Source organism: Arvicanthis niloticus, chromosome 16 (assembly GCF_011762505.2).
Source record: "Arvicanthis niloticus isolate mArvNil1 chromosome 16, mArvNil1.pat.X, whole genome shotgun sequence".
In the NCBI taxonomy this organism is placed as follows: domain Eukaryota; kingdom Metazoa; phylum Chordata; class Mammalia; order Rodentia; family Muridae; genus Arvicanthis; species Arvicanthis niloticus.
In genome coordinates this window covers 26,771,565-26,915,743 of record NC_047673.1, presented here as the reverse complement: position 1 = coordinate 26,915,743, position 144,179 = coordinate 26,771,565, and the positions used below count along the sequence as shown (strand labels likewise).

The following is a 144,179-nucleotide window of genomic DNA, read 5'->3' as shown; positions in this document are numbered from 1 at the left end:
TAAACTATAGTTAAATATAAATGTTAGCAAGACTTTTTATAATTTAAGCCAACCTGCTGTCATTTCCTTTTCTATATTTTATTGCATTTATTTATTTTTGTTAGAATAATACAGATTAATTGTATGAAATTATTAGAGTGCTTGATAAAGTCTAAGGGATAATAAATAAATAACTTCACCATTTGGAAAAAGCTATAATTAGTAATTTACATTTATTGCCTTTATTTCTGTGCACATGGAGGTTTTCTTTTTAGTAAAACTGGAATGGTACACTATGAATCATGGCTTCTTTGTTTTTAATTTAACATAATTACAGCTATAAAAGCAGTTAGCTACATCTTTAAATATTCTTGGCAAGCACAATATATATTTTATTTATTAATTCTTTCAGGTATAAGCAAAGTATGTTGGTTCCTAGTTCATTTTCTATCATACAGTACTGTAGTGCAAGTACTATATACAAATTTTATGTTTATTTGGGATTGGCCTCTCAAGCACGTCCAAGAGTAGACGTTCTGGATCAATGAGAACACATGATCCTTTGGTGATGGTTTACTGAATTACTTTTGAGAACTATTCTTTGTTAGCTTCTTGGCCTTTTCACCAAGATCAAGTGGTCTCTGGGTCATTTTTAATTCTCTACCCTCCCAAACCATATCAATGAAACTCACCAATTATCTTTCATCAGATCTTGTTTCCCTTTTCCTTCCGACCTCATTTAAGGGAGGTCATGTCTCAAAAAGCTGTCCTTGGAGCCTGCTCACCCCACAGATCCTGTTCTGGGCTCTCAGAGCTACCATTCCCCTTTCTTCCCTATACTTCCTCCTCCTCCTTCCCCTCCTCCTCCCCTCCTCTTCCTCCTCCTCCTTGCCCCCTTGCCTCTCCTTATTAGGTTTTGGGGACTGACTCTTTCTTCTAACGGTTTTATCTCCTTATCTTGGGTCACATTTTCCTCCCCTTTTAATGAACCACAGGCATTGATCTCACGAAACACAGCCTTGAAGAACTGGCTTCCATAGTTGTATCTCGTATTTAAAATGCCCACGTCTTCATCACTGTCGTGTTAGAAGCCCAATGTTTTGACATCCATAACAGAAAGCTACCCAAGTTTGGCACAGATACCTCACAAAGCTGGATGGACAACTTCACATGGATCTGGCCCTCTGCCTCCTTTGCGTAAAGGGCTGTTCTTTTATTTCTCAATAAATGGAGTCATACTTCCTGTCTTGATGATGGTCCCTAAGATCAGCCCCCATGCTGGTTTCTGTTGTCATTTCTCTTTACAGCAGCTTCAGGACCCTCCAGCCACACAGACTCCAGATTCTGCAGCTCTGTGATCTTATTCCTCTCCTCCGCCTTCCTATCCTTTCCTTCTGACCAAATTTTACATACGCTTTGTCAAGGTCAACCAATACGCTTCATAAAGCCTTGCCAACTCTTCTACTTAGAACAAGTCACTCTCATCAGTACCACCTGCAAAATCCTGCTTCATCTGATGCTTCCAAATGTGTGCCCTTCTGAGCCAGGATAGCTCAGTCAATAAGACATTAGAAGAGCTCCTGACCCTCTGCGGGAACCACACCAAGCCTTTCAAGTGTTCACCTGGATTTCCGATTCTGTCTACACCACCCAGCCAAGATACCAGCCTGCCCCGGAGTCCAGCAGATGTCTGTGGTATGAGTGGATTCGCAGCAGACGACACAAAAATGAAGAAGATGGGAGAATAACCATTCTTTGGGAGCCACCCTCTAAGAAAGGATTATATTTAATGCATTAAAGATGAGATCTGTCATATGGGTTAGCATAGCAACAATGACCTAATCATTTCCATCCAACCGTACAGAAGTATGTTCTCATTGCCTTAAAAATAGGTCCATGATGACAGCACAGGATTGATTGATGGATGGATGGAAGTGCAGGATTGACGATTGAAACGGGGATTGTGGCTATATTCAGCCCCGGAAACCGGGGAATCTTGAGAAGGAATGTTTAAAATCCCGACTCCCAAGAGCCTGTAAAGCAATTAAACAATAGCAAGAAGAGCTTTGCTAGGACAAGGGAGACCCTGGCTAACATTCCCAAGCCAAGCCTGGAGATGGCTAGTTTTCCACCTTGAGAAGCTGAGGTGCTGCTCACCGTAGATGGGGGAAAAAACCAAAAAAAACAAACAAACAAACAAAAACTGCTCATGTGTCACTCAAGTGCCTTCTGGTCCCACGTGTGGGAATTTCTTTTAAATACCTTACTATATGGGACGATAGAATAAAAAAGAGTCCAATTATTTACTGCAAATCTAATCAGAACTGCAACTGCGAGTACGCCAGGAAGAGTCACGTGACACGTTCAAGCCGCGAGCACAGGCGAGCGGCTGCGAGCAGGAACAGTTTCCAACGACAGCCACCAGGTGGCAGAAGAGAATGCAAACGTCTCCACAGTAGAGGGCTCACTTCCCTCTAGGTGAGCCGTTTAGTAATTCTAGAAGTTTGCTTATGGGAAGACTCAGGGTTGACACCGTCGAGACTGTAATTCAAGGCCTCCGTTTCACCGGTGACTTAATTTACATTAAAACAAACAAACAAACAAAACTTCCGGAAGAATGAACTACCCTTGTAGGATGGAACCTTGAGATCCAATCGTTGAATTTCCAGAAATGTAACCTTTTAATTAGAATTAGATTAGAGCAATTACCTTTCCATAACACAGAGTTAATCAACTTATATTTAAGTTAAGACTTGTCATTCCCTATCTGTTACTTTGTTCCTTCCCGTGCTCTTGAGTCTGTGCCGTTTAGGGGGCTTGTGTGAGAAAAATACTGTGCCGTGAGCACGTGTCTCCTCTCAGGTTGGGAGCCTGAATTTGGCGGTGGAAAGAAATGTAACATTGTACTACAAATCCACTGCTTTTGAGGCTAGCTGTTAACCATTCACTGACCATTAATGCATGAGACATGAGGGAGACCACCAGATAAGTTTCTGTGCAGGACAGACAAAAGAGTTACACCTTTAAATTTGTTTCAGTAATAACTCAGACACAGCAAAACACATCACTGGAGAGCCAGACTGTGTCAGCATTCAGGATTTGAGTCTGTGTCCTGCTGTCCATGAGTCACACACTGCAGGCCACTGGCCCTTCCTGCCCACTCTTTTTTTCTGCCAAAAGGATGTAATAGAACCTAATTTATATGGTTACTTCAAAGACTAAGAGAATTAATGTACTGAAGTTGCCTTAACTAGATATATCTGCCGACTAATCTTTTTGTTTGGTTGGTTTTGTTTTGGTCTTATGAGACAGGGTTTCTCTGTGAAGCCCTGGCTATCCTAGAACTCACTCTAAAGACCAGGCTGGCCTCAAACTTAGAGATCTGCCTGCCTCTGCCTCCCAAGTGTGGGGATTAAAGGTATACACTACCATGTCCATCCAGCAAGCCAGCTATTCTTACTACTAAAGACAGTGGCTAATACTGAAGTCACAATGATACATACAACAGAGATGAATTTGAGTCGATCCAAAGACTATAAATCCATTTACAGTCTTATTAGGTTCTTACATTTAATTTTGCATCATGGTTCATTTTCTGGAGCTAAATAGAGATAAAACATAGTATCAGATTCATTATTTGATACTGACAGAATAATAAATTTTTACTATCATACATTGTTTTTTCAGCGTTTGGAGAGTAGCTTTAAAATTCCCAAGGTTCGAAGGCACATTTCCTAAAATGTTTTGTAAATATCAGAAATTCTGTCAGGCTCTGTCCAAGCGTATGCTATTAACATAGAGTCACAGAGGTTGCTCAAAAATTGGGTTCCTGTAACCTCACAGTCTAACTTGTCAAATGAGGGATCGGCATTATGTCTCAGCATAGAATAGGCCAGCCTTTGAAAATAAATTCAAGAAATGGTAACTCACAGTGGCAGGAATAAAGGAAAAGGGCAGAGAGTCACTCGTGGGACTCGTCAAACAAGGTGAAACACAAAATTCTTTGAGACACAAAAAGTCTGACAAATGAGGAGTGAGTTTTGATTGATGCAAAATTCAAGATGCCTGGCAGTGTATCAGAAAAGCATGTTCTAGAAAATTTGGAGAAAGTTAGGCTAAGCTTGTGGCTCAGTGGTCAGGGCATGGCAAGTATGAACGCTGAGGCTGAGCCCCAGAGCCACGGAAACCAGACGTGGTGGCACCACCTTCGGTCTCAGACCTCAAGAGGTAGAGTCAAGAGGATCAGGAGTTCAAGGACATCCTTGGCTGCTAGTGTGTTTGAGGCTAACCTGGGCTACACAAGAAACTGGTGAGAGACAGGATCCTGTTTTAAGTACTATTCTGTCTTGAGACCAAAAGAATTATCTGCCCCCCTCATTTCCCAGTGGCAGCCGGCATTGGAAAGCTGTGCACTAACTTGGTCAGAGACGGCCAACCCACCTCAGCACCCCACCCTGCAAGCTCAGAATACTTACTTACTCCAACTGCCACGCACAGCTGATTCCTTGGTCCCAGTTACCCTATGAGGCCAGTGCCACATTGGCTAGTTCTGTTATCTCTACCCAACACTGCAGAAATAAGTGCCCTTCTATTGTAGTCACACACACCTGCAGGCTCAGTGTTCCAGAAAGCTGAGGCAGGGTCACAAGTTCTAGGCCAGCTTGGACCTCATTTTCCAACTCTGTCTCTTTCTCACAAACAAACAAACAAACAAACAAACAAAAAGCAAATAAAGTTGATGCACAAACCACATGCACACACATATGTGCATTGCACAGGTACACACGTATGTATATACTCACATATGTATGTGCATGCGTGCACACATGTATGCATATGTGTATGTGTATACACATATGTTTGTATACACAGGTGTGCATGTGCGCACATACAAACACATATGTACACACACACACCTGCACACACACAAACCATACTTAAAGGAAAAGTGTGGCTTTCCAAAGCACCCTAACATAAAGAGACATGTTCTATCAATCTGTAATAAATATTATGTGTTTTAAATCTAATGTCATCTTATTGTACACACTCAAGTCCATACTCTGGCCCTGGAGTTCTCAGAGCTTCTATACCAGACTGCACACACATCCATTTTTAGATTTCTTCTGTCGAGTGGTACACTCAGCCCTTGGGGACAAGCATGTGACATTCCAAGTCACTTGAGGCTACAGCTGTCTCACGGTCACTATCTCACTGGGAACTATTTTGGCCCCCATGCAGCTGCTGGTGGAGCCCGGCAGGGTGTATCTGTGCATGGCAGTCTGATGACGGAAGAGTGGGGACAGTAAGCGACACAGGCAGAGCTAGAGCCACAGCCCCGGGGGAGCTTGGGAAATGTCAGCGAATGGACATTATAAAGCTAAATCCATGTTTATGTTCGAGGAGGTGTAAAACATAAGAACATAAGCAGGATTAATTTTTAGTGGAGGTTTTGAGTCGCATGCAGCCCGAAGTTCAGATGTAAACACGACGAACGTCTTTGCCAACGTGCAATCATGCTCCTTTGTGTGTCTATTTTTTTTGCCTCTCTTCTAACTACTGCTACCATTTATTTTGAAATGATTTCAAGGATACGGAAAAGTTGCAAAACTGTTTTGAAAATAAATTACAACGCTACTCACCCAGAGCCTCTAAATATCAACATTATGTTTCATTTATATTACCCTTACTCACACACACACACACACACATACACACACACACACTACACAGACACACACACACAGACACACACACAGACATGTACACATACACACACATCATTATCATCATCATCTGACTGGATTACGTATAAATTGCATACTTGATCCTTATTCCTTCCTGAAAACAAGACCCTACTTACCCACAGCTACATTCAATTTTTCAAAATTAGAAACTCAGTGTTAATACTATGGTAGCATTTGCCCCACAGGACATAGTTAATGTAACCAATTGTCTCCCTGTCACACATGTGACATACCTATCTATACATATGCTCACATATCCAGCCATACACACACATTCTGGTCCCACCAGAGAGTTGCCTAGGATGTCTCATTCTGGGCTTGATAGTTTAAAGACTTCAGATCAAACCCTTGGTGTCAGAGTTGCAAGTTTTCCGTTTCCTTCCTGACTGGATTCCTGTTATGCTCCTGCGTGAGGCATAACACAGGAGTAATATCATGCTTTTCCTTAAGGCCTCCTGTTGAAGGACATGTGCTGCATCTGGTGATGTAAATTTAATCCTTTAAGGTGGTATCTGGACATCTGTTCTCCTGCAAAAACTGCTACTTCACCCTTGGTAGTTAAACAGTACAGCAGGGACAAACTAGACACAAGGTCCTTTTCCTCTTCGAAAATTTCAGCTGCTGTTGCCATCCCCAGTCCTGCTTGCCTGCTTATAATGATGTCTCCCCAAAGGAAAATTTCTAATCCCACAGTTCCTAGCTGGTAACCCACTGTTCTTGACAACGATGTTTCGTTATGTGTTTCTATTGATATTGCCACTCATGGATTCTAAGGTCATGATTCCAGAGTTGGTCAGCGGCAGCTGGTTTACTCTGTCGTCTTTGTGTGCACGCACGTGTGTGTGCACATACATTTATATACGCACAGAAGCCAGAGGTCAACTTCCATCACTCTCTCCCTTATTTCTTGAGGAGCAGCATGTAAAGCTTGCCTATTGGGCTAGACAGTGGCTCTCAACCTGTGGGTCATGACCCCTTGGCACACTTCTATCTCCAAAAACATTTACATTATATTTTATAATAGTATCAAAACTATAGTTGTGAAGTAGAAACAAAAATGGCTTCATGATTGGGGGTGGGGGGCCATCACCACAACATGAAGGTGTAAAGGGTCACATAGGAAGGCTGAGAACCACTGAACTAGACTCTTTTTATCTGGTCAGAGTTCTAGGGGTCATCCTGTCTCCTGCTTCTCAGACCTGTGTATCCAACTTTTCTCTGTTTTCTCTGAGAACTGTTTTATTCTTACTCTTGTGCACAAGCGTTTTATGAAGTGAACCATCTCCCCAGCCCCAGGATGCGTATCTGCATCCCTCCTGGTAAAGTGCTCCAAACCCGAACCCAGCTCTCCCAGAGTCGCAGCAGCCTTCGATGGAAAGCGATGTGTATGAGATAAACAGGGTCTGGAGAGACGGCTCAACTGCTCTGCTAGAGAACTCATGGAAGATTCCCAGCACCCACATGGTGACACACAGCACTTCCAGGGGATCAGACACTCTCTTCTGGCCTATGTAGCTACCACTCATGTACATGGTGCACATACACACAGGAAGAACAGTATTCTTAACCACTGAGTCATCTTTCCAGCACCTATATAATATTTTTAAAAGTTAAGATTATAGGTTCGAAGATGGGGCTTGTTGACTGAGTGTCCCAATGCCCAACGTTCAATTCCCAGCTCCTCAAAACAAATGAACAATAAAATAAAATATTTAATTAAATTATAAATTATATAAGTAAGTAAAAATAGATAATTTAAAATAAATTAAAATTTAAGTCAATGAGATATATTAAAATTTTCTTGTGTGGTAATTTTTTGAAAATATTGTCTTTAAGTACTATATTTTGTTTATGTGAATATAAGTTCAGCTTCTACTTTTTAATAAATAAATAGCCCTTTAATAAAATATCCTTATAGATCTCTCAACAAAAATTGGTGTTTTCATATATAGGGACCCAAAAAAAGACAGTCAATAAGTTGAGGCCAATTAATGCGTGAATGGGAAAATAGATTCTGGTATATAAATGGAAGGGAATATTATTCAGCAATAAAAAGAAATAATTTAGCTATATACCTGGATAAGTCATTATTCTTGAAAATCGTGATATTTGAGTAAGAAAGTAAAATAAAATAAAATGAAAGAGAGAGAATTAAAAAGAGAAACAGTTTTAACTGTGTGAAATTAAACCAAGATTTATTCTTTATGCTAATTGTTTTCTTTTATCAGCTACATATGGTAATTTTATCATTGTGTTAATTTATCACCCACATTTGTTAAAGAAAATATTACATATAGACCCTCACCATCATGGACTTTTAAAAATATTGTACATAAAACCCCTAACAATAAGTAAAATAAATTTAGTGGCCATCATGTAGCCTCGTGGTAGAATATCCATCTGCCATGTGCTTGGTTTCAGGTTTGATCCCCAGCACCACCAAATCAAAATAAAACCGCACAGATGTAAAAATTAAGTTGCAGAGTGAATGCATGTACTGCCACACACCGATCTGTTCTGTGTGTTTTCAGGCAGTATCTGTCCTTCTATCCTTCAACGACGACAAAAGAGAAAGTCTACAGATGCAGACCCCGAAACTCAGGCAGTTAGTTTCTATCTGGCTACATCCAGCTGGACTAGCCTCAGGGAATTCTGCCATCAATTGTCGTTGAAGGATAAAAGGACAGATATTGCCTGAAAACACACAGAACAGCATATAAAAGCATCTCATCCCATAAATACATAAATAAACTAAAAATAATAAAAATTATAATCCTCTCATAAGTGCCTTACTATTTTAAGAAGCAGGCACTCTATAACTTACTCCTTGGACCTGGAATGAACCACTGATAACATCATGCACTTTAAACAGAGCCACTAATGGGCGCTACAGCTTGGCAAAGGTTAGATTTCGGTAGGCATGCGTCCTCTTCAGCTCTCTCTTCCCCATGCACGCAGCCCTTGAAGAGTCTCTGTAGGAACTAGCTATGCTGATATTTTTAGTGAAGCCTCCTTTCTTAAAAGCCTTGCATTCCAGAGGTCTGACTCAACCGTGCTTAGGTCATACTCTATGAGTCTAATGGTATTACAACGGCTGAATCCAGCTAACGTCTGGATTGGGAATGTCTCCAAAGGACCATGTGCTATTTCCCCAGAGTGATGCCGCTGGGGCAAGGGGCTGGAACTTTTAAGAGGTGGTACCTACTGGGAGATTTTCTGATGACTGCTGAAGGCTCTTGGAGGACCTGATGACAGGACGGAGACCCTTCTTGGTTTTCACTTCCGGCCACATGCTGAATGGCATTGTTCCACCATATGCTATTGCCTTGGGATGCACCTCACACCCAAAGCGGCAGAGCCTAACGGTCAGTCTGAAAGCTCCAAACTGTGATCCAAAACAAACACGAGTTCTCCTTGACATCTAGTAGATCCAGTTTTGTTACAGAGGCAGGAAGTTAACTAACCCAGGATCTCTTTTCTTTTGAGCCCCTTCCCTACTGATGAAGTGGGACCTGACCATTTTGGAAGGTGTAGCCCTCCCGATTGCTTTGAAGCTTGGAGAATTTGGGGAAGAGGAAGAAGAAAACAGAATGGGGAAAATTCTATTCCAGGAAACATCACTGTTGCTGAATTTAAAAAGAGGTGGTGTGTTGGCCCTGAGCTACTACTAACTAAAGCATCTAGGACTGATCGGACAGGTTTAATGTCCTGCCTGTAGACTCATCCACCTTCCCGACCTTCATCTCTACTTCTGCAGCATTCAGCACAGACACGCTATCTGATGTAGATGCATGACTGCGTGCTCAAGAGGCACTCTGCACACCTGTCTTTTGAACAATTATAGCAGAGCCCAGGAAGCTATGGCTTAGGAAGCCCTGCAGGCAATTTCCGATGTGCGCTAAATGTTAAGAAGTACTGTAACTGATGGGTCCTTGTTCTAAAATCTCAGCAAGAATGTTAGGTTTCGGGACAAAGACAAATGCATTTATCAATACACTCACAGCCTAGCACTCGATATCTGTTCATTGAATGGATAAGAGACTCGAATAAAGGCATGTACACTTCTAAGTATCAAACAAGTGATCTGTAAATAATTGTGACAACATCAAACTTGAAATGTGAGGGTCCCTGGGGAGTTAGCACCAAAGAAGCAATGACAAAACTTCCCTCCTCTCCTAGAAATGGATAGCCAGAAGAGGCCTGGACTTTATTGTAGAATCTTTGTAGGATTCAAGTGTGTGTATAGATAAATGTATGTTTTTTTTTTTTTTTCCTGGTGGGAATCAGAATTCATTTTATTGTGAAGCAATTAGAAAAGGCAACACAAAAACCATATATCTTATCTAACCATCACCCTCAGAGACTTATACATGCAGCTTTGAATATACCTCCTTCAATTATGATACACAAGATAAAATTGATATCTTTCTTATGAAAGCAATGCAAATTCTTTGGAAAATATTAGAAAATACAAAGATATTATGAGGAAATAACCATATCAATAATTTCATTGTTCAGAAATGTAAATACCCTCAAGGGGTCCCCTCTAGTCTCTGTTCCTTCTAGTTTCCTGATTTTCCCTGGACAGTCAAGCTTCTGTGTATATAATTGTTTTTCTACTGTGAAACTTAGAGGGTATACTCGGTGTCACCTTATAAACCAAGGTTTCAGAAAATTTCATACACTGGGCATGACTCTAAAAATTCAAGACTTAAAACCTGTCCTCCGAATTAAGATGAATACATTGGGGGCTGGGGGTGGGGGGCAGCATAATCTTCTGAGAGTTTGGAGTTCTCACAACATAAAACCTCTGTTCCAAGAATAAGTGTAACATTGCCTGGCCTTTCCCTACACACAGTCACAAGGCAGTCCATATGCCCCCCCCCCCCCAACTTAACCAATGATTAAGGCTGCACCAGACTCACACACGGCCATCCATCCATCCATCTTGCTGCGTCTCTTACTGTGTCCTCCAAATAGTCATTTGAAAATAGACACCATAGGCTCCTACACACCTGCCTTGGGGCTTCCCATTAAACCTGTCTACACAGGCTGTAACATTCACAGTCAGCCACAGCAGAGGAGAATCCTGTGGCTTTGGCTCCCTCCTCTCACTAGGTCTGTGAGGAGGAGGAAGATGAGGAGGAGGGGAGGGGAGGAGGAGGGGGAGTTGGCTGTGTGATGATGAGCAGGAGACAGGCCACTCAGATAAGGCTGGTGGTTGGAGGGTCATCCAAGAGACAAGCGTTGGTGATCTTTTTCTTTTTCTCTTTCTCTTTCTCTTTCTCTTTCTCTTTCTCTTTCTCTTTCTCTTTCTTTTTCTTTTTTTTAAGAGAAAGCTTTCAGTGAGTGACCCTGGAAACCGAGTGAAGCATAAAGAAGTAGAAGATAAAGTCCATGCTCCCTGATCTCGGGTTATCTCGGGTAACGCTCTGTCTTGCTTCATCTTGTCTGTACATGGTCTTCACATGGTTAAGAATGCCCCACAGGAAACTCGCAATCTCGTGTTTTACTTACGGTCACAGCAGAACCGTTTGTGGTCCTGGAAAGCATTCCTGAAGAGCATCAGTTTACTGACATTTCCCCTGAGTACTGCAGGTTATAAAATCATTCCTCCATCACACTTTGTTTGCTGGAACCATTCTTAGCCATGTTTGATTCCCTATGCTATTGGGATAGGTTTTATTTGCGGAAGGACTTGATGAGAGGGTGCAGGGACAACCTTTGATAGCTATTCCTTCTACCTGCATCCCAGAGTGCTACAGCTTGTACTGTCCTGGCCTCAGCCTGAGAGTGACAAAGAATGAACACTTCAAAGTGTATGAGCAGACATGATTGCGTAGGGTGTCGAGAACGCAGTGATTTACTAATTCTGCGTGGTATTCTCATTTTACAGTTCTGATAATGGAATACAAGTCTGGGAATCCGCTTAGGAAGTTTGGGTTCAGAATCTCCTCACATAACAGCCCTGGTCATTTTGGTTTTCAACACTTTGGGTTTAGGAGAACAGCACTGCAGCCATTTCCCGGAACGTGAGCATTTGGGGTGAGGTGGAATTTATGGTTTTTCTTTAGCTATGTAGAATGTCTTCATTTTCACAAGTCGTTGTGTCTTCACAGAAAATCCACCAGCCCTCCAACTTCTCCATTTAAAATCCTTGTAGACCATAGGGTTTGGTTCATTAGCTGCCTGGCCAAGGATGGGGTGCGGGAGGCTGCCATCTTAGAAGCCATTCCTTAATACTGCACGGATGAGAACAAACAGCGTCATGGGCTCAGCCCAGTCCCGTTACCCCAGGCTAACATTCGACAGATGCAAAGGGTGAGTCAGGCAAAGAATCAGGCCAGGATATGGGTGTGAATCAGCAGAATTAGAAAGCAACCCTAATGTTGATGGGTCAGTTCCAGTAATCTCACGGATTTGGGACAACAGCCTAACGAACTGGCATGGATTCAGCTCCAAATTATGAAAGGGCAATTGTGGCATATGTAGCAACCAAAAGCCCGAGGAAGTCCTTCCTTCATTATTCTTAATGCCGCCGCCGCCACCTGCACAGTTCGTGGAATTTTCCAGTGCATTCTAAACGCCAAGTCTGTTTCTTTTCATATTCCTCGCTCAGGAGGCTAGAAAATCTGCTAAAGTTTTATTCAGCTCATTTCCCTGGCTCTTTATGAATGAAGGGATGACTCCAAAGCAAGAACCGTTGCCAGCGAGATTTAAAACAACCCTCAGCAAACGATGTGGGTAGAGCACTGTCATTTCCTGACCCCCTGCATCCCCGCCCCTCACCAATGCCATCACAGTGGCTCATTTGCACGGAACTGTAACAACAGTTTCGCACCCGGAGGCTTTTATTATCCTTTCTTCCTCTCTGTTGAATACTGGCTGACCATGTGCCAAAACCCCAAAATGACTACCTTACCCACATGCTGGTGGTAATTTAGAGAGTAAAGGAGAAGCTCAGCAGGTCGAAATTACCAGCTACCTTCTCACTGTACTTTAGGCTATTTGGTGTGTTAGTGTTCCATCTCAATGATGACAAAATATCTGATGAAATCCACTTGAAAGAAGACTCTACGCTGCTTCTTTGCTCACTTGGTTTCATTGTTTCTGAGCCTCCGGTGAGGCCGAAGATGATGGAGAAAGCACGGCTGCTGTATGCATGGCAGAAAAAGGAGAGAAAAAGGAGGGAGAGGAAGTGGGGGTGACAAATAGGAGGGGAAGGTAAGTATACTTTAAAGACATGTACCGCCCCCACCCACCCACCCTGTTACCTACTTCTTCCAAGTAGGGCCCATCTCTTAGCATCCCATTCAGTCATGGCCCTACTAATTGCTTAGTCTCTTAATGAATTTACTGCTCTAGTGATCTAATCTCCTTTTAGGTACCCACCTCCAAGTGTTGTGGTATAGAAGAGTTTTAATACATGATGTGTGTATGAGTGCGTGTGTGCATGAGTGTATGCATGTGTGTGTACGTGAGTATATGCGTGTGTGTGTGTGTGTGTGTGTGTGTGTGTGTGTGACATTTCGTATCCAATAATAATACAAGGTTATGGCAAAGGACTCACAGTCACATTCTTGAGTAGGAATAGTAGATGAAGATCAGTGTTCTCACTTTTTCCCTCCCGTGATTCTCACAGGATGAATTTAGTGATGGGCAATGTCTGTTAGTGGGTCCTAGGTAGGAGCCCCCAGGATGGTCTCTAGAAAAGAACGATCAAATCTCTGCCCTATTTGCTCACTGAGGCAGGTAGCATCAGTCTCACGAAGGCCACGGGTATGCTGGATTGATCAGGAAATTTTTCCTAAGACACTCAAAGTCTATGAAGACGAGTCATTTGAGTGGGACCAGATAGAAGGGTAGTATTTCAACGAATGGAAAGAATATACTACCTATGGAAAGGATAAGTCAAAAGTTCGTAACCAGAGATTGCAATGGACAGGGTTGCAGGATCTAGTGTATATAATATCACTCTCTCTGGCCAGAAGAAAATCAGCTCTGCACAGTGGTCTTGCACATTGCTAAACCTCTATGTCCCCCTAAACTTGTCTATTTGGGCTGCCATAACAAAACACCACAGGGTAGACCAATGATAAACCATAGGAATGTCTTTCTTCTTATGGTTCTGAGGCTGAGGAGCCTAAGATGAAAGCAACAGCAAGTTTGATATGTGCTAAGGTAGAAGAGGTAAACAAACTCCCTTAGATCATAACAGTACCAATGCCAAGTAATTCCAGTGAAGAAACTGCGAGAAAGAGATACCATTTTATGTGGTATGTCTAGTAGAAACAGAGAAATCTATACAATCCCAATGTTTATCTTAGGGTTTTATTGCTATGAACAGACACCATGACCAGGGCAACTCTTATAAGGACAACATTTAATTGGGGCTGGCTTACAGGTTCAGAGGTTCAGTCCATTATCAAGGCGGGAACATGGCAGCATCCAGGCAGGCATGGTGCAGGAGGAGCTGAGAGTTCTATATCTTCATCTGAAGTCTGCTAGCAGAATACTGGCTTCCAGGCAGCTAGGATGAGGGTCTTAAAGCCCATACCCACAGTGACACACCTACTCCAACAAGGCCACAGCTACTCCAACAGGGCCACACTTCCTGATAGTGCCACTTCCTGGACCAAGCATATGCAAACCATCACAGTGTCCTCTAGCAAAGGACAGGACTCTGGCGAGATAGGGCTTTGGGAGTGTGGATTGTTTTAAGACTACTTGGACAGCGGCTTAGTTCGCTTTCTGTTCCTGCGATAAACACCATAATAATCACAAGCAGGTTGGGGTGGAAAGGATTTATAATTCTTACACATGCTGGTCACAGTCCATCATCAAGAGAAGCCAAGATAGGAGCTCAAGCAAGAACCTGGAGGCAGGAATTGAAGCAGAGAGCATGAAGGGATACTGCTTACTGCCTGGCTTCCCAAGCTCATGCTCAGCTACCTTTCTTATACCTCTTAGGCCCACATGCTGGGAGGGGTGCACCACCCACAGTGGTTACAGCCTTCCCACATAATCATTAATCAAGAAAATCCCTGGCAGACTTGCCTTCAGGCCAGTCTGATGGAGGCATTTACTCAGTTGAGGATCTCTTCCCAGATGATGCTCTTTTGTGTCATATTGACAAGACAACTAACAAGCATAGATAGGAATGGTGAAAACATCTCTAGGGACCCCTGATTGTCACTATCCCAGTCACAGTGTGTGCAGGTCTGCTTTCTACACTGATTCTTTCTGGCTTTCAGCCAGCACGTTCTGCTTCTTCCTAGCCTCTTCTTCTCTGTTGTAGTTTACTCAGGAAGTGGTCAGGGCAGTGACGCTGCCTCTTCTCTCTGTATTAAAGCAGTCCTTCTTCTGCTACGGTTAGTTTGCTCTTTCCCATTCTGCTCTCACATGCAGGATGTGCTTGCCTGGTCCTTTTTTATCCACCAGGCTTAGTCTAGCCAGCAACGCTGACAGCAGCTAGCAGGGGATATGGGTACAGGTGTCTTCTTCAGAAGCAGATATGGTTGATTCAGTCTCAAGTGCATTTATAAAGAAAATTAGGGATTATTTATGAAAACTGACCAAGGACCTCACTCTATCCAATAGGCACAGTGCTGTGAAAGCCTTTTATGAGTATGTGGTACTGGCTATTTACTAGGTTATATCATTGGCCAATGGGCTTATAATGGGCTGTCACAGATGTGAAAGATGCATTACTCCATTCTAATTTGGACCCACCACCTGTATTCTTTGTCAATTTCTCCTGGAAGTGGAGGCCTCGCCTTTTCAACCTGTGGAGAGGCAGAATGTATAGCTTTGAGTACAGGATGACAAATCCCCTGGGTGGCCTGCCTGGACTCAATTATCAACTCTGCCATTTATTAACAGTGTGACCCCACACATGTAAAGTAACTACTTTCTTCACTCTAGTGACAAATCCTGTGACAGAGGCAACTTTAAGGAAGGAAACCTCTTAAAGAGTTCAGTCCTTTGTTAAGGGGCAGGAGATCATGACTGACGAGTGTGTGGCAAAGACTAGGAAGCATAGAGCAAGACTAGAAGTAGAGTTGGAATGTAACCCTTAAGGTCTTCTCTCAGTGACCTATGTCTAGCAGCCAAGCATCATGTCCTCCAAAGTGACACCACCTAAGCACCATGTCCTCCAAAGCCCCACCACTTTCCAAAATAGAGAGTCAAGATGGACTTGTGCTCGAAACATGAGTCGGTGTGAAATACAACTATGTCACATCAGCTCTGTGCCTCATCACTTCCTGTGATCTGTGAGGAGAATCCCTGTACTACCTGTGCCCCCAACCCCTACAAAACCTATGTCGAAGTCTTCCTCCCCAGTTCTCTGGAATGTGACTTTATATGGAGACCTGGTCTTTTAAGGGGTAGTTACAGTTAAATAAAGTCATGGAGGTGGTCCCTGTTCCAATCATCATTATTACAAAAATAAGAAATTTAGATGTACACGTGTCCTGAGAGCTGATAATAGGAGAACCCAAGGAGGTCATTCCCTCCCACCTTTAGAACAGACCTATCTCACCTACACTTCAAGGGCAGGCTCAGAGTCTCCAGACTTGGAGGAAATGGATTTCTGTTGCTGAGGTCAAACAGACTGTGGTCCTTTGTTATGGTAGTCTGAGCGGAGTAATAGGCCATGCCTGTAGTTATTGGGAGGATGAAGCCAGCGAAGAATCATAATATACTGAGAACAGTACATAGGCATCAGCATGTAACAGCCCTCAGCCCTCAGCCCTCAGCCCTCAGCCCTCAGCCCTCAGCCCTCAGCCCTCAGCCCTCAGCCCTCAGCCCTCAGCCCTCAGCCAGCTCTTCCTCTTTGTGCTTCCTCAGCTCATGCATTGGCACCTGTAGTTAGCCATACTCTCATAACCCAAGGATTGGCACACGTGGTTCCCCATGCTTCCTTTCATAGCTCATGCACTGGCATTTGTGGTTATCTATATTCCCATAGCTCATGCGTCCACACGTGTGGTTACTTGCTTCAGCAGTTCCCTGGCACCAAGCTGTGTTTCAATCTCCTCATCGTTCATAACAAGGAAATGAAGCACTGTGTTTACCCATCTTCTTCCAGTAATGTGCACACACTGGAAGCAACTTCAGAACTAAGTTCAAAGAGGTCGCCCGACTGAGAGTAAATGCGTACTCTTAGAGTCAATTAATTATCCAAAGCAGAATTTACTATTTCTTCTCATGACCATGCAGAACAGGAACTCTTAAGACAGTGTTTATAACATAGTATGCTGCCGCTAATGGATTAAAAGCTAAACACTGTACGCAGTGTGCCTTTTTGGACGGTTATATAGCCATCTTCATACTCTCGCACCGTTGTTAGAAGAATCTTTATGGTATTTGCCATACAATCCATCAGCTTAAAAGAGAACAGAGTCACCCAACCGTTGTCACTGCAATCAGAGGTTGCAACTCTTTTGTTTTCTCTAAAGGACTCCATGAGCACCACTTTCTATCCCATCCCCCTTCACCCCCCCAGGCAACCAGTATTTAAATACCTCGAATTTGCCTGGGTATTTTACATAAGCAGTCCTACAACACTAGTCCTTCAGTGATGGCTTTCCACCTGGCACATCTTGGGTCATCCAGGTGACAGCATGCACCAGTGCTTCGTTTTCATTAATGCCAAGTGATATCCAATTACTAAGACCTGCCACGTTTTATTTACCCATTAATCTGTAGGTCTATATTTAGCTTGTTTTTGACTTTGAGCGCGGTATGAATGACACTGCTGTGAATGTTTATGGACACATTTTTAAATGGACATATGTTTTCATTGGAGTGGAAAAACAGAATTGTATAGTCACGTAGTCATCCGGTGATGAAAATTTTAAAATTGCTACTCTGTCCCCAGTATTTGTGACACTGTGTGGCACTAAGTGTTGCAATCTGTTGGTTCTGTTATCTTTTTATTCTTGGGGGCAAAGCTGTATCTCAGGGTGGTTTTTGATGGTGGCATTATCCTGATGGATAATGATTTTGATTATCTTTTCCTGTGATTATTGGTTATTTATATATCTTCTTGGATAAATGTTTATTCAAAGTCTTTATTTATTTCATTGTCTTCTTATCAAGTTATGAGTTGTTCATGCTTCTGAATACGACCCTCTTATCAGATAAGTGATTTGCAAACATCTCTGATTCTTTGTGCTGCTTTACACTTTTCTGACAGCATCGTTTATAGCACACGAGTTTTGATGCAGTCTCATCTATCCATTGAGTCTTCTTGTTCTCTGGATTTTGCAGCTTAAGAAGACATTCATTGGCTAACCATTAGGTAACAGAAGATGACCACTGTATTTTCTGTAATACTGTGTTTTTTATGTAATCCTATAAAGCAATTTGAGTTAAACTTTGAATGAGGTAGGCAGCCAATATACGTCTATGAAAGTGTGTTAGTTAGCTCTTTTCACTGTGACAAATTACTTCAGAAAACAATTTAAAGGGGAATAGATTATGTTATACTGTTTCCAGGGTTTCTGTTCATGGCTGACTGGCTCCATTCACTTCTCATAGTTTATTCAGTTCTTTCTAGAAGGCCACCTTGTGGGAAGAACGTTCTGCACTTTGCAGAATCCACAGTTCGTAGTTAGCTCACTGCTTTCTTACACAGGATCTCACAATGCTAAATAAACCACTATGGTATAGTGGACACCTTGATCTGCCAACAGTTTAACAGGGAGGTGAATCCATTTGGACCATGGCCACATTGGCCTCTGAATGTCTGAACAGAGAACATGGTGAAAAAGTTTGGGGAAAACACTTAGACAGTCTTGTACAAGCAGAATACCCCAGAAGGGCTTTTTTTTCTTGAGCAAACCTCTCATATTAGTTTATTCTTTCATAGCTTTAAGCCTACAATCAGTGGGGTGGAGTCTGACAAGCCCTTAAAGCAACTTTTCTATTATTAAAAAGAGAAACAAAACAAAAAAAAAAAGAACTTACAGTTTGTTCAAGAAAACCTCTATCAACTGGGTCTAAGAATGACATGATTTCTGGTGGTATTAGTACAATTAAGTCATGATGCAAATCCTAGGCTTCCTGGTTTTTTTCTTTGTTTGATTGATTGATTGATTGGTTTAGATGGTTTTTCACAGTTTTGCAGCGGTAGGGGGACAGGGAATTTCCCTCTTTTTTTTTGAGATAGAAGCTTACTATGTTGTTCTAGATGATTTAGAAATTTTTCTGGCTTCAAAATTTCTAAAGTTGCCCTGTCTCTGCCCCTCTGCCCCTCTGCCCCTCCTGCCCCTCCTGCCCCTCCTGCCCCTCCTGCCCCTCCTGCCCCTCCTGCCCCTCCTGCCCCTCCTGCCCCTCCTGCCCCTCCTGCCCCTCCTGCCCCTGCCCCTGCCCCTGCCCCTGCCCCTGCCCCTGCCCCTGCCCCTGCCCCTGCCTCTTGGGGTCAGGTATCATAGTCTATCTTGGCTTTGTTTTTATCGTACTAATACCACCAGAAATCATGTCATTCTTAGACCCGGTTGATAGAGGTTTTCTTGAACAAACTGTAATGGTTTTTTTTTTTTCTTTTGTTTCTCTTTTTAAAAATTTATTCACTTTACATCTCCCTTAATGCCTTCCTCCAGGTCACCCCTCCAACAATTCTTTCCCTCCTCCCCTCCTCCCCTCCTCCCCTCCTCCCCTTCTCCTCTGAGCAGGTGGGGGAGGGCCCTGGATATCCCTCACCCTGGCACTTCAAGTCTCTGCAGAGATATGTGCATGTGTATCCTCTCCCACTGAAGCCAAACAGCCAGTAGAACATATCCCACATACAGGCATCAGCTTTCGGAATAGCCCCTGCTCCAGTTGTTCAGGACCCACATGAAGACCAAGCTGCACATCTGCTACATATGTGCCTGGAGGCCGAGGTCCAGCCTGTGTATGTTCTTTGGTTGGTGGTTCAGTCTTTGAGCGCCCCAAGGGTTAGTTGACTCCGTTGATCTTTGTTGAATTCTTATCCCCTCCAGAGCCTGCGATCCTCCTCCCAACTCTTCCAAAAGAGTCCCCAAGCCCCATCCACTGTTTCGCTGTGAGTGTCTGTATCTGTCTGAGTCAGCTGCTGGGTGGAGCCTCTCAGAGAACAGCCATGCTAGATAGGCTCCTCTCTGTAAGCATAACAGAGAATCATTAATACTCTGCAGGGTTTGGAGCTTGCCCATGGGATGGGTCTCAAGTTGGCTGGTTATTAGCTGGCTATTCCCTCAGTCTCTGTTCCATGCAGTTTTTGTAGACAGGATACATTTTGTGTCTAGAGTTTTATGGGTGGGTTGATGTCCCTATTGCTCCAGTGGGGATCCTGCCTGGCTACAGGAGGTAGCCTCTTCAGGTTCCATATCCCCAGTGATGTAAGTCACAGCTAAGGTTACCCCCATTGATTCTTGGGCACCTCCCTTATCCCAGGCCTCTGTCACATCATGGGAATGTGCTCCCCTTGAGTTGCAGATTTCCATTCATTATCATGGCCATCTGGCCATCTTTCCTGTCCCTCCCCACATCTGATCCTGAATCCTTCCCCATTCCCCTCGCCATCCCCTCTCACATATAGTTCCTTCCCTCCATTTACCTCTTATGACTATTTTATTCTCCCTTCTAAATGAGATTCAAGCTTCCTCACGTGGGCCTTCCTTCTTGTTTGCTCAACTACGTCCATAGCCACTTTATTTGTAATAGTCAGAAACCGGAAACAGCCCAGATGTCCCTCAACTAAAGAATGAATTAAAAAAATGTGGTACATCTACACAATGAAATACTATTCACCTATTAAAAACCAAGACATTATGAATTTTGCAGGATAACAGATAGAACTTGAGAATATCATCCTGAGGTATGAACTCACTTATAAGCAGATATTAGCCATAAAATACAGGATGGCGCCTGCTTTGGGCTTTTATAGATGCTTTTTATCAACCTTTATCCCTTTCTTGTCTCCTGCATTTGCTTGTCAATGTTCTTATGTGTTTGAACCACAAATGGATATTAGCTGTTTTTGAAATTTACTGGGATAACCATGTTTTTTGTTTTAGTCCATTAACACAGTATATTGTATGCATTGGCTTTTAAAGTCTTCTGAGAGGCTACACCTGGAGGCTCTGGGTTACCAATTGAATGTGTGGAATGAACTGAGCAATGTCACCCTCTGCCCACCAAATCCGTTAACTGTACTGTGCTCCGATGGAGAATGCACTCAGTAGTAAACCGATAACAACAGATAGTACACACTTGATCTTAGCCAAGAGGCTGAGATGTGATAGTTACATATTTCAAATCTAAGCCACCTGTGCACTCTGTGATAAACTTAGTTTGGTCAAATATAGACTTTTATTGTGTGCTGTTGGTTTTGGTTTTCTTGTTACATCCAAATTCTTCAGGAATTCTGAGTTAGAGAGTTGTGAAAATGTGATGTTATGGTGTGGGGGGGGGGAGGAAAAGAGAGAGAGAGAGAGAGAGAGAGAGAGAGAGAGTAGAGCTTCTCTTCCCTAAAGCAAACAATGGAAACTCTGAACTCTGTCTACCTGCCTTTCTTGATGGTAGATCTAAACAAATTCTATGACCTACCCTTGTCTTATAACAGGATATAAAACCCTTCCCATTCAAATGGGATTCTGCCAGGCAGCCTAGACAGTGCAAGACTGAGGTAGGGTATATCCCTTCTATGATTTAGTTATTTAAGGAGGGTTAAGAATGCTGAAGTTGACAGGATTCTCCAGATTCCTTCACCCAAGCTATGGACTTTACAATGATTTTTATCTGATGACATCTTTAGAGAACTCCAAAAGGACAGAACAGAGCTCAGTGTGTTTCCAGAAAGTTCTTCTAGAGAGCCAAGACTCTCAGCACATAGAAATTCACTACTCGTTGTTCCATGTGTTTCTTCTGTATCCTTTGTAGTGTTCTTTTTTTTTTTTTTAATGAATATATTGGGGCTAGAGAGAAGGCTCAGTAGTTAAGAGCACATAGCGCTCTAGTGAACGACCTAAGTGTAATTCCCGGCACCTGCATTGTTTAGCTCTCAGTTGCTTATAACTCCAGCTCCAGGGCTGAACTGGATAGTTTTAATGTCAACTTGACACAAGCTAAAGTCATCAGAGAGAAGGGAACCTCAATTGAGGAAATGCCCATAAGACCCAGCCATAAGGCGTTTTCTTAACTAGTGATTGACGGGACAGAGTCCAGCCCATTGTGGGCGGGGCCGTCCCTGGGCTGGTGGTCCTGGGTTCTATAAGAGAGCAGGCTGAGCAAGCCATGGGGAGTAAGCTAGTAAGCCCCACCCCTCCATGGCCTCTGCATCAGCTCCTGTCTCCAGGTTCCTGCCCTGTGTGAGTTCCTGCCCTTTAGTGATGGATTATGATGTGGAAGCATAAGCTGAATAAACCCTTTCCTCCCCAAGGTGAGTTGGTCCTGGTGTTCATCACAGCAACCGTAAATCCTAATTAAGACAAGGAAGATCCTCTCACCATGGGCACTAACACATGTACAGGTATCCTGTAATAAGAGAGACAATGCATAACTAGACATCATATAGTACCAAATAGAACCACCAGGACCAGAGAGGGGTTACATCTTGTTGAGATACAGGCCAAAGGGATCCCATGGAAACCTCCAAACATCACAGGATATTGCTAATGCTACTGGTTACCTTTTACAAGCCGATGGCCAGACCCCATTGCTGATGACTTGCACCACCATGGAGAAACTGACCTGATGTTCAAGTCGAAGCTTCACCCCTACTGACTAGCATTCATAGTGCTTGAAAGTATATATATTGGGTAACCCTCAATTTTACCCAGCTATAGACCATTCAAACTACAGAAGCGGCCAACTATAATATATAATATATACCTGATGGTGAAATAATGGTATAAGTATTATGGGCAATCAATCACTTTTTTGATCAGATTTAAGGCTGGCCCCATGAGATGGAACCTGACACTGTTAGTGAGGCCGAGGATCTGAGACTAGATCATGAGCACTATGGAGAAACCCATTATTCTGTTAAGTGAACATAGCAATAAAATGCTTCCTTAATGACATATTGCTATGCCTGTAGATCAGTGAGCTGAACTTTCATCAGAGAACCTTCTTTTTGCAGTAGATTGTAATTAACACAGAGGCCGACAACCAACAATGTGCAGGGAGTGAGAAACTTGAAGCACTCAGCTCTAAATGAGATGTCTGTCTATCACAGCCCTCCTCTGAAAGCTCGGGGACTTATGCAGAAGATGGGTGGAAAGATTGTAGGGACCAGAGGTGATAGAAGACTCCAAGGAAACAGCATTTTCCAGATAAAACAGGACTGATGCACATGAACTCACAGACGTTCTGAGAGCATGCACAAAACCTATTCAAGTTCAAGTCAGACAAATATTCCAGCACAGAAAAGGGGAAGTAGGCTCAGAGTCCCACCCTTAACCAAAAAAAATATTTAAATGGTGGGTGCTGGGAGTGAAGAAATCAGTTTTCTTCAATGCAGTAATACTTGGTATATCAACTACACTCCAAGGAAGGCCCTATGCTTGGGAGGAGTTAGCCAACACAAAGCAGAGTCTCTAGGGTGTGGTGGTGGTGTGTGTTTGTATGTGTTTGTATGTGTTTGTGTGTGTGTGTGTGTGTGTACATGCTTGTGTGCTTTTTGTTAATCGTTTTTCTTTTTGATTTTTAGGTGAGTGAAAGAATGTAGAGTGGAGTGGATGGGGCAGAGGAATGATCTGGGAGATAGGAAAGAATATGATTAAAAATACATCATATAAAAATAATTGAAAGGTTAAAATAGTGGACAGGAGCCAATGGGTATGCTCCAGTCATGTCATAAAATTTTAGCTCAAGATAAAGGGTTAGACAATTCGACACTCTGTTGATAAGGAGTTTGCCCCTGAAGGCATTTGTCTTGCTCAGCTGCTGCTAGCCCTGGGAACCCTAACTTATAACCTGTGGTTAGAAGCATGAAGAAACCTACCTGTGGCTTGTGATGCACGTGAGGTGCTGCAGCCTTGGAGACTGAGTCAATCTGTGGGGTCTGGTGCTTCCCTGGGAGAAAGTGGTGGAAGTGAGGTGAATGGGGTGACACCTAGTAGACATGCTGTAAGAACAACTGTCTGCCTCTTGGTGGGAAGAATGATTCCTGACATGTTAAGGTTGTGGAAATCTGTTGATCTTTGGGGAATGAGAACAAAGGAGAAATATAGTCTTGTGGTGTTGTTGCTTGCTTGCTTGCTTGCTTGCTTGCTTGCTTGTTTGCTTGCTTGCTGCTTGCTTGCTTGATTGCTTGTATGTTTTTCTGACACAGCAATTTGAAAGAAATTGAGGCTTGTAATAGTTTATCTAACCTTGGGTTTCTATTGCTGTGACAAAGCACCATGACCAAAACAACTTGGAGAGGAAAGGGTTTAGTGGGTTACACTTCACAGCACTGTATCATAGAAGGAAGTCAGGACAGGCACTCAAACAGGTCAGAAACCTGGAGGAAGGATCTGATGCAGAGGCCATGGAGGGATGCTGTTTATTGGCTTGCTCCCCATGGCTTGCATGGCCTGCTTTCTTATAGAACCTAGGACCACCAGGCCAGGGATGGCACCACCCACAATGGGATCTAGTGGAGGCATTTTCTGAAGTTGATTTGTTGATTTTTCCTCCCTTCCAGATAAATCTAGTTTGTGTCAAATTGGCATAAACTGACCAGGATGTAGGTCTCTTAATATTTGGTAGTGAAGCCTCCTGTCCAGGTCTTTTCTTTGTAGAAAAATTAAAAATCATTAAATTAATCTATGTGTTTCCAGTTCTTTTCCCTAAATTTTTTTTTGTTTTTGTTTTTTGTTTTTTGCTTTTTGTTTTTTTTTGTTGTTTTTTTGTTTTGGTTTTTTTTGTTTGTTTGTTTTTTTGTACTTCCAGAGTGATGGAGTTAATGAGATCAGCACCAATGGAACATTTTAGAAGACTTTTATTCTTGGTCCATAATAGAAGAAATGAGAGACAAAGTTATAAGTCAGCTTCTCAAGCTTCCAAAATCCAGTTACAAATAGGGGTGGGGGGTGTGTGTTTAGGGAGCTTGAAGCTAGGGGACAAGGGAGGTGAAGGAGGTCACATCATTCTCAAATGCTATCAAATATTGATCATTCTTACCAATATTTACTACAATGACCCTTCAGTATACTAGGGAAGAGTTCCAGGGTTCTCCTTGCAGGTCAAATCCATAACTGCTTAAGCATGCTAACTTGTACAATCTTTGTGTAAAACAGCTTAATACTTGCAAGTAACCTGCCTGCATCCTCCCATGTCCTTGAAATTACCTCTAGATTACTCATACCTGATGCTATACACTTGCTATGTAAACAGCTGTTAAACCACATTGTTTAGAGGGTAATGATGAAAAGTAAGTCTGTGCATGTTCACTGTACTCAGTTTTCTTACAAGCTCCACTGTTACCTCCATGGATGCAAGCTATGGGTGTAGGAAGGGCCTTACCTACATTTTCCTCGCTGACAGCTTCTCCATATTCCCTATGTCATTAGGAAAATTTCTGAAGAACCTAAGTGACTGTTTTTGCTTTTTCTTTGAAAACACGTCTTTCTTGTCACTCTCGTGTGCTAGTGAGAATTTCCTCTGCCATCCAGGAAGTCCAGGATGGCTGTTGGTGGGAGAGGTACAAGCCAACGCACTGACATCCTCCTTAAAACTGTTAGTTGTCACAAATCAAATGAATGCCTCCCATTTTTAGAATTACACAAAGTATCTTTACTCTGACACAAGACTAAAAGATGCTTAGCACATCCTAAAATTTAAATTTAGGAGGTAATTTTACAATATGCTTCTAGAACATTCTTCTCATGAATGTTTCTGTTGGAATTTTTAAGCTGGTAGAACTATTTCTTAAAACCTTCAGAGTTCTTTAAACATAAAAAGACAAACTGCCTGGACTTTCTGTGAGCCCTGTTAATCCAGGACAAATATCCCGGACCAGTGGCCCTACTGTGCTCTCATGTCATCCGCATGAGCACATAGAAGTTCTGCAACTTTAGAAAAATGTTCCCATTTTCCCTGTACTTGGGTACTGACCTGTATTTATTCAGATATATTAAGAGGATCAAACAAAAAGGTGTGCCACTTACTGGCAAGCTTTGGCTTCTCCCTGGTGTGTTTATCCTTCACTGACACCAGAATCTCCATTCTTCTGCCTTTTGATGTGAACTGGAGACCAGCAATTCTCCAGGAATCCCACAGGCTTTCTGCACCAGTGTGGGACTGTGAACACCTCCAACTTCATGGGCTAGCCAGCTACTGGGTTTTCAGTCTCTCCAGAGTGCAGACAGACATTTGGACTACCTAGCCCCTATAGTGTAACTCAACCTAATAACCCCTCCCTAACTCATAATCAATTCTATTAGTTGCATTCTCCTAGACACCATTTGTTAGGAGCCATGCTGTGTTTGCTGAAGTAGCTATATGCTCACCATTATAAGATGGCACTGGCTTCCTGTTCCTGGTTCTTCTTGGCCTTGGTGTCTGCAGCTGTGCGCACGCGTAGGTGCAAATTTTCCCGCTGAAAGTACTATCAGTGGATATGTAAATGAGACCCCAGTCTGTAAGCCAATGAGGACAGATCATGTCTCTTTGATAGTATATAAGTCAGAACATTCTGGGGCTTGGGGTCCTTCCTTTGTTCTCCATCTTGCATCCTTCTAACTAAAAGAGCTGTAACAATAAAAGACGCTGTCAGAAGAATCTTGAGTGTAATGTGCTCCTTATTGGCGAGGTAGCGTGTCGCAACCATTGACGGATACAGGCCATGTCTGCCCACCGTTGTAGAAGACTTTTTTCCACATGCAAACACATGCACATAACTCGTTTATAAAGACTGAAACTTTATAACAGTGTCTTGAAGGTTCTCAGAGGCCTGCAATGAAGACTAGTTTGTTTCATTTAACACTTTATTTCTTAAAGTGTCTGAATCTTGGAGCCCATAGCAGGGTATGTATGGGAAAATGAGGAAGTCAGTCATTCTAAGGACCAGTTTGGGAAACACTCATTTAGGTTCAGTGTTTAGAATGACATTCATCTCATTAAAAAATATTGCTTGTCTATGAAAATAAAAGATAGTTCTTTCCTAAAGGGAGTTACAAATAGTTAAACGGGGTTCTAATACCACATGCACTTTCTCAGGTTGTCTAACCTAGGCAAGTTCATTTGTCTTCCAAACTATCCCTGATGCATGTGCACACACACATGTACACATGGACCTCTTTCCGACACAGCACAATACCAGGTTCTCTCATTGCTTACCACACTGGCTGATGTCACTGGGTAACATAAGCAGTCATGGGCAAAGGTATCCTCGGCACTAGGATTCAGCAGACATTGTCTCCTTGCATATGGTAGGTAGGATCCTTTCGAAGTTCTATAAACTTGGTCCCTACTTCAGAAAGCTCTCACTGAGGTGGGGGGGAGGAACAGCCCTGGGAGAGACCGAATCCTGTGAGAACTGACAGGTGTCTAATTGTCACCACTAACACCTACTTTGTTGTGTGATCTGCTGAGCAAGTTTAAAGAACTCTAAAATATCTTGATAAAATCTAGGTGTGAATTGTTGACATATGTTCAAACTCTGTTCTCCCGAGCAGAAGCAGGCAGCAGGAAGGATGGGTGTCAGAACTTGCCTGGGTTCTGTTGTGAGGGCAAGCCATTCCACCAGAAGTATGGCTCTTTTTTTTTTTTTTTCCACAGTAAGTAGTTTCAGATATCTTACCATAGATGTATATAGTAAATATACCATAGAGGTACATTTGAACCAGGGTACCCAATAGTAAAAGAAAAGGTTCCTTTTCAGAACTTTTTAGAAGAGAACATTCTGATCTGAGCTGGTCCTGTCCCTATGTCCCAGGTCCTCTGTGCAGGGCTTGGATTTGTCTGGCTTTCATGCATTTTTTTTTCTATGTCTTATCTTTCTTTAAAACAAGTAAGCAAGCAAGCAGACAGAGGAACAGAGCTTCTGAGCAGTCCCTCAGGGACCTGTAATTTCAGCCTTCCGGAGTGTTCCTAGACAGTATTTACAAGCTGTGGCAGGACTCCTGTGATGAGCCTTCAGAAGGAAGCCTGGAAAATGGGACCTTCCAAAGTCATCACACATCAATATGCTTCAACTTAGAAGCACAAAGGCTCACTGCATGGGGGGCGGGGGGCGTGGGCACTTGCCTGGCATGTGCAAGGTCCTGGGTCCAGCCCCCAGTCCCAAAAGACAGAACCAATGTTTCAGAAGCAGAGTTTTGGGAGAGATTTGGGATAGGGGGATGACACAGTAGATGAAGGCACCTGGCACCGTGCTCCCCCTCCTAAATTTCATCCCTAGGACCTAGATGGTAGATTGAGTGAACCAACTCTCCAAAGTTGACCTTTGACTTCCACATGTGTACTGTGGCACCCCCAACACACACACACACACACACACACACACACAAATAAAGTAAATAGAATGAAAAACAATTAAAATAGTGACTCTTAGGTTTTTTTTCCCCCCTTTGGGAATTCAAGCCCTAAACCGATGAAAGCAGCTGACTTTTCTTCCCCTAGCTCAAATTTGAGCTAAAAACACAAAACTGTTACTCCTTTTAACTGATAAAACTGAAGCAATAACCAAACCAACCCAGAAATAATGAAACTCTGGAGCTACCATGGCTTATCCATTTCATTGTGTTTTTATTGATTTTTTTTTTTTTTTTTATTTCTGCCCCGTTAGGACAATGAACTGGGAAACCACAATTACAATTCACAGACTGCAGCATGAAAAACACACACTCCACTGGAATCCCATCAAGCCCTTCCTCTTTATTCATTCAGAAGAGTCCAGTGCGCATGTCAAATATGAGCACTGTCGGGTTCTTTTGTTTTGTTTTTTTGTTTTTGTTTTTCCTTAGAAGGGGGAAAACATTTATTCTGGCAGCACTTGTACAATCCCAGGAAGTGGTTTTGATACCACTAGTTGTAAGAATAGAAACCATAACAAACTTGGAGCGCACTTGAGAGGCACGGGGCTCCTTGGGTAGAACAATTTCCTCTTGTGCTTAGTGGATGGCCCCTCAGCTGCTGGCTGCTGAGTCTTCCCAGGTGTGAAATAAGGAAACAGAATTTCCTATACAGCGGCTGAAATTCTTCTTGGGCAGAGTGGCTTCTGTATCTCAGCCCTCCCTCCCCTCCCAACACACACTGAGGCAAGTTCTCACGCTTTGCTGGAGCTTTGTCAGGCACATGACCCTCTGACCGTGCCGACCCTGGCCACAACACATGTGACCACCAAGGTTCCCTCATTTACGATGCTTCTCTAGGGTTCAGATGACAACACACAACGCCACTTGTCAGAAAGTAGCAGATATTCAGAACATGGGCATCTGTGTTTATGAAAATAGCAACCGTTTGCAGGGTATGCTCACCCAAGGAGCCTAATTTTCATTCGACATGGCCCTCTGGGGAGTAAGCCCAAAATCATATAGGACATTGAACTTTGCTGACTTGATGGTTTCAGAACGGTCTGGTGCCAATTTAAAGGAAAAAAAAAAACAAACAAAAAAGCAAACAAAACCATAAACTATTGCCCAATAATTCGGTTGTCTACAAAGCAAGGGGAACGTTATCCCTTCGGTTTACACTTGCACACATACACATGAGACCTATGACAGAAGAGATCAACCAGATTCTCACCCATCCTGCAACTGTGTTCTAGAAGGAAAAAGAAATTTTAAACTGGACTTGTCATGTTCAAGTATTCAAAAATGTAAAAAGATACAATCCCCCCACTAGATTCTGATTTCTGAGAAACTGCCTCTATGGAACAAGCTGGGAAAGGGGGGCAGTGAAGTCAATTGAACTGATTCAACACGAATCGATTTGTATTGTCTCAACAGTGCAGTTACCTACTTGCATTTCTCTTAAAGACGTGTGGTGACTGTGTGTGCTGTGACATTCTAAGAGTCAATACAGACGACAGAGGAAGACCAGCTGACACACTTTTTTTGTGGGGAGCAGTCAGTTTTACATGCTTCCTGTCAACACACGGAGGAGGCGGATGTAAACAGAGTCCTTTACATTCTTCAAAGAATGTGTCTCTACTGCAGCACATGCTGTTTGGCCCTAACTAGGAGGACACTGGAGAGCAATTTGTGGAGTTTGCTTTTAAGTTTACCTCCTAGAGATTTCAAAACAAGGGTTCTACTAGGACCTTGGCAGCAGACTTCCTCCAAGTGGCTCTGTATGAAAAAACAGCCAATGAGGGATGGAGCTCCGTGAAGGGATGCTCCTACAGGAAGGCCAACAGTCAGATGTAGAGGTTCACAGAGGGCTCTGTGAAATCATGCACACTGTTCCGGGGTCAGGGAGAGGGGGGTGCATAGCAGTAGAATGGCTGCAAGGTTTAGAACTGAACTCAGATTATCTCAAGTTGTTCCAAGATCCGGGTTTTCGGAGATTCTTCACCTCATTTGGCTTCTAGGAATACATCTCTCTGCCCCAGCAGTGCTGATGTGTGGGGACAGAATATTCATCATTCTACCACCACGCCCAGTGACTAACAAGCAGGGAGGTGCCATGAATAGATGGGAGGGGACTCTGTCTGAACACTGAACACTCCTGGAAAATTCTAGAGTTCTAGGAAATAACCTTGAATCTAGCCACGGACTAACAGGGAGAGGCTAGCTTTCCCTGTCCTTTTCAGTTGAGCAGGTGGGCTAAAGAATAACGAAAAGAACCCAAGGTCTGACTCTGAAAACCATCAGCCTCATCTTGGCACAGCGCTCGTGCAGAATATTGCACCCAGTGTTAACTAATGCTAGAAGCGCCAAACTGTATAAATTTAAATGTATTTGCATATTATAAAAATAAAGATTAACATATACATTATCTTACACTAGTTACGGAACGGCAACGAACGTCAGTTGATCCCTCCTTCACATTGAACAGAACTGAAATCTGAGTGCTCTAAATACTGCCGCCTGGCCTTGGAGCTATGGCTCATGTGTACACAGAAAACACAATCCCTGAGAAGCCTGTTAACTTTTTTTTTTTTTTCTTTTCTTCAAGTAGCTCTCTCCTTGGAGGATCACAGTTCTGAGGTTCAGGTTGTGAAACATTTGCTCCATGTTTGCTCCCATCTTCCCAGCCCCCCTCCAACCCCTCCGAGGGTCCTCTGCAAGCACCCTGGTGCGCGCGGTTTCACTCTGGGCCCCAGAAGGTGCTTGGAAGCATGGCAGTCTCGCCAGGGGTGGAAGATGTCCCAGTCGGTTCCCGTGCTCTGTTAACTCCACGAAAATTCCACAGCCACGGATGTCACTGGTTCCTGTGCTTCTCACCAACGTTCTTCCTAGGTAGAAGACAAAATGACAATAGTCTCGATTATAATGAAAAAGAACAATAATATAAACGAGACATCTGCACAGATTTCCGTGCCCACTTCTAAACTTCTCTACGAATGTGGATGCCAGGCTCCTGCTGACCCACGGAGTAAGCAGTCTTCTTAGCGGTTAGTCAAAGGTTTGTTTGTGATGCTCACTAAGCCCAGGTCAGTCGTAAGTGGGGACCAACACTAATTGCTATGGCCAGACTGGCACCAGACCGGAACTTTACAGATGAACTAGCTTCGTAATGAACAAGCACAGCCTCCAAACATAGACTCGCTTCCTCAGTCAACACACAGGGACACATGAATAACCATCCCCCACCCAGGCTCAGAAACACATGCCTCAACCTGAGCTGATCTGGCTACCACCACTAAGCATGCTTTTCTTTAGTGTTCCAAGCAAGGGTGTCAGGCCAAATCCAGGGTGTCTGAGCGTGGCTGGAATACACTGCGGCATTCTCGGCCAACTAAATAATGGCATTTGCTGGAAACAAAACAGAGAGGAGAAGGTCAGGCATCTCTGGCTTTTGTTTTGGCTTTCTATGACTCTAGGCAGTGGGATTTTTCTAAGTGTTTTAATGACATTCAATGGCATACAAAGGCAAGGCAAGAAAAGGAGCATAATTTGCTCCACCCCCACTCCATCTCTCTCAATGCTGTTTTATTGCAGAGGCTGGTAATTCACTATCTATCTAATATGCCTTTCAGCCCATACAAGAAGCAGCTTAGTCGGTGCCCTCAAACCAGGAGCCTTCTGGCTACTGCTCGCATACCAGGAATGGCACTTTTCCTTGTAGTATAGTATTGCTCGTTTTTTCAATTTTTTTTTACTAATCCCATCAGGTCCTGGGGGGAAGATGCCCAAGGGTTATGGCATAGCTGGGCTTTGTTATAGGACAGGCAAGACTCCAAAGTGTATTTGATAGGTAGAATAGAGGTCAGTTTTTTGGGGGGTTCTGAAGAGTTTCACATTTCTTTGTCACTGAGCCATATGAAAATGTATGAAAACCTAGCAGTATAATAAACTCCTGGCAACAAAGATTTTGAAACCGTCTCAAATTCCAGTAATAATACGATACATCTAGCTGTAAGCAGATGGACATATGAACACACACGTCTTATTCAGGCAGTTAACGGCGTGGCGTGGCCTGGCTGCCAACTCTCAGTTCACATGGATGGCAGAAACTGCTTTTCCTCAGCGAACATAATGAACTTTCAGAAACGCAGACAGTTATGTCTGCTGTCTGTTCCCCTGAGACACACAAGGCTCTGAGAAAAATCACCTGAGGCTGCTACAGGGGACATTCCGCTGTCACCACTTGCAGCATTACCCACATTGTCACAGCTCTTGTTAACTGTCCACTGTGCAGATTCTAGAATCACGGGGGGGGGGGGGGGGGGGGGGAAGGGAGTGGGAAAGAGCCTGGAAGAAATTATCTTGATTAAGTTAACTGAAGAAGGAACTCTCTGTGGGTGGGACCATTTCCTGGCTGAGATTCTGGCCAATGTAAACCGGGTACTGTTTTCAGTCTGACTGTGATTGGCCAGCAGCTTTCAGATCTTACTGCCATCACTACCTCTTGAACCAAGAGCCACAACACACCCTTTCTCCCTTAAGCTGCTTTTAATCACAAAATTGTATCGCAAGAACAGGAAAAGATACTAGGACACATCAATCCCTCTCTTCACCCACCAAATCTCCAACCTGCTCTACCTTACTGCTTTTCAATCTCAGCGAGCCAATCCAGCCCTTCGAGGTCCACCCCAAATGCCACTTCCTGAACCTTTACCTGCCATTTCCCACTACTGTTCTCAGTGCTATTCATAACCTGTCATCAAATTTCTCTTTCAACCTGACATGGCTGTCTTGTCTGGCTACTTCTTTGGTTCCCACTCTATGATTCTTGTGGACAGGTTACTTCTGCATCCTCAACACCTGCCCACCAATGACCACCAGAGTGCAAAAACTCAACACAGCTACGCAAATAAGTCACAGACAGAAAGTGGTTAGGGTACTGTGAGCTCCTTCCTATAACAGCATAGTATTAAACCGTATAAAAACAAGTGTACAGGACAAAGTAATTGATTAGAGTTAGCAATCTTGGCTTTCCTGAAAAGAAACTCACATCCTTGGCTACAGGAGCAAAGGACTTCCATTGGTAAGAAAGCCAGGTGTTAGTCAGCTGAGGACTGAGAGCTAGTCAGGGGCCACTGTGCTCAAATGCCCCTCACTTGAGGGGGGCTATCTCTTAGGTTAGCAGAGAAGGTGACTGTGAAGGGCCTTTTGAGTCACACTGAAGGTTTTGAACTTGAGCCTACAATCACCAGGAAGTTACTCAAAGCTTTTAAAAACAGATCTATGTGACAGGCACTGACATCACAACATAAATATTAGAGAGGGGGGTAGAAAGAGATGCCTCTGGTTAAGAGCACGGGCTGATTTTTCAGAAGACCCTGGTTTGATTCCTATCATCTACATACAGACAGCTGTGAGCTGTCTAGGGAATGGAATCTAATACCCTCTTCTGGCCTCCAAGGGCACTGGGCACACATGCTACATAGACATATATGCAGGCAAAGCACATAAAAGAAAAGAAATAAATCTTAAAAATTTGTATCAGTTTGAAGGATAAGATGACTAGATCAGTTAAGGAGTATCAATTATAGGAATCTTGGTGGATACAGAGTCAGAGGAAACCACAGAGCTAAAGAAAGGGCTTATTCATGTCAAGGCACACTGATAAGATGGGCAAATATTCTGATGACAGAGAATATAGGTATAGAAGCTATCGAACCTGACAGAATCCTAGCTCAGACAGACAGGCACAAAATTCTACCAATGCCCGAGACAGAGATGGAGCAGTGAAGACTTCTGGGAGGAGAAGAAGGGAGTGCATGCAGTTCTCCACCATAAAGCCCACAGGACACTCAAGGGGCCGGCAGATGGGATGCTGTTACATGAGGTAAGGAGTTGAGAAGGTTCTATCTGAGGCTTAGATCTAGAATCTTCCCAGGTTGGAGTACCTGCCCCAACTCTGGACAGGAAAAGAAATGCTGGCTCAAAATATTTGGCTATGTGGGATGAAAGGAAAACCATAATATGTCTTAATTGTGTTTTTCATTTTCTGGATTTTGAGATGTGTGTAGAGGGTGGCGATCCTGGAGGGACTGGTCGTCCTGGAGAAACTGTTTCTAGAGAGCATAACAAACAAGCCTGCCAGTGCCGTCTTTTACACCCCAATATGCCAGGTCACATGAAGATTCCACCCACTCCATCCCCCATCCCTCCAGGACCTAGCCTTTGCATCCACACCAGCCAATCCTAAACTTGCAGGCCTGCCTTGCCTTATAAACCAGAGCAAGGCTGTTACCACAGCTCCTCCTGCCTGGTCCCAGGAGCAAGCCTGTGCTACCTTTGTGTAGCTTGCCCTGCTCTCTGTAGATAATGTCAGTTGACTACTCGACTTTTAGCCTTACTATCTTTAAAAACGGGAACCCACTTTGTTTTAAAATAGACACAGGAATGAGAGCATCCGGCACTGCGAGAACAGCCCTGAAGCCTTGGGCAAACCTGTGCCATTAGTACCTGGAGTGTGGGAAGCACTGTTCCCTGCTTTATATGACTTACAGGATTATTACCTGGATCAATGTGTCAGGGGGCTTTACCCTGAGGGATTTTTGTCTAGGTGTTACAGGTATTAGTGACTACAACATGAAAGATAGCACAATAAACCAACATCTTTTTTATGCGAACAGCGGTAGGCATTGAGGGCACCCATTAAACAAATTTTTATTTATTCTCCCTTGGAGATGTGGGAAGGGAAACGACCATTCTCACTTCTCCAGCATACACATTTACCTTCTTCTGTAGGCAGACCCCTTAATTAATAAGTGTCTACATAAACCAGTGGGCAGGTTTTTACCATAGTACCCACAGTATCGAAATATTTTATTTATAGTTTTTACTCTCTAGGCCCTCCAGTGTACACCGCATATATTCCTAGTAGAAACAACAGTAGGTACATTCATTGAGCATCTATTTGCTCTGTGCAATTACATTAAATACTGTGTTTGAAATTGCCTCTCCCTGCCGTGTGTGTGTGTGTGTGTGTGTGTGTGTGTGTGTGTGCATTTTTAGATGGTTTTGTCTACCCTTGTTCTCATAAAAAGGAGATGTTGGTGTAGTGTGCTCTTTCATGTTGTAGTCAGTAATACCTGTAACACCTAAACAAACATCCCTTAGAGTAAAAACCCCTGACACATTGGTCAGTAATACAACCTCATGAAATAAGCACCTCCACAAATCTACATTTTTACCAACATCTAACGCTGCAGCACTAACAGTGAAATCTGCTCAGCAGCCAGGCAGGGGACAAGGTTAATCCAAGCACTAAGGAGACAGAGGGAGGAAGTCAGCAAAGTGCAGCCTAGTCTTGACTACATAGCAAAGCCATCTGAAAATAACGGGGGTCGGGGGGTCGGGGGAGAGACTGAGAGACTGAGATTCAAGCTAGTGCAATGAAAACCCCCCTCCCCCTGCAGCTCACACAACCTTGAGAAAATAAACCTAAAACACTGTTCTCATGAAGTTCCATGAGGGTAACCAACTTGTCTTCTTCCTGGTGCTACAGTTTGTACAATCATGTAAATTAGTAAGTGTGCATACACACACACACACACACTCACATTTTCCCCAACAGGGATCTAAGATTACTTGACTAGTCACACTACCCTAAGTTAAGTGAAGAACGGAGCATTTTACTGTTTCTCTCTATCCCAAGCATGAGTGACTCCAGACAAGCAAAACAGAGGCCTTGGGTTCTCTGCACTATGGACTCTCTTCACTCCCAATCCACCCCATATTGTCCCTCAGTTCTCCAGGGTCTTAGTGCCACACCTATTCAAGAGACTCTCTGATTCCCAGAGACTTACCCTTAAAACTTGGTGCTCCTAAAGTCACAGAGTGGGTACAGTAAAAATGGTGGCAGAGGGGAAGAAGCACTATCCTTTCCACTTAATTTTCCAAGAAAGTATGGAGAAACCTGAGCAGAGAGGGGAGAAGTCCAGAATCAATGTAGCTGACGGGAGACTCCAGGATTCAAGATACACAATTCCTCCCATCCGGGAGAGGCCGCCAAGCAGTGAGAGAGCCCCTCCTTGGCAAGGACAAAATAAATAAATCCAATACATGGGCGCTTCTAAACAGTCTACTTGACACTTAGCTGTAAATACGTCTCCTCCAGCACACACGTCGCTTCTGTTTTAAAATTCCATGGTCAATGAATATGGTCCACTGTGATAAAGGCAAATTTGGGTCACTCCATTTCTCCTTAAAATGTGTTTTCAAACCCAAACTAGTTCATCCGGGGGGCTTCGAAATTTTAGCCTAATTATTTGGTGAGCTAAAGGCCACAATCTTCACACTAGTTGTATATCTAAAAGGATATTTCAGTGGGTCTTAAGTATCCTTACGTCATGACAAGGCCACTGCAGAATTCCTTGTGTGAAGCTATCACCATACTTTTTAGAATACTTACAGTAGTAGCAAGAAACTGGCACCTAGTGGTATCTAGACTGTGAACTCTACCATACAGGCAATCATCAAGGCTTTTCAAAAAAAAAAAAAAAAAAAAAAAAAAAAAAAAAAAAAAAAAAAAATTGAATGCAAATCTTAGCTCTGCCCTCTATTGTTAAATGTCTTAGCTCAGCATTTCCAAGCCAGAAAATGCTGGCTTTCATTTAGAATACTTTTGTTGATTCTATTAGCATACCATCTGCCAAAGTTAGAGTTAACGTCTTTAATCCTTATGAACTCCGTCCTATTCCTACAGGATGGAGCACAAAGATGAAGGAACAACTAAGAGAAAAGTCACCTATCAGGAAATAAAAATTAGACATGCCTCTGCCCTGCATGTTTCAGGGTCAGCTCATAAAAACCATACAAATGAACAAGGGTTGTGTGTCCGTGTACTTGGGAGGTGAAGTGTTTTGTTTGTTTGTTTTTGTTGTTTGTTTTGTTTGTTTGTTTGTTTGTTTGTTTTGGGCTAGTTTGTTGAACTCTTTCTGGTCCTCACAGGAGACTCAGTAGCCAAGTTGGGGTTAGCAGTCAGTTTGTAAGAGAGTACACACAGTTTAGTGATGGAAAGGAGGACACTGGTCACAATTTCTTTGGAAAGAAAAAAGTAACAACTTTCAGGTTCAGGCCACCTAAACATGAAGTGCAGCTGGCCATCTGTCATTTGCCCAGAAGCTCACACACCCTGCGGACTAAAACACTAAGTGTCTCAACCTGAAGAGAGACTACACAGAGCCAGGGATTCACAAACAAACATGTAAAACATTAATTAATTCTGACTAGCTTGCTGTTGTGCAGGTAATCACACAAGTTGTGAGTTCATGAGTGCAGCGGCCCTCTCTCATCCAGAAGGTATTGTTTTGCTTTGGTTCTCTCCAGTCTGTGCCACTTAAAATCATTCTGACCCCTTTCCACAATGGCCCCCAAGCATTGTGGGCAGGAGTGTGATATAGAAGTCCCAACTGTGACAGAGCACTCAACAGGCATTAGTCTCTGCATTTTAACCAGATGTGAGAATCTGCATTAACAGCCATCTTCTGCATTGAGATACTTCTCTGATGAAGTCTGAGAACTATACTCATCGACATGTATAGAAATATGAATTCAGAGTGTAGCTTACTCTGATGTCGACTTACAAAATAATAGTAGTAGGCTTACCCCTAGGGTCAATGAGCTCCCGAACCATGAGTTCTTAGCTGTTTATATAGTACCAGAAATATGTTTCCTCCTGTGACGGGGGCCTTAAATCTAATCAGGAAGGAGTTGGTTACACCTATAATAGTTGTGCCACTGTTGCTTCCATGAACCTATTCTGCCATGCTGGTTGTTAATTGCAGCGCACCGAGTTCATCAGTGGGTGAGACCGTTGGTAACTTTCCTTCTCCGGAAGCCTACATAGCTTCTGGTACTACTGAAGGCTGGTCAGCAGTAAGAAACTTCCTGATTAGTACCAGCTTGACTTTTCCACATCCTATGATCAAAGTATATGGTGGTTTCAGCAGTAGGGTTATAACATCAGGTTCATGTAAATAACCAAGGACAAATGGCAATAGCATGCATTGTTTTGGGGTATCATCAAGACACTGAAGTCTCCCAACAACTCAAGGGGAGATATCCTTCATTTGGTACTGGGCTTTTTCTTGGGCATCTAATGGCTTCTGAGAAGACCATTATCCCTTGTGTAGAGAGATTTCCATTAAATTCACAGTCTCCTTCCCCTATCTAAGGAGCTACTGACAGCTGATAGCTTCTGGGGGAGAATCAGTTTTCCTTAAGGGGTTGGCCCTGGCAGATGGTCTCCACACCTATGGAGCAACACAAAGCGAACTTAGTGAATTATTTAAAACAAACAAAGAGAGGGCCTGAAGTTGGGAGTAGTTTGGAGGATGGATCTAAGAAAGAAATAACTAGGGAAAGGAGTAGGAGATGATCAAAATATGCCTATAAAATTATTAAATGTTACTAAATATTTCTTAAAGTGCAAACAAAAATTATCTTTTTATTTTCTCTCTACTGTTCCCAGGGAGAGTCTAGTCAGCCTCCTCCTGATCCTCCATCTTGAGATTCTGCATCCTCAGATTCAACCAACAGCACATTGAAAACACTGTTGCATAGAGCTAGTGTATCTGTACAGGCCATGTACTTTCTTTTTGTCATTATTCTCCAAATGATACAATGTAGCAACTAGAGTACTTCTACTAAGTGTCAAAGTAATCTAAAGGTGATTTAAAGTATACAGGAGCCTGGGCACGCCTGTCAGTTTGTCTAATTAACAAACTCATTTGCCTTTTTTTTCCCAAGGCAGGGTCTTACTATGTAGTTCAGGATGATTTAGAACTCACCATCCTCCTGAGTATCAGGATTACGGGGCGAGGCCCATCTCATTCATTTATAAAAGCACTTGAGTATTTTTTGCTTCTGGTATCCAAGAGAAGGTGGGGTTCTGTAATGATTCCCAAGTAGTTACCAATTCCTCACATCCAGGGATTAGCATGCTTGGCTACTGAGCTACCAAAAGGCTACAACTAGGAAGTTCTGAAGGAAGCTCCTCACCTCCCTCTGTGGTACCCTACTTCTCCTCCATCACCCAGGAAACAAGGCGCTATGAGTGATACATGGTACCAAGTTACTTCATCCTGTTTGGACTGAACTGTGCCAGTAACAAAGGGTTTATGAGAACTTATTTCAAACTCAAGAATCTGCTTAACGTCAACACACCAGCCACCAAAAAACATTCTGGAAAAAGACACTAAGCACACTGGTGACACAAACTAGGTGCCACATTAGATCAGAAACAAGTAATGGCAATTAGAATCCTATTCCTTCTTGGGGTGGTGAAGATGCTTAACATAAGACAGGGGCAGGGAGTGGAGAAGCCACACCATTCAAAATACACTGAGCATCATCGAGAATGGTGTAAACTAGACATCAACAGGCTTTAGGACCATGTGTGACATAATCCATGTCAAGGAAGTCTTTGTTTCTTTGTTATTTGAACACCTCTGCTGTCAAATGTACAGTCATCCCATGCCAAATCCTTCACAATCATACAAAGTGAAGAAAGAACCCTCATTTGAATAGATTAGCCAAGTGCACAAGATGCATCTGCTTCTCCCCTGGTGCAAGAAAGAAAATGGACATCTGAGAGAAATTTCTACCACCCACCACCAGGACAAGTCACAGCTCTAAGCCTTTAGGGAAGACCTACTATGAGTCTCAACCTGAAGACCTACTACTTACTCCTTACTTTGCACCTCTCTTCATAGGGGAGAAACATCTGGAAATTTTTGTACTTTAATTTTAACTTTTAATTGTGTGGGGGATGTGTGTGGGGGTGTGTGTGCAGGTGCAAAGGCCAGAGAATTCCCTTAGGCTGGAGTTACAAACTGTTGTGATCTAACCCATATGAGTTCCAGGGACCAAACTCAGGTCCTCTCCAAGAGCAGTTGGCATTCTTAACTGCAGGGTCACCTCTACCCTCAACATACACATCTTTTTGTTATTTTTTTTTTTAATTTTATACCTGGAATTTTTTTTCAAGTGAGAAATAGAAAAGTTGGGGATTCATGTGGAAGTACCGAATAGCACTCATTGATTCTTCTTTTGTTTATAAATTCTACTGCATCACTATTTCCCATATGGCTATAGGCAGCCATTAAATGTCAAGTCTCTGATACCTGAGGGGAGAGGAAACCAGACAAATGATGCCTTGGAGAGACCCTTTCCTTCTCCCCAAAGCATTAAAAGATTGATGTCAATGACATAGAGTGGGGTGTTTATTCTGGTACCTGGGACTGCTGTGGTTAGCACCTGCTGTCTCAACATAATGATGAACAGGGTTCCTGGGACTCTTCATCCTTTCTTGATGTGAACAGTGAGCAGAATATCATCCTAGTCAAGTGTAGAAGAGACAGAAGCATCTGACCACACTGCTACATGTCCCAGGTTCTGCTTAGCGGTTGGGTTTATACTGGTACAACAGAGAAAGGGCAAGAGTCCTGGCTGAGAGGCCACCCTTAGAAGGGCAGGGGTCAAAGAGCTAAAGTCCAGCGCATGTACTTTAGAACCAGCCAAGTGACTTCTGTGTCTCTTCAAAGATGCACACCTCGCTACTTTCTCTCCGTACATTTTGATGCATGTGCTCAGAGGAAAGTCCAGTCTTGCCCATCTGCCTGCATTGTACGGGCTGCTATAGAGGTAGAAATCACTTCATAGAGAGTTACTTAAGTTAAGTGACTGGAGCTTAAAGGCAGTGTTTTGGATTGCTGGTCCTGCCTGGACACCAAGCCTCAGCCTTGGGCCAAAACCATATGACTCAATAGCTAACCCATTTGACTGCTATCTGTGGCTTGGACATTCCAGTGGGCCTGGCCTGGCCTGCATGCTTGCTTTTGTTTAGTGTTCATGACTATGGGTTGTAGATGCTTCAGGGCATGAGTTTCTTTCTAATTGGATTACAGACACTGGCTTTTATCCTGATCGTCATGAGAGAGATCATTTCTCCTTGCCTCCTTACTAAAAAATAAGTCTGGCCAAGGATGCAAAATTTTCATATTTAGGGAGCAGGCCTTCATCTGGAGCTGAGAACTGTACAGCCAAGATGCTATCATTGCTAAGACAACAGAGGTCCAGTCTCCAGTAATGTCTCCCTCCCACAGATAGAGAAGTTTAAGCCAATTCTGATGATACCCAAATTCAAAGGTGGTTGTTCATTTATATTCAATAAACTGTCAGGGAGAGGCTGATAGCATGTTTTTGTTTTGTTTTGTTTTGTTTTGTTTTATTCCAACCTGGTAAATGGGGTCTTACTGTGGTAGAATAAGAAGCCACCCATGGGAATGACTGATAACTGGCTTTGTGCCATCAGGGCATCTGGTCCAAGCAGATATTTAATTCTTGAATCTATCTTGTCTATTAAACAGCATGGAACCATATGAAAACAATTGATTAGTGTCTCTAGTGGCTCAGGGACATTTACATCAATACAAAGTATGAACTGTGTTCTGTACCCCACTTCTATAACACCTCTTTATCCCTGCCCTGGTGTATCTGAAAGACAAAGAGCAGGAGGCACAAACTCAAAGAAATTGCAAGGCAGGATAATGCCTGGGTTTTGGCATGTTTGGGGCAGCAAAGATGCAGGGTAACAAGAGCTTGTGTGGTTCTATCAGGAAACCTGAGAAGCATTTCATGACCTCAATTTCTTAGGGTGACTTCCATGATGGATTATGCTGGTGCACGCTAGATAAAAAGACTATCCGGAATCTAGTATGAGAAAGGCATTTCCCTCAGGGGGTTAGGCTAGCCTCCCCAGCAGGTACATTGAATAATAGCCTTTGCTTAATACCCAGTTTGGAGGAAATGGGGACTTTCCCTGCTACTGCTGACCTGTTACAACATCATGGAGACCCAGCTGTACAGGAAGCATACACCACCGGAGGGAAGCTGCCCCTGTCTGGATGACAGTCTTACCACAGAGCTCTGGCATGTGACCAGACCAAAGTCTGGTTTGGTCCTCCTACCTACATTGACTGGCTGGATGATAGAGAGGTCACAGTTCTCAAGTGCAAACTATCTAAAGCCCTATAATAACTTGGTGTGTGTGTGTGTGTGTGTGTGTGTGTGTGTGTGTGTGTGTCTGTCTGTCTGTCTGTCTGTCTGTGTCTCTCTGTGTGTGCACACACGTATGTATGTCTGTGTATCTCTCTCTGTGTATGCATGTCTGTGTCTTTGTGTCATTATGTATGTCTGTATCTCTGTGTATGTGTGTGTGTCTGTATGCATATCTCTCTCTCTCTCTCTCTCTCTCTCTCTCTCTCTCTCTTTGTGTGTGTGTGTGTGTGTGTGTGTGTGTGTGTGTGTGTAGAAGGAACAGACACTATCTGAACAACAAACCAGGAAGAAAAACTAAAGCCCGTTGCCTGACTATGGCCACTTGGCAGATATATGACCAGAGCTATCACCAAGACAATGAGCTTCAAGCAAGACAGGTCTGTGGCTGCTGCATTAGCAGCTTAGAGTCATTTCATCTCAGTTTAGAAGCAGCCTCTTTGCATTCCAATATGATAAAAACATATAAATACCGCCGCCCCCCCAGCCAATGGGATGTGTCTTCTCTAGAATACACAGCATGCATCCTGTGTGAATATTTATTTGCACGTGTGCATTCCCTGTCAGTCCGTTTGGGGAGAAGGTTGTAGCCGGCTCACAGTCTTTGCTTTGATGAGAGAATCAGAGGCCTCTGCAAAATCAGATCATTATAGATTTTCTTCAGGCTTTTCTGATTTAATGGCCCCTCGCTATCCTTTGAAGGAAAGCCCACTTAATTCAACAGTGACAGTTAAGAACTCACTTGGGACGAGAACGAGGCTCAGTTAAACCCTAATACCTTCTCAACAAAGCTCTGCATTAATGCTATTGGCAGAGGAGCGCACGTTTTTGGTTATAAATACCCGAAAGTAGACTAAACCCCAAGAATCTATATATTACATTTTTAAATGAGTAAACTGTGGGTGGTTTATGAATTATACATCTGAAAAGCTCTAATTTTTTTTTATCAGCAAAGTAAAATATCACACACAAAAAGAAGCAAATAAGCTTCTATTTTGCTGCTTGAGGTAACTGACTTCTCAAGGTTTCTGCACACACCGTTGAACTTGGCTTTGAGTTATCACAACTAACAGAGCCAGAATATGCAGCAAGGAGCAAGGGACAGTGGGACTTGGAAACTCACTTGGAACAAGGGCTGATCACAGTCGGTGTAGGTGGGTAGACCAAAGCCACATTCACTCGCTCGCTGCCATTCTTGGGGCAGATGATCTCTGCCACCCCTTCTGGCCTGGGCTGGCTAAGCAACTCCCCTGCAAAGAAGAGAGGAAAACCCATTAGGAAATAGGTCCCAAAGCGTGGGATTAAAAATACAGCACTTTCAAAGGAGTAAGGCATGTAGCGAGGAAGTCTTCAGACGTCGAGATGAAGAACCAAAATGTAGCCAGCATGGCTGGACTGTAGAGCTCTAGCTTTGGTGGCTGGGATGCCCAGCGCATCACCACAGAGAGGCTTCTTATGTCATGATGCTGGTAGTGGACAGGTGGACCCTCCAGACAAAGGAAGCATTTAGCTCAATCCTGCTCACCTGCTCACCTCTCTTTTCAGACTGATTCCTGAGATCAGCCAGGCAGGGCTACCAACAAGGGGGCTCATAATTAAAATGTAGGCCTATGGGGTTTCAGCAGAGCTAGCAGGCTCAAAACAAAGCTCTATGCAAACATTTGGTATGTGGCAGGCTCAAGGTGTTTACATGGTAACCAGAAGGACCACAGTCCAGCATCGTGGAGCAGGAGAATTTCCGGAGTGCTGATTCTAAAGCACACAGGATGATCTAATGGCTAATATGGGCCTAGTAGAAACAGGTGACTAACTTAATAAAATTAACTCAATACCTAAAGGGAATCAGACACTAGGGACACCTGCACATCATCTTTCTACAATGAGATCATCGACTCCTTGGGAGGCGCAGTGACTTCCTCCTTGTAGGTCCCTCATCTGGAAACTTGTCCTTCCTCCTCCTGTCCTCAGGCCCAGCCCCACAGGCTTCGTTACCTAGAGTACTCGGTTGACAGAGTCAGCTCATAGTCCTTAGTCCTTGTTTCTGCCCAACAGCCCTGCTTAGACCTAGAAGTAAATCACTCAAATCAAGGACACGGAAAGCATGCCAAATCGGGGAGAGATCCTACTGACATTCATCAGTATTGATGGTCATCTGAAGCTCTAGAGACTCCAGAGTCTATGCTGACATATAATGGCAGAAAGTCCTTCTGCTTAAAAACCCTGTAGTTTGGACCAGCAAGGTGGCTCTTCTGTATTTTACGTACTTTCAGCTAAAGCCTGATGATGTGAATTCAATCCCCAGAGTCACCTCCACAAGGTTGTCCTCTGTTTTCATATACCCACAATGGCATATGCAAAACACACACACACACACACACACACACACACACACACACACACACATTTAGGATTCTGTACTTCTGAACACCTCACTTTCAGCTGAGCTCACAATTTTGAAGCATGTGCCCACACTGATGTGGTGTCCCACTGAGCAGGCAGAACATCCTCATTTTGCAAATGAAGAATCTGCTGTCTCACTTAGGGTTTCCATTACTGTGTTAAACACCATGACCATAAACAGGCCAAAGAGAAAAGGTTTATAACAGCTTACAACTCTCAGATCCCACACCATTGCTAAGAGACATCAGGACAGGAGCTCAAACAAGGAAGGAACCTGGAGGCAGGAGCTGATGCAGAGCCATGGAGGAGTGCTGCTAACTGGCTTGCTCAGCCTGCTTTTTACAGCCCTCAGGACCACCAGGCCAGAGCTAGCACTGCCCACAATGCTGGATCCCACAGTGAGCTGGGTCCTCTACATCAACCATCAATCAATAAAATGTGCCACAGGCTTGCCCAGAGACTAATCTGGTGGGGACATCTTTTTCCCAGTTGAGGTTCTCTTTTCCAGAATGACTATGTCTTAGGTCAAACAGATATAAAACAAGCCAGCTGGGGGAAGTTATGAGATGTACCCAGCAACAGGGTTAACTAGTGGCAGACACCGGAAACCCTCTGCTACCTGACTTCAGTACCTCCCCAAAACAGGGACTGCTTCTCTAACCAGGATGCATCTTTCCTGGAGGGACTGCCTTGCATTACTGTAAAATAAAAGGAATTTAGGCACTGACGTATTTATACTTTTAGAGGCACATTAACTCCCTGGGTAGAACATTTTTCTGCGTCTTTGCATAAGAAGAACTGAATCTAATTTTAGTCCGCTCACCAAATTACTGCAAATATCAAGCTATTGCAAACGTTCACTTAGCACCATTATCCGGTGCTAAACCTTGTGGATACCCATGTGTCAGAACTGTGTGTCCTCCAACACCAGCTAGGAAATGATCAGAAGCAGAAAGATGCCAGCTACAAACGGAAACATTAAATGGTGTCAAAGGAACATAATGGACCCAAGTAAGAGCGAGTCAGAGCTGGCTGACACCTGGAAGCCATCCAGTCTAGCGGCACTGGTTCAGCCAGATGTCTGTGTTTTAACAGAGTTGCTAAGAGTTGTGAGTCTGGGAAATCCAAGCATCCTACAGTGACTCACAGTACTATCAGGTCTTGAGAACAGAGTGCTTTCAGCTGGTCCTGTCTCCTCTTTTTTTCTTTTCTTTCTTTTCTTTTTTTTCTTTTCTTTCTTTCTTTTTTTTTTAAATTATTCACTTTACATTCCAAATATTAGTCCTTCTCTCTTCCCAATCCTCCCTCTCGAAGCTCCTCCTCCCATTCCCTCCTCCCCACCACCAGACCAGGAATAATCCCCTCAGGCAGGCATGTCAGTCACTACAGGACTAGGTGCATCCTTTCTCACTGAGGCCAAAGTGGCCCAGTTAGGGGGAACAGGATCCACAGGCAGGCAACAAATAAAGGGACAGCCCCCCACTCCAGTTTTGGGGGGATCTGCATGAAGACCAAGCTGTACATCTGCTACATATGTGGGTAGGAGGTATATTTTTTCATTTAAAATCCTAAGATCAACCCCAAATCCTGAGCATGGCCTGGGCATCTTTATTTTCCCACTGGAAATTCTTTTCTGGTTGACTGATTGACATGCTGTACAGGCCAGGCCTCTGCTTCATCTGCTCCAGGCTGCCTGAGTACCCAGATAAGGACTGCAGGTGCCAAGCCCTATCCTTTGCATGGGTCCCTGGCACCAGCCACACACGACTGTTTTATTGCTGGTGATACTGTAGCCTTTGGTGAACACAAGGCCGTTTTCTGCAAGACAGAACTGAAAATAATTCAAATCTTTTTAAGCCTTGGTTACCAACTTCTATAAAGCCAGCAGCTTTTCTGCCCTCTTGATAGAGCCAGGTATATGGTTTTATTTAGAGCTGGTGCCCCTCAGGGGTCAGAATGCAGTCCCCAGGGTGGCAGGCAGACTCTGGTAGGTAGGTGCTGCTGGTCTTCAAAGCTGAGACCTTGAGACATGCCAGTGGGATTGTGGACCCTGAGTCTTCTCTTTCCCTGCTTCCTGGCTGGAGATGTGAGCGCCTGCTCTCTCATGTGCTCCTGCCCATGGTGTGCCGCTCTCGTGCAAGGCCTAAAGTAATGGGCTGCCTGCTCTTAGGTTTGACTCCAAAATTATAAGCCTAAATGATTCTCTCTTTACTTCAAAGGTAGCTCATGACTCTTTTCCATGACACCAGCTAGACTGGTGGTTCTCAACCTTCCAAATGCCACGACCCTTCCTAATGTTGTGGAGACCCTCAACCATGAAATTCTTTTTGTTGCTACTTTATAACTGTCATTTTGCTACTGTTATGAATCATACTGAAAATATCTGTTTTTTGGATCTTCTTAGGCAACCCCTGTAATAGGGTTGTTCAGCCCCAATGTTGCCCCCACAGGTTGAGAGCGACTACCCTAGTTGGCCAGCTGCATCAAGTGAATGTCAGAAACTCAATGAAAAAAAAAATGTGAACAAAAATGTCCTACTTTCTGTGAGAAGCGTATGGCCATGGAGGTAGCTAGCGATGCTCTGGGTGAAGACTGGAGGGGTAGGAATCTGGTGGGAAATGGCAAGCAAGGTTTTCCCAGAAAGTAGGGTGTCTAGACCCATGGCAGAGTGTGCCTGATACTGAGTAAGAGGCATTCTTGTTACAGACCAAGAACTGAAGAGAGGAAGCACAGGTCTGCTTGGGATGCACTGTGGATGCCAAGCTGAGTGTTTTCAACTCAGTGACTGTAAAAGGAGAGAAGCGTATTTTCCTGGACCAGTAGGTACTATTGCCCCTTGGCAGTTGATGCCCAAAAGAACTAGCAGGATCCAAAAGCTTCTCAATCTCTCTAAAGAAGGAAATATTGGCCAGTATTGTCAGAAAGACCTCAAACAAGGGGCAGAAGCTCAGGGCCAGCACCCTTAAGACTCAGCATCTTGCCCCTCCACATGTTCTGAACACAAGCAGCACCAACATGCTGTTCTGAACAACAATGCACAGAGAAAAAATAAGAGGGACACTGCAGAGTGTGCTGAACTTTTCTCCAAGGGAATGAGGAAGGCTAAAGAAAATGCCTGGAACATACTGCCCAAGAGATGCAGCGTATCCTCACTGACGGCTTCTACTTCTGTGTTTCAGGCAGAGAAAAAAGGAAGAAGAAAGGGAAGGAAGGAAGGAAAAGAGAGAAAAAAGAAGGAAGAGAATTCTAATAGTAATAAATTATGAGACCTTGAAAAAAAGGTAACTGTTGCATATTTCATGGTGTTAAAGCAACATAACCAGTAATATTTACCTTTATATGTTACTTGGCCTTTTCCCCTCATTCCATTTAATATTCTTTCTTTGTTTTGTACATTTGGTGTTTTGATTATTATGTGGTGGGAGGTGTTTCTTTTCTAGTCTAGTTTATTTGGCGTTCTGTAGGCTTCTTGTATGTTTATGGGCATCTCATTCTTTAGGTTAGGGAAGTTTTCTTCTATAATTTTGTTGAAGATATTTACTGGCCCTTTAATTTGAGAATCTTCACTCTCATCTATACCTATTATCCTTAGGTTTGGTCTCCTCATTGTGTCCTGGATTTCCTGGATGGTTTGTATTAAGAACTTTTTGCATTTTGCGTTTTCTTTGACAGATGTGTCAATATTTTCAATGGTATCTTCTGCACCTGAGATTCTCTCTTCTATCTCTTGTATTCTGTTGGTAATCTGTGACTCTTGATCTTTTTCCTAGGTTTTCTATCTCCAGGGTAGTCTCCCTTTGAGATTTCTTTATTGTTTTTGCTTCCATTTTTATGTCCTGGATGGTTTTGTTCAATTCCTTCACCTGTTTGGTTGTGTTCTCTTGTAATTCTTTAAGGGATTTTTGTGTTTCCTCTTTAAGGGCTTCTACCTGTTTACCTGTGTTCTCCTTACGTTCTTTGAGAGTATTATTTATGTCCCTCTTAAAGTCCTCTATCATCATCATTAGAAGTGATTTTAAATCTGAATCTTGCTTTCCTGGTGATACGGGGAATTCAGGACTTTCTAGTGTGGGAGAACTAGGTTCTAATGATGCCAAGTACCCTGGGTTGCTGATGCTTATGTTCTTGTGCTTGCCTTTCGCCATCTGGATCTCCTTAGTGCTACCTGCACTCACTGTCTCTGACTAAAGTCTGTCTTTCCTATTATCTTGGTTGTTTCAGAACTATGTGGGGTGGGTGTTACTACTGGGGTTAGAACTGGGGCCCAAAATCTGCTTAGTGCTTGGACCCAGACCAGAAGGAACCAGTGCTCCGGGCCAGGAGTGAATTCCTGGGTCCTAGTGGGTCCCAGTTACTCCCTGTTTGGGGCAGGTGTTGCTTTCTCCTTACCTAAGATACTGCCCAGGTTACAGCTCCTGGGAGGCCCGTTTCCTCTGGGTTTTGTGAGATTGGGTGCAGAGCTGCCACCCAGGATCTGCTCAGTGCTCGGGCCCAGACCAAAAGGCCCAGTAATATTTACTATTGAACAGAGAACTGTGTGTGTGTGTGTGTGTGTGTGTGTGTGTGTGTGTGTGTAGTTACCCCTATGCTGTAATAAAAAAAACTGAACTAAAAACAAACCTAGTTAACCCAGGGAAAAAAGAGAGGATGCCCACTGTATCAATGGATATTAAATGAGTGTGTTCTATGTACTTGATGGAGCATATATGCACTATCTCAATTCTTACGAGCATGTAAGACAGGGACAGTTATTCCCAATATATAGAAAAGCAAACTGGGCTGGCAAGATGCTTGGGAGGGCAAAGATGCTTGCCAACCCTGATGACCTGAGTTCAAACTGTAGAACCAAGAAAGAAATGATTCCTGCATCTTTCCTCTTACGTCTACACACACACACACACACACACACACACACACACACAGAGAGAGAGAGAGAGAGACAGACAGACAGACAGACAGACAGACAGATATACACACAGACACACACACACAAAAAGAGAGAAAGAGAGAGAAACAGACACATGTACATAGATATACACACAGACACACACACACATAGAGAAACAGACACATACACAGATATACACACAGAGAGACATAGAGAGATGAACACATACATATATGTACATACAGACACACAGACATACAGTGAGGTGGTGCAGACAGACAGACACAAAGTAAAAATATAATAAAAATATAATAAAAATATAATAAAAATATAAAGGAAGACTTATAGAGCATATAAAGTTTACCAGTTGTCACGAAAGGAAATAGTGGTATCAGAATTTGAACCGAAAACCACCCGATTTGACACTTAAACACCACATCAGAATGCCCTGTGACAGAGACACTGTGATAATTAAATTAGATAACACATACAAATTAATAAGCACTCTATCTGATATCTTATAAGTTTGCAGCAATATTATTACAGAGATAAGAAGATTCTGTACAAGCTTGATTTTTCAAATACATAAAGAATTCATACAAGCACAATGAAAGCATGCAATTCAGGGTTAGACTGTCAGATATCACATGCAAAACCCTTTCTCACCAGAAACACAAAAAAAATTCAAGTAAAAAAAAAGTTTGATTCTATTACACATCTGCCATTCATAGCAAAGTAAGCTAAAGTGATAATTCCCAGAGTGGGTGGGCACTATAAAGAGTTACATTTGCATAGGACAGTATAGCAACAGATTAAGGAAAAAATTTACATGCAGCCTGGTATAGTTCTACTTTCTAAAACTTGCTTACAGGGATGAAGAGATGACTCATATGTTTGTTTAAAGAGCTTCCTGCTGTGCCAAAGGACCAGAGTCTGGGTCCCAGCACCCACCCACCTCAGGCAGCTCTCCACACCTATAACTCTAGCTACAGGGGATCTGACATACCTCTCTTCATCTCTGTGAATCAACACACACACACTCACATACTACACACAACAGACAGACAAGCCTCTTAAAAGACGGTAGCCTTTATTTCTGACTAAAATTATAGCATTGCTCTATTTATAATACGGAGACACGTGGTAGCATCCTCGAGTGTCATGCTATGGGTCAGCGCTGCTCCAGCACACTACAACAAGAGATGCTCTGCAGAGCCAGAAGGTTTATGAGGCTGGCATTTCCATGGACATGTTGAAGCTTCATCTAATGTGAATTCAGAGTGAATGGGTCCTTGGGGACTGCGTGGTCTTAATCATTTACGCATCTCACATTTGGCTTTAAAGGATGATCTTTCTTCTTTCTCCCAAAAGTGTGCACTGGTGGTCATTAGAGAGGACCCAGATGTCCCCGGCCTCCTGAATGAAGCAAGCTGTCTACTGAGGCCACTACGCCTCCTCCTCCTGTGGGCCTCAACCCTGTGAAGAATTGCTTCATTACTCAGGCTCGAGATTTGTGCCAGGAGAGTGACAGCGACTCCTAACAACTGCTTTTCCCTCAGTCGAAGAACAGAACACCAAGTCCTGTTAGGACATTCTAAAACATCAACAGCAGATCATTGAAATGAGCCTCCCCCCCCCGCCCCCCCCCGCCCCCCCCATCAGATCTCTCCACTATTGGGCATATTATGCAAAACACTAAACATTTATTGTAGCAACAAAGTAAGCCATTATATTGAAAGTCAAAATTTGTTCAGTACAAACAACTGAATCTGGATTGAAGATGCCAGTTTTAAATATCATGCAAAACAACAAAGCTGTCCAGAACTTAAATAAAATTTACATAGATATCTGGGGGGCAGGGGAAAAACAAGCATGCAAACCATAAGGGAAGAGACTGGGTGAATGAATGAAAGGCTCAGTTAAGGTGTACTGGGGGGGGGGGGGGAGCTGGAGAGATGTCTCAGCGGCTAAGAGCACTGGCTGTTCTTCCAGAGGTCCTGAGTTCAATTCCCACCATCTGTAATGGGATCTGATGCCCTCTTTTTGTGTGTCTGAAGAAAGTGAGTGTTTTAAAAATATTTTTTTTTTTAAGTGTAGCCTTGGGACAGACTGCACAGAGTCCTGATTAGTAGACATAAATGTTATGCAGGATTTAACAGCTGAGGAGAGCACGAGAAAACATTAAAGGTTGAAGAGAAATATTCAGGGAAAGAAACATGGCACGGGGGAGGGGTGCTCCAGGAGACTGGGATCACGGTATCATTAAACAGCGTATGCTACACAGGCCCTTGGACTTTGGCACCCTCATTTACCTGATCAGAAGAGTCCATGGTCAGCTGATCAACTAGCAGGCTGGAACTGTCCTCTGTTGCCCACATAATCTCACATAAGCTGTCTTTGTAGGAGTGGGAACAAGTTGAGAAGTGTTACCCATTAAAGGTAAAATACTCCTCACAGGCTCTTAAGTTTAAACATGTGGTCCCCAGCAGGTGGCACTATTTCAACAGGCTGTGGGATGTGGCCTATTTTTGAGAAGTAGGGCAGACTTGGACCATTAGGGGCCACCTTCTGGGGGTTTCAGTCTAGCCCTGTTTGGAGCCACGTTCTCTCTCTCTCTCTCTCTCTCTCTCTCTCTCTCTCTCTCTCTCTCCCTCTCTCTCCCTCTCTCTCCCTCTCTCCCTCTCTCTCTTTGTCTGCTACCTCAGAGTGACTTGCTGCATTACCCTAAGTCTGCATTGGTCAGGAGGTTGTCTTGCCATCACACCATCCCCACCTTGATGGGTTATACCCTGCCTAAACCATAAGACTCTGGCAAGTCTTAATTCATGGTGACATAGAGGTAATCTACAAAGAGTGAGCATGTGGAACTGGAGGGAATCTCAATGGAGCACTAAATGGGGTCCTTGGAAAGCTACTCTACACTCTGGAGAAAGAGCTGCTGCTGGGCTCTGGAAAACTGGCTAGGGCACATAAGGAATCAACAGAGATCTGTTGGCCTGTAGTTAAGTCATCTAGGCCACCCATTCTTTTAAGGAGTCCTGGGACTCAGAGACCAGTTCCTAAACCTGCAAGGGGTTATATTGTTCCTGGTCACAAGGTTTGGCTCAGATGGCTTCTGCTTTTAAAACTACTGAAGTAAGACAGGGCCACTTAAAGGCAGGACACATTCTGCAATGGGAATTTGAAAGGCAACTGTCAAACTTTACAGTATCAAAAAAAAATGGTTAGCTTCTAGCTAGGTATGGGAGTACTTCTCTGTGATCCTAGCATTCAGAAAGAGGAGGCAGAGGGATTCTGAGTTTGAGGCCAGCCTGGTCTACACAGTGAGATGCTATCTCAAGATAAATAAATAAAGTAAATAAAAGATAACAATAAAAAAAACAGCCAAGCAACAACAACAAAACAAAGTCATTACCCTCTTCTAAACTAATGACCTTATTTCATCATGAATCCTTGGACTCTAGTCAACATACGAGGGTGAAGAAATTGTTCACTCTTTTTTTTTTCTTTAATTCACATGTCTATTTCAATTCTAAACTGTTCTATCTCAAGTGAGTGTTATGAACCACTGAACTAACTTTTCAACTGCTTCGAAACATGTTCCAAAGTGCTGACAGGTGACAGTCACAGGTAGAAGGAGAAGCAAAGAGCAGAACCATGGCCTCTTGGGTGGCTCACACAGCATCCCCACCCTCCAGTCTCACTGAGCAATGCCTTGGGTACAAGTGGCTGCCACAGTTTGCTGGTCCTTCTGTAGCAGGTGTTCCATCTGAGCAAACAAGTTCAGCTTTCCCCATGCTTGTTCACTTATTATACAAGGTTCTCTTCCTCCCTCAAGAGACAAGCAGAGAGAGAGAGAGAGAGAGAGAGAGAGAGAGAGAGAGAGAGAGAGAGAGAGACAGACAGACAGACAGACAGACAGACACTAAATATCTCAGGTACACTAATCAAAGAAGAGCTCCATTTGGTCGATGGAGTCCCTGGAGGTAATCACCCAGGGCTCTTCTAGATTAAGGAGGGGTGACTTCAGAAAAGCTCAAGTCAACTGTAATGTTGCCCTTCACAGACTTTCATCTGATGACAAGGTGTGAAGGAACCCATGACAAATGGGAAAATGCCATGTAGAGATCACAGAGAAGAGGTGGTGGGAGGAAGGATGGAGATCTGTAGGCTGGGCTAGCCTAGGCTCAAGGAACACTCCATTTGGGTATGAGAAAATGCATGTACCCGCATGCACAGGATACATGTACCCAACTCCATGTTTCTGAATGAATGTGGAACAGTGGTACTAATTTTGTAGTCAGATGGGTTTGTCATTAACTGTATCACTGTCTATGTGACACTTTCTAAATCACCATCCGATGTCAGCACATCATAAGCCAAGGCCCCTCTCTAGCTCAGGGGCAGGATGATCAACTATTGATGGTTTTATGCTACGTGTTCCCCAAATGATACCTGGACTACAGAAATGATTCTATTAAAAAACAAGAAAAGAGAAAACCTTTCTCTCATAAATAAAACAGAATTTTTTTTTTTCTTTTGGCAACAGGGTCTTACTCCATTACCCAGGCTGCAGGAAAATCACTATGCAGCCCAGCCTGGCTTAGACTCACAATGGTCCTCCTATCTCAGCCTTTTAAAGCTAGTATTAATGTGAGCCATTGTATCTGCCTAAAAATCTGTTTTCTACTTTTAATGATAATAAAAAATAGAAGATGAAGTTGAAAATATAAATAAAACCACTCCGAATTCTGCCAACATTAACATAATAATCCTTTTAGAGAGGTACTTACAAGAGTATTGAGTATTTCGGGTAAAGATGTTTTAATGTAAATGCTCTATATAACAATCTAAAAGATAGATAGATAATACATACATACGATATAGATACATATGTAGATACATACATATATACATAAATAAATACATAGATACATACATAGATAAATATATAGATAGATACATACATAGATTTATACATAGATAGATAGATAGATAGATAGATACACAGATACATACATAGATACATAGATAGATACATAGATACATAGATAGATAGATAGATACATACATACATACATACATACATACATACATACATACACAGAGAGATAGGGCAAGCACTGTACCCTTGGATCAGAGACATCCTAAAACGTGTGGCAAAAACTTCACCCAGGAGAACTAAGGAGCAAAGGGCCTAACAGAGTCTCTTTCCAAACTCTACCTGAGGTTAGCCCCTTCCCTCACATCAAACTTACCCCTTCTCACAATGCTCCCTTTCCTACTTTTGCTTCCAAGCCCCAGAGCTTTTCTGTGCTTGGTGATATAAACCCCCCTTTCCTTCACACACAATGGTTCATGTCTGAGCATCCCAGAATTCCTAGGGATGAGACCCAGGTGGAGACTTCAGGACAATTCCACTTTGAAGTTCCAGGCTCTAACGCATACAAAATAGCAGTGCTGGGGCCAGAATAAACATCTCAGGACAGCAGACGGATGGGGCTCATTCTGAGCTTATGAATGAGCCAGAGAAAGAAAGGGCTCAAGGGAGGTTGTTGGAAGCTGAGTCACCCATGAGGAAGGGCTTCCCTTTGGGTTCAAAAAGTAGGAAAAAGCAAGAAAGTGCAGACGCTTTCAACTAGCTATCCCCAGCCTCTTCCCCAGTTCCAGACTAGCCCAGACTCTGTACAAATGATATGGCTTGGTGAGGAACGAAGACCCTCCTTAGAGTCTACAAAAAAAAATTCTCTAGAGTCCAAAAGAAAGTCACCTTATATCCTAGAGAAAGCAGAGCCAGGGGAAACAAGAAAAGAAACCTTTAACAACCAATAGTAAATGTAAGTGACAACCTCACTCTGTCCAAGGAAGAGGAAGGGCTAGTCTAATAGTAGTAGTAGTAATAACAACAACAATAACAACAACAACAATAACAACAACAACAACAACAGTAACAACAACAACAATGAATACCCACAAGATCATGCCGATAAATTAACATGGCGACTGAAATCTGAGGACACTTAAGGCTTCTCCAACATTACTCTCCACAGTGTGCAGGGAGCTGTTCCTTCATGTGTGCAGTCCACCATCTACAGCAGCAAGTGTGCATACACAGGGGCAATGTCCCAGAACCAAGAGCCCTGCTCTACCCTGCCCCTGCTGTGTCCTTAAAACATGCAGAGGGCATACCCTGTTCTTCTCCTTGGCCCTTGAAAGCCCCAGACACCATCTGACCCTAGTTCCTCCATCTGAGGGCAAAGGAGCAGAGGGCCCTTGCCTCTCCCCGCCATTCACACAATCCCACGTACCTTCCCTGAGCGTGTGCTTGCCACTTGGCTCATTTTCAGGACTAAGGGTTTATATAAATACAAATCCACCCAAGAAAGGAAAACTATTTCTCTTTTTCCTGCTCTGGCTAAAGTTCCAGCGCGCTTGGCTGACGATTAGACAAGGAGCTCAGATCAAAGTGTGCTAAGGGGCTGGGGGGGGGGGGGGGAAGAGCAGAGCCTTCCACTCACCCCTCAGCCTTCCAGTCTCATACTCAAGCAAGATCATAAAAAGCCTGCTCTGCCTGAGCCGAAGCGCTTTCAAAGGTGACTCTTCATTTACACAGCCTGTCACCTACTTCTGGGAAAAGGAGCCAGGCTCCAAGAGAGACTTTGATGCACACAGCCTGCACAGAAGAGTTCAGACTCAAAGATTCACTCTCCAGAATTAGCTTTCAGTGGAAAGTAAGGGGAAGTTTTATGACCTGCAATCTGAACAGCCAGCTGTGGGTCTTATCAGCATCATTATGGTTTTGCAATAGGAAGAGTTGGGGCTGGGAACCCTCAGGATGGTCAGAGACATGCAGTCACTTCTTGTCTCCTAACAAGGAATCAGACAAACTCCTTAACTTCACCCCTCCTTCCCCAGAAGAGAGGAAGGGAAGGAAATGAAAACGGGGTAGGGGATTCTTAAGGGTCTAAAAGACATAAAAAAAAAAAACAAAAACAAAAACAAAAACAAAAAAACAAAAAAAAAACCATAGACACAGAGCTTCAAGGCCAAAAGGAACCTTTATCCAGATCCACTTCTCTACTTGGCACAGGAATGCCACTCACATGTGTAAACAGGCTGAGAAGGGACATATCCCAACTCTCCTAAGACTCCTTAGCTTTGACAGCTGACAGCTACTGCTGTGAACAAGAGTGAATTCTCTTTCTGTTTGGTTCACTATGCAGCCCAGGCTGGCCCTGGGACTAGTGATTCTCCTGCTTCCGTCTCCTTGGTACATGGTGTGTATCACCATGCATGGCTTTTTATTTCTTGGCTATATATCAGGCAGCAAACAGGCTGTAGGCATCCAAACTAAAACCCAAAGCCATACATATAAAGCTAAATGACAATCAGGAAAGCACTCTGGTCTGGAAAGCACTATAGAGGTCACCAAAGGGGCCTAACTTTGTTGAGGATGAGAGGCCACCTGTTGGCAGAGACTTCAGTTGCGTCAGAACTCTCTGTTCTACACTGCTGTACCTTCCCCCTTGCTGAAGAGGGGTGGGTAGCTTGCTCAAGCTTTTCATTCCAACCTTGAGGGCAGAGCCCTACGGCTTAACCATTTCTGAATAACTCTGCCTTTCAGTATCATAGCAGTATGTCTCAGATCCAAACATGTAGACTCGAGGAGACACCAATATTCAGAATATAACAGGCACTGTCTTCAAGAACATCAAATGCTTGACAGATTACAGAAGGAACACATTGTGTCTACTCTTTCCCACAAGTTCTATGCTACGGAACTGGGGCATCTCCTAGATCACATTTGCGGGAAGGCAGGAATGCCACACAAGTACATGTCTTTTGGTTCCCCCCCCCCCCCCGAGATTCTGCTAGCATCTATTTATGGCTATTTCATTTAGGACTCACTGTGACCGTTATTAAAGAATGCCCTGCCGAGTTAACTCCAAGTCAGAGCTGTACAGTCACGTAAGTGGTTCTAATATCAACAACCTAGTATCAAATAATGGAGCCACACCACCATTGACCAATGGCTATTAAATGCTGTAGGTCGAAGGAGTTAAGGATAATTGATGGTTGTAAGTTCTTGGGGTGTGGGGGGGAAGCAGCAATACAGACATGTATCTAATAACTACTGCTAAGGGCAAATGTGGAAGAGGTGGTATTTAGGGTAAACAGCTCACCTACCTCAAATCAACTCAGGGAAGCCTGACTATTTCTTCCTCTGTTCTCGCTTTGACACCCTGCCTTTCACAAGTTTAAGGGTACTGTAACTTAAACATGAACCATATGCTAACAACCTTCCAGGAGAGCAGGAGGGTGGTTTAAGGTGAAGACACTGGTTCCATTTGTATCAAAGCGCACATGAGGAGTTAGTGTTAAACTAACAAAATTAGCTCAAATGGGCACTATTTTCTCTCCATCTGCTCTAAAAATTATACCACTTCTGAGAAATTGAATTGAAAAATGAATAACTACCATAATGGTCTCTATTATCTAGTGGGGAGCTTTCCCTGGCTTTTATGGGAGCAGAAGTAATAATAAAATAAAAAGCACTTTGTTTCTTGAGCTGAGAAATTGTGCCAAATTACACCTAAGCTCTTCAAGGAGAGCCTGTCTGTCTCAGAGAGGGTCAATCTAATGAAGCTATCTGAAATGAAAATGTATAGGCCGTCACCAACAGATGCTTGATTTTCAAACAGTGAGTGACCATGTTCTCCTCGGCAAGTCTATCTCTGATACCTCTAACAATATCACCTAACTGGGGCATCTGTGGCCTGGTCCCAGCTCAATGTCTTGGCAGCCTCAGTGCCCACAAAGTCTCCTCCTGTGCACACATGGGAGAGTGTTTCTGCCCCGTGTGTCCTTGCTGCGGCTCTATCCTGCCTTGTACTCTGCTGGGGACTGAGGATTGGAAGGAATTATGACCATCGATGTCTTTCAGAACACTGTGGGCATTTTGAACCAGTCTGGAGGTCAAACCAGAGCTAAGGTTATCTCAGGGCTGTATCTTCTGTTTTAGAGTCAGTGAACCAAGAATTTTAAGAATCCGGCCCCTTAATGGTTAAAAGTATTTCATGTGATCCCACATCAAGTCCTTTTTGAATACTGCACAAACCTATTCAAAGGAACCTGGAAGACACCAAGTCACAGAGTCACGTGACAACTTTAGGTGAAACTGATTTTTATACTACCTCATTATTCAATGAATCCTCAGATGTTTTCATAATGGAAAAGGTACAGAAATTTCTAATCTGTACTAATTTCTAAGTGTGTGTCTGTCTGTCTGTTGAGAAGAAGGCTTATATTCCTACCCACCATGGAACTCAAGGAAGTTACTGGGTCCTCTAAACCTTGGTTTTTCCAACTGCAAACTGTTAGCAAAAACTGCCTAATGTATATCTCATAGGAATGCTAAAGGAATTTAAATGATGACTTTAGCACTGACCTAATCCTAGAACTGGCACAGAGCAGCCGTGCGATAAATCCTTCCTTAGATTCTAGTACAACTAAAATGTAAAAATCCAACTTTTAGGAAAAGTAACTTCTCTAAAGCAGCGCGTGTTCTACCGAGATCTCACTCTTCCACAGGTTTCCTATAGGCGGACTTTGGCGATTCTACTTCAGAATATGTTCTCAGGGTGTCCACAAACATTGCAGCGTGTTCTGAGCAAACAACTGAGAACAGGTGGGTAACAGGATCCCACGCAGAATGCTGGTTGGATAAAACCACTTCTCACAATGTGGTGACATCGAGTGGCCAGCGAGGAAGGACGGGCAGGCAAGCTCTCTAAACAGCAAGGCAGTGAACAATGCATTGTTTATAATATGCTACCATTTAATTCTCTCTGTGTGTGTGTGTGTGTGTGTGTGTGTGTGTGTGTGTGTGTGTACATGTGTGAAAGAGACTACACATGTCAGAGACACACATACACACACAAACACATGTATGCACGTACACATGTGAGCCTCTGTGTATCTTGTGACCAGAATCAAGCCATAATAGCTGTTCCAGGACAGGGAATTCATGAAAAGGAGAAATTATTGTGTTCATTTCCTCATCAGACTTTTTGTACCATTTACAGTCTGTACTACTAAAAATAAAGTTTGAAATAACCTCACTGGGTGTGACAGCACACGCCTTTAATCCAGCACTAAAGGCAGAGCCAGACGAGCAGATTTCTGTGAGTTCGAGGCCACCCTGATCCTCAAAGTGATTGACAACTGTATGAATTTAATTGCTTTCCGTGTCTTCCCTAGAACAGCACGATGGTTGGAATTGATGGGTTCCCCCCCCCTCCCCCCGTTGGCTCTTATTTTGAATGTTTGTTCTCTAGCAAGTGGCTGGCAGGGAGCTCAGGAAACCTTTAGCGGGTCAGCTTGGCCACAGAAGTAGGTCATCAAAGGAGAGCCTTTGAAACTTATCCCTGGCCCTGCTTCCTGCCTTGTTCCTGATCGACTGTGATACAAATAGCTCCCTCTCTGTGTCTGTCTATCTATCTATCTATCTATCTATCTATCTATCTATCTATCTATCTCTGTCTCTCTCTCATGTTCCACCATCATAAACTGCACTGTTCCACCGTGCCCTCCCGGAGATAATAGGATTTCTACGGGAGATAGTAAGGCTAAAATCCCCTAAGACGGAAGCTAACATATACCTTTTCCCCTTTAGCCTGTTTCTGTCAGGTATCATAGTCATAAACATGTAAAAGTAACTAACAAACAACTTGGCTTACTTTTTATTTATTATTTATTTGTATTTCATGTATATGGTATGGGTGTTTCGCATACATGAATATCTGTGTACCCCATTCCTGGCCAGTGCCCACAGAGACCAGAAGAGGGTACCGGATTTCCCAGGAACTGGAGTTACAGAGTGTTATAAGCCACCATGTGGATGCTGGGAATTGAACCCAGGACCCCTGGAGTAGCTTCTAGTCTCTTAGCTGCTGAGCCTTCTCTCTGGGCCTGTTGCTTAGCTTCTGAATATTTTATCATAAAGGTCTATTCATGTGTGCTAGTTTAATATGTAAGTTAATATAACCAGGGTTTTTTTTGAAGGATGTATTCAGTTCTCCTTTTCCCCCTCTTTGTAAATCTGTCTGGTGTGTGCCCTTCCTTCCTTGTCTTCCCTTCATGTCTTCACGCATTGCGTGAATTTACCATTGTCTTCACGAAATGGTATTTTGTTAATTTTCTCTCTTCCTCATACGTTACTACTACTGTAAGCATAACCGCAACCTCTGTTTCTTTATCTGACACACTGCTGTTAACAAACTGCACGTATTATTTGGGGCCTCCATCACCTAATCTCAATGTATTCCTCCAGCCATTCACACATACATGAGACTGTCCTGTTCCCCACCCTCATGTAGCCCCCTCCCCCAACTTCCTAAACAACAGCCTCCCATCTCCATGGAGCCAAATCCTCACGTTCCCAGGACAACCCCTATGGTTCTCTCCAGGCCCTCCTTCTTGGGTCCTGCGAAGGGGCGGTTCTGATGCTAAGGTCCTGTTCCCCAATTGGTTCTTAATCTATCAGTAAAGAAAGCCATGGGCCAATTGCTAGGCAGAAGGTACAGAACTCCTGGGTCCCAGAAGGAAAAAAGGAGACTTGAGAGAGGTGAAGACAGTTCAGCATGCTTTGCAGAGAGAACTAAGCAGCCACGTGAGGTCTTGGGAGGAGCCACCACACAGGCCACTCCTACAGGTGGGTGGTCAAGGATGTTTAGTAGGGACTAGATTTAACTGAGCACCTAAAGTTAGGGTAGGTGGGAGGTGTGGAGCTAAGAGTATTGATAAGGGCAAGCTTTTCTAGGCAGGAGATAGTAGTGCCCAGCAGGAAAGTTAAAAAATGAACAACTGTGTGTGTGTCTTTTATCCTGGTAGCGCAACCCAATCCCGGAGCTTAGGCAGGGTAGTAAAAAGCTAAACGCAGCAGTCCCGCCCCTTCTCTTAGGATGGGACTGCATCAGCGGCTCCTGTGGCCAACCTCTAGTCTCTGGCCATTCCTTTAAACGGTGGCTCTGTCTAAGCATGGACTATGAGTCCAGGCAAAAACTACAGTACTGTCTGCATCATGGAATCTAACGGCCCAAAATAAGACTCTGGAGGACTTTAACAACCCGAACCATACAAGTGATTAAGACAAACCAGCACGGGTGGTAGAGAAACGCTTGCAAGCCTGTAGCTGCTTCCAGTTCCATTGTCCTTCCCTTCCCTCCTGCCTCTCAAAGCTGGCACACATGAGTCAGTGAGTCAGAGCAGTGACAGTAGCTGGCCACAGTAACAGGGCCACTCACTCTCCACCTGCTGGGGTCTGCAGGCCCAGCTGCCACTCCCTGCCCATCCCTTGGGTGTGCAGGGGCAGATGCCAGATGGAGACAGAATGATCTCGGGGTGGGGGTGGGGGGATTAGTGGCTTCTGTGGAAGCTTACAGATGCCTCTAAGACTGCCTGGCAGCAGATCCAAGAATCTTAATAAGGATGGGTGGGGGAAACGGAAGGGCACTCACACTAAACCCATTTCCACCCTGCATTTCTTGGTTCTTAGATTTCAGCAGGGCAGATCTGCTGAATGCAAGTACTATCTAGATAAGAAAGTTGGTATAGAAATTGGTCATCTCCCAGATAGGCTGTGGTCTTCAGGCCCCTCTGGATGCCTGAGGTCGGGAGAATACATATCAGTCACCATTGATCAATTATGCCTAAGCCCCACATTTTTTTTTTAATAAGGGGTGTAGCTTTCTAAAATCTCACTAGACAGTAGCAATGGTTTAAAACTTCCTTAGGTGTGTCTCTGGGATCTTACACTGTATAGCAGAGATGCCCTCCTCTGCACTCAAGCTGGAGAAAACCATAGGTGAGTAGGAGGTAGGCACCAATTCAGGTTTCTTAGAATCACTTAGGTGCCAAAGACAATCATTTCTCACAGCACTGCCCCATTTGACTTCCGGCGGTTCCTGTTTCCCCTCCTTTATTTGCAATCTGAAAATGTCAAATGGGAAAGTCCCCAGATAAGCAGTTGCTAAGTTTTACACTGAGTATTGAGTATCATGAGAAACCCTCTCCCTGTCTGATCTGTCCTTCCAGGGACAGAAATTACCTGTTCATCAGGGCATCCAGATGGTATATGTTACCTGACCAATAGTAATGTTAGCAACAAATTTTGTCATCATATTGACAGGTCATGGTGCTTGTGTTCAAGAAACCTGTGTTGACCCTAACAGGGGTCCCAAGGCACAGGGATGCTGATGCAAAACAGGCACCTAAGCACAAACGGGCCGGATAAACTCCAGCTTCAGACAGCCACACTGCAAGGCATACAGGAAGGGGGAAATCATATTTGGGGGACCCTGCATCATCAGAGGAGTACTAGGGGCACTGTAGATCTTGGAAGGACAGGCACCCTACAGATGAGGGTAACTGCTGGAATAGCATCTGATGAACTTCAGATAACCCTTGCATCAACAGAACAGTGTAGGAACAACAGCCGAAGGTGATTCTGTGTTCTACTACGTTCTGTCAGTGGGTCCCTGGTTTGACAGCTCTGACCTGAGTTTCTGACTCTCTACTGCAAAGCTCACAGGGTTGTAGCAAGGACTGGATGGGATCAACACAGACAAGTGTTAGCAGGAGTTCCCAGTGACCCTGCTGCAGAGTTACAGTAGACTACACTGTGGCAGCAACACGCAGGATGGGGGTGGAACAGCCACACTGTTCCCAGGGGAGTAAGAAACTGAAGTGACAGACAGGATTAATCTGGGGTGGGGTGGGGGAGGGCAACTAGAATCAAGAGTCAGGAGGAGGTGTTCAGGTCCTATATGGCTGCAGAGAACTGCTTGGGGGAAAGGAAAGAGAGCGTGTTCTCAGGGAATGACAGAGATGACATCGGAAGATGGCCATGCCTGAGGCAAGAGCCAGAGGGAACACAATGGGGCCAGAGGACAGGACAAGCCTAGCAACTTAGCTGGAAACTGGGTCAGCTGTGAGCAGAGGACAGAAGACAGATATGGAGAAGGGTCAGTAAAATGGGGACAGAGGGGTGAGACGAGTCAGGGACGGAGGGGAACGAAGGACCAAAATGAGTCAGGAAGCCAAGGTAAGTCAGGGGACTAAGACATGGACAGGGTGCTGGGATGGTGTTGGGAGATAAGGATTCAGATGGTAACGGTGGACCAAAGTGGATCAAGATGAAAACAGAGGACCAAGATGGGAACAGCTGAGTGGCCAAGATGAAGCCAGAGAGTTAGATGGGAACGGGCTCTCAGATGGAGTCAGGGGCCTGAGATAGGAGACTGACGAGTGAAACAAGAGGATGTGACTACAACCGGAGGGCAGTGGAGGCAGACGGTGGATCTGGGACCAAGCACACAAGGAAGAGGAGTTGGGGAAGAAGCATGAGACACAGGCCAGCCCCCGGGGAACAGCTGGGTTTTGCTTCCTGTTCTTTGGTTCTCTCCTCCCCAAAACCCTGGTTTCCCACTCTCAGATTAGACCTCAGTAGTTAAATGCAACTTTTACAGAAGGGTACCTCTCTTGATAGCTGTTACTTCTTGCAAGCTATTGTGCAGCTCCAGTAAAATATGACAAAATTTTCTTGAACCCTTGGCTTTATGCTGAACATGATTTTTGTTGTTGTTGTTGTTGTTGATTTGTTTGTTCAATTGTTTTTCTACCTTGAGGATCCTGTTGCAGAAGCCTGGGAGGAAAGGGCGGAAGCTGGGCTCTGGTGCTGGCTTGCTACTTACTCCTCTCTGGCCTCAGCCATCAGCTCAAAAAGGAAGAGACTGAACTGGTTTATCTCAAGGGTCATTTAGCTTTAAATAGTCAGTGGTGGCTGAAAATACCACGCAGGAAGATTTGCTACCTAATTTTCTAGGTGCCTCAAGTTCAAACCCGTGCAAGCTCAGTGTGAAGTAGAGCAACCTCCAAATGGAGCACACACACACAGCCTTGGCTGTCCTGAGCCACTGATCTGCCGATTCCCTCAGTCTCCATCCGCATTCTTTCCCACTCAGCATCCCAAGAAGGACAACCTGTGACATTTCAGCAGACCCACAGTGACTGTGGCCAGGTGAGGAAGAAAAAGAAAAATAAGAGAAAGAAAAAAAATTTAAAAAACAGAACACCAGGGATGTCTATCACCTTACTACAGGTGGTGCATCAACCATGTGGTGCTTACTGTCCCAGCTGAGTGCTCACACAGAAGGCATGCCTCTTCTGTCACAGCGAAATAGCCCCAGAGGGACACAAACAATAGCAAGCCGTAACTATCTCCACCAGGAAAAGGTGAAATTTCAGTTTTCACAAGAATAAAAGCACTGTGTTTGTTTGTATGTTTGTTTGTTTTAGCCAAGTGCGGCAATCTTCTGGCCTCGACCTAGTGAGGGTTGGGATTACAGGGATGAGCTCTTCTGTGTAAGCACATTTCATTCCCCATTTAGCAAAACAGGGCCCTCTCAGAGCTCACCACTCCATACCTTTGAGCCAGAGCTAAATATTTACATTAGTACTGCTCTGGTCTGACTCCCGACCACTAGTGGGCTAGGATGCCCACTCCTTGCTCCAGCCCCACTTCCTGGGGAAGTAAACAGTAGGCAGGCTGAAGAGGAAGGCTACCTCCACCTGGAGGAAGCTGACTGACTGCTCAAATCCCACACTCTGTTCCTCTTTAGTTACCCTGGCTGGGCATGTAATCCTGGCTGGCTCCCCTCAGTTGCACAAGATGCCCCTGAAAAGCCTTCATTAGCCCCAGAGAAGATAAGGGTCTCCTTTAATTTAGAGTGCGGTAGGCTGTGACAGGGTCCTCTGGCCTTGGCTCAAACCAGACTGCTGGAATGAGGGTTTGAAGGGCTATGGTGCTTTGTAACACACACACACACACACACACACACACACACACACACACACACACACACGGGGGGGGGGGAGAGAAACAGAGACACAGAGACAGATAGACACACATGGGGAGGAGGAGAAACAGAGACAGAGAGACAGATAGACAGACAGACAGACAGACAGACACACACACACACACACACACACACACACACACACACACTATACATCTCCATACATAAGCATCTTTCTACACCACTGGAATCCCAGCTACTTGGGAAGCTAAGGTGGAAGAACTGAAAGTTTGAGGCCAGCCTGGGCTACACAGTGAGTACAGGTAGAGTACTTGTATAGCATGTATAAAACCTTGTGTTCAAGGGAAGGAAAGCAAATAAGGAAGAGAAGATACTTCCTGGCACAGTGTTATGAGGTGACTTTGGGGGACAGTGACTATGGCTCAGTGGCTCAGGACTTGCCTAACACACTCAAGACCCCCATTTAGCTCTAGGGTAACTCACAATGGAGGATCCTGTTCTCATATCTCACCCACTGCAGAGATATGGACCATCTCTAAAAGACAAAGCATCTCTGGTCAGGACAGATTTAACAATTCAGAAGCCAGGCAAGGACTCCGGAACTCAGGAGGGTACCTATGCATTATGGAGCTAGGCAAAGCTGATGGGGAGACTAGAGGAACCAGGGTATCAGCATCCAGGCACTGAAGAAAGGCCATGCTGGCTTCCCACTGACAGAGCTTGCTTGATTTCCTGCTCTTAGACCGCAGTCAGTATTATATAGGCTAGACTCCCTGTGAACATCAGGGAAAGGGACAGAGGAGGCAGCCTGGGTTAGTGCTGCCCTGGAGAGCCAGGAAAGCATAGTACTACCCTCCCGGGTTAGAGATGCTTAGTGGTTCAGCCCACTGACCACCCCATGCTAGGCCATGTCCTATCCTCATGCCTACCCCCATCTTCCCAAACAATACATGACAAAGCAGAGAAGATCATGCAGAACGACCCTCCCTAAAGCAGAAAGGCTAACACCCTGAGCTCTGGTGCCTGGCTGCTGTGAAAGTCTGCAGGCTGCAGGGCTTAACGTATGTTCAGTATCTCACTGGGATGAATACTTGGCAGGGCCGGATTCCCTAAGCCTCTCTTGCTAGTTGGGAAACAGCAACTTCTCTGTCTTTCTGTGTGTCTGGGGAGGCTTCCTCTGTGCTTACTGTATCTCATCTTCAGTTATATGAGGAGAACAGCCTTACTAGATGCAGCGACATCCTAGCCTTCATTACTTCCTCAAAGATACCCCTCCCCCAAAGGCAACCACAGTCTTCAAAACTGCAGCCCCATCTTCAACATTTGGAGGGGACACAAAGGAACCCAACACACAGATTAAGGAGCCATTTGGGCTACTAGAGTTCTTCTCTGGCAGAAGAAACTGAGTCTTCCCTTTTCTTGGCCCCTAGGATTGTGAGCTTAGCTGGAGGCAGCTCAAAGGTAGAGGAAACCAAAGACACCCTCAAATGAACCTCTCACCGGCCAGCTGAGGCTAAAGATATACCATCCATGACTTTGCTTGGAAGAACTGGCAGAGCAGCTGCACCCCACAGGTTCTGGTCATAGACTGATGTCAACTTCCTACCAACTTGCTTCCTTTAAAGTTAACACATATTCATTGTTGGTGGTGGTGTTTTTTTATTTTTTTAATTTCAGTGGACAAGAACAATATAAAGATAAAAAATAATTATCTTCCTCTTGACTGGCAGCCAGCCATTCAGCAAAGTTAACTGCGGGTCCATTTCTTAGATTCCTTCCATAGCCAGCGGCAATAGACACAGGTGCAAGGTTGCTTGGATCCCAGGCCTTCCTGCCTACCCAGCATTCCCTCTCGTCTGCCCTCTTCGACGCTGAGCCTTGAATTGTGTGTAAGCACAAGCTTACGTAAAACCTTTGCTCTTGGGGATTCCCTTGCAGGTTTGGGGAGCCCTGCAGTAATTCTAGCCAATGAAATCTAAGTACAAGGCAGCTGGGAACTGCTCAATACTTTCCTGCTTCTTGATATAAGACATACCCATCTGGCTACTTCCCTCCCACACACAACCCCCACCCTTGCACCTTCTTCCTGCTGGGAAGGACAGACGTGAGATCTGGCAGAATGTAAACATCTGGTTGCTATGAGGACTGAGGCCCATAGAATCTGTACTGTGGACCAGAAACACAGCAGACAAGTCAGGGACAGCACAGAGGAGACTATACCAACCTGCCCAGCAGTGATGTGAACTTCTTTTTCACAAGGAAAATACTCTCCCTTTGGGCTTGCTTTCTTTTTCTTATTGCTCTGCTCTATTTTTTCCCCCATTGTACATAATGCTGACACACGCAAGGACATTTTCATGCGAATATAACTTTGACAGCATTGTTTTCTTTTTATAGCTACTATCTTCTATACCATCTTCAAAAATTTCTTTTTTAACACATACGCTATAAAGCCTGAGTCAGCCTTTTCCCCCAACACTGTGAATTGTTCCTAAGTAGTATGACAGAATGCGAGAACCGTGCTATTTCCAATATTCCTGTGCCGTGTGCACACAAGTGCTTCCGTTCTTTGCTAAGAGTCCCAAATGCATTTTGTGTTTTTGTTACTGCAGTAACAGCTACCAGATCAGATACTTTGTATACCACTAGACTTGGCAGCAAGCCCTTTGCCCACTGAGCCGTCCCACGGGCCCTCATTGCCCTTCTTAAACAGCGAGGGCTACTATGTTTCCCCACTCTCACTTCTGGAAGGACATCAGCCCACCTAGCTCATCACTCTTGTTGATTCCTAGTATTTATTTCTATGCCAAAGCAATTGGCCCTCTGACATACAAGCGAACAATCTTCCCTCTTCCCAGAAATTATTTGTTATTTGATTTCATTCACAGAATTTTTCTCCAAAGGAAATTTATTTATTTATTTATTTATTTATTTATTTATTTTGGTTTTTTGAGACAGGGTTTCTCTGTGTAGCCCTGGCTGTCCTGAAACTCACTCTGTAGACCAGGCTGTCCTCGAATTCAGAAATCCGCCTGTCTCTGCCTCCCAAGTGCCGGGTCTAAAGGCGTGTGCCACCACTGCCTGGCCCAAAGGAAACTTTTAAACTTTCACTTGACCTTTCTTTTCCTTTATAAGGTTTGTTAGACTCAAGCAGGGAAGGTATCCTCTACCTCCCCGCCAAGCTGTATCTAAGGTTTACTTCTCCCATGACTCTTACAAACTCAGTAAGTCTAAGACTACTCAACTGCCTCAGCCACCATTCACTGCAGAGTTTATTTCCCCACCCTCTGAGGGCAGCGTGAATGGTGGACCTCTGAGAGGGCCTGACTAAGGTCCTATCTCTATGGACTTTCCAGGTCATGACTGACGAAAATATACATGGGGCTTCCTTGTTGTTTGTCAGTCTTCTCACCAAGAGAATGAATCAACAGGGTAAAACCAAACACTGAAAACAAAGACCTCAAAAGACTAGAGAAACAGGAAAGGCCTCGCAAGCCGCTACCTAGGAAGAGTCACTTAAACTTCACATACTGGAGCATCAGATCAAAGGGATTGGGTGGATCATGGGAAATAAAATCTGCCTCAGGATTTTACCAGTAGCTTTGACCAATGCTTGTCTTTAAAAGAGGCAGTCGCAGATCTCACCATAGACTGACTGATCTGAGGCAGATCTCCTACCTCACCCTCTTGAGTTCTGGTATCACAGGTATACAATCAACATGCCAGGGTTTTTTGTTTGTTTTGGTTTTGTTTTTTGTTTTGTTTTGTTTGAGACAGGGTTTCTCTGTGTAGCCCTGGCTGTCCTGGAACTCAGGCTCGCTTTGAACTCAGAGATTTGCCTGCCTCTGCCTCCCCAGAGCAGAGATAAAAGGCCTGTGCCACCAAGAGCAGCTTGTCAATGTATTTTTACCACAATAACAGAAATGAAACTAGAACAGACAAGCCATCAATCATTTTTGCTTTCATTCAGGCTTTAAAATAGCCAATCAAAGCCGTGTGGTGGTGTGGTGTACACCTTTAATCCCAGCACTTGGGAAGCAGAGGCAGGCAGATCTACAGCATAGTCTGCAGAGCTAGTTCCAGGATAGCCAAGAATACATGGCGAAACCCTGTCTTGAAAAACAAAAACAAGCCGGGCAGTGGTGGTACACGCCTTTAAACCCAGCACTTGGGAGGCAGAGGCAGACGGATTTCTGAGTTCAAGGCCAGCCTGGTCTACAGAGTGAGTTCCAGGACAGCCAGGGCTACACAGAGAAACCCTGTCTCGGGGGGGAAAAAAAAAAAAAAGAAAGAAAGAAAGAAAGAAAGAAAGAAAGAAAGAAAGAAAGAAAGAAAAAGAAAAGAAGGAAGGAAGAAAGGAAAGAAGGAAGGAAGGAAAAAGGGGGAGAGAGAGAAAGAAAGAAAGAAAGAAAGAAAGAAAGAAAGAAAGAAAGAAAAACAAAAAAAAGTAATTAATCAAAAACAATATTGAAAAAACTGTGCATAACCAGCAATGGATGGTTATCAGTTTATACTGTCCAAATGCTTCAGAAAAGTCCTGATACAGACGCAGGTTCTCTGGTTCATTGTGGGCATGTTCATGGCTGTTTCTTCCCTAAGCCCTTCACGTGATCTTCCTGAAGTGCTACTCTGCATAAGCTTGACTCTTGGTTGGTTAATAGTTTTCCAAACCAAAGGCATCAGGCTACCTTCCCTGGGTATGGAAAGACTTCAAGCCTGGGGAGAAATGGAACCAATTTATCTATCACCTGTCTGTTGGGGTCCAGGAGTCACCCCACAAACCATACAAACACTAATCTCATCCAGACAGGGATAGTTTATTGAATATTTGCCCCAGGGCCACATCAGGGCCACAGACCAGACTCTAGAGCTAGCTGCATCCATAAGCCAGGATTCCTACAGAGCTTCTAAGCCTGAAATCCACAAACATCTGTGCCAAGTGACTAGTCATATCAAATCAAAGAGACCAAACAGAATTAAGAAACATATAAACACAAGAACAACTGGTGTTAGTTGGTTGGTTGGTTGGTCGATTTTTGATAATTGGGTTTGGGTAATTCAAAAGGTAAAGCCTGTTTTTTTGTTTTTTTCTTCAAAACATGGCTAAAACGTATGGAACAAAACCAAACCTCAAAACATGTGTCACAGGCACAAAATAGAAGTATATCCTAAACCTAAATACAAAACTTCTAGAAGAATACTCAGGTGAAAAGCTTCGCCTTAAAATAGGACAAAAAGAGCACTCAGGAGGAAAAACTGATAAAAGCAGTTTAAAAATTTAAACTCTTGTTCTTCAAAAGAGAGTTCAAAGTAGGGAGATTTAACAATATACACATTAAGCCAATGAAGTTATTTGTAAAATTAAAATAACTCCCAAGAAACCGTCTCCATAGGCTTTGGAATCATTCCAGGCCGGGAACAGCCTAGAAGCAGGAATGGCGACAGCCACCCGAACAGCTAGCTGCTCTCACAGCGATTAGCAGTACATGAGTCGTGCCAGAGAAACATTTGCTCATTAGTCCTCTGATGTTCCTCGTGGTAAACATAAAGAAGGGGGTGAGAACTTAAAACTGGATTCTAAACTTGCCGTACACTAACCTTTTTATGAAAACGCATTTTACACTGGCAATTTAATTTTTAGCGTGTTTAACTATTAATAAAGCTCCTCTCCCACACTCCCTCGGGATAGAACCCACCAAGTAGGATTTCACATAAAGAACTTAAAAGGCCCCTTAACCCTCTAAGAATATCTGGGGCCCAATAATATCATGTAGAAAAACCACTGGACGATGCAGTGCTCATGAACCAAGTGTGGAGTTGAAACTCCTCATGACTTCCTGCAATTATTCAGAATAGCTAAGCTAGGCACGTACACAATAGAAATATTTACATGAAATTTGAAATATGAGCAGTTGTACATATATTAACATATATTAGCTAAATGCTATGTCATTGTGCAGTTTCTTCTCTCTCTCTCTCTCTAAGATGATCTCATGTGACCAGCTGAGCCTCAAACTCTCTATTTAGTTGGACACTATCTCGATCTTTAATCTTACATTATATTACTATATTATATTATATTATAAATTATATATCAGTGACAATTTCAGTTATTCTCGGCTTTGAAATCAAAAGTAAAAATCGTCTTGTAAAAAAGCCTAATAAAAATTAAAATTCCATACAATATCCATTTTCTCTTTCTCCTTTCTGAGTACCAGTCATTTCCATACATTAGAAGTCTTCCTTGTTCTCTGGTGTAATAAAAACGTGACCTGAGCTAAAGAATGGGGCATTTTAGGATACACACAGGACATGCTTGATGCTTGAGGCAGACTTTAAGCCAATTACAAATTGTTACTTAGGACACAGTAAGATCTCTCAAACAAGTAAAGAGGCAAGCAAACAAGCTGCTATTTATAAAGACAAGTGCCAGCACAGCGTGGTGGGTAGCTCATGCCTATAATCCCAGCCCTTGGTAAGCTGATGCAGGAGGATGACTGTAAGTTAAGAAGTCAGCCTGAGCTGATGATCCAAATAAGCCTAGGCTGTTGAATGAGACCCTGCCAATTAATTAATTAATTAATTAAAATCCAGACAAATGCGGCTGTTTTGTTGCTGGTCTTTTCAGCCCTGGGAATCCAACCTGAGCGTACCAGACCATCAATCTACCACTGAATCATGCCCTCATCCCCTCCTGAGAAAATGCTATTAAGAAATGAGAGTAATATTGACAAACTACAACGCTAAGATTTATGATACCTCGGGCTGGCGAGATAGAGGACTCTGAGAGTGACCACCACCACGTCTGACAAGCTTGGTTCGGTCCCCAGGTCCCACGGGTGGAAGGAATGGACACCTGACCCACGCTCTGACCTCCACACACACAGTGAGTATCCCCTACCCCTTGCAACACACACAGACTAAAGAAATGCAAAAGTTTAGTCTGGATACCATTTCCTGTAGGAACTATCTGCTTTACAAATCACTGTTATTAAGCCGTACTGCCGTAACAAGGAAGATCAGAAAGGACCCTTTGCTAGGTAGAAACTAGCAGGTATCCTAGTTTGAATCCAGCTCCAGAGAATATGAACTGAGTCCCTTCAAGCGAGTGAACCACTTGCCACAAAGACTGTGTCTGACAGCCCATGCCCAAGCATCTCAAAGGCTTCCTGGGGATTTCTAGTGATGATGCAGGAACATATTATGCAAATCAACATGGACCTGTCAAATAAAGGCAGTGTTGCTGATGCTTACTGAGTTTGCTTTGAATCATTTCATCCGTAATTGGTTATAAATATCAGTGGAAAAACTTCTACGATGTCCTTTTACCATAACTCCAAGGAGTAACAGCCACGTCATGGAACCTAACCACTACTAAGAAACAAAGAACATCTCACTTAGTGTTTATTAACCTGGTAGCGATAATGCCTACATATGGCCTTTCCTAGATCTTCTGGGTAACTGATGTCAGCTCAAAATAAGCATTAAGGAAGGCAAAACTTTACTTAGCCTTGCTCATGTTTGGATTCATTTTCTCTTGGACACAGTATAGGAATAAAAAAATATACATATGTGTTTGCATGATGTAGCGCACTACTTTTAAAGGTCCATTGCTCAGCACCCCATACCTAAGCCTCTTTGCCAAGAACACTCTGTGGGTGCAATAAGATTAGCACCTGTTCCGTGGTGTTTTAGATTCTGGCAGTCATGATTTCACCAGCCACTTATGGGCCCTTTGATGACATCATCACCAAATTTTCCCTAGACATAAGAGTGAAGACTCTCTCAATTCTTATGAACACGGTCTTTTAAAAATATTCCTCTAGGGGAAATGGCAGTAGTAGGATGTTACTGGTACTTAGAATCCCTGCCTGCTCCCCCCCCCCCCAATTCTACCCACGATACTTCTATATGTCTAGGGATTCCTAGAAGCCCTGCCTGTGTAACCAAAAGAGGGTGTAAAGGCTGGTGCTCTAAAATGTCCTAAAGGTTCACTCTCTGCTTATAAAGAACATATTAGAAAACTTTGTAAAATGATCTACATCTTATACAAGTACATTTTCACTCTGGATATGCTTTAAGCAAAGACTAAGAAGTGTATGATTTCAGAGTTGATCCAAGATGGTCTGGATTCCAAAGACTATGTTCAAATATACAAACATCTTCATTTGAAAAACAAATGATTGAGCCTGTAATATTATATGTAAACTCAGAGAGTAAAGAGCTTCTTTGTACATGCCATCTTAAATGTCTTCATTTAGCCCTGAATAACTAGAAAGCAATTGGATGATGAGCAATTACAAAGCAAAACTCCCTACTAAAGGCCAACAAACTAAACATGCAACATCTAACATGTATGTGTTGAAAATGCCGAAGCAGGTTAGGTAGGCAACTCAGCGACACGCACATGTTTAACATGTGTATCTGGGCTGCGGCCCCCACACCATACAGACAACAAGAGAAAAAAACAGATCGGGGTGGGCACTGCACTCTGATGCTTTTTCTTTTATGTAGAAATTTCTTGTATGTAGAATGCAGCTCAGACAAACCACAAGTGTCAATTTTGTTGACTTTGCTTGTTGTTGTTGTTTGGTTTGTTTTTGTAACCTTTCTTTAATACAAACTGTCATCATATGATTTCTGTGGTCAAAGCAATCCTGAAGCAAGCACACTAAATGAACGCTAAGAGCCCTTGTGAACTGGCAGCCCCTTTTCAGATGGTCAAATTGAACAAACTGTTCATTTAGAAATGCTAAGGCCAAGGCTTTAGAGAGCTCCCAGGGTTGCAGAAACCTCAGAGGAAGCAGGCCTCACTTCACAGCTCCCAATGAAACCTGGCTTACACCATGCACCATGTGCTGAACAAGACAAAAGACAATCTCACTGCACTTCCCCAGTATAAACTACTCCTTATACTGCTTCATACTTTTATAAAATCCTATTTTGACAACTCCATATGAGGTTTTATGCATTTTTTTAAAAGATGAATGTGTGTTCTGCAACTGTACTAGAAATTAACCTCGCCCCAGTCTAAGCAAGGCGCAAGGCTAAAAATAACTAGGGTTTGCCTCTAGAGCAAGAATGTGTGACAGAGTGCAAAGATGCTCTTCCCCTGCAATGACCCAACCTGAGCCAAGGGACTGCCCAGTGTAAGTCTTCAAGGGAAGCCCCGAAAAGGGAAGTGCACCCCACCCTCATTTCTGGAGTGGCTACAATCGAAGAATCTAATTTTAGATGCTATCACTTCCTCTGTGAACAGTGAATCATGGCTTCAAAGTGACTAGGAGGCAGATGTAAATCCTACTAAACTTTGCATGGCAGGCTGGGATACTTTCACCTGGAGCTGCTCTGCTTGCAAACTCAGTCCTGGAACTGTGGCCCCAGCCCCTGTGCTTCCCCTCCCTTCTCCACACCCCTGCACCCTCCCCACCCATTCAGAACCTCCTTCTGAGGGAGCTAGGTGAGCACAGTAAAAGTTTGGAGGCTGTTTTCTGCAGGGTGTGTGTGTGTTTGTAGCATATATGGGTAGCACACACACACACAGTAGAGCATAAGTATGCATGATGTCTGTGTGTACATGGAGAGGCCAGAGGAGGATGCCCAGTGTCTATCTCTCCCTGGCTCATTCCTCGGTGATGAGGTCTCTCACTGAATGTGAAGCCAGGCTAGCAGCTAGCAAGCTCCATTCTCCACAAGCTGGAGGTCACAGGTATACATGCAACTGCACCTAGCTGGTTTTATTTATTGTCTTTGACATGACATGAACTCAGGTCCTCAGGAGAACCATCTCCCCAGCTCCTCTTCCTCAACTAGCACAGTGAAGTCTGAGAAATGCTCACCAAGCTTGCTAACCCTTCACCCATCCCTAAGCAATCCCAAGACAGAGGCTGACAGCCTTTCTCACCCAGTTCTCTGAAGATGCCTTGTACATCATCGCTCCATTTCCTCACTTGTCTTTCTCACTGACAAATTACCAGGTTTGACTAATGGGGGGTGGGGAAGCAAGAAACAAACAAAAAAACCCAGAAAGCAGGTGTCTGATGTGCACCAAAGAGTAAGAGAAGAAAGCAGGGGAGAGAGAGAGAGGCTCTATTCCAAAGAGAGAACAACATACGTTGTGGGTGCCTCAAGGGTGGAAGGTGACAGCAGACAGAGGCAGGGGAAGGGTGAGGCGAGGCTCACCCACCCACCCTTCCCCATGTCCCCCCCACCTTTCCCCATGTGCCCCCCCAACATCTGCTCCCTCATGCATACAGTCCCTGCCTTAAATGAGATACAGGAATATCTACTAAATTTAACCGTCACACCAAGATCAGTGAGGATAAAGCGAAATGGAAGGCAGAACTCAAGAACTCTCCCTTTTCACTATCTCTGAAGCAGAGCTGCTGGCACAGAGATAAAAGCCAGAGAGCAGAAAGCTCTTTCCTGTGCAGTGGTGGAGCCTATTTCATAGAAGTAAATGTCGGCTCTCTCTGGGGTCCTAACAGCATGGGTGACACTCGTGCTGAGTGACAGGGACACAGAGTCTCTACCACGGTAGCTGTCCTTTCACAGCCCTTCCTGGGACACAGACGGGGCTCTCAGTCTCAGTCTTGGCATCCAAAGAGGTGGGAGGGATCAGCCAGGAGAACCCCCAGAATCTTCCCTACAGCCTAAAAACTGTCTGACTCTAAGTCAAATAAATGTCACTGTTTCATTATCACTATTTCTCCTAAAGCCAGAAGAAAATGTCCCAGTGGTCCAGCTGAGGCAGGAGGATTGCGAGTTTGAAATGAAAGAAACCAAAACCCAAAAGCTCATAACTGATGAGAGCATGGATGATGATTTAAGCATGCCACTCGCTCATTATAGAACAGTCTTCGTTAAAATGTGATTCTTTGTCCTTAAGCAGGTTCCGTTACAAGCACACAATATATGCCTTGGCACAGCTCCTATCATTGTTTAAAATTAACCCGACTTTGTATTCACATCTTATCTGAGATCTGGAACTACACAACATTAATATGTGTACCTCTGAGGAGGCAGGGCTGGTGCCTGGCCGCCCTCTACATCCCAACCTGGGGTGTCTGTGCAAACACAGCCATGTGCTTTGGGGGGCCTCCTTCTCTGGTCTTTTCCCACACAACCCACCACCTCTATGCTCTGACTCTCCCTTACACATCCTCAAGTTCATACCACACTGTCTCTGATACTGGATCACCAGCCTCCCTTCCTTCCTTCCTTGAAACCCTGGACTCTCAACTCCTAAAGCACTGAACCATCCTTCTATATTTATCTCAAAGGCAACCTCAACCCCTTCCACTGTGCCTAGCACTAAGGCTGCTCGGCCATTGGCTGAGAAGCAAGAATAAGTGCTAGTACTTGGCATTTAGGTTAGTTGGTGGTGGTGGTGGTTGGTTGGTTTGGTTTGGTTAGTTGGTTGGTTGGTTTTTTTATTTTTTTTTTTATTTTTATTTTATTTTATTTTATTTTTTTGTGACAGGGCTTTCCTGTATAATAGAGCCCTGGCTATCATGAACTCACTCTGTAGACCAGGCTGATCCCCAACTCAGATCCACCTGCCTCTGTCTCCTGAGTGCTGGGTTTAAAGGTGTGTGTCACTGTGCCCAGCTGGGTTATTGGTACATTTTAAGAGAAGTCCTAAATGCAATCTGCATAATAAAGCAAATTCAGAGTGAAAACATGAATAAGGGCAAGAAAAGTAAAGTCAAGAAGAGGAATACTTGCCGGGCGGTGGTGGTGCACGCCTTTAATCCCAGCACTTGGGAGGCAGAGGCAGGTGGAGAGGCCAGCCTGGTCTACAGAGTGAGTTTCAGGACAGCCAAGGCTATACAGAGAAACCCTGTCTCAAAAAAAAAAAAAAAAAAAAAAAAAAAAAAAAAAGAGGAATACTCATTTTAAATCATACCAAGAAGGAAACTACCGAGATCAGATAAAACAGACTAAGATGCTCTTCCTTCGATATTTGAATACAAAGATGCTCGTTCATTCCCTTAAAGGTAGAGATAGATGTAACTGGCCTGCTGGCACCTGCAAGGAGAAAACCACATGGAGTTCTGTACAATGGTTTTAACTGACATTCTTTGTCAGATTGAATGGCAGAACCAACAGCAGAATTTTCCATACCACTAACACAAAAGCAAGCAAAGAAATAACAACAAAAGGGCTGGGGAGATAGAGTAGTGGGTAAGAGTGTTTGCTATACAAGCCATAGGGCCTGAGCTTAAATTCCCAACAGCCACATGACTAGCTTGGCATAACCACACAACTTCTGTCACCCAGTACCGTGAGGGTCAAAGACAAGAGGACTGCTGGGACTGGCTGGCTGGCTGCCCAGTTCCAGGTTCAGTGAGTGAGTGATCCTGACATCTGAGAATAAAACAGGCAGTGCCAAAGTAGGATACCCAACATTGTCCTCTGATTTCTCACTTGTATGCACCTACACACACACACATACACACGCATGCACTTGCACAGGAGGACATATATAGATGTACTTATGCACATGACCACTCACACACATGCACATGCATGCCTGTGTACACACATGCACACACACACTTGGACACACAAAGATACACTCTTGTATGTGCACACTCACACACATATGCATGCATGCAGGTGCACACATGCACACACTTGCACACACACACAGATGCACTCATACACACGTACACATGCACGCACGCATGCACCCATACACAGAGACACACCTACACCCACAGGGGCATAAGTAACCGCATAAGTAAACCACAGTTATGTACCCTCACATAAACACATAGTCAGAAATAGTCACACACAAAAAATTAAAACTTAGGAGCTAGCATTACAGATCAATCATAGACTGTGCACTTAAGCATGCGAGAGACTCTGGATTTAATTCCCAGTGCCCCAAACAAAACAAAATTAGAAAGCTTTTTAAAGAGCTTTCACAGTGACTGATCAATGGTGATAAAATAGCGATTGATCCATCTATAAAGCACAACAATAAATAGTCCAGACTCCTCTGTTTAGTAACGTCAGCACCAGCACACAGTGCTCCAGGGAGCCATGTCTACACTAGGGTACATGCTCAACTACTGTCCCAAGCAGGAATGAAAGAGGGAGAATGGCATCTGTGGGTCTGTGTGGGAATCGGTTCACAGGGACACCCACAGTTTCATAAATGTGCCTTTCCAGCAGGCTGGTGTGTCAGACTGTGGGAATGAGCTTTCCCCATGTTGCCTTTTCTAGCCTTGACCCTGAAGTTTTCCTTCCTTGACTTAAGTTTCCTATGTTAACTTTTGTGCCACCCTGGGACTACATAACGGAGCACACCTTATCTCCATAGAAACACAGTGAGATGACTGAGAGAATACTAGTTTTCCATAGATACTGCAACAAAAACCAAACAGGCTTCACACTCTGGATCTGCTCCTCCCCAGAGCACCAACCAGCCTGCTCCTCCCCAGAACACCAACCAGCCTGCTCCTCCCCAGAACATCAATCAGCCTGCTCCTCCCCAGAGCACCAGCTAATAAAGGCAACTCCCTCATTCTGGTTGCTCAGGCCCTAGACCTACCTATCTGTCTTTAGCTTTATCATTTGTTTGTTTGTTTGTTTTCTTGCCTGACCCAGAACCAATACAGCAACACGTTCATTGACTCCATCTTCCAAACCAGCCTAGAAGATGGCTTCTCACCTACCCTGCTGCTGTCAATCAGTCCAAAAGCGCCATGGCTTCTTGCTGGGTCCTGCAGGCCTCCTACTCAACCTCCCTGCTTTCTCCCTGCCTGTTCACTCTACACAACCCAGGGACCTTTCAAATATTCCATTTAAAATGTTCTCAGGCTAGCTGTGGTGTCACACATCTATAAAGGTTCCCATACTGAGCTCCCCTTGCCCCCCCACATAGACCAGGAATCGAGAAAATCCCTCCACAGACATGTGCTAAAGCCAATTCAAGAGAGGAAATCCCTCAGTTAAGGGTCCCTCTTTCCCAAGGGTGTCAAATTGACAAGTGAAGCTAATCATGACATCTGGTAAAAAAAAAAAAAGTCACTAACAGCTTTCATTTGGAATTATATTTTAATCATTTTGGATAGTAAACTTAGACAATGGAGACAATTATCTTCCTTGGAATGGATGCCAGATGTGGTGTATTTTTAGAAAAATATATCTTCTTCCAGGACAATCATCAGGCAGGGCCTACCACCCATTATTAAAAACATTCTTAAATTTGGGTTTCTTCAATACAGGACAACTTAAGGTGGACAGAGAGTCCGCATCAGCCATTTGAGACATGGGGGTGGGGGTGGGGGGCAAGAGGAACCAGAGTAAACACCAAGTTCATACTGTGAGGGAACCCTGGTTTAGAGCTGCTTGTCACTTGTCTAGAAAGCCCAGTCTCTGCAAACAGCCACGATACGGTGGTGTACTAACTTATCAAGATGAAACTAAGGTTAAACCTCAGACTCCTCACGGTGCAGATACACACAGTACCACAGTCTGAACCAAGACTCCCTTGTCACACAGGTTTAAATCCATCTACAGTGAACCCTTTATACATTGAGATTACATATGGTTTTTATGGCTGTGATAAAGCACCATCGAAAGCAACCTGGGGAGGACAAGGTTTATCTGGCTTACACTTCCATATCAGTCCATCACTGAAGGAAGACAGGAAGGAGCACCCATGGAGGGGTGATGCTTACTGGCTTATTCCTCACCCTGGATTCTTACAGAACCAGAACAACTATCCTAAGGCCCACAGTGGGCCAGGCCCTTCCACATTATATCACTAGTTAAAAATAGGCCCTACACAGTTTGACTACAGCCCAACTTTCTTAATTAAAGTTCCCTATCTCAGATGTATCAGGTTGTATCAGGATGACATAAAACTAGTCAGCACAGCAACTTAAATTCAACCTTACTATAAAGAGTGAGAAGAGTGTGCCCCACATCAACTCTTTCAAATAGTAATTATTTACCATCAAATCACTGGGCAGTGGTACACTCTGCCAGATCTTATAATTCCCATAACGTTTAGAATTCCCATTTAACAGTTTTGCTCTACAAAAACAGCCTTGGGTGTACAGAAAGATTTCAGTGTGATGGTTTTCAGCATGATACTTTAGTGGCGAATTAAAGGAGAAGGGACATCAGTGAGCAACAATTTGGGAAGGGTCAAAGCACAGAGTGGCAGTGCGAACAGGTGTCAACAATGATGTTTTACAAGAGAAGAGTAGAGATGAGGTTTACAGACTGTAACTAGTGATCCGCGGATGATGAGAAGACAAAGGATTTGTATTATTCCCAGTTCTATGCCATGGAAAGAAACATACTTTGCTTTGGGAGCTGTAGAGATGGCTCAGAGGTTAAAAACACTTAGTGCTCTTTCAGAGGACCAACATTCAGTGCCCAGAACCCATATGGTGGCTCATAACCATCCACGACTCCAGTTCTAGGGGCTCTAACACCTTCTTCAGACCTCTGTAAGCACTGCACCCATATGGTACATGGGCAGAATATTCATAAAACATAAATCTAACAGATTTCATTTTCACAATTTTTACAATTTAAACTCTGTTATGAAGATACCCCAATAGGCTCTAGGATCCCCATCAGGAACAACCACATGAGCTCAGAAGCAAGTCACCCCCAAAGCCCTGTGAAATGGATGCACCATGACCCAAACATAAGCATATTGGCCAGCAGATGTGATGATCCGAACGTGAGGTCCCCATAGTCTTGAATATTGTATCCCCAGCTGGTGGTACTATTTGACAGGTGTATGTCATGTCCCCATGGTCTTGGGCATTTGAATACTTGATCCCTAGCTGGTGGCACTATTTGAGGAGGTGTGGGAGGGGAGACCTTGTTGGAGGAAGCATGGCACCAGAAGTGGGTTTTGAGCATGTAAACACTTGGTACGGTTTCTAGTTCACTCTCTTTGCTTTGTACTCCCTCTTCAAGATGTGAGTCCTCAGTTTCCCACTCTTGTCTCCATGCCTTCTCTCAGTCATGAAGGATTCTAACCCTCTGGAAGGGTAAACCTAGACCATCTCTTTCTTCTATAGTGTCGTGGCCATGGGGTTTTTATTGTAGCAATAGAAAAATAACAACTATACAAGGCCTCTCTGTAAGGGGAACACAAGACTTTGGGGGTTTTGCTTCCAATAAAGTAGTTAGAATTATCTGGAGAGACAAAGATTCTGAAGTAGAAAGCATTTGTAGAAAAGGCATATGAGCTACAATACCTGAGCCAGCTGGTGGGTACACACTGAGAAATATAAACTATTTGTGCTGAGACTCATTGTCTATTCACATCTTCATGAAGTCTCCTTACAGACTCATGAGGTGATTTGCAGTAAATTCCTTGCACATTCCACACCTTCAAAACACACTACTAAAAGCCCCCATTACTGTCAGTGCTGAAAGGTAGATTTCCACTTCCTACTGCTTTAACCGTCAGTTTGCCAAGCCATGCTACTCATCAGTGGAATATGTGTGGAATAATCAATACTCGCAGAAGCCCAAAGAGCTGAGTGACCTCAATTGCCTATCATATTTATGCCAAAGAAAGCAGACATTAGTAAGCGCAGTGAACGCGATATGACACCCCATGTTCAATGCATGTACATACAAATATCATTCTAGTCGAGATTCTGGTTCGCCATGCCATGCCAACATATAAGAAGGAGCAACACAAAACTAGACACAGGATAACAAGCTTCTGGGAGCGGCACCATGTCGCACACGGCCTCCCTGGACTGCACTGGCTAATCCTCGGTTTCTGTTTCTTCAAACTGCCATCCACAGGGTCTCCCACCTGGCACCCAAGGACCGGAAACTGCCACGTGTGCCCTGCAGAAGTCTCATCTTTAGTCACGCCTACCACGTTTACCATAAGAACACTCCCGCTGGTCTTCAAAAAAAAAAAGGAACATGACCTTAAATTCACACACAGCTGAACCACGCTGGCCATTCTGAAGTAGTGACTCCTTTCCGTTTCATAATGAGTGAGTCAATTAGGATTCCACCTAAAAAGAAGTCCCCTAATCCATTTCCTTCTCCACTCCATGCAAAGGAAGAAAAGCAAAAGCCATTAATACAGAGACAACTGTGTTAATGTATAAAAAGGACTCATGGGGATGTCAACGTCATGTCACTGTTTGGCCTCCGTGAGAATATTAAAATGCTTACACGAGGTGAAGGTTAGCTTACTGACATGTCATAGAGTAGGCTGGATTTAAACAATAAGTAAGTTATTCAAGAGAGAAAGGACAAAACTTTCGGTCTTCACATGAGCACTCTTCTTTTCAAAGCAAACAAAAGCAGAGCGTGCCCATTAGGGAGGCACCAGCAGGCAGGGTGGCTTAGCACAAAGGAACAACTGTCCACAGCACGGCTCCCAATAGACAGAGCCAAACAGGCTTCCTGTAATACTGGCTTAGAAGAGAGCAAGCTGCATCCGATCATCAGGGCCCCCCAGTCTCCGGCACTGAAGGTAGGAGAGAGATTTACTCTGAACTCCAACAACCACTATTATACTTATTTCCTCTTAATTGCTAAGTGGCTCGAGTTACCCTTCCCCCCAGCATCATGGGAAAGGTACAGAGCTGAAAGAACAGTTCTCTACAGTAATTAACCCTGCGAGCCCACAGTTCACGGACTCTCCTTCACCAGCCCAGACACGTAGGTGTGTGTGTGTGTGCATGCGTTTCATGCCCGGAAGAAGAAGTCAGGGTTATCATAATGTTCTTTTTCTGGCCCCATTTATTTCTCTGGAGCCTCCTCGCTATTCAGCCCAGGTCCAGCTCTGACACCGCACTCCAGTAACCTAGGTGGTGGCTTCATTGTGCTTCTGTGTCTAATGATACCTTTTGGCAAAACAGCAGACAGGCAAGGGGAGATAGCTTTACTTTCTAGCAGGGGCTACCAAAGTCTTCGGAGACCTCATGGCTCAAGACCTTCATTGCCTGGTGTGGCCCCGGGAAAATTCCATTTCGATAAAAGGTACTTTCCTTGAAAGATGCAGACAGAGAACATCTATATCTTCACAGAGACTACTGGACTTCCCTTGGGATGATTGAATCCTTCCAGGAAGATAAAGGAAATGAATGAATGACTTAGGACTCCCACACTCTGAAATCTTCATGTCCAACAACACGGACAGCCAATACTGTGTCTGTTCCAGGGAAAACATTTTTATTTTACTTGAACTATTTTGTCTTGATTAGGTTTAAAACTACCAAAGCTAAAAGTCAGACTGCCTAGCTCTAGTGAGAACTACAGGCTAGGAAACTGGTTAGTCAAACTGTTAGCTCTAATGGTTGGTAAGGGTTAATTTAATAGTTACTTAAAGGCAGGTATGGCAGTCTATGCCTCTAACCCGCAGTTCTGGGCTAGCCAGGTCTATATAGTAGATTCCAGGACAGCCAGGGCTATATAGTGAGACCTGTCTCAAAGGGAAAAAAATGTCAAAGGCCAGAAAGTCTGCTTTGGGATTATATCTTCTAGAAATGAAAGAGATGCTAACAGCCATGAAACCTCAACATTATGGCTGCCTAAAGAAGACTTGAACAGTGAGGATGCCCACCCTTCCTTCCATAGGTCAGCCCAAGTCTAGGAAGACCTTGATATGTCTTAGTTGGGATATATTAAGTTTATACCTTCTTTGGATACAAAAATATAGTTTCTAAGTAATGTACACCAATTAAATCTGAAGACTTCATGAAACATACTAATACTAAAAAAAAAAATTCATCATTTATTTGAAATACAAATTAAACAGTACATGCAAGCAAGGGACATACCTACAATTAGTACCTTCGTGTGTATTTATCTGTGCACTGGATATTTGTACTGGAAATGTTTACATTGTCCTAGGAGCTGGGAAACAAAGGTAAATTAACACTGTATCTGGATGTATCACTGTACCTGGATGGTACCTGATGCAGACACATTCTAGAAGCTCAATGCAGGCATGAGAACCAGACCTGAGGATAATGCAGGTTGAAGCCTCAGTGTGTGAGCCATAGAAGGTTCCAGGCTGTCCCCAATCCCACCTTGTTCCACAGAGGGGATGGGATGAGGGGAAGGAGAAGTTATGTTCTAAATGAGGTGCCCACCAATGAAATCCCTCACAGTGAAATAAGCATCACAGAACTTACTTTAACTTGATTCTAATTCAGAACATTTCTAAGTGCTCAAACGCTCTTCTACAGCTGTACTCCAGCCATCTGGAGACACAAGCTCCAAAGTACCGTTGACGTTTCTAAAACTTCCAGGAGAGAACTTTCCACAGGCTCATGTGAAAACAAGACAGAGCTGTGGGCTGCCTGCCGTGGTTGTCTATAGAGTTCATCTGGGTTAGAAAAACAGGTATTTATTAATGCTACACTGCTTCCCATACAAGCCCCAAAACCTAAATAACAGGCCTTTTGCTAGTATCTGAATCAGAAGAGAGTTACTGTCAAAGTCATGTGAAGGGAGTCAGAGAACACTGGCCATCAAACAGACTAAAAAAGATAAGGATTGGGATGGTCAGATTGCTCAGTGGTTAGAGTGCTTCTAACTCCTCTTGCAGAGGACCTGAGTTCAGTTTCCCCACATCCCTGCTCAGCAGCTCACAACTGCCTTTAATGCTAGCTCTGGGTGTGGCAGGGCGAGGCAGAGCAGGGCAGTGGGGAGATCTGATGCCTCTTCTGGCCTCCATGGCAACTGTAACTGATGTTCACACAGATGCACATACATACAAATAACTAAAAGTTTCCAAAAAATTCTAAAAACCGGACAAAATGGGTACAAAGTAAACCACTTGCCTGTCTCAAGAGCCGGTGAGTATGGCCTGGATGGTACCTGATGCAGACACATTCTAGAAGCCAGTCTTCATCACTTCCGCTGACATGTACTTCTTGGGTGCATGGCTCTGAAGGAAGATTTGGGCCCTACAGATGGGAGCTCTCAAGCTATTCTTCACACCAGTGGCCCCGAGAGCTGAGCAAGGCACCAGAGGATACTGGTCAGGCAAGGTCAAGCAGAAATAATGCTGCCATGACCACATTAGTCTTCGTCAGGATGCCAGGGCAGGCATAACGTACACCTGACAACAGAAATAGCTGACCAGGAAAGCCCTCGAGGCCTCATCAAAGAGCTGCATCACACCACCTTGGTTTGGACATCATTCTCTAAAATGCAGGTTTTCTCATAAGACGTCAGGGAAGAAAAGAGGCCAGAGTGAGGGGTCGTGTGTACCTGCTTCCTGTTGGAGCTCTCAGGAGCACAGAAAGCAGGATATCCAAGACCAACATCAGGCAAGGCTCAAAATACAAAATAAGGACCACAGCTTGAGTCTGAAGACTTTAAATTGAGTAATTAGCTTGACACTATTTTACTAACGAGACCTTGCTTGGGAGTACATAAATACGAACTTAGTCTGTTCCCCATATATGGCATTACTGTGACACTGAGCACCCCACAAACATCCAACTGATGCCAATGTATGGTGTGCACAAAGTTTGGACCCTGGGAGCCAGAGCCTCCACCAGCATAAAGTAGTTTATTATTATACACAGAAGACTTTGCACCCATGTGGTTGTTTCTATCCTGTCCTTCCAGTCAGTCAGGTTCTCTAACGGATAAAGAGAAATACACTTCAGTTCTCATCTTTCAAGGACCCAACACTACAACTCACTCTAGACCAGATATCTTATTTAAAAGAAAAATCACCCTATGCATGCGTACGGGTGAGAACCTTTTTATAATTTTATTTGAAAGCAATACAAAGGAAAACACCTTGGAAAACAATAACAAATTCTAAGGAGAACCTTTAAAGGCCCCCAAATTCGGCCCATTTTAAACAATGCAGGGGTAGGGGGAAGTCACCAGCTCAAAGGAGTGAAGTTCAAATAGAAATCTCCTAAGTGATCAACAAATAAATTTCAGCTGTGACCCTCGTCTTACTGTGATAAAGTCAGAGCAGTGCTCTCTGGCTGCCCGGCATAGGCTAGTTTGAGAATAATTCCAGATATCTGACTCCAAAATGAGACAGCTTCCAGGCAACAAGATACCAGCTTCTTCTCCTCTGAAACACAGCCAAGCTCCTGGGCTTAGGGACTTTCTCTTATTCAACCACAAATCATATAATCCCTTCAACCACATCAGTCTGTCTGTATGAATGTATAGTGTGTGTGTGTGTGTGTGTGTGTGTGTGTGTGTGTAGTTTATAGTACATAGAGTATAGACAACACACAAATAGTATGTGTATAAATTTTTGTTAAATGAGTACAGACAACTACCAACTGAGATGAACTTAAACTTTTTAATTAAGTCCAAAAATAGTCTTGTCTAAATTCACTCGATACATAACTGCCTTTTAACTACCTGTTTAACAGAAAGTAGCTTTTACACATTGGTGTTTCAAAGCAGCTAAAACTTAAAACATGCTTCACTATCTGTGCAAGCTCCACCTGCTGACCTGTCCCCCAACACACACACACACACACACACACACACACACACACACACATCGTGATTCCCATTCACCAGCACCCAATTCCCAGAAGTCATTATGACGAAGACCTGGGTGACAGGGCAACCCAAGAAACAGGAAGTAAAATGTTCCAACACAAGAGGTGGTAGGTATGAGGATTCTGCAAGTCTAATGCCCATGGCTGAACTAGAACAACAGCCATTCAGTGTTTGGACACAAGAGAGGTGCGGGAGGATGGGAAGGGGAACAGGCAGTTAAGAAACCAGGAAGGTAAGCTGGACAGTGGTGGCGCATGCCTTTAATCCCAGCACTTGGGAGGCAGAGGCAGGCAGATTTCTGAGTTCGAGGCCAGTCTGGTCTACAGAGTGAATTCTAGGACAGCCAGGGCTACACAGAGAAACCCTGTCTCGAAAAACCAAAAAAAAAAAAAAAAAAAAAAAAAAAAAAAAACCAGGAAGGAAAGCTAGGGAGATGGCTCAGCAGTTAGGAGCACTGGCTGCTCTTCCAGAGGACCTGGGTTCAATTCCCAGCAGCCACATGGCAGCTTGCAACCATCCATAAAACCCATAAAAAATCAGGGAGTCTGATGCCTTCTTCTTGTGTCTCGGGGCACCAGACATATAAATGGTGGACAGACATATGTGCAGGCCAAACACATAAAGCAAAACTAATAAAGAAAGAAGCCAGGAAAAGAGGTAAGGCAATCCGTTAAATGCTCACTGCATGGTAAACACTGTGTCATGCATGTTTGCACAAATTATTTTATTTACTCCTTATAATAACACTATGAGATAGACTTTGGCTTTTTAAGACCAAGAAAGTGGACTTGGCTGTCCTCGTATAACTGAAATCTAAATATACAAAATAATTATCTTTGTACTTCTATTTGATAATTTTATTAAATGAAAGAACATTTCATTTAATTTAAAACTCTATTAAATATAAGAAAACGTAATTAATTACATAGCACATCCCAGCTGTAATGAACAACAGTGACAGATTCATTTTATTAGAATCTACAGTCACAAACTAGGTCCTACCCAACTGAAAAAAAAAAAAAAACTACATTAAAAATATTTCTGCCTCAAAAGATAAAAAAATTTACTTCACAAATTGTTCTATTTTATAATCTTTTGTATGTTTTCCACATTGCTCGGAGCTGAAGTTAGATGTGGCCCTGAAGACTTTTAGTGGGGTTTTTTGTTTGTTTGGTTGGTTTGGTTTGGTTTTCAAGACAGGGTTTCTCTGTGTAGCCCTGGCTGTCCTGGAACTCACTCTGTAGACCAGGCTGGCCTCGAACTCAGAAATCCGCCTGCCTCTGCCTCCCAAGTGCTGGGATTAAAGTTGTGCGCCACCACTGCCTGGCCTGACTTTTAGTGTTCTTATTGTTAGGGTTGTTGTGTTTCCTGTAGTGCTGGACACTGAGCTCTGGAACCCAGGGCCTTACCAATGATAGACAAGCCTCTGTCACTGAAGGGCACCCCAGTCCCAAAAGAGTTCTGCTGAATTTCATGACTGTGTGTGATTTCATTAGAAAAAAACTGTGTGAAGGAGGGACATTTAAATCAAACTTTCTGCAGTTTCAACTTTTCCAAGGAGGTACAGGATGGTATAAGCTTTCCTGAGCAAAAGATAAGGGAGGGGAAAGACAAAGGGTACATGCTGCCTCCACCTTCTTGTCACACACAGAAAAGATATATATATTATATATGATATATGATATGTTTTATATTTTTTCATTTATAATTTATGTATATTTTTTCTTAATTTACCAAGAAAGATTTTCAGTGATATGAACTATAAATTAAGACTAATTTGTACCCCAAGACTATTGTTGAATGGATATGAGAAAGGCTCATATGACATTGGAAGGACAGCAGGCCAGAACTTCTCTGAGATAAAAGATCATTCTGTATTCCAAATGTGATAATGGTTACATGCATCTAAACATGGATTGAAATTCAGAATTATAATAAAAAACAGTCAATTTATGGTATGGTAAGACTTATAAATAATAGTCTAGTTATAAATGACATTTGGTTTGGTTTGGTTTGGTTTGGTTTGGTTTGGTTTGGTTTGGTTTGGTTTGGTTGGGTTTGGTTGGGTTTGGTTTGGTTTAAACAGTGCTAGAATCAAATCCAGGGACTCACACTGCCTCTCAGCTGTACCACTAACCCTTGCTGAATTTTGCTTCATTTTGTGGTGCCAAGGGTGAAAACCACAGCTTTGTACATTCTAATCAACCTATTCCTATTTTCAAATAAGAAAGCCACAATCCAAAGAGATTAAATAATTTGCCCAGGATTATATGCCTTAGGTAGCAGATATAAGATTTGAAGCCACATGTAACTAGTCCCAAAGTCTGCCTCAGAGTGCCCCCTTTTAACATAAAATGTTTCTCGAAATAACTACCTAGGAATGGCTGCTCCCTTGCAGAGTGCTAGCCATAATCAAGAACAAGATGGCATCAGAGGGAGCGTGCAGGCAGTCCATGAAGCATCCCGAACAAAGTGTGGAAACCAATCCCGTCATCATAGCATCATTCTTGGATACACTCTCTTCTGTGGCTTGTATCCAAAGACAACAAGTTGCTGTGTGCTACGTGTGGACAGTGTCACCTAATTCCTCATCAAGACTGTGACACATACAGATAATAAGTACCACCTGTGTGTGTCCGCAGTTCTGTATAGAGTTATTAGAAAAAGAGAAGACCATACGCCACAGTTGGGGAGGTAAAAGCATGCATCCCACCCATTTCCATTTTGCTAGATGGATCTCTTAGAGATCTAAGAAAACATCGCATCAAGCTGACCAGAGTGGACACACCAAACTCTCTAGAGTATGCTTCCAGTCATTTCTGGTTAAGTGCAGCCTGTGCCATCACCATGGCAAATAAGGTTTAGAATGAAGTGACAGCCAATTTCCCAAGATTGTTTTCCCTCCAAATGAGATAGCATGACGTCATCTCAATCATTTCTCAGGAATAATACTCAGTGTGTTCAACCAGTAACTAGAGGAGGAGTGGGGTGAGGTCATCCTCTAATGATGACAGACCACACAGACTTTTCTGGAAAGCTTAGAGCAAAGTTTGCTCTCGGCAGACTGTTTTAATTTTCATGCGAACTGAATCATCAATCTTCTTCCATTTCTTCAGGCCCATGTGCACACGTTTATGCAGATGCATGCATGCAGATCCAGAGCTGCTAATTGCTTCAGTCTGAATCCCAAACAATCCTCCCAAGCAGAGCAAACACACAATGACTGAAATCTGGGTTTCACAATGGCTTATTAATAATGACCAAAATCGATGCAAGTCTTTTAATCATCTAAATTTAGGGGTGAGGTAACATCAAATTCATCCACTGGACAAGTAGAATACCTTTACAGTTAACGTGTGTGTGTGCACATCTGTGTATTTATGTGTGTGCATGCATGTAAAATGTATTGAAGTCTATTAAATGTAATAAAGCAAAATAAAATGTATAAAGTGGAGCAAAAACCTGATGCCTTAAAAAATGTCTTTGAAGTCCCCAAAACTGGGCTAAAGAGATGGCTCAACAGTTAAGAGTTCTGCAGAGAACCTGAGTTTGGTCCCCAGGATCTACATTGGGAAGCATATGGCTAGTTAGCTCTAGCTTCAGGGAATTCAACACCCTCTTTTGATCTCTTCAGCACCTGGACACAGGTATGTATGTATGTATGTATGTATATATATATATGTATGTATGTATGTGTGTACATATATATATATGTGTGTGTGTGTGTGTGTGTGTGTGTATGTATGTGTGTATGTGAGAATATATGTATGTATACCAAATGATGATGATAATGATGATGATAATAACTCTAACATTTAACAATTACTAAAGTCACAAGATGTAATGATTTTGCCAAGTCATGGCAATGACTTAAAAAGCAAACAAAAGCGCTTCCATTGGTTAAAGTCCTGAACTTACTAATTTTGTGGGTCAAATTGGGTGAAAAATGGGGTCAGCAAGTTTGGGAGAGCAAGACGGCTCAGCAGGTAGTGAGGTTTGTCCTGAGTGACTGCTCGTCTGAAAGTTCTCACATGAAGTGAAGGAAAGAAATGAAGCTGTTGTCTGACCTCTGCATGCACTCCAAAGTATGTGTCAACAGCACATAACAGTAATAAATAAATGTATAATTCTTTTTTTTTTTTTTTTTTTTTTTTTGAGAAACAACTGGACATCAACAGTTCCATTTGCTTAAACCTAAGAGAACAGTCACAGAATCTCAGATGGGAAGTCTGGCTTTGTCTCTAATAACAGTGCTCTATTGGCAAAAATCTTTACATAGAAAGGTTATAGAGACAGAGACAGAAACCAAGTGGATGTGGGGGGGAAAAGGGACACATGTCAGAATATCTAAGTAAATTATTGTAACCGGACTATAACTTACGTGTGATAAAATTCAATAATTTTTAAGTGTAGAAGCTGAAGAGCTTTGACAAACTATCTGGTCTTGCAGTTTCTAACACAATCATGACATATAGTGCATCCATGTACCCCAAAGTTCCCCGTGCCTCTGGCAGACAATTCTCTCCCTGCATCAGCAGCCGCTGAGGTGCTCTCTGTCATTACAATAGCTTCTCATATTCTAGAATTCCACAGGAGAGAGCGCATGGAATGTGGTTTTTCTGTGTGTGCTTCTGCCTGGGAGGAGCATGATTCTGAGCGGCATCTGGGCTGGCCATCAGCTCACCTGTCTTTTCATGACTGTATAGGCACAGTGTCCAACCATTCAACAAGCAGAGCCATTCCTGGTATATGATTATTAAAGAAGAACAGCAGCAAAGTGTACAAATCTTTTAGGAATGCTTATATAAAGTCTTCTCTGAACACAGATTCCCCTCCCCTTGGGAGAATACCTAGGAATGAATTTCTGGGCTATGTGGTGGACGTAGTTTTAACTTCGTGGGACACTAACGAGTTCCATCAAAGTGGCTACACTATTTCCCACTGCCAACACCACAGTGGGGAAGTCCCAGGTGTTACACATCTTCCTGACATTTTGTCAGCATCTGGGCCACAGAATGCTATGCAGTGGCACCTCTTAAATCCACACTTCTCCCGTGACTCACTATGACATCTTTTTGTGCACTCACTTTCCATTGCTAAATCAGACTCAGGGACAAGACTCTTCAGATCTTTTCAGCTATTTCTAACAGAGCCATAGGTCTGTTTTCATTTTTTAAATCAGGTGTTTTCAAGCATATTCTCTCTTGTGGTGGCTGCCTGTTCATTGTCTTAACAGTTCTTTTGAGAGCCAAAAGCTTTTAATTTTAATAACTACATTTTTTTTCTTAGTTTCTACATCTAAAAAACAATCATTGCTGTTAGGCAGGAGGAATGGGCTGAGTACGTAGAGTTTCCAGGGCAGGAAAACCACTCTGTAAACAGTGGATACCTATTGTACATTTTCCCACTGTAAGTAAAAAATATATTTGAACTGATGCCTAACACAAATTATGAAATCAAGATGACAATAACCTTTTAGTGCAGGTTCCTCAGAGTAGTGGTCACCCTGGAGGCTACATGTTGGGGGCATTTGAGCACATAAGAAATTAGTGTGCCTTCCACTCCATTTTGCTGTGAATCTCAAATAATTCTAAAAACTACTGACTTTAAAAAAAAAAAAAAAAGATCAAAACAATAAGCTTTGCCTACACAAAGATCACAAAAAGTTCCTCCTATGTATTCTTAGGAAGACATATTATCTTAGATGCTTTACTTAGATCTATAATCCATGTCAAGTTTGTCTGAGTGTTCACTATGGGACAAGGTTTCGTTTTATGAGTACAACTGTCTGCTTTAGCAATGAAATGGTTGAAAATGCCCGTTCTCACAGAATACTTGTAATGTTGTCCAAATCCAATGGGCTACACATTTCAGGCCTATCTGTCTATAGCTGATCCAGCAGCATACGGTCTTGGTTACTGTAGCTTCAAACTAAGTAGTGAAAACAGGTAGTGAGGTCTCTTGTTTTTAAAGCACTTACTGACTGCAGACTTATATCCAGGGGGTCGTTCTCTCTCAGTGGGGGTGTTTCAATATGGCTTCCAACTAATGTGTTTGCTCCATCATGGATTGCTCTTTTTATGTTACACATGCTGCCAGTGGGCATTCAAGGGCCTCCACCTATCTCTTGCTTACCTGAGTTATAAAAAATTCCTCTCTATTTGACATCAGTATATTTTTAGCAAGTTCTTTTTCTTATCCCACTGGCCATGATCTATATTCTGACCATAACTTTTCTCTTCTTTTTCCAGCCACGCCTCATCAATACTTACTCTCTCATCTTTGAATTTTTATATGATATCACTAAAATGTTTCTACCCTCTGTTTTGAGCATGAGAAGCATGTATTTCTGACCTACCTTCGAGAATCACTTCTCCAGCATGCTGGTCCTTAAGTTAAACCGTGTTGTTACTCGGAGCTGGGTCTTACCCAAGCCACTTTGCCCACAGTCATAGATATAGATATAGATATAGATATAGATATAGATATAGATATAGATATAGATATAGATGATATAGATATAGATGAATGGTCAAAGATCTTTCTAACTCAAACCCAACTAAAACAACCTGTGGCTAAGACAGCAGCCTACTTCCCAGCTCAGGAAGTAGTAAGATTGCCTTGTACCTGACTCTGACTCTTCCCTGTCTTAGTCACTGTCCTGTTGCCATGAAGAAACACCATGACCCAGACAACACTATAAAGAAAGCATTTAACTGGGGGCTGGCTTACAGTTTCAGAGGCTTAGTCCATTATCATCATAGTGGGGAGCATAGCAGCACTTAGGCAGACATGGTACTGGAGAAGTACTGAGAGTTCTGCATCCTTATGTATAGGCAGAGAGAGAGAGAGAGAGAGAGAGAGAGAGAGACAGAGACAGAGACAGAGACAGAGACAGAGACAGAGACAGACGGGGGGGGGAGGAGGAATAGGTCCAACGTGGGCTTTTGAAACCACAAAGCCCAAACCCCAGTGACATCCTTCCTCCAACAAGGCTACACCTCCTAATCCTTCTAATCCTTTCAAATAGTTCCAGTCCCTGGCCACCAAGTATTCAAATATAATGAGCCTATGGGGGCAATTCTCATTCAAACCACCAGTTGTTTTATTTTTTTAATTTCTTTATCCTAAAATACTCAAAATATGTTTATGTCAGCTTCTAGAAAGCCAAAGGATAGTTTTGAAACATATGTAACAGCTGCATCTCAGAACTGAGGTCCTTGGGTCACTTCGGTCTCCCATAGGCTCTGTGCTAAAATACATGATCCTTGGCTGGGGTCAGGGAAGAGGAAGTTGGTACCTAGCTAGAAAAAGTAGGTCACTAGGGTTAGGCCTTCTTTCTTGTCACTCTCTGTGAGCTGCTGCAACTTGCCTGGCAGGTTTATGCTTCTGCTCTTAAGTTGTTGCCTGTGAAGGATTTTGTCCCAGCAACTAGAAAATTATCTAATAGAAGACTCTAGAGAAAAAAAAAGAGGGAAGAAAGGGCAGACATACAGACAGATGGACAGACTGAGAGGAGGTGGTGTCATGTGCACTTATATAACAGCACTGACACTTACTTGTCTAAAAGATTACTTGAGATCTCTTACAATTTTATGTAGGAACCACATGCTACTATTCAAAAAGGATGTCCAGTTTCTGAAGAAATTAATTAGGATTCCATCTTAGTTTAAAAAAAATCTAAAACTATAAAAAGAAAGTTTTGTTCTCAAAATGAGAGGTTGACAAATTATAGCTTCACTTTGTTTAAGACAACAACAAGCTTAAAAGACAGAGGTTGAAAATGTTGAGATACGACAAAAATAGACAGGTATCTACAGGTGCAGGAAGCAAGAGAAGGAAGGCTAGGCTAGCCCTAACTCACACAGACCCCACTTGAAACACCACTCAGGAAAACCCTGAGTCGCACCTATGACACATGATACACTTCATTAGTTCAGTTTTAGAGAATGACTACCAGGTACATTATTATAGTACGTTCCTGACAACAGAACTCAGTTATTCAAGGGGATCCGCCTGAAGTGTCCCTGAAATTTCTAGCAATTATTAGGAAAACTAGCTGCTTACTGTTAGACTGCCTGGCCATTTAGTCCACCTACTTTGTGTTTCCAAATCTGACAATTCAGTATCTTGGGAAATTTTAATTTTCATAGGCCAAAATGTCAGAAGGCTGCTTATGTAAAACATTTGGAGTTCTATTATTTGGCTCAGGAAGACAGAAAAACCAGGGCAGGGATTATTCCTACCCCAGAATAGAGGTCCCCCCACCTGTCCTGTCTGCCAGTTGGCTCTCTAGACAGAAGAGCCATGGGAAAATCACCCAGCCACGTCAATCTGAAAAAGACTGTAATGATAAAGAAAGTTAAACTTTTATTCCCCAGGGTCTAGCTAGGCAGTTTGGGGGAAGGTTTAGTTGTAGCTAAAGTGATGTATTATTCTTCTTTCTCCAAGCTGTATGAATACAGGAAAAGAATCCAGGAAATCTAGCCGGCTCAATGCCCTTTACATAACACTGGCCCATGGTCACAGTCACCTGTGTGTCAGTCCTGCCACAGGTACTGTGCCTGTCCCTTGCTATTAGTGAATGACATTTCAGAGATCAGGCTTGGACACTAAAATGGAGGCTGATAGAGACACTGATGGCTACCTAGCAAGAAATGGTCTTATACCTGGCAGGAAGGTCCATGGTACTAAATGACCACTGAGCCACCTTACCTTCACACAGCAGGGACTACCTCACTCACCAGAACTGCAGGGGTGAGATGGGGAATGTGCTATCACCACTTGGATCTCTCTCTTCTTATGAGCTCCCCTAACAAGCAATTACCTGGGACAGTTTGTAAATAGTCATGATATGAATTCAGGAATCAAGAAAGAGGTGTTTCTGTCTTAGGAGGATGGGGATATCACATCTACAGATACAGACACACAAGGCAGTTTGTATAAAGGATGGAGATGCACCTCTAGAGACAGATATACAAGACAGTGTGTAAGGTATAATCTCATCACCTGTAAATAATATAAACACAGGAAAACAGAGAGATGCTCTGGTATGGTTTGGTTTCAGTGTTCAGTTCAGCTCTGCCCTCTATCACTAGTATAATACAGAAGTGGAGACAAAGCATGTCTTTGGGTTGAATAAAAAAAAGAGATGGCAAGGCAAATAGATTGAGTACTTCAAGACTAGTCTCAAAGAGAACATAACTCAACAAAACCCATGGCCATTGAAATCGCATTATTAGTGCACAGTGACCTGGTAAATTCTTTTCCATCTCAACACTCTGCTATATTTTAATAGCTCGTGTTAAGGATACAATCCCACAGTCCTGAAAGCGTGCTTTTTAATATTGCTAGGATAGTGACAATAAGCATTACTGATATGGTGTAAAGATTAAAGGACCCATTCACTCACCTCACCAGGCTTCCCTTAGAAAATCATTTTCAATCACCAGTATTTCTAATCCTTTATCATTAACAACCCCAGGATTTCAAATGTAATACAAAAGTTGAGTGAGCAAATGATAACTCAAAAATAGCAATGACCATACAGTGTTAATGACAGGTTAAAAACCTAGGGACCCGATGGTTTCTGTAGAAGAAAAGAGGGCATTTATTCCCACATGCTTTCTCCAGTAATCAACAGAGCATTGGTTTCTCAGGCCCCCTCAACTGGAAGGATTCCAGTTCCTCTGAAATCTCCTGGTACTTGGTCTACTGGCCTCCTGCACTGTGTCACAGCCCTGCCAGCCTTGATCATCCTGAACCCAGGTCCTTGAAGGCAGGTTCCAAAGATGGACCTGCTAATGGCCACTGGCTAGAAGGCCACAGTAAACACTAGCTGAGTGAGCACAGGCCTGAAAGAATCAATATCCCCATGGCTACAATCTGCCCACTTAAACTCTGGGTCTGATCCCGTTCCCTATATTATATGAGCAGAACACTACATCACTTCATCAATAAGTTAACTTAATTATTCTTACTAAGATTTTTTTTAACCGAGTATGAACCAGAACTCTTTAAAGGCATACCAGGACATTTTAAACTGATGCTGAAGGAATACAGTATTGCTTTGACAAATGCCTCAGAACCAGTCCCTGGTAGACAGAAGACACTTCTGAAACAGAGGTGGCCCACAGGTTGTGGGCTCCCCTTAATTTGAGGTCCCTTTCAACAACTTGAATCTTTGATTTAGACCATTTTATGGAAGATGGGACGACACCACACCCAGGATGAAATGCAGGGGTGGGGCTCTTTCCAATTAATTACAGAGGACACTTGCATCAGCCAGCTGGGTAGTAGCTTCCTCTATAGAAAGGAGTGACTAAAATAAGCACCGTCACAAACGGATTCAATGTACAGTCATCGCTGCTTTCGTGTGGGGAATGTCTTAAGCCTTTGGTGATTCACCTCACTTTGAGAGCAAGAATAAAGCAAAGAGAAGCAGACTGGCTCTGTACTTCACATATCTTAAAATCAGTAGGAAGAGAAAAATGGCTGCCAGAGAAGACCCTGGATACATTTCTAACCATTTTCTCCAATTTGTTTCACTTCCTAGGTGAGACGATAGTTACAATCCGACCTGGTTTTGCATACAGGATACAGAGGTTGGTCAGGGCACAGGGGAGAGTTAGAAGTTCCGAAGGGGTCATGAGCCAAGAAGCATGCCAGCTCTAGAGTCTGTCATTAGCTCAACTCACAACTGTGAACAGCACATGGCCCCTCCTCCTAGCCCGCCCCAAATCTGATGATAGAAAAAAACATAAACAAGAACACCACGGTGACTTAGACAGCAGCAGGATGATCCTACCCCAAACAGATGAACTTGATGTGAGCTCATCTTTTACAAGCACCAGGGCTGAAAATACGCTAGAACAAAAGACTGGCTCTGGGCAGCCATAAAGAATGCAGCGGCCTGCTGCATACATAATTCATGACGCTAAGGGAGCAGCCATCGACATCACTTATCCTTTCCATATTTTAAATCAGGCAAAAGTTACCAGATACTATTTATACACTCTCTTATTTCCATAGGAACCTGCCAATTTTAAGAAATAGGACCACTCACAAATCTAAGACCATAAATCTTCTGGAGTTTATGCGCCATCCTTCAGAGCGGGGAGGCTAATAACCCTAAATAAACCAATTAGGTCAGCAGTCCTGTTGAGACCAATGTTACCAGATCACTTCCGCTTTTCTGTTTTTAAAATAAATGGCCCAGTTTTCATCTCACAGTGGTTGAAGTTGATCCTGAACCGTATGCTCAAATCAAAGGGTCTGGTATTTGACATGACAGTTAAGGACAGTTAGAGAGAGGCCTGGAGAGAGGATCCTGGCTGTGCCCAGAATCAGAAGACTCAGAAGAACTGAGTCTGCCCTCTTAGCATCCTGGACTCTGTATCCTTGGTCCCCAGAGACACTCTGGGGCCTTTTTCATTCATTACATCTGAATGAGCACGAGTGGCCACTGGACTTCATTCTCAGTCCTTTCTAATCCATCTCCCGAGCAGCCGCTGTCAGAGCATCTACAATAAGCAAACCCAGCAGTTCCAGTTGACTGTTCAATATCTCCTTCCACTCACGGGATACAAATCACCAGGTCTTATTTTAGCATTATATGGAGCTGCCAAGAGTTCTCTTCTAATCGAATAAATAAAAATATGTACATACCACATTTATATCACAGAGGTGCTGGTGACTGAATTCTTAAGCTCCTAGCATCTTTATAACCCTGGTCCTCTCCATAGAGCTCTGTGAGAATCTGCAGGCAGACATTTTCTGGAGGCCTTTTCCTGACCCACCCACCTGGCTCCAGATGGATGCTTTCCTGGGGCCTTTCACGTCTCCAAAGGCCTTGGAATTGATTGCAGAGCACCGTGGCTGTTAACTGTCTACTCTTCTTCTCCGGCTGCTGCTTTATTCTCCTCAGATACTGCATGACCTGCCCTGTGCCTATCATTAACAGAGCCCTAGCTTATGTCATAGTTTCTATACTGAAACAAGCATATGCATTTCTTGAGTCATTTCATTCTGTGTTCAATTCATCCCCACTTTTGACAGGTGGAAGCTCTTGTTTTTCCTCTCACAAGTAATAGAGATGGTAAGCTCTGGGGGCCAGCCTGGCTTCTGCTACGGCTGTACATCCAAGGTATTTAGCCCTCTCGAGTGTCAGTGTTACTTATCTGTGAACAAAGATCATGGTAATCATAGCCTACATTTATTGAGTGTTTACCATGTAATAGACACTGTACTAGAGCCTGGGTGCCTATTCGTTTATTTAATCCTCAAGACCTCTTAAGGACATAGCGACACAGGTATGAAGACTTAGAAACTGAAAGAATTCTCCTCTCGAGTTTCCGATGAAGCTAAGACTTGTGGATGCCAAGTAGTTTCATAGAGGTCCCAGACCATGGCTTTGGACTTCATGTGAACAGAAAGGAAGCAAGGAAGGGCTCTTTTCCCTGGTGCTGCGGCGTTAGCACAAAGCAAGAAAACTGTACAGCAATTCTCATTTCTGGCTGCAGTAAGAGAGACACTTGTTCTGTGTCAACTTCCAGAGGAAACCATAAGATCAGATCCTTTACAGAAATGATCTGGGTCAGAGGACGGGTGATGGCCAGAGGCGGGGATGAAGCAGAAAGCTATTCAAAGCACGGATAGCACACAGCCAGGCTCCAAGCATAAAATGATCCATGGACCACATGCTTCAGCATCCTCAGAGGCGAGAGAGCATGTGTTTGTGCACGGCTGTGAACAAAGCCACTGACACACCACCAGATTCTTCAAAAGCAAATATTTGTCCACTGCCAAAGAATGGGAGTCTTTTCTAACAAAGAACAATGGACACCATTCTCATTCCTCATCCTTCCTCTCTGCTTCTTAGTGAGTTACGATCTCAATGGAGATCCCCCATGAATAAGCGTGTCTGGCATCACAAATGGCACTGTAAATCAGAAGGTTTATGGACTGTAAAAGATGGGTGGTTTCAGTATCCTGACCGTGATGGGGTGGATGCAGCTTCCTGCCTGAAGAACACCTGAGGCTGCAGACACAGCAATTTATCTGATCCTGGAAACAGTCACCTGTTCTGTTTTGGTTTTGTTTGTTTGTTTTTGTTGTTTGTTTTTGTTGTTGTTTGTGGGGGGATTGGAGGGTTGGGGTTTTTTGGGGGGGAGGCAGTTGTGTTTTGGCTAGGCAAGGGAATTTTAACCAGCCTTCCCGTTTGGCTAAACATGACTGCAGTATGTTTCAGAGAACCTCAGGTGCATCTACAGTGCTCAAGAAGAGGCTGTGAACTGACTGGTGCTACAAGTGCTGACTGGCTACACTGAAACAGAGCCACAGCCAGAAGCCACATTCCTAAAATGACCAAAGAGAAAACCAGTACCCCTGCCTTCCCTTATACCAAGAAGAGAGGTCGGAAAGCAACATGGTAACTAGGGAGAAGCTGAGACCTGCCGGCTTATACGTGAGGAAATGCAGAGGTTTTAAGACGTGAAGTAAGCTGAAAAGAACACCTGCTTCACCCAAGAGGGGGATAGTGAGAGAGACAACCAGGGCTGTGCCACTCAAGAGCCATCTGGGTACCAGCCATGTCAGGGAAGGGGACAGATGTATGCTACCACTACCGAGGGCTCTAAAGCTCCTTTTTTTTGTTTATGTATCCCAGGGCACAAAACAGCTAAACTCTCAGCAGACAGGGGAGCCAGTTTTGGCACTGAAGTATTTTGGAAAATTCACATTTCTTTTTTTAGTACTTCCCACGCAATTCATGAGTGATACTTGAATCAGAGTCACCTCAGCCATGCCATGCATAGAGAGCATCACACTGAATGTATATTTTAGTAGCATGTTCAGAGACTAGGTGAGCCACCCACCCTGGCCCTCCATACTATCTGCAGTGATTTGTGCACTGTTCAGGGTAAGGAGAAAGATTTCTAAAGGACATATGGTGAATAGCCATTTTGAAGAAGCCGAGTCTGACGTTGTTGGCTTCCAGTGATCTTTGAAACGCAGGAGCAACAAAAACAGAATTTAATTCAATTCCATGGTAAACATACTTGAGTGTACTAGGTTAGACCCATTCCAAACCAGACATCTGGTACTGGTTCTGAACATATTGTACCAAGCATAGGTCTAAAAATATGATGGAGTGGAACTCAAAAGGCAACGTGAGGGACAGACTCACCACCCTGCCACCAGTGGAGAGACGGAAGCAGTGTTCTGAGTCAGTGGAACGTGGCTTACAACCAATTATTTTCCATTGATTTCTTACACGGACCAAGTATTATTCCTACTGCCACGGCCTTATTTTGATCAGTAATCTGCATATTTATAAACATGCAAGATTTGTAATTATGGCTATGTCTAAACACCGCATCACACAATAAGAGATGAATTAAGCTGTGAAAAGAGTAATTACGCTCAAAGCAATAGCGTTCCAACACGCATCACGGAAGCCAGTTAGAAACATTACCTCCTTTTAAAGCACAAAGCTGAGCTTTCCGAATTCCCAAGCCACTCTCCTGTCCCACCATTCTGACTAATTGTGCCTCCAGAGTGTTCTAAACATAAAGAAAACCTGATAAACTGGAAAGGTTTTTTTTTTTAAAAGAAGCTCTCGTTGCTAAACCTCCAAAAGGGAGAAAACTTCTTTAGCTTAAAATCTTGAGAACAGCATGGAAGAGACCAAAGGTCTGTCGGCACTGGCTGACTGAATAGTAGAGAAAGGGCCAGAGAATTATGAGATGGGCCATGGACATATATGCAGTGTGTATATGTGTGTAATTATTTTCAAACTGCCACTATGGTAGCATCACCCAAGCACAGATTTTTTTTTTAAATAGTATGTATGTGTAGGTATGTGCACTTGAATTCACATGTCTGGAGAGGTCAGAGATGTTGGATCTACCTAGAGTTGGAGTTATAGGTGGTTGTAAACTGCCTCATGTACTAGGAATTGAACTCAGGAACTCTGGTAGAATCTTACATATTCTTTCCTTTTCAGTCATCTTTCAAATCACCCCCACCCCCACCCCACCCCACCCCCATCCCCGCAAATCTGTTAAGTGCCCAAATGCAAGGTGCAGAACAAACAGACACGACCTCTTTCAGATTAAATACATGCAAATGCATGTTTCATCATCCCTGAAAGATACCACAAGAAACATTGTACAAATCAAAAGAAGTGAGGTGGACAATGGTGGGCGTGACTTCTGCTATTGAATTTACTATGTATACTTTCCTATTGTTAATGTCACAGGAGCAAAGAAACATTGTCCAATTTCTCTAAAATAATTTTAAGGATTTTCAGTTCTCTAAGAAGTCAATTATAGTGAAAAATTTTAAACCTAAATCAAGAATTCTTAGAAAATGAGAAAGACAAACAAGCAGGGAAAAGGTTGTAAATGCAACAAAGACATATGAAGAGTTAATCTAAACTGATAAAGCACTGTGATTTTTTTTTTTAAAGCTGAGAGCCAGTATGATGATGCCAAAAAGATATTATCTGAAAACTCAGAAAAGTGGCGATATCATCAGGCAGCATGCATGTGTGTGAACATCCTCACTAATTAGACTTCTGAGTCACTGGTGAGGTGCTATTTCTCATTAAATATCAGTACCTTGTTAGGATGACGACCTGTAGAGGGGAAGCCTGGGGAAGGGATCTGGCAGATAGCAGGAAAGCAGTGCAAACAGGCTCTGAGACCATGACATTCCCTGCCTGTCACTCCATGATCGCACCTTGGAAACGGCTGCCCAAATGCCAACCTCTTGTAACATGCCTTCCAAAAAAGCATGGCCAAGTTTTGCTGGTTCCTTTGGACACAGACCCCCAACTACTACGGTACCACTGTAGTTCTTGCACCTGCCCAGCTGCTGCAGCCATAAAGACCAGGTGCTCTCCTGCAGGAATGCTACAGCCTTGCACCATGGGCTGCTCCAATTGTGCCCAGGGCTGTCTTCAGAGGAGCAGCTGAGGGAGTGCCTGCTGCCCCTGATGTGAATGACTGACGCTTACAATCTTGGACTCAGTTTTCACACAACTCTGCTATGTTCTTTTGTCTATAAAGTCTGTGAATGGTGATAAAAGTTCATGACCCAGAACAGAAAAGAAAACAAACAAACAAAAACTTTCACAAAGAAATACAACCAAGGCAGGTGTGGTACCTCAGGCCTATGATCCTAACACTCAGGAGGCAGAAACAGGAGGTTGGCTACAAGCTTGAGGACCTCCGGGCAAAAGTCTCGAAAACACAGAAAGAAAAGAAAAATGCACCAGAGAAACAGAGAAACGTTCATCACAGAATTATGACAATAAAAAGCAAAGTGTTCACATGGCTGAGCCAAGGGAACATGGTTAACTAAACAGCGAAAATGGCCTTCTGAACTATGACGTAAGCACTCACTGTTATTGTGCAGTTAGAAAGCCCCCGAAATGTAATGGATAATAGCTTAGTTTTTTAGAAAAAAATCAATATTTAAATCATTTATACAATGAGATAAGCTCATATTTTAAGAGCCTAAGCTTAAAGAAGGAGTTGAGAGAAACAGTGGAGTGGTTATGGAACACGCCAGCTCTGAAAACATATGTAACATATCCTTTCCCCATATCTGCTATGAGTGGCACTTTCTCCTTTCCTCCTCCAAATTTCTGTTATAATATGGGAGAAATTAGTTTCTGTAAGATTGTAGTATGTTATATCCCTACTATATATAAAAAGGAGGAGGAGCAGGAGAAGGAAAAGGATGAACAGGAGAAGAAAAAAGAGGAGGAGGAAGAAGAAAAGGAGGAGGAGGAAAAGGAAGAGGAGAAAGAGGAAGAGGAGGAAGAGGAGGATTTTACCTATAGGCTTATCAGATTTCCAAATACACATCTGAAAGTTTGCATCTTCTGGAAAATGGCAGTCCCAGCAGCAGTTGAACTCTTCAGAGTTCTAACCAAGTACAAAGCATCCTTCTAGGTAATATACGTTCCTTAACTCATCCCTTGAGACCACCCCACAGGACAAAAACAATTGTGACTCTCAAAGGCACACAGCTGACAGGTGCTGAAATGGAGCAGAGCCTAGCTAGCCACAACCAACTGACCGGTGCATTAGAATGCTTCAAGTTTACTGTTACTTAAAAAACCTCCTTGCTTTTCCTTTGTAATTTAATTTTGTTGATTATTATCGTGTGTGTCTGTGTGTGTGTGTGTGTGTGTGTGTGTGTGTGTGTGTGTATGTGTGTAGTAGCAGTAGTAGTAGTAGCAGTAGTAGCAGCAGCAGCAGCAGCAGCAGCAGGAGTAGTAGATTGGGCACATGCTCCAGCATAAATTCAGAAACCAGAGGATGTCCTTGTGGACTTCATTCTCTCCTTCCACTTTTATTTGGGTTCTAGAAATTGAACTCAGGTCTTCAGGCTTGCACACCAGTCACCTCTACCACTGAGCCAATATTTGGGTCAAGTGAGAGGCAAGCCAGAAAAACTCAAGCAGTAACAGAGTGATCGATGCAAGAAACCCTGGCTTCCTGAAGTCAGTCACATCCAGATGAATGATATGCATAGACTAGGGTATTGGGACGCAAACTTAATTAAAGTCGTACTTCCATTTACTCTAGAGTTACAAGCAATGCATAAAGAGAGTAGATATGCAAGGGACGCACAGCTAAACAATAATTGTGTTGCATTCAAACTGCTTTTCTCCGGGCTGTTATGGTAAGATTTACAGCGAGGAAAATCAATGTCTTCACATACAGTCCTATGGATAACCGAGGTATCCAGCATCACGCTGTGAGGATGACCAACAGCCCTGTCTTCCTGTACTCTGATCTGGAAAAAGTGGTCGCACTTGGACACTGTGTCCCATGCACATCACCTGAGGCTACCTTTCCACTGACCCAGCTACAAATGTCTTCCAGGGCTCCGTAGAGCTCTGCCCAGGGTTGGCAAAGGCTATGCTGGAACAGTGCTTCAATGATCTAATTCAAGGGTCAGCAGGAGTCACTGCCAAAGATGTCTGCTCTCAAAATGTCATTTAAATCAAGAACCCCCTTTCCGTGTCGTAAGTCCTAAATCCTAAATGCTTTGAGCACACGATCTATGTCAGGTCATTCCCACTTAGGCCTTCAGCCTCCTTCACCTACTGAGACCCACTTCCCACTTCCTTCTTCCTGTGGTTACCTGGAAACTATCTCTAACACTCAGCTGCAGAGTGGCCTTGCAGGCACCACCACAGCATGCTTTCCTTGTAGCTCACACCCCTGACCATGACCTCTGCTGACTCCAGGCCCAGCTATGAAAGACACTCTCTGCAAGCTTCCTGCTAAGGAGATAACCCCTCTGAGAGATGAACAGAAGGCTAGCGCAAACCCAGAGTGCTCTTATGGAACTCACTGGCTGAAGCTAATCTTTAAAAAGAAAACTGGAAAACCGAGGGCCCAGCGACCCGTACCTCATAGGGTTACCAGGGGTCTGAATGAGATCATCCATTTGAACTTGAAGCTTCTGAGTATGCTGAAAACTCGGCACATGCTCATTCTCCTGGTACTCTCTAACCATATCCCTTACAACAATAGATACAATGACGTGCTTGCGTGTATGTGTGTGTGCATGCATGCATTTGAGCGTGTGTGTGTGTGTGTGTGTGTGTGTGTGTGTGTGTGCAAGATTAGCTGGCTAGCAAATCCCAGGAATCTTCTTTCTCTGCCTCCTCGGTGCTGGGATTGCAGCTGCATGCTAAGGTAAATAGCTTTTTACATGGGTTCTGGGATCCTAACCCAGGTCCTCATGCTACCCACAGACCTACCCCTCCATCACTTCCACAACCATTCTTAAGCTCTCTATTTTCAAACAAGGGAGGGGTAAAGGGTTGTGTTCCTTACTACCCCTAATTCCCTACTGCTAGCGTGTCATCGTTCTAACACCATGTCAAGGGTACATGACTCATCCTGGGAACAATGAGGAACTGAGATGATGCATCCTGGGAGTGGGGAGGATCTGAGATGTTTAACTCTTTGAATCTGTCAACATTTAATAGGTTAATAATAGGAAAACATCTCAGCAAAGCCTCCCTCAACAAAGAAGCCTGTAAGAATTAGCCGCATATGCTTGACCACACCCACTTTAATTGGTGCTGTCTTCGAAGTCAGTCCACAGTCTTTGGAGTCTGAAAATGATGGATGGCCTTGATCCTTCCAAAGGAGGACCAAATAAATAACCAAGAACGTAGTGATCCTTAGAACAAAGGGAACTTTCTTTCCCTCAAAAGGGATGACCAACTTTGAAAGGTTTCAGAAAGACTCGATGATGGTGATGATGCTGGTGTTGATGCTGGTGATGATGGTGATACCATCATTCTCTCAGGCTCTACCTGGGATTTACTGCAACAAAGAATCCAGACTCCAAGTCAACTGGGGAGAGGGATGTGGGCATTCCTTTCTACCTATTGCTCCTCCTCAAGTAAATTCAAACAGGAAGTCAGTTTCTTTCTAAATGAGTGGATGGATATTTTCCCCCTAGAAAAGTGAGAAGCCAAACATCTCACAAACACACAATGATTTTCTCTCTAGATGGGCAGATTCCATAAATGAAGGACCAATCATCATGTTAAGAGCCCACTCCCGTGGCCAAAGGAGTGCTTTTTATTTTATTCTCCTAAAATTCTCAGTCTAGCTCAGGTGTCTGTGTACAGCAGGTATTCAAAAGTGACTGGTGACAGACTCAAGCTGATAACTTGTCTTGTGTGGCAATATCGTAATATTGAAATATTCCCAACTCTTGTCAGCTTATCTATCTATGGCCTAAGGACCAAGCACTCTGGGTATATCGCTCAAAATGTACAGAAAAGAAAAAAAAATCATAAAAGTTCTATGCTGAAAATAGTAGTTCTATAGCCTCCTTCTCTCCCATGTGACCTTTGTCATCCTATGTGGGTCATGTGTGGGTGAGTACACACACACTCATATACACACACCCATACACACAAAAACACACACTCACACACACAGACACAAACACACACACACTCACATACATACACATACACACAACAAACACAAACACACACACTGACATACACATACACACACAGAGATACAAAAACACACTCACATACACACACAGACACAAATACACACACACACATACACATACACACACACACACCACCAGACTAAACTCTGCCTGCCATACTCACTAACCCTAACAAGAAGATCCCAATATGGCTCTGAGAGAGATGTCCAGTCAATGGGGAAGCTCCCAAAGCCTTACTCTTAAGCCATGCCCTGCAAAGAAAGTTGGCACCTGGAGTCAGGTGGAAGAATTCTGGAGCAATCCATCCCAGGGAGAAGGCCCAGCCCTGCCTCAGTGCTCCTGTGGGAGGAGGCCCAGTCCTGCCTCAGTGCTCCTGTGGGAAGAGGCCCAGCCCTGCCTCAGTGCTCCTGTGGGAAGAGGCCCAGCCCTGCCTCGGTGCTCCTATGGGAGGAGGCCCAGTCCTGCCTCGGTGCTCCTGTGGGAGGAGGCCCAGTCCTGCCTCAGTGCTCCTGTGGGAAGAAGCCCAGCCCTGCCTCGGTGCTCTTTGCCCACACAAGCACATGGCTCGAAGGTCATACTTGCATAACTCTCTGAAGGTAGGAAATACCAGTGAACTGTTCACTTTAAAATGGTTGATCTTACATTTGATAAATTTCACCTTGAGAGAAGGAGGCAGAAGAAGAGGAGGAGGGTGACAAGAAAGGGATGAAGAAGGAGAGAGAGGGAAAAAAGGAGATGAAGGAGAGGGGAAAGGAAGAAAGGGATAGGGGAAAAAGAGGGAGAAGAGGAGGAGGTGACTATAAAAGAGAAAGGAAGGGAGGAGAAAGAGGAAAAGAAGGGAACGGAGGAGGGGAAAGGGAAGAAAGGGATTGGGGGGAAGAGGGTAAAAAGGGAGGGGGAAGAGGAGGGAAGGGAAGAGGGGAGCACAAGAAGCAAAGAGCAACAAGGGTAGCCACACCAAGCACTTGACTCATGAAGCCACCCCACCCCAAATCATGCTCTGCCGGCAAGTGCCTTGGCACAGACTGTGAGAGGAAGTGGGGTTAGTCTGGGTGCCCAAGGCTAAGGTTTGAAAAAGCAGGAACTTTCCAGAAGCAAGCAGGGAGAGCCTCTAGGCATCTGGAACCCAACAGAGCTGCCTGGCTCCTCTGACCACCCTGTCCATCCCACCCCACTGCGCTCCTCGCTGTGTGTATTCTCTACCTTTCCTGGGTATCCTGTTAGAGAGAAAACTCTTGTTCAGGGGCTCCTCCCTCATTTATTCTTTAAAAACAAACAAACAAACAAAACAAAACAAAAAAACCAACCAAGCCTGAGTGTTTCCAGCTAGGACATTACACTGAAGAAATAAATGTTTTTGAGCACTCACTGCCAAAAATAAAAATAACTCCAAAATGTTCCTTCTTGTTCTCTACAAATAAGTCAGCCTGCTGGCAAGGATATCTGGGAATTGTTATCGATGCAGCTGCCAAGTATGCAATACACATGGGCTCGTCTATACCACAGCCAGCCACTCCACCAGGGTCTTCCCTTGATCTCCAATCAACAGGCTGAGCCCAGGGTGGAATTTGGGGATGCAACATTGCCGGGAAGAGGGAAAAGAGTCTGCCTTCCTGTACCCCTTCCACTTCCTCCAATCATGGCTTCATGTTCCTCCATCACTGAACCTTGGCCCCTATGGAAGTCAAAGTTAAGGGGAAGGTATGAGCCAATCAGGAGAGGAAGAGCTAAGAGAGCTCTGGGTCGCCAGTGCCCTAGGGGATGAAACAAAAGGTCAGGTAGCTGGCTTTAGGCAGCCAGCTCCTACATACTCAACGTGGTAGCCTGATCATTTGACCCCTCTCCATTTATTTCTGTGAGAGTTAGAGTTTGTACACAAAGGAGCAGAACACAAACAAGAAACATAAATCGCATGGTAAACTTTGACATATACACTTGCAGATAGAGAACACCAAAAACAACCCAAAACCCACTTGCAAGGAATCAGAGATAATACAAAGTCTTGACCCCTCAGAAATGATGGTGCTACCCAGCTGGCTGCCATGAAACATCAGAAGGCAAAAGATGAGTCCCTGAGACACAGTACCATTCCTCAGAGAGGGAGTGTGGTGGAGGGAGTCTCTTAAGTTTCATGAGTTGGTCACATGCATTTGGTGGGTGTCTGAGATGCCTATCAGTCCTTCTGAGGAGAAGGCTGGCTTTCATTAAAGCCAGAGCAACATTAGAGAATGTGTGCTTTCACTTCCTCTGAGGGAAAAGCCACCAACCCCCAGAGAAAGACAAAATGACACCCCCCAACTCCCAGCAATTGGTTTGATGTCAGAAAGTCTGAGTCTGAGAGACCTTAGGCCTGGCTGGCTGAGCCTGCCCCAAAGAGACTTTCCCATATACTTCCACAGAGACTGGCAAGGGAGCTGCACGTGACAAGAGAGGGTAAAGGCCAGCACCTGCCACAGTTTTCAACAACTCAAACAGTAGTCCACTAATGACGGCTATCGAGTCTTTCATCAAGGTGTTCCTAATAGGGAGACAAGAATTAAGGACCAAATTGAGGGAAACAACCAGAAACATCCACTCCAGAACTGGCCCTTCCCACACACCCCTTCTTGTGCAATGGGCAAAAAAGTTGGCATTTCCTCTCAGCCTTGGGGAAAGAATTATTATTCTAGATTCTTGCCTAGTCCTCCCCAAACATGATGAGGGCGCCCATCCATGTGTCAGAGATGAGATGAAGTAAATGAAGAAGAACTAGGTTCACAGGGAGCAGGGAGAGCAGGAGGCAGACGGTCACATAAACTGTGAGTCATGAACAAAAAGTCATTCTCTGGGATTGCCCTGAGAGTACACCCTAGAACTGGAGCAGAGACTCGTATACCTTAAACTAATCTGAGCCCTCTGTAGACCTCCCCAGTCTTCCAACTGTATCCTGCATGGCATTTCTGTTTCCTACTACATTATTAAGGGTTTTTTTTTTGTTTGTTTTTTTTTATGCAGAGCAAAGTCCTACAGAGTTCAATGAGGCCTGTTTATAAAAATAAAAACCCAGGGGCATCAATATTAATTCGGCAAAACTAAAAAGATACTGAGTAAGCTTTGTGGAGTTCAAAAACAATGACTAATTCAATCCAAGCAACTAGGTCATGCTCAGATTCCAGTAATTGTCAAATTTAAGATAGAATAAGGCAAGAACTTTGCTTCTTCGCTCCAGTAGTCAAAATGAAGGGCCCATTCAAGGGCAAGCGTTGTGGTCCCGGCCCAGCCGGAGAGCTAGGACATCTGAGTGGGGGAAGCATGCCAAGACAGGATCAGCATCCGGTACTACCTGGGAACTTGACAGTACAACAAAGAGATTCTTATTACAAAGCATCAAACAGAGAGCACCTGAGAGGCTTCCAGGGACCACAAAGCCTCAGGCAGGTCTCTGCTTAGAGGAAGCAAGTGAACAATATAATCAAGAAAGTATTAGGACATATGCAACTACTCCCGGAACCAGAGACATATGCAAAGCACCAGACAGATGTGCATCATCAGACACTCAAACACACTCAGACGAGCACATACAGTCAGACTAGCTAGCACACAGTCAGACTGGCACACACAGATGGGTACACACAACAATCAGATATGCACACACTGTCAGACAGGTATACATAGCCAGACAAACACAGTCAGATGGGTACACACTATCAAACAGGCATACACCACCATATGGACACACACTATCAGTCGGACAAACATTGTCATATGAGCACACATTGTAGGACAAGCAAACACATTCAGACCAGTACTTTCAGTTAGACAGGGACACAGTGTCAGACAGGTATACAAAGTAAGACAGGTACACACAGTCAGACAGGTACACACTAGGTGCAAAAAAAAAAAAAAGAAAAAAGAAAAAAAAAGAAGGAGCAAAGGGTACTTGTGAGATATGAAAAGGCTTTGTGTGAATGAACGTGGCCAAAATTAAAGAAAACCAGACCATTAAGCTTACTGATTGCTTTCGCCTTGTTTAAAATTACTACTCATAATTTTGAGGGTAAATATTTGAATATGAGTGAAAACTTATATTCAAAGTCACTTAGACTAAAACATATTCTTCCAACTCAAACCCCCAAAGCCGTCATTCGACTTCTGAAACGTTATCAGTGTACTGCAATCTTGCTGCGGTCCAATGGGGTAGCCACTTAGTCTGTCAGGTCAGCCAACCTCAGGAGGCTGACCATTCTGGTTTAGATAATACTGGCAGAAGAGAAGAAAAACGTGAGTAAGCATCCCATAGGAAGTACAGTACACTCTGGGAATGAAAGCACAGGACCAATTATAGGGGAGGAATGGAAGAGGGTGGTGGGTACAGGCGGGAGTCCGCACCTAGAGAAAACATTAGATATTCAGTGATGATCTGAAAAGGGATTGTGTTTGTGTGTGCACACACAACTCAGCACATGTGTGGAGGACTGTTCGACCTTCCACCTTTACATGGGTGCTGGGGGTGGAACTCAGGTCTCTAGGATTGCAGGACAAGTCCTTTACCTACTGAGGTACAGCAACATTTAAGCATCTTACAGACCTATCTTCAGTTTCTGGAAGAACTCTGGAGGGCTGCTGAAATAGCCCAGCAGTTAAGAGCGCTGGTTTCTCTTCTGGAGGACTAGGGTTCAATTCCCAGCACCTACACGGCTGCTAACAACTACTGTACCTCCGTTTCCTTGGCATCCCGCATCCTCTTCTGTGCAGACAGACAGACATGCAGACTAAACATCCATGCAGATAAAATAAATAAATAAATCTTTACTTAACACACTCTCATATATCATCCCAAGTGCCTTGCATAAAATCTATAATAAATAAATCTTAAATAAAATCTGTAATTTCATTGACAGTGTGATTGGATCTTGTCCACAAGAAATTTTAAACCCATGGCTGCTGGCTAAGGATCTCCAAAGTTAAAGCAAGAGAATTCCAGCTCTGCATCACTCAGCCAGCTAAGTACCTCTTGCCAGAAATGCAGTTGGGCGAGGTCAGAATGGGTTTTCCATATAAGAACATTCTAAAAGGTTTTAATGGGATGAATGCTTCTGTTGAATGGTACCAGGCAACATGGGAAATGGCACTTAATGTCCCAAGGGAGACCAAAAACAAAACAAAAAAACAAAAACAAAACAAAAAAACCTTAAAAATCGGTTTTTAAACCATTTTATATAAAACTGAGAGTTTACAAGAGAACTTGATACTTTAACTGTAAAAGGAAGTCTTCAATTTTCTGTCCCTAAAAAGCAAATGACTCCATAGAAAGACACAAAGCTACACAGAGACTAAAGCTTCTGACAAACCGAAACATGTTTCCATCACCTAAAGGGATGTCCTCTTATAACTGAACATTAAATGCTACCATTTCTCCTGAGTGACATTCTAGATTTTATTGCTTGTAGTTCTTGGCAGATCTTCCAGAATTATGGCGGTTACTAATAAAGGGTGGGAATCACAGGAAAAATACGAGAGGAAAAAATCCTGGTTTTGTTGTTGTTGTTGTTGTTGTCTATCATAGTGTAAAGAAAAGCACAATACTGTCAGCCTTCCAATATTTCTGATCTCTCTGCTACTTTAGGGGTAAAACTATTAAGCCAAAAAATTTGTTCTTAAATAACATTTCTGACATGAATATGATAGAAACATTCCATGCATGCTATTAAAAAAAAAAAAAAAAAAAAAAAAAAAAAAAAAAAAAAAAAAAAAAAAAAAAAAACCTGCTGGCATGATTCTCAATACAGATGTGTGTTCTTACAATTCTTCTTTTTCTTTTCACAACTTTGAAAAGTAATGTCTTCCTTAGAACCTGGATTGCCAGCCAGGGGCGGCAATGGAAAATGGAAAATGGAGAAACAAGCCAGGCCCTCTTATTGTCTAGCCATTTCCCTTCAAGCTCCATATGCAACAGAAATGAAAACTTTAAGAGAGGCGGTAAGGGAAGAAATCATACCAGCCTCGTTGTCTTATCAGCAGAATTCCTCAGCCACGACCGGTCCTCATTCAATAACCTATTATTGCATGGCATCAATTTAACTCACACTCTATCTCTGCTTTAAGCAAGAACTGGTTTCAGCAAACTCTCAACTGAGAACCCTGTGAAAACAGGGCTCCCCATCCCTTTGTACAACTTAGTAACACAGTAAGGAAGGTGTTTGCCTTCCGTGAATGAAAACCAATGGCATCCAGAGTCAGGGCCGGTTGACAAGATCTCGGATAATCACACAGAATGGTTGGCTCCACTGGCTGGTAATCCAATATGGTGGCTTTTTTCAAGCGGAAGAATTAAGCCTAGATCTAGGGCAACAGAGAGACACTGCCTTCGGAAACATTGGTATCCTGTTCCTTCCGGCACTGTTACAAGTTGCCACTTGGCCAAGACAAATCAGCGTGGCATTCACTCTTCCCATTCATCCCCCCTCAACCTACCCTGGGCAATGGGGGGACCAAGGTGAGAAGGGCTCAGTGGCCCTACTGTTACAGGATCTGTGCTAAGGATGCTTATAATACTGTCGACCAGGGGACTGCGCACAAATCAGCTGTTAAAGAACCTCAAACAACGAGGAAACAGTTCCTAGCTAAAGGCTTGAGAGTAATTAACCAGGGAGTGGGGGGGTGGGAATCTCCCAGACAGAACAGTAAAAAGACCAGGAGTTCCCAGGACTGGTAGAAAGAGACAGATAAAGGAGCACAAGGGACTTTGGTTTTTAGAGAGGTGAAACTCCCCTAGATAACGCTACAATGATGGGCACGTGTCATTCATTACACAATTGCCCAAACCCACAAGAATAAACACCCAGAGGGATTGGGTCGCTAATGTAAGCTAGGCAAGGATTCCCTCCTGAGAATAGAGGGATAGAGCAAACTGGTCCTGTGCAGAGAATGATGAATGAGTATGGGGAGGCCATGCTTACGGGGAACAGAAGGCAGGTGGAAGGACCAGACTTTCAGTTCTTCAGTGTTGCAGAACCTTTAAAACTGCTTTAAAAATGAAGGGGGGAGGGTTGCTTGCTTGCTTGCTTGTTTTAAAGCTCAAACAACTTAGTCCTCAAATTCTCTCATTCATCCATAACTGTTTACAAAAGGGAAAAAGAAAAAAAGAAAACTATTGGGAAGCACACCCTAGGAGGCTCTTGGGTTTTCTTTTCTTGCTTTCCCTTCCCTCACTTAAAAACCACCTTTGGAAAGCCCCATTTACTAAGAGTCTACAGAGCTCAAAATTGCCAGGAAATGTCAGAGGAAACTCCCTTCGGAGAAGTGAGTTCTCTCTCTCTCTCTCTCTCTCTCTCTCTCTCTCTCTCTCTCTCTGGAGCTGGTCAAGTCTGCACTCTCAAGAGACAGGCATGCGTTACAGACCACTCAACCATCACTCACCCAGATTACAGAACATTCTTCAGATTTCTTGGGAAAAGCCAGCCCTAACTCTGACTTGCTGGATACACAAGGACTTTAAACAAAAGAATATGACCACCGACACAGACTCGGGCTCCTCCCTCTGATCAACGTGTGTCTAATGCCTGTGAGAACAGAGGCTCAGACAGGTCTAATGTCACAATCATACCAGCCTCAGTGCAATCACCTGAGGTTGCCTTCTGCACACGTGGCTGGCTTGTATAGAATAATAAGGGGGAGTTGGGAATGTTTAAATCTGGCAGTCTGAGTCTCTCTATTAGAAGAGAATGATGCTCAAGGCAGTATTTTGCCTGGCTGATCGCCCTTCATTTACCTTGAAAGGCTTTCCTGGAAAGTCTACAAGACTACAGAAAACATTCGTGCACTCGAGAAACAAAAGTCTCCCAAACAACGTAAGACAAACCATCAGAGACTCCCAAACACCCTCTCCCACCTACCTGGGAAAGCGTGTGGATTTGGCGACCCTCTCTTAAGGCACTTAGGACAGAGGATGTGCACAGTGTAGTGCAGTCCAGGCCATTCCTGAAGTAGGACATTCAGTTCCTCTACCAAAGGGGTGATGGCTTGCCATGCGGTCCATATATTTGGTAATGATGCATGGCTGGCAATGGACAGGGTGTCTGGCTGCAGGACCCCCTTGGCAGGTCTGTAACTCACCACCACGGGAACTTTCCCTCTATATGCAAAGATCTGAAATTTCCCATCCGACCTGTGCACCACGTGGCTGTTGATCTGGACACTGTAACGCGCAAACAATCCAGGTGGAAAGGTAAAGGGAAAACTATATTCGATCTGCAACTGTTCGGCCACAAAAGACTGCCCGGCTAGGTTGGTGCCATTGATCCAGGCCTCTGCGTGGGGTACCTCATTCTGCACGTAACATGGGAACTTGTACCAGGCTGTGGAGCCATTCAAAGGCTTGCCTTTGGCTTTATTGAGGCAGTAACAGAGTCCCATCTTCTCCAACAGCTCCAGCAGGAGCTGCAAATCCTGCTGGGCTTGGACATGGGGCTTCAGCAGCAACCGAATGATGTGAGCTGGCAGAAGCCCATGCAGCAGAAAGCCTTCCACATAGTGATGAAGCTGGGTGGCCCGGAGTGGGTCCTGACCCGGGGAGGGCACTGCTATCGTGGGGAAAATTTCCCCCTCCCCCTCCCCCTCCCCATTGGTCCCTAGAAGCAGTTTATGCAGCAGCAAAGAAGCGTCTCTCTGGAAAAAGACATTGAGGATGTCAATGAGGCGGGTGAGGTTGTGGAAGACATGCTCCTTGAGGGCCGGGCTATCCTCAAAATAGAGCAGTTTGCCGCTCTCATGCAGGTAGGAAAGGGCACTCTGGAGCCGGTCCTCAGTCAGACCTGCCTGCAGGCCCAAGCGGGCAGAGTCCCACCAGCTTAGCCACAGTCGTTGTGCCTGAGGTGGCTGGAAGTGCAGTTCCTCCAGGACCTGCCAGGATCGAGGCAGGACTCTGTGTAAGTTGGGAAAGATTTCTCGGTGCTCAGCTACAGAGAGCAGCTTGTCTCGAAGGCGTTGCAATTGGAGGGGGTCCCTGCAGCTAACAGGCAACACGGGCGAGAGAATCTGCAGCCGGTGGTTAAGCAGGTATTGAAAATGGGCCTTGCGCCTCCGAAGGTTCTTGTCTGAAACACCATAGTAGGCTGCATGGGGGCTGGCAGAGCGCAGCTCGAAGTCCCGAGCCAGGGCCTCATCAACCACCTTAGCTAGATGGCTTAGGCCCTCTGCATCGTGCTTCTCCTGCAGGGCAATCTGTCGGTGAATGTCCAGACACTTCTCCTCAAGCTCCCGCTCCCCACACAGGTCCGCATGTGTGCCCACAATACACACGACAGCATGAGGCACGCGGGCCCCCACCCGATGCAAGAAGGAGCCCACCGTAGTAGGAAAGCAGCGAGGTTCATAGGTGGCCAAGTTGACCACGAGCACATACAGGGCTCCTGGGGAGAGGAAGAAGGGCTGTATCACCTCATAGCTTTCGTCGCCGGCTAAGTCATACACGATGAACCGCAAGCCCCGGGAAGCATCTGCAGTCCAGCTGGTCACCTCGATGCCCTTACTCCCAAGGGGAGGGAATGGTAGGTAGTTCTTCTCCTTGTCCCCTCCTCCTTGCCCTCCCTCCACTTTGTCCTCAGTGAGACAGTGTCGAAGCAGGGTCTTTCCTGCAGCCTTGTGGCCCATCAGAAGCAACTTGAGACGGGGCTGCACCGCGGGCTGAGAGTGAGCCAATTCCTTCTGGTAGGCTGCGATGTAAGGGATCCCCTTCATGCAGACTTCGTAAGGGGGCTGAATCAGTGGGTTGTCCTTGATTTTCCACAAGCCTACCCGGGAGAGCTGGCCAAAGTTGTCAGGCAGAACAGCGATCTGGTTGCCCTGAAGCACCAGCTCCTCCAGGCCAGTCAGCTCCACAATGGAGTCTGGCAGGTATCGGATGCGGTTATTATCCAGCCACAAGGTGAGAAGCCGGCCCAGCCCGGCGATAAGAGAGGGCACTGAGGTGAGCTGATTGCGACTAAGGTAGAGCTCCTCCAGACCAGCCAGGGGCAGCAGCGCAGCAGGGAACTCCTCGAAGAGGTTGGAAGAGAGGTTGAGCATTTTGAGCCTTTGCAGACGGCTGAACTCGTCGGGCAGAGCCTGTAGCCCGTTGTTGTCTAACATGAGGCTCTCCAAACTAGCCAGCTCACAGAAGCCGCTGGGCAGAGTGCCAAGCTCGGCCCCGCTAAGCCAGAGAATCTTGAGGGCACGCAGGGCACTGATATCCTCAGGTAGGCCTCGCAGCCGGTTGCTGGATACGTCCAGCTCTTCCAGGGCAGCCAGCTGCAGTAGCTGCTGGGGAAAGGCGGTGAGCTGGTTGTGGTCCACGTCAAGGGTACGCAGGTGGTTGAGGCCAGAGAAGGAATCTGGCAGATGCGCTAGCCGGTTGAAGCTGACATCCAGCTCCTCCAAGTGGGCGAGGGCACCCAGCTGGGCAGGCAGGGCTGGCAGCTGGTTGTGGCTCAGGTTGAGTTTGCGCAGCTCCCTTAGGGCGCTCACCACCTCGGCTCCTAGGATGGTCAGCCGGTTGTGGCTTACGTCCAGTTCGGTAAGGTGGTGGCCTAGCTCCGCCACCGCAGGGGGCAGCCGGGCAAAGCGGTTCCTGCGCAAAACCAAGACGCGAAGGCTGCCCAGAGCTGACCCCAGACCTTCAGGCACATCCTCGAGGCCGTTGTTCCCCAGGTTCAGCACCTCAATGTCCCCGATGTTGGCCGGCAGCACCAGCTGGGGGGCGTCGGGGGACTCCAGTGGGTCGCCTCCGGCCCCCGGGCAGCTGAGCGTGAGCTGGCGCAGGTTGCTCCGCAGCTTCCTGGCGCGCAGGGCGGCGTCCCGCCACAGCCTCACCGTCTTCAGGTTGCCACTGTCCTTGCCAGCCATGGCGGGGCCCCGCGCCGACAACCGTCACGCCGGTACCGGAGCCCGCAGCTGCATGCCGCGCTGGACTCCGGCCGGCACCCAGCTCCCGGGCCCTCTAGCTCCCGCTGCTCCCGGGCCACCACCCCTGCGCGGCCAGCGGCCGTAGGTCCTAGCGCAGCCAGTGGCCGGGAGTCCGCAGCTGGGGGGCGGCAGCGACGCAGGCAGCTTTGGGGGGCTCCGGGCAAGCGGCTCGGAGCTGGGCTGCGGCCGCGCAACGCGGCTCGCATTCTCCGTGCTCCCGGGCCATAGGCGCGCCGGGCAGCAGGGCCGCCGCCCGCCGCGCCGCGGAGGATGCCTGCTCCTCCTCCAGCTCCGCCCGCCTCGCCCAGCCTCGGTAGCCGACTCCGGCCCCGCTACCCTCGCAGCGGCGGCCCGGAGGCCGGCGGCGTCGCCTCCCGGAGCTGCAGGAGGAGGGCGGCGCTCGGCTCCGCGGCGGGCATGCTGCGGGCGCAGGGCCGGGGCGCCGGAGGTGGCGGCGTCTCCTTGTCTCCGTTTCCCCGCGGCTCGGGCGGGAGCGCGAGCGCCGCGTCCCCGGCGCTGGGAGAGCGCGATCGGGAAGCTACAGCGCCGCCCGGTGGAGCGGCGCCCACGTGACCGGCGGAGGCGCCGCTTGTTCCCGGCACCGCCCCGGGGGCGGGAGTTGCGAACGAGCGCAGGCTTCGGGGGTTTGGGGGCTCCAGCCGCAGTGGGGCGGGCGACGTGGACCTCGTCCTGTACCGGGCGCACCAGATGCGGTCCTCCAGGCTGGCGTAGGACTCCGGGGGTCTCCGGATTAGGTTCCCTGCATCAGGCTCTTTGTTGACCCTGGTCTCTAAGGATTTCTTACTCATCCCTAAGCAAAGGATGTAGCTGGCTTCCTTGCTCATCCTTTCCAAGCTCCCTACATCCACACCACTGTGGAGCCAGCAGAATTTAGGAATCCGGGTGTCAACGGAGCTTAGAACATTAGAGGGTGGTTAAATAAGAGGCAGATGAAGGGAAGCAGACAACCTTTTAATCCATTTGATAAGTAGTTACTGGGGACTATTTGTACTGGATCAACCGAAGCCTAGTTTTCAGCTCCCCTGTTTTAAGCCAGCACCCCTCTGACCTGCTGTGGGTGGTTGGGGGTTGGAGGCGATACAAGATGTTTTATCCCGGCTATCCTTTAGCGTCACGGCCACCTGAAACATACTACATCTTGAATCCGACATTCCTTGTACTCTGTAGACTCAAAGAAATGACGAAATGACGGGAGTATCAGACAGATTTTAGCTGTACAGGGTTCAGTATGGGTTTGTGTCCACTGAGAGGAAGTTGGTTTGAGATCATACCTATATTTAAGTAATCTCTCAATTTATCAAAGCCTTGAAACCTGTCAGGACTCTAGAGATCACCTCTACCACAGTTTTGCAGTTGCTTAATCACCTTATCTGAGGAACACTGACAGGCACTGACTGGTTGACAAGGACAGTCACTTTCATTGAGGGCGTGGCCACTGATAGCCTGCCAAAGCTCCAGCAGTTGGCCCCACACCATGCAAATAAGGGCAACACAAATTAGATTCAATTTGCTGGCAAGCAAGCAAAAAAAGGAGTGAGAGGGGAGAGGAGGAAAACAGAGTTAGGAAGGAAATGGGGAGGGGGTTAGACAGAGTTGAAGGGTGAACGTGGACCTCAAATGTCTATATATGTGGAGTAAAACTAGGGTATATTGAGCAATTAACCAATTCAATTCAAATCCCTGAGGCTGAAAACTATTTGATTACCCTTTTTAAATCCCTTGTATTTTTTTTTTTTGAGAATTTCATGTAGGTATCCATGTTCAGTGTATTTGTCTCTTCAAAGAGAGAAACTGACAAAAAAAAAAAAAAAAAAAAAAAAAAAAAATCCACCCCAGTGATGGTTACCAAGCCCTGGGCAAGCATCCTGTGGTAAAAAATGTGCCCAGGGTTAGTCTTGGACACCTCAGATAAAACCTGTAATTTATATCTGTATTCACTCTGAAGGACTTCCTGAGGAATTAAACACTCAAGGATTTCAGTATTCTCTTAAAGGTGGTGTGTGTGTGTGTGTGTGTGTGTGTGTGTGTGTGTGTGTGATATATTCTGAGTTACAAAGACTAATTTTTTTTCCACAGAGGTAGGAAGAGGCCCAAAGATACTAAGCAATTTATAGTTTGCCAGTAAACAGAGGGACTTTGCTGTGTCCACAGGTGGGATGGCACGATTGAGCACATCTTTCCCCTCAGCATTCATGAGTGTGAGCTCTGATTCTGCTTTTAATACGTGGAATAATCTGAAGCTCAGCCTAAGGAGGAGACACGGGCAAGGGCTCTGCTCCCTCTGCATCTTAAATAGCTCTGCTTCAGTCCTAAAGTGGTTTAGATGCGTCTAAAGAGCCCTTGATGAACTATTGCCCTCTGGAGCCATTGGAAAATCACTACCCTTCCACTGTAAATGTCTTCGGAAAACTCTCCTCCATTTGTTATTAGATAATCGATCATTTTGTTTATCTGCTTAAGAGAGCTGAGTGGGGTCTGAGGCCTGTCAGCTTTTAGGCGTGCCCCTTATCAACCCTGCTTTAAGGGAGGTGAGTGAGTTTGCTTGCAAGGAAGTATCCTCTACTTGCAAAGTCCTGCAAGATCCCTATGGCTAGAGTGATTTTTTTTTTTTTAATGCAGTTCTAGAGTTTGAACCCAGGGTCTCCAGCATGTGAGGCAAGGTGACTTCTGGGAGCAAAGTTCATCCTGAGGAAGCTTGGGAGAAGCCTGTTCAAGAACCCCTGAAGCTACATGTGATCATTCAGGCCTGTTGCTGCAGCACCTGGGAGACTGAAGCAAGAGGCTAACGTAAAATTAACTTCCTCAAGCAAAGAAGAACATGAAGTTCTTTGAAAGCCAGGCTACTAAAAACTAAAATGTTAAATCAAGAGAAAGAATAGTTTAAGTAATGGAAGAAAGGAAGGGAGGGAGGGAAGGAATGAGAAAAGGAAGGAAGAAAAGGAATGGAAAAGAAGGAAGGGAAGGGGAAAAGGAAGTAAGGGAGGGAAAGAGGAAGGGAGGGAGGAAGAAAATAGAAAAGGGAAGGGATGGGGAAAAGACAGGAAGGAAGGGAATGGAAAAAGGAGGGGGAAGGAAAGGAAAGAAGGGAGGGGAAGGAAGAAGATACTGAAAAAAGGAAGGAAGGAAGGAAGGAAGGAAGGAAGGAAGGAAGGAAGGAAGGAAGGGTGTTTTAAATAACTTCTGCCGTGGACACCCATTCTGGCCTTCTGATCCCATGCTCCATTCCCAGTGGTTAATTTTCTGTTATGCCTAATGGGCACGCCCTCCACCTTCTAGAACACTCTATGTATGACCTTAAATTTCAGGTGTTAGCAACCTCCAACCTGGATGGAGAGTGCTGTAGATTGGGTCTGGGATTTCTCCAATGGCCCCCACATTAAAGGCTTAGTCCCTAACGTGTCACTATTGGTAGGTAGCCAAAACATTGTGAAACAAGCCCTAACCAGAGGAAGCTGGGTCACTGGGGTTGTGCTCTCACAGAACCTAGTGAAGCATCATACCTTGCACTTCCTCTTTAACATACCAGGTTGCACGAAACAAGCACCCTTTCACCCAACTGTACCCCTCTCTGATGTCCTGCTTTGACAGAAATCACAGAATCCCAACATGCTAATTGATCCTGGAGTGAACCAAAATTGATTAACACAAATAGGATGAAGCAGTGCCTTGTGCTCATTCAAAAGGAATCAATCATTGGTTGTAATAATAATTTATATAATATAATAATCCTATATTATATTATAGGGTTGTACGTGGGGCATCACTAGCTGTATGCCCACAAGGCTTCTCACTGGTGAATGAAACCAAGGTTAGGACAAGCAGAACCCACATCTGTGTGTGTGTATGTGTATGCATGTATAGGGATATATCTGTGTATATATGTGTGTGTGTGTATATATATATGGATATATCTGTTATATATGGATGTATATGTCATATATACAAATATATAAAGTAGCACATTTATATATTTAGACATGTAGAATATGGGCCTCTGTAGTTATTCCCACATCCTGCAAATGGCAAGCTTCTCCTAACTCCCTTTTCCTAACACAATGGGCTCAGTTTGGCAAGCACAGATTCTGCTGGTCAGAAGTTCTCTTGCCTTGGCTCTTTATCCAACATCGTGGATCCAAAACACAGACTTTCTCAAACCTTCCAAGTGTAGGCCTTTTAGTTAACTCCTCTTTCTTCCTCTGACACTGTGGCCCCTGAGCAGCTGCTCTGTGAGTATAATAGCATCCCATGCATGGAGCCTTGGCCTAGAGTTTGGGGCACACAGTCTTTTTGAGGATGGAAGGAGTGAGGCTGTAGACATGTGCCCAAGCTGATAGGAGTCCCTAAGCATCCCAGATAAAGATCTTCCATTTACTTATCTGTCAATACCAGGCTGAATGGAGAAGCCGTGTGCTCTTATCCCTAGCTAAGACTGCCCACAAACTCCAGCTGAACGTTCCTGCCCCTACACATCTTTCCTGTGTTCCATCTTCAGCATCCTTAACTCTCCTCCATCTGGACAGATCTTTGACTCACACCCAGGCTGAAGTTTCATTGCCATCCATGTGGCCTTGTCCCTCTCCATGATCTCCACCCCCACATGTCATCAGCCTTACTCTCTCAGAGGGCACTTCACATTTCCTCTCCTGTGAGTATGCACTGAGATGGAGAACTTCCTTTGGATGGTGGCTGCTTCCTTGGCCTCTAAGGTGTCCGGTGTCATGTTAGTTTTGTTTTTTCCAAAAAGAACCAAGTAAGGACTAATTATTTCCTCCCAGGAATCAAGTTTGCAATTGGAGTAAGTGCTACCAAATGGCTGAAACACAGGGAAGACTGACGAGGATTCCTTGTGCCGAAGATGATAAGCATACCCCAGACATCCCAAAGATCCTCCATTTATGTATCTGTCAAACCAGGCAATACAGACAGTTTCTTAGGTCATAACTTAAGTCACCTGACTTCTTAATTTACAATTTTCTACCTGCATTAAAGAGGCATGATTCTAAAAATCAGTTAAACATGCTCTGCCTTGAAATTTTAATTTTGTCAGTAGCATTTTGGCCTTTTCGTTGAAGTTGTCCCTAATGTGCCAGTTTGTACAAAACTGAGGAGTTCCCCAGAATGACAGGCATTCTGTGCTCAAAACCAGAGAGGTCTGGGAACTGAGTACAGCTACTTCCCCTACTGGGTCTTTTTTTTAAAGGGGCTGTTTTATTTTGCTCTTCTTTTATGCTTTAGTAGTTCCAGAAAACACTGTGTCCCAGAGAAGCCGTTCCTTCCCTTGGTCCAACTGCTTTAGACTCTCAAAATAGTTCTGATTTCATTCACTCCGCCGCTCTGGAGTTCAGAAGTGAAGACACTCATGGCTGGAAGTTTTAACTAACTCTGGAGTATGGAAAAAACCTGTCTGGTCCTGACAGAAACTTTTCTAATCAAGCAACCCTGCAGAGCTAATGACAATCAGGGCCAGGTGATCATTTTAGGAGAAGGTGAACTTGAACTCCCTCAGTGTCTGGGATGGTTGATTACTGTGTCTACTTGGAACAAGCTCAGAACCTTTAAGAGTGACGGTCCTTCGCTTCTTTCTTTCCCTCTTTCTGTTTTTCCTCAAATGGCCTCCATTTCTGTAGAGCCCAAATTTAAAAAAAAAAAAAAAAAAAAAAAAAAAAAAAAAAAAAAAAAAAAAAGGCAGGCTATTCAAAATCTTGGAGGTGAGCTCATCTGTGCTACTTCTAGCTGAATGGGAAGGAGAAGTATTGCAAAGTGTTGGCAAGGTCTAAAATTACGAGAGAGGAGAAGCCTGGGGATCCGCCCTGACATCCATGATGAAGGCAGAAGTGTTCAACGTGCAGCTCCTTGAGAAGAAACTTTCACTATTGCCCTCATCGATAGCCAGAAATGCAGGCAACGTGGTAGAGTCGTCTTATCCAGACCACCGAGACTGAGTCCCAATGGCTACAGTGTCTGAGAGTCACTGGCAGTCACAGTAGCTGACATGTATAAAGAATTCCCATGTCTGCAAGGCATGGTACTGTACCTCTTTATCTAATACTCAGAAGTTCTCTGAGTGGGAGGCTCTAATGTCACCCCAGAATTGAAAGCCAAGTGACAAGTAGTAGTAAGATCCAAAGTCAAAGCATGGCAGAGGGCTACACTCAGGCAGCTGGTCCCTGGGCTTAGATGTACGGCAGGTAATGTGACCACTCTTGGGTCTCTGAGTGTCTTAAGCTAAAGAGTCGTAACACCAGGTGCAGAGGAGAGCTGGCATTGGCTCCAGGGGACATTGTACTGAGCTCTTATAGATATATTCAAAGAATGTCACACTGGGCAGGCACAAACCTCTTAAACCAACAGTCTCCCCAAACCATGGCTCAGAGTTTGACCTCTGGCCCTGTTACCACAAGAAAGGACCACAAGCTCAATCTGAGCTATTATTTCATTTGCTTTACACAGATGGGATTTAATGTTAGTGTCTATGCAACGTGTACCTCAATTAAAAGGCAGTTCATAATCTATATTTTGATAAGGATTTTTTTTCGAGACTCATTTGTCAAGCTGAGATTAAGGGTGAAGATCAGGCATCATTTGTGTTTTTTTTTTTTTTTTTTTTTAATCTCACCCATTCTTTCCCCTAAATTTAATAAATCTGCCTCGGATGTGCCATCTGGCTTGAATGCAAGCCAGTTCCTATCAGCGCTGGGGAAGAAGCCTGAGATTGGTCACCTGGCTCCAAACGGGAAGAATAAACAAGGCTTTCAAGATGCCAGTTCCTCCAGAGGGCAAGGGCAAATTGCAACAATATGTTTGTTGTTTGTCCTTTCCCCAGGTCTACTGAAAACAAATTTATCTTGGAACGGACAGCATTCGGTTGAACAATGGCTTTCTCTCTGCTTCCTGGTCAAATGGGAACACATAGCCTCCCTTGGAAGTGGATAAACAGCAATGTACTTTCAGAATCTGTTGACAGTACTTTCAGCTGAAGACGTTCATCACGGGCCATTTGATTTCCCCAGAGGCCTGAGGATTTATCACATTGTCACCTGAAATCTCAGAACTTTCTCTGGGGCTGTGTAAGTGTGTCCACCCACCCTCCCACCACCACATTTCCTGTCTCCCCACCGGTTCCAGTCCCGATCCTGCAGCAGCCAGTGTCTTTCTGAGAAAAAATAAAAAGGCAAATTGGCCCAGAGGGGAAAAAAAAAAATGAACGGAAAAGACCCGTGAAATAGTTGTGGCGAGTGAGGTGGACTTTGAAACCAAGTGTATGAGGGAAGAAGGGAGGAAATGATACAAGAGAAACACCAAGCCTGAGCCTGCTTCGTGCCAGGGGGCTTTCCACCGCAGGCTTTGGAAAAGGTACCTGTGCGCACGGCACAACAAGGCCCCACTCTCCACAGCCTCCCAGTCTCTACCAGTCAGTGAGTGCTGCCTAGCTTCAGTTCCCACTTCACTTCCTCCCTCCAAGGGTGGTGTGTGTGACCTGACGCAGGGACCCTTCACTTCTGTCAGAGAGTTAATGGCCTGTCTAAAATTGAATAAGGTTTGCTGACAGTGAGCCAGAGGGGTGCTTTAAGATTTTACTCCTATAGGTACAGTTTTTAAACTGTACTATGTCCCACTTTAAAAAAAAAATAGCGTACCTCTCTTGTTAGGGTTTCTATTGCTGTGAAGAGAAACCCTGACCACAGCTACTCTTCTAAAAGAAACCATTTGATTGGGGCTTTGGCTTTAGAGTTTCAGAGGTTTAGTCCGTTATCATCATGGTGGGAAGCATGGCAGCATGCAGGCAGACATGGTGCTGAGAGTCCTACATCTTGATCTACAGGTAGCAGAAGAGAACTGTCATTGGATATAGCTTGAGCAGAGGAGAACACAAAGCCCGCCTCCACAGTGACGCACTTCCTCCAACCAGGCAACACCTCCTAATAGTGCCACTCCCTATGGGCCAAGCATTCAAATACATGAATCTATGAAGGCCATACCTATTCAAACCACCACACTAACTTATAAATGGGTCACACGGGATAGAAATCCCTCCCTTTTGAATGTTGTTATTCTAATTTTTAAGACTTATTTTAATTGTGTGTGTGTTCACGTGTGCACGTGTGTGTGTGTGTGTGTGTGTGTGTGTGTGTGTGTGTGTGTGTGTGTAAGTGTTCAACACACAAGCCTCTGGGGAATATTTTTTCATTCAAACCACCACAGTTTTGAAGCATAGCAACAGAAATAACAAATCCTACCAAAGAACTGAAATTTTCATTATTATCGGTAGAGCCAGTTCACTTCCAGCCATCGCTGTTCTCAGACTGTAGTAAGTGCCCTCTGCAATCAGTTTGCAAGGATTGAAGGTTATTTTGGCTCAGAGTTTTAAAAGTTTTAAGTCTGTGACCAGGAGCCCTGTTGCTTTGGCCTCGTGGTGACACATTGTGGCGGAAGCACAGGAAACAATAAGCTGCTTTACCTCACACTGTGACAAAAGAGAACACAAAAGAGAACGCAAGTGCATAGGTCCCACTATCCCCTTCAGTGGTCTGTGTCCAACATTCCCACTAGCCTCTGTCTTCCAAGGTTCAACGCTCTTCCAAAAGCCATAAGCTGAGAACTGAGCCTTTTACACATGGAACATTCTAGATCTAAACCATAGCAGAATATATCAAGTACAAGCCAAGGAAATGCAGGCAGCCGTTTTGGTATTCTTGATACTATTCTGGTAGGAATTTACCAAACCCAATTCCCTGTTTACTTTCCACTCAATCCTGTGATGTGGAGAGATCACGGGCACAATGCCTTGTGTAAGGACAAGGGACAACAGTATCATAAGATAAGCACCACCAGCCAGGCAGAGGTGGCACATGCCTCTAATCCCAGCACTTGGGAGGCAGAGACAGGTGGATTTCTGAGGCCAGCCTGGTCTACAGAGTGAGTTCCAGGACAGCCAGGGCTATACAGAGAAACCCTGTCTTGAACCACCCCTCTGCCCCCCAAAAGATAAGCACCACAGTTGCTCATACTTCTATTATTTTCTTTAATCCAACAAGTGTGTATATAACATCATGTATAAGAGGACTTCATGATGATAACTTGAGACGTATCTCTGATAGTACATTTGTCTCCTGTTGATCAAGGCAGTCTCCAAATGCTGGGGCCTTATGGTAGGTTAAAAAACATGGTGGTGGTGTACACCTTTAATCCCAGATCTCAGGAGGTAAAGGCAGGCAGATCTCTGAATTCCAAGATAATCAGAGATACACAGAAAAAAAAAAAAATCCTGTCTCACTCCCCTCATTTCAACCCCCCATACAAAGGTGATTTCAAAATTCTCTGAGAAGACTGGAATTTTAGACAGTGACTAGTAGATACCTCTGTTTGGTTACATTGTTGGAACTTCAGGCACTAAAGCGCAATTTGACACAGCCTTTCCCTTCTTATTGGTTCTTGAATGATATTACATCATATAATTTACATTTTTAAACTTCACTGAGAATATTAAGTTTATGTGATGGTGGGGATTTGAGCTTTGTCCTAACATGAAATATGAGTTTATTTGTACTTTTTATGACTTCGGTAAACATGTGGATGTAAAAGTGGGATAAAGAAAATCAGATTTTCTGTGCATCTAGACAGTGTATTTGAAAGTACCAGCAGCTGTCCCCACCCTACAAGAATGACTTCAGAGCAGAGGAAAGTCACTCTAACAAGAAAGAAAATCAGGGGCTGGCCATGGCGGCACATGCCCATAATCTCAGCACACTGCGAACAGGGACATGGCAATCACTCCAAGTTCCAGGTCACTGAGGGCTCAAACAGGAACAGGAAAGAAAGACAGCTGGGAGGATGGGGAAAGAAACAGACAAAAATAACATACAAAGAAATCATATTTCTTGGGTTTTCAAAGGTTTTGTTTCTTGATTGGGAGTCTTATATCCTAACTACATCCTATATCCTAAAATATTGCAATAAACTGGGCCACAGAGATGGCTCAGATGGTAGAGGTACCTTCTGTTGGGCTGGATAATGGGGGTTCAATACCAGAGACCCACACAGTTGAAAGAGAAAATAGATTCCCACAAGTTGTCTTTTGACCTATACAATCTCATTATAGTGCCACTACCACTACCCATCACACACACACATATACATACACACACACATGCATGTTAATATACACAAACAAAAGCAATAAAAATTACAATAAACTCCTCATTTTTGCTAGACTACTTTTAAATTGGGTTCTGCTCTCTGAGGCTAAAAGCATCTTAGCCTAGCAAATTTTATCTGAAGGGGCGTTCAAGTTGCAGCCCATCAAATCAAATGGTTCTGCCAAAGCAGACTCAGTGAGAAATGGGCCCTCTTCCAACCAAGCACAGCATGCTAGAGTGTGGTCAGTTCTTACAGTCTTGGAACCAAGTGAAGTTAGGAACAAAGAAAGACTCCAGGCCAAGGATGGCTCACCGGAAGTAGTCAGAAGAAAGCAGACCGAGAATGTGTCTGTGTTCTTAAGAAGGTTGTCTGGTCACAAGCAGCAGTGTTATTCCAGGTTATTCCAGTTCAATCTAGCCTCAGGCAGAGGAACGCTGTTCATAGTACACCAGATCTGGCACTGTGATCCTTAAAACCTTAAAGTAAGAGCAACTGTAGAAAATGGTAAAATGCTGGCAGTTGAAATGGGAGTATTTGAGAGAAACCAGAGCCCTTCAAGAGCCCGAGGCCTGCCCATGGCTACTCCATTCCATTCATTCCTCAAGCCTGCTTGAGCTCTAGGCTCTTGTAATGTATGGCAGCTTGTGATACACAAGAGGAAAATTCACACTCAAAATAGATGAGGAATTTATACTCAAAGTATATAAAGAATGATTATGACCAAGTTTCAGAAGATAAATACTATAGTAGAAAAACAGGCAGTTCATTAGAAGGAAAGCAAATAGGTAATAAATATGAGGGGGGAAAGAGTTTAAAGCATCATATTTTGACTACTCACTTCCTTTCATAATCTTAAAATGGGCAGCTTTAGTTTACTTTTTAGTTTCTTTGTAACATTAACTCTGACAGGGATTATAAAACATGGAGGCGGGGGTTGGTTTTTTTTTTTGTTTTGTTTTTTTAAACACAGTGTGATGTACAACTCTCTGGAGTTTGTGTAAACTCAGCATTTGGTTGGTGTTTTGAGCTGTCTCTTGACTGTTCAACGGTCATTTATCGCCCATGGATTAATCAAAGTGATGTCTCTCGGGTGAATGTCCTGAGACTTACACTTGAACTTGCTGTATAGCTGAGGGTTACCTTTAGCGCTAGATGTCAGATGGTCTAAAGGAAAGACGTTTACTTAGCTGACAGTTCTGAGGGTCTAAGGGCACATGGCACTGAAATTGGCTTGGCTCTGCTGAGGACCCCACGCTGGCTGGAATCACAGTGGCGGGAGAGCTTGCACTATGGTCACATCTGTCAGACAGGAAGTCAGGGCAGCCAGGCAGTGGCCAACTTTGGTCTTTCCTGTGTTGTTTCTTTTCTTTCTTTCTTTCTTTCTTTCTTTCTTTTTTTTTTTTTTTTTTTTTTTTTTTTTTTTTTTTTTTTTTTTTTTCTCTTTTTGTGGTACTAGAGGCTGAACTCAGGGTTTCTCACACACATACATAGTTGTCAAGGTTCTGTCACTATTCCTCTGTGCATGTGTGTGTGTGTGAGTGTGAGTGAGTGTGTGTGTGAGAGAGTGTGTGAGAGTATATATGTGTATGAGTGTGTGTGAGAGTGTGTGAGAGTGTATATGTGTATGAGTGTGTGTGTGTGTGTGTGTGTGTGTGTTTGTATCAATATGTCCATATATTCTGTCACATCCTGTGACAGAACTGGGGATGTAGTTAAGCTAGTAGAATGCTTGCCTGACATGCACAAAGCTCTAGGATTGGTTCCTGACACTGCATACATAAACCATGGTGGTAATGCATGTCTGTTATTCCAGTACATGGGATGTAAGAGCAGGAACATCAGGAGTTCAAGCCCAAGCCCAAGGCCATCCTCTGCTACTGCACGTTCAAGGCCAGTTTAATCTATTAAAGATCTGTCTTAGAGAGAGAGAAAGAAAGAGGTCTCTAAGTTGTCCAGGATGCTTTGAACTTACTCTGTTATCCAGGCAGGCCTTGAACTTGCCCCCCCTCCTGCCCCACCCTCCTATGGAGCTGGGAATGTAGGTTGTCACATGGGCCCAGCAGACCTGTTCTTTCATAAGAGCCTCTTGAGAGAACTAATTCAGCATCCAAGAAGAACTACCTTAATTTTTCAAAGAGCAGAACTTTAGGATGGCATAAAGACCTCCAACTAGGGCTGGATGGATGACTCAGTGGTTAAAGTATTGGCTGCTCTTTCAGAGGACCTAGGTTTGAGGACCTGAATTCAAGTCCCAGTACTCACATGGTGGCTTACAACCACTTGTAACTAGTTCCAGGGGATCTGACACTCTCTTCTGGCACCAGCAGGCACTGTACACATGTGATACACAGGAAAAAAATATATAGATATAGATATAGATATAGATATAGATATAGATGATAGATGTAGATGTAGATGTAGATGTAGATATAGATATAGATAATATAGATATAGATATAGATGATGACAGTGAAGACCTCCTCGTAGAGCAATCCATCAAACCTTAATTGACTACAATGAAACTCAAGTTCATCACAGGATGTTCCTCATCACAGGAACCCATGGGGGAGTATATACAAACCCTAGCAGAAACCATAGTTAGTCCACCAAATTGGCATCAATTTTCAAACACCCAATGTTCATAAGAAGATAAAAAGGGGCACATTCATATATTGTACATGGGAGTATAAGTTAGTACAGTCTTGTAGAGAACAATTAGTAATATATGGCAAAACACCTAGAAAGAATGCCAGAAGCAGAGCCATAACCAGGGACCCACGTGAAACATTCAGTGAAGAAAACTGAAGACACCCAGGATTTCTGACAGCAGAAAAATGATTAGCATGAATGCATGGTGCAGTTGTTTCCCAGAGGCCTCCTCTGCAGATCAGTCAGTGGTAGAGCACATGTAGAGCAGTCAGAAAGCCCCAAGTTTCATCCCCACATTAAAAACAAGCAAACAAAAAAAAGATTTCTAAGAAAAAAAATAACTTTTCAAAAATCTATCCTGTAGCATGGGTTAAAAATACAAAGATGCAGTTTTCCATATAACATGTGACCATACTTGGATTTAAAATGAGAACATGGGTAATTATATTCTATATGATAGAAAAGAACCTGAAAATACACACGTCAAATGTCAAACCCGATTTCTGCTTGTTGGAATTTCATCGGTTTTATTTTCTTCTTTTTGTATGTTCCAATGTTCATACTAGGCACGCTCTCATCAGAATAAATTTTGTCTTAAAAGAAATGCATGTGAGTCTGGAGAGATGGCTCAGTGATTAAGAGCAAGCACTGGCTGCTTTTCCAGGGTACCCAGGTCTGATTCCCAGCCCCCATATGGCAGCTCCCAAACACTTGTAACTCCAGTTCCAGGAAATACCAGATGCCTTCTTTCAGGCTTCCCATAGGTACTACTTGAATGTGGTGCACAGGCATGCACACAAGCAAAACACGGATACACACAAACCAAGATAAAGATTTAAAGCTTTTAAAGAAATACATGCAGCAAAACATGCATAGTTTAAGTAGTCGCTAAAACCGCTTGTTCCGTTTAATGCTGCATTTCTATATTTCAGTCTGCGATTGCTGGAGAGCACATGTGTCCACAGGGAAAGCGCTTTCTTCCTGAACCATCAATCTAAACTTCCTCCCTGGCCTTAGAACAACCCTCCATCAACATGTGCAGTTTGTCCAAGCTAATTGCCCAGGACTCATAAAATTGGGGATTTTTAAATACATTTCAACAATGTCAGGAATCCAGTTGCTTAGTATTACAATACAAAACATTTCCAGAACTCTGGCTTCTAGCTAGGAGAGAAAAAAATCCATGGAAGCAGATGAAGCTCTCCAAATGCTGAGTTTGCTTAACGTTAATCCTGCCAGACTCTCAGGGCCCGCGTCTGCTTTAGACATGCCTGCTTTAGCACTAAGGCCTGTTTGAGAGACCCAGACTTCCCCAGCACCTCCATACCACTCTGCTAAGATGTGCTTTGGTGGGCAAAGGCACAGGGGACAAGTTCCACAGCAGGTGGAGAGACCTGGGTTCAGGGCTGGAGACTTATAGCTTATTCCATCTTGCCTTCACTTGGTGTTTGAACGGAGCACAGCAATATGAGGCATGATCTAAAACCAAAGGGCATGGCATATGTGAGAGGGGGCCTCTCCCATCAATCCACCTGAGTCAGGTGAGTTCTGGTTAGGAGTTTCATAGCCAGGGCTGGGGACACAGCTCACAGGAGTCAGTTCTTGTATTACATGTGTGTTTCGGACCCCAGCACTTAAAAAACAGAACAAAAACAAACAAACAACAACAAAACGCTAACCCACAGAAGAAGTTTCAAAACCGATATTAACAAACCCTTTGCACTGCAGTGAACCCTCACCCTCCTCACTCTGTAACATGTGAACATCCTCTACCCAGCGTGCCTCCCAGCTCCAACCACTGGAAAGGGAGGAGTTAAATGATAGCCACATCTATTTAAAAATCAATTGACTTCTTTTTAAAGCTTAGCTATAAAGTTACATGTACTTATCATGGTCTCTTGAAGTACATACACATGGTCGAAGGGTTATATTTTTGCTAATTATCTCTCATAATTGTCATTTTGTGGCAAGAATGAATAATATCATCAGTAAGGACAGTCCCCATGCTGTGCTATGCAGTGTGCCTCTTGTGCAATCCTTTGGCCAATATCTCCTGACATCAAATCAGATTCTTAATCTGAAGCCTGACAATGTGCATCAGAAGACCCACGAACAGAAAAGACTATAGGCAGAATGTCAGACTTTTTTTTTTTTTTAGAGAAAAGATCCAGGGATTTTATTGGATTTTCTATTTACAAACCCAAGAAACTATGGATCGTGGAGTCACTTAACCTTGAAATTCCATCTGACACTACCATCGCATGATTCTCCACGTTTGCATATTTTGGGCACCAGTTTTACCTGATTAGAGAATTTTATTCTATACCGTGTTTGGGGCTCATAAAGGCTTCGAGTTGGTAAGGCTGGCTGGACTCCAGTGTGAAGCGCAAACTCCTAGGAAGGGAAAAATTACTATAAAGTCTCCTTCTTCAGCTCTCAGGGCTTTCTGTGAAAGTTGGGTTCCACATCTGCACACAGAGCAGCCACAGAATACAGAAAAACCTATTGAAACAAACCTCTTAGATGTCAACGAAAGGAATCTTGCAATAGTGTGAAGTTAGACATAGTTGAGCTTAGGACTTAATACATTTTTAAAACTACTTAGACAATTGTAGTCAGTGTTGTCAACATGATATGTCCAATGCTGATCTTGGTCTATTATTTTTAAACTAGACGGAGGCAAGGCATGATGGTGAGTGCCTGTAATCCTAGCTCTCAGGAGGTAAAGGGCAGCCTAGTCTGCAGCTGTGGATACATAACCAGACTTAGCTTCAAACAAAAAAAAGAGTAGTCTGGGATGATGTGGGAGTCAGAAAAAAAAAAAAAATATATATATATATATATATATATATATATATATATATATTTCCAAGATGCAAGCCTGTCAATATGTAAGCAATTTGATGATAATGAATTTAGAATGATCAGATTACTGCTACCTGCTTGACATCAATAATGCAAAACACCTATTCACACCCATCTGTCAGACATCTGTCTATCTGTCTGGTGCTTTCAAGAGAGGACGTCAGGAAGGACTTGCTAGTGTGAGCACACAGCACAGGGTTGCTTTAGCGGATGACTTGGATGCACTGAGAAATGGTACCTGGGAGTGAATATGCTGTCTTTGCCTAGATCCTGACTCGGTAATCGACACCCTGTTATCTGGCTGGGTTCTGTTTCTAGATGCTGGGCCACGAGGTACAAAAGAGAGAGATACTCCACCCACAGAAACAATCAGCCTGGTGGAGAGCTGTTTGTTTCATTTTAAAAGTGGTCCACGTTTAAGGCCACTGGCTGCTCTTACAGAAGATACAGGATTGATTTTTTTTTCAGCACCCAGGTGACAGTTCCCACCTACCTGTAACTCCAGCCCCAGGAGAACCAATGCCTTCTCTAGCCTCCCAGGCCACGAGGCAAGCACAGGAAGGCAGACCATTCATACAGATAAAATAATTTTTAAGTGGTTCATCTTGAACCAGTGTTGGCGTCACAGGCTGATAAACCAATCTGCTAGGGAGGTTGAGACAGGAGGAGAATGTACTCAAGGCCTGCTGGGCCAGAGTGGGTTCAAGGCTGGTTGCCTAGGCAACTTAGCAAGACCGACTCCCAATAAATAAAAAATGAAGTCAAGACAGCCAAGGAGGAGTCAAAAGAAAGAGTCCAAATGAGCTGAGGCTGTAGCTCAGCAGAGCAGTGTTTTCGTAGACCACATGGAGCCCCGGGTTCGTTGCCAGGCTCTGGGAAAAACAGACAAACAAACAAACAAATACAGGAAACAGAAGTGCTTTGGTCAACATCTTACAAAGGTTGGATATCAGTGCTGGAATCTGGGATTGCATAGCTTTTTGGGTTTTGAAAAATGTCACATCACATGCTTTGCATGTATCTTTGCCCTCAAAGAATTCTGAGAATCTGCTAATGAAAACAGAGATAAAACTGCTTCAAACATTATGACAGAATAGGATAGACACAGATAAGGTGCTAACCAGCGGGCTATTACCTGTATAAAAGGAAATTCTGATCTGGGTGTGGTAGAGCACACTTGTGATCCCAGAACTTAGGATATGGACTGGGGGGCGGGGGGGTTCCAAGTTCAAGGCTTGTTAGGGTTAGAGAGTGAGGTCAAGCCTTGCCTGAGTTATTTCACAAGACTCTATCTCACAAAAATAAAATAAAAAAGTAGAATATTGCAAAACCTGCTGCAGCAAAGATGAGCCTTGGAAAACTCCATGGCAGGTGAAATAAACCAGTCATGAAAGAATAATTACTAGGATGATTCCTTCTATACAAGATGCCCAGAGGTATCAGGCTCATACCCACGCCATAGTCATGGTTATCATATCCCAAGGGAGGAAGGTAGAGTGGGAGTTGATGTTTAGTGGGTACACTGACTCAGTTTGAGAGAATGAAAAAGTAAGTTCTGGAGGTGGGTAGTAGCAAGCGATGCTTGCACAGGAGAATCAGTGGATCTACTGCCATGGAGTTTTGTATTTACACATGGCCAAGAAGGGGCTGAAAATGTATCTCAGTTGGTAGGTTACCCCAAATTGTCCACCATGCAGGGATCCCTGGGCTTATACTCTGCAGCAGGTATACACCTGGTGTGGTGCTTCATGCTTCTGATCCCAGCACTTGGCAGGCAGAAGTAGGAAGATCGAAAGTTCAAGGTCACTGTCACCTATGTTCGGAGTCTGAGGCCAGCCTGGACACTAGAGAACCTTGTCTCAAGAGAGAAATGGAGCACTCTGGAGACAGAGGAAAGCAGATCTCTAAGTTCAAGGTGAGACTGTTCTAGGACACCCAAAACTACACACAGAACTCTTGTATTGAAAATCCCTAAAAAAATTTTTTGCTGTATGTAACTCAATGGATAAAGTACCAGCATAGCATACCAACCCCACTGGGTTCCATCCCCAGCACCTTCTAAATCAGGGTAGTGGCACACAGGCTGCAATCCCAGCCACTGAGGTAGTACGAACAGGAAGATTGGGAGGTCAGCCTCAGCCTCAGCCAGCTCCTGGTCTACCTAGGGAGACCCTGTCCTAAAAGCAACCCACTGTATGGGAAGGAAGGAGGATGAGGGAGGGAGAGAAGGGAGGTAGGTAAAAGGAGAGAGCAAAAAAATAAAAATCATGAGACAACGAGGAACAATAACTAAATGATATAAATGGAATGTTTTAAGGGCTCTGCCTTTTAGTAGTTCATAGTGAAATATTTATGGGGGAAACAGTATCCACCCATGCTTCAGGATAACTGGGAAAGGAAAGACAAGGAATGAAATGATGCGGGTGAATTGACTAAATGTAAAAAGAGAAACTAAGAGTATGTAAGTAGGTTAGCCCTTTCTTCTGCGTGCTACAACTTACACATAAATGCGAACGTTAAAGCCTCACAGGTGGAACGCTGGTTGGCTGAAGCAGCAGGTGGCTCGGTCACCGTAAATGCTCTTTCAAGAACGTCATCCTCGGTCTGAATGAAGTCTGTCACAAAGTTGCTGCCTTAACAGAAATATGTGGTCTTCAAGTAGTTTACCAGTTAGCTTCGTTTATATCGAGCCTTCATTTAATTTAAAAATAGATTATACAGCCCCATTCTATCGCATTAAAAGGGGGACCTTTGTTTGCTGTACCTATAAAAGATGTATTTAAAGTCTGATTTTATTTTTTGGATTTCCTAACATTGCTGGAAAGGATATGACCCCAGCAAGACTTCACAACTTGGCAGGAATTCTCTGTTATTAGGGACAGTGGTTTGAAACTTCAGTCATGGCATAGAGTCCTCTGGATACTTTACCAAGTGAATCCCAGAGACATCCCCGGAGATGCTCATTTATTTGATTTGAGATATGTGAAGCTTTGTAAAATGCTACCAAGAAGAAGGGCATCATAAAAGTGGCATAATCCCTGTGTCTCCCAACCTAGTACCTGAGTCCAAGAAAGAGGCAAAACCAGAGGGCCACGATAGAATGATTGCAGGATTTCTCTGTAATTCTAAACACTTTAAACCATTCCAATAGCATCATTAGTATACTGCATGGCATACGTCACCCCAGGCTACTTCTTAGAAGAATTTCTTTTTTAGAGGCTAAGATATAAGCTAAATTAGGCTAAGCAAGGCATAGGGTGCCATGGTGACAGACAGCACCCAGACTAAGGTGAACAACATGCCCTTAAAATGTGACAAGTTATACCAATTGTGAAATGTACTTATTATTACACAAAATTTTGACATGACAGGGCCAAAGGAATAAAGGTGCTTATCTGTGTGACATAAATTGCCTCAAAAATAACTCTGAACCAAACACACACAAAGATGTCTACATTGATTTCATAGATGTGACTTCATCACCAATCAATCACTTTCATTGGCAAATGAATGTGATCTTTCGGGCCTGGGAGTGCTGCCTGTTTCCGTCCTCATGGTCCACAGTGCCACAGAGCCGTGGAACTCGCTCCTTAGTCATTGAACAGTGCCCTGATCCCAGCTGTTAAATGGCTTGATTTCCTATTAACTTCTCACACCTGATTGCCATTTGCTTTACATGCTTAGTTGTGACCAGTAACCCAGATAACATGGAAAACTAGATACGAATGAAGACTTGAAGTCAGCAAGAAAAAGTTTATTGGGTTGATGAGCTGACTTAGCAGGTAAAGACACTTACTTGCCCTTAAATAACAACCTCAGTTCAATGCCCAGAAACCCCCATAGTAGAAGACAACTGATGCCCAAAGTTGGCATATGACTTCCAAATATGTACACACACACACACACACACACACACACACACACACTAAATAAATAAATAGTATCAAAAATTTTTAAAAGAAAGAAAAAGCCTATGAAGTCACTTCTGTAAGTGTTAAGACTAGAAACTGCCACACCCCATGATTCAACCTTTATCTTCTTAGACTCTCTGGTTCCCACTGTCCCTGCACTGGCTATGGATCTGTCTCCTCTCTTGCCATCAATTAGATTGCTTAAGCCATTTTGGGGAGTCACTGCCCCCTGCTTGGCTGCAGGCTGTGGGCTTGTACTTGGTGTAGGTTCTTAGAAGCAACCAGACTGGTGTTATCATTCAACACCCCTAGTTAAGCGCTCCCTCAGTTCCTCCTGTTTAGTCTGGCTCATTGGGTGTTGCCCATAAAAACAGTTTGGCTTTTGTAATCACCATTAAAGCAGGCGTGTGACTAATCAGCCAGCTAGGCAGCACTGCAGTTATCTTCTACGAAGTGAGTCTCCTCTTCGAATCTGCGCTTCTGTCCCTCCCTGCTCTCTGACGTCCTCATCAATATTTGCTCCGCAGTTGAGACTGTTTATAAAAAATTGTTTGCTTTCTTTCTACAAATATATTCTATATTCTCTTGAAAGAGGGAAACTCACGCCACGGGGGAATCTGAAAATGTTTCCAAAATACTACCCAATTATGTAGACACCCGGAGCACGGAAGCCCTTTGTTCTCTGCAAGAGAACTGCAGGCCATCATTCACAGAGGGACTATTTGCCATGTGCCAGAGATTGTTCATGTTTCTAGCTTCTAAAACTAAGGGTTGAGGAGGAGCGGTGAAGTGGCTTATGGGTAAGAGTGCTTCATGGCCTGCTAATCAAGCCCCAGCTGCTGTGTTGGAAGGACTGAGAGAACTAACTCTTGCAAATTGTTCTATAACCTCCCTGCATGCACTAGTGTTCGCACGCACACACACACACACACACACAAAGAGAAAAAGAGAGAGAGAGAGAGAGAGAGATGCACACACACTCACAATAATTATAATACTTTACAAGTAAAGTTTATTTGGAGTTAGTTTTACATTTACAGAAAAATCACAAAGACAGTATGAAGTGTCAATATAGTCTGCATCCAATAGTGCCTCCATTACAATAAAGGGAACAGTGTTGTGATTGACAGTGAAGACTTTCATGCCTACTTCTCTGGCTTTGGCCTATTGAGGTTGTTGTTGTTGTTGTTGTTGTTGTTGTTGTTGTTGTTGTTCTGGGATCCCCTCTAGAAGGATTCATTTTGATTGCCAATTTGGTGGGATTAGAATCACCATGGAAACAAATCTCTAGGCATATCTGTAAGAAAGTTTCTACATAGGGTTAATTGGCATGAGAGGACCCACACTAAATGCTGTACTATTCCATGGGCCTTGAGCTACCAAAAAAAAAAAAAAAAAAAATGGTGAGCTGAGCACCAGTGTTCACCTCTCTCCTTCCTCACTGGCCATGCAGTCTGACCAGCTGCCTCATGCTCCTGCCGCCATTAACTTCCCCCATGACAATCGACTATACCTCAAACGGAACCAAAACAAACTCTTACTTCCAAAAGCTCAGCAGCGCATAAAGTAACTAATATACCATGCAGACACTTACGGTCATCGAGTCCCCCTAGAATCTTGCTCACTGTGACAGATGATACTTTTCTCCCACATGCAGTCACCGTGTCTTTCTCGTGAGACGCTCTCGTGTCTGTCTTATTTACTTTTTCTTTTCTTGTCCTTTTTAAAAAAGACTATCTCTCCGTAGTCCAGGCTGCCTTTGATCTCACACTCCTTCAGATGCAGCTGTCAAGTGCTGGAATTACAGGCATTGCCACCTTGTGTAGCTTTGGGCTTCATTCCTTCTTGAGGGATTTAACTAGTCTAAGGAGTCTCAAAGGATGTCCCTCAGTGGTACTTGTCTAGAGTTTTTCTAGACAGTTTTTCCTAGAGATTGCAGTTAGTAGGTATTCCTCTAAGGAAGCCCCAGAGACAAGATTGTTTTCCCATCTTAGTAAGGCTACCTAGCATCGCATGACCTGCCACTGCACACTGACCTCTGGCCACTTGGCTGAGGGAGTGCTTGTCAAATTTCTGTTTTAATTCTTGTTCAGGAAGCAACTCCACAGCCCACATTTAAGTTGCATGGAGCTATGCATACCTCAGCTATGCATGCCTCCTTGAGGGAAGGTATTTGCAAAAATTATATGAAATTCCTATTCATTTAGTCATTTACTTATAACTATGGACTTAAACTTTTTAAAAATACATTGAATCATAATCCTTCTTCAGCTTTGCTATCTTTCAACTGTTTTGGCCTTTCAGCAGATTTCCTTGTGTTCGGAGAGTTGGAAAGAAGGTAGAGCACTTCCTTAGTCTCTTCTTCTACATGATGCTCCATCCAGTCCCTTCTGTTAGCTGCCCCAGTCCTAGAATCGGCCATTTGACCAAGGATCCTTTTCCTGGAGTGAAATCCTGGCAGTCAAGTCTGGCTGCTGTGGATGGGCGTGGCTGCCGAGTGTCCTTGCCTCAGAGGGAAATGAAAGGAAATTTGCATATACACATCTCGACTAATATTTCTACATGTATCCTTTCACAGCGACACACATTCGCAGAGATGTGGCCATCCCTTCCATCACGAGCTCCACCAGTCTTGCTTCTTTCCGTGGTTCCCAGTGAGACATCTGGCTCCCATCCTCAGCTACCCAATTATTTAACTAGTCAATTCTAGTACTCAGGGTAGTAATAAAAATTAGTGTTGGTGGATGGAAGGCAGCCTTATCAACCGAGGTCATTAACCGCGGTGTCTCAAAGGCACTACTCAGTGTGGCCACAAGCCAGGGATCGTTGCATGATTCTGTTACCCACGCAGAAGGAGAGATAAGAAAGAAAAGTCAGTCAGTGTTCTCTACCCAGCATGCACTGCAGTGGCAAGCCAAGCCGTAGAAGAGAAAAATGCAGTGTGTTTGTTTAGAATTTTAGCTTAATTTCTAGGAACATTTAGTCTCGTTTTTTTTTTTTTCTTCCCTGAAATGCAGTCTTTGCTACAGCATTCACCTCCTTTCCTCCCAACTATGCTGACTCAGCCATTACCCACCCTTCACAGAGCCAAGAGGAGAAACCTTGATGAGTTCATCGTGAGTTGGAAGGGCCAGAGGGCACAGCAGGGACGGTCAGCACATAGCCGCTGACTGACTTCAGACTTAATATATAAGAGGAAGAAAAAACTGTGGGAGAGAAGGTGGACTGTTACTGCCCACCTTTTGTGAGGTTCACAACTCCACTAGCCTATGCTTTTGTTTATTAAATCAAGTGTCCTTTAAAAAATTTTTCTTTATTAAACCAAACGTCAATGTGGTCTTCCTACTCAAAAGCAATTCTTAAAACCAAGCACATGCACATTTTAGAAAGGTTGACCTGATATCTGGAAAGAACATGGATATTCTACACAGGAAAATACAAAATTTTTCTTCATGTATGCCATAAGAGTTTATTTTATTTTATTTTATTTTTGATGCTGAGGATAAAATCTAAGACCTGAACTATTTTTCCTGACCCTTGAGAGTTTAAGGTTTTTAGAAAGCACCGTGGAGAAGAGGCTTTAGAAACTCAGCCACAAGAGACTAAGCCTGATTCTGCCATTTAACAACTTTGGAAACCCAGGCAAAAAATATTTGCTGTATTATAAATTGATATTAGGCTATCAAGTGTACTTTATTAAAATAGTATCTAAATGAGAAATTCTATTGATATTAGAAATCATATAGGATAAGATCATATTGAACTTATAGCACAGAGAGTGAAACTAGTGTATACAAATTTATGTCATTAAAGAGGCGGGACACTCCCAGAATGGGATGTAGAACTGAGACAACGACCTGGCTAAGGGGCTTTAGGAGAGCATTGTCAGCCTTGGAACTCCAAAGATGAGTGAAGTCGGTTAGGTTAAAGACAAAAGAAAGCAGTCATAGACTGTAGAAGTGGGGTGGAAAGTGATGGAACAAGAAAAGAGACCCCCTTTCTTCTCATAGGGAGGGGCTGCCATCACAGCTGGATCTACACAGAACCAAAGGGAGCCTCCAAGTTGTTTAGTTCACACTGATTTGGGGTTTTCTGCCCCATCTAGATGAATTTAATTAATACAGATTTCATTTATATCTTTGCCTGCCTTTCATCCTCCTGGTTCCCCTCAAAATATGAGGAGACGTAACTTTTCATCATATAATTCTCCTTGTGAGATGTTCCAAGGATTGCTAAGAACCTAGTTGAGGCTTTGTGCTGGCTAGTTTTATGTCAGCTTGACACAGCCAGAGTCATCAGAGAGGAAGGAATATCAATTGAAAAAAGCTTTCATAAGAATCAGCTGTACACTTTCTTAATTAATGATTGACAGGGCAGGTCCCAGTCTATTGTGGGGGTGTCATCCATGGTGATCTTGAGTTTTATAAGAATATAAGTTGAGCAACCATGAGGAGCAAGTTAGTAAGCAGCACCACTCCCCAGCTTCTGCATCAGCTCCTGTCTCCAGGATCCTTCTCGGTTTGAGTTCCTGTTCTGATTTCCTTCAATGATGGACTATGATATAGAAGTGTAAGCCAAGTAAACCCTTTCCTCCGCAATTTGCTTTGATCATGATGTTATCACAGCAATAGTAACCCAAACAAGGACAGATATGACATGGGATCTCACCAAAGTTCACCTCTAGTGAAACCATACACGGTACTGAGTACAATCACTCACCATCCTCAAAGAGCTTGGATTTCTTTATTACACGGTCTTACTCTGTAGCCCAGGTTGGCCTTGGTCCTGTGATCCTCCTACTTCAGCCTCCAGAGTGCTGGGATGACAGGCACAAGCTGCCACACCTTCCCCACAGGAGGTTAGGAATAAGCCAAAACAGTGCTACAAATTTAGGTCGTGTTTCACTTATTTCAAAATTACATGCTTACTGAATTTGGAGAGAAATGTCAAGTCGCATAACCTGTAAAAAACGTAGAGCAGTGAGCCAGTGATGGCTCAATGAGAAGAGGAGGCTACTCCAATACTGACCAAGTTCTATCCCTGGAACCCACATAGGGGAAGGAGAGAACCAACTCTCACAAGTTGTCCTCTGACCTGCACACTTGCACTGTGAGGTGACCCACATACATGCCCTCACCCACATAAGGCGAGTAATTATAGACAAAAATTTAAAAATGTAAAGTCTAATGTTTGGGGTCTAAAATGATGAGAATATTAAGAATCATCCATAAATGGGTGTTCTCACTTTAATAAGTAGATTTTTGGGCTCTCTCTCTCTCTCTCTCCCTCTCACCCTTCCTGTCTCACTCTCTCACTGTCTGTGTGTGTCTGTGTTTGTGTCTCTGTCTGTCTGTCTGTTTCTCTCTCTCTCTCTCTCTCTCTCTCTCTCTCTCTCTCTCTCTCTCTCTCACACACACACACACACACACACACACACACACACACACACACAGACCTCCCTCTACCCTTCTCCTCCCTGTCCTTCTCTTCTCCCTGAGGATTTTGATACTGCTCAGGATTAGGGAATACAGATTGCTGTTTATAGAAAGAGTGGAAATGGAGGACAGCAGCTAATAGTTGCTAGGTGTCCAGTTCAAATGGTTACCTAGCAACAGCTTCAGATCAAAGCTGAAGTTCAGAAGCTTGACTGAGCTACACTCAGTCTGCTAACCGTTGTCCCACGTGTACGGTTTTTAAATCAGATCTACCTTTGGAGTTATATGAGCTGACACTCAACTGACTGACGCTCATCTCAGCCTCTGACAAGGTGAATGTGCTGTGTTGATAGAAAACCACTCAGGTTATAAAGGAGAAACCTGACAGTAGTTAGAGCCAAAGCAAATACCTTTCAGAGCTGGAACATAACAACTACGTAACTCACAAGTAGGTTTTTTTTTTAAAAATCCACTTTTAAGTAAGAAAATTAGTAGTTTGCTTAAAATCACAAAAGGATTCAGAAAAGTTGAAGTAGGTGTTAAATGAAATAATTTCCACTGCAGTTAAAAATTGCTCAAAGAGAACTCTTGCCAACGCTCAAGGCCCCAATCTTAGTTTGCTTATAGGAAACTAAAACAAATATCTATAAAAGGATAAAAGCATAATCTGCAGTGGCTGAGATGTGTGTATGTGTACCCTGCCATTAAGACACGCTTTTCTTATTAAGCATCTCTCCCTGTCTATACCCATCTTATACCCATGTTTCAAATATATGACAAATATTTTACCTGTGTGATTTCTTTGTAGCAGCTTTTGAATTGGAGCTTAATCTGAAAGGAAACCTTGTGGCCAGGTTAAAACTCTATTTCTCAGACTGGGTATGTTAGGAATGGAGTTTCCACAAAAAGTCAAGGTCAGGAGATTCATGTAGATAGTTTCCATATGAAATTTCATAGTAGAATTATGACTAAGACCCAATGCTAGAAATAGCCCAAGTGTCTATGAACAGATAACTGGATAAACAAAATGTGACATACACACATGTATGTGTACATATATATAAATAAACACATATACACATACACAAACATGTATGATAGCTTATAAAAAGGGAAGGGAATTTGACAAATGCTTGCATGAAAGAACCTTGAAGACACTATGATGTGTGTAGCTGTGATTGCTGGGTGATGAAAGGAAGGGACAAGGGGGAAATGTCTAATGGGAGCAGACTTTTGGTTGGAGAG

At 43.9% G+C, this 144,179-nt stretch overlaps 1 protein-coding gene and 1 pseudogene across 2 annotated transcripts; both read right to left on the bottom strand.

Moving 5' to 3' along the window:
• Nucleotides 1-20,816: 20,816 nt before the first annotated feature.
• On the bottom strand, nucleotides 20,817-20,996 carry LOC117722106 (U2 spliceosomal RNA; annotated as a pseudogene).
• A 7,414-nt stretch (nucleotides 20,997-28,410) lies between these two features.
• Nucleotides 28,411-117,856, bottom strand: Mfhas1 (multifunctional ROCO family signaling regulator 1). Of its 2 annotated transcripts, XR_004608449.2 has the most exons (4): nucleotides 114,871-117,856; nucleotides 43,428-43,554; nucleotides 36,052-36,161; nucleotides 28,411-31,083 (listed from the first exon to the last, which is right to left on the bottom strand). XR_004608449.2 is itself a non-coding variant. In XM_034520210.2 (3 exons), the coding sequence occupies exons 1-3, from the start codon at nucleotides 117,854-117,856 to the stop codon at nucleotides 31,050-31,052; spliced, it is 3,147 nt and encodes a 1,048-aa protein (XP_034376101.1). In that variant the 3' UTR covers nucleotides 28,411-31,049. The 2 variants fall into 2 exon arrangements, 1 of the variants encoding a protein (XP_034376101.1); XM_034520210.2 differs by lacking the exon at nucleotides 36,052-36,161.
• Nucleotides 117,857-144,179: the final 26,323 nt, after the last annotated feature.

Bases quoted from the DNA above. Each gene is read 5' to 3' on its own strand.
- Mfhas1 (XM_034520210.2), bottom strand. From the start codon at position 117,856: ATGGCTGGCAAGGACAGTGGCAACCTGAAGACGGTGAGGCTGTGGCGG. The intron at 43,555-114,870 runs GTAGGTGGGAGA...TCTTCTTTGCAG, and splicing joins AAATCCACACGCTTTCCCAG to GGGAGTTGCTTAGCCAGCCC. The intron at 31,084-43,427 runs GTGAGTTTCCAA...TCTTCTACCTAG, and splicing joins GTGATCAGCCCTTGTTCCAA to GAAGAACGTTGGTGAGAAGC.